Source organism: Cynocephalus volans, chromosome 6 (assembly GCF_027409185.1).
Source record: "Cynocephalus volans isolate mCynVol1 chromosome 6, mCynVol1.pri, whole genome shotgun sequence".
Classification (NCBI taxonomy): Eukaryota; Metazoa; Chordata; class Mammalia; order Dermoptera; family Cynocephalidae; genus Cynocephalus; species Cynocephalus volans.
This window is the reverse complement of record NC_084465.1, coordinates 37,342,123-37,486,301: the sequence shown is the minus strand read 5'-3', so window position 1 is coordinate 37,486,301 and position 144,179 is coordinate 37,342,123. Positions and strand designations below refer to the sequence as shown.

Here is a 144,179-nt window from a genome sequence, read left to right as displayed (position 1 = left end):
CATTTATTGCAGTAAACTTCCCTCTTAGTACTGCTTTTGTAGTATCCCATAAGTTGGGGTATGATGTGCTTTTATTTTCAATTGTGTCAAGAAATGTTTTGATTTCCTGATTGATTTCTTCTTTGACCCATAGGTCATTCAGGAGCATATTGTTTAAATTCCATGTATTTGCATAGTTCCCAGTTTTCTTGTTATTGATTTCTAGTTTTATTCTATTGTGGTCTGAAAAGACACTTGAAACATTTTCAATATTTTTAACTTTGCTGAGGCTTGATTTGTGACCTAACATGTTGCCTATCTTGGAGACTGCTCCATGTACTGATGAAAAGAACGTATATTCTATAGTCATTTGATGAATGGTTGTATAGATGTCTGTCAAGTCCAATTGGCCTAAAGTATAGTTTAAATCCTGTGTTTCTCTGCTGATTTGTTGCCTAGATGATCTGTCCAAAATTGATAGAAGAATGTTGAAGTCCCCAACTACTATCATATTGGGGTATCTCTCTCTCTTTAGGTCTGATAATATTTGCATTATATATCTGGGTACTCCAATGTTCGGTGCATCTACATTCGATTGTTGCAACTTCTTGCTGGATAGCTATATTTACCATTATATAATGAACTTCTTTATCTCTTCTTATAGTTTTTGGTTTAAAGACTACTTTATCAATATAAGAATAGCTATACCTGCTCATTTTTGGTTTCCATTCAGGTGGTATATCGTTTTCCAACCCTTCAATATCAGTCTGTGTGAGTCCTTACAGGTGAAGTGAGTTTCTTGTAGGCAGTGTACAGTTGGGTGTAGTTTTTTAATCCATTCAGTCAGTTTATGTCTTTTGAGTGGGGAATTCAATCCATTTACACTTATGGTTGTTATTGAAAAGTATTATTGTATTCCTAGCATTTCACTGAATTTTTTATGGTTGTCTTATATATCTTTTGCTCCTTTCTTTCCCTTTTATTGTCTTTGGTGGGTTTTTTTTTGTGTGTGTGGTGGTAAGATGCAGTTTCTTTCTCTTTCTCTTTTCATTTGCATATCTGCTCTATCAATGGGTTTATCCTTTCTTATGTACTCATGATGGTGATTATCATTTGTTGAATTCAAGATGTAGGACTCTATTGGATTTCTTGTAGGGTTGGTCTTGTGGTGGTGAATTTTCAGTTTTTGTTTTTCTGGAAATCACACTATTTCCCCTTCATTTCTGAAAGATAGCTTTGCTGTGTATAGTGTTGTTAACTGGAAGTTTTTTTTCCCTTTGGAGCTTTGAATATATCATTCTATTCTCTCCTAGCCTGTGAAGTTTCTGTTGAAAAATTTGCTGTTAGTATGAAGGGGACTCCCTTATAGGTGACTTGACATTTCTCTCAGTGTTTTTAAGATTCTTTGTCCGTGAGCTTTGACAGTTTGACTACACTGTGTCTCAGAGAGGACCTCTTTGGACTGAATCTGTTTGGGGATCTTTGAGCCTTTTGGATCTGGAAGTCTGTATCTCCTCAAATACTTGAGATTTTCTCTATGATTTTGTTTTATAGGTTTTTCAATGCCTTTTCTTTTCTTGTCCCCTTCCAGAACACCCATAATTCAGATGTTGCCTGATAGCAATAATAGATTTTCTTCATTAAAAAAAAAAAAAAAAAAAAAACCCTTCTTTCTTTTTTCTGTCTGCCTGGGTTATTTCAAATATAATTCCTTCTTCAGATCCTGGACTGTGTTTCTCATTTCATGTGTTGTCTGAGTTGTCTTGTATTTCATTGAGATTTCTTAAGATTGTTGCTTGAAATTTCTTTTCATTTATTTTAGAGGTTTCTTGTTGTTTGGGTACTAGAAAATCATTGTATTCCTTTGGAGCCATCATATTTTCATTTTCTTTCTTTCTTTTTTTTTTTTTTTTTATTTCTTGTATCCCTATATTGATGTCTGGGCATCTGATGGAGCAGTTGCTACTACTACTACTACTCTGGAGTGACTTTTGAGGAGAGACCACGCTCCTGTAGATGTTTTATATTAACTATTTGGCATGATGTTTTACTGTTGGTTCCAGGTAGATGCAGTAGTGTGGTCTGTGTGGTTAGTTCGACCATATTCAGCACCAGAATTGTCTGTGAGTGTCTCTGTGGCCTAGGTATTGGGGCACTCAATAGTTCCTAGCTGAAGTGAATGACCCTGTTGGGTTGTTGAGGTTGCAGGTGAGACCATGAATTCTTGTGATAAGTGCCTGGGTTCCCTATGGCTCCTTGGCTGTGGGTGACCCTGGGCAGACTCACTGGCACCCTGGCCAGTGTCCTGTGACCTTGATAGATGCACTGGGGTGCTTTCTGAAGCTCCTCAGCTTGAATGGATGACCCTGGACAGGGCTTCTGGGGGTTGGGTTTTGGACCTTAGGCTTTGAGGGGAATAATAAGTACCCAGCAGCCCCTCAGCTAGAGTGGGTGACTCAATGGAGTCATTGGGACTATGGGCAGAGCCTTGTACTCCCAGGCGAGGTGTTGAGGTACTCTGTAGTTTTTCTGTTGAAGTGTACAACACTGAGTGAGGCCACTCCAGCACCTCTTCATGGCTGTAAGAATTGCAAGGGCATTTCATCAAGGCAGGCAGGGTTGCCAGCAGTTGCTAGAAGCCATGCTTAGGTGGCTTTCCAGCTCTCTAAAGTATGTGTGCTTATTCCTTCTGTCCTGAGGGTGGCACCCTCACTGCACTGGATATCCTCTTCCCAGGGTACAGGACACCATGTAGTGTAGGCAATCTGGCAATGATGTGGCCTTAGGAGTGTGGATACTGCCAGGGCCAAATTGAAATAATACCCTCAGGTACTGAGACCAATTCCAAACTGTAGTTGCTCTAGCGGACTGGCACCTGGGGGGTGTAAGTGGCTCTGCTGCTGTCCTCCTCAGGCCAATGCAGTCATGTGGGCTCCATGAGCAGTTGCCACCACTGAGAGCATGGCCACAGGGGCAACACAAATTCTCCTGTGGGTTGGGCTGCTGGTTCTCTGGGCTGTGCTTGCTCACCTCTTTCCTGCAGTCAGAGACTTCTCCTGGGTCCTTGCTGCTCCTCATTGGTGGTGGCTGGGAATTTTCTTCTGTACTGCTTGGGTATCCTGAGTTTCTGCACTCACCAGCATCTCCACTGCTCTTTTGATGTGTTCCAGCTCTCTCTCTGCCTTTTTGTCCAAGTATAGTTGCGTATTCAATGTATTCTCTTGCTTTGTGGGAGTGACAAGGATACACTGCAAGGATACATTGTGTCCTTCTAGTCGACCATCCTTGCCCTGTCCTCTCCCCAACATGGAGAAATTAGATGTATGGAAAATATTTAGAAAAAAATAGCAATGGTAGTAGATATGAAGAAGAAAAACTGGCAGACATTTGCATATAGAATTAGCAGGATTAGGTAAACAATTAGATATGAGAAAAGATATAAATAGGTTTAAAAAAGACTCCAAGTTTTCTATTTTTGGTGATTGGAAGAATAGTGGTGTTCTCAAGTGGGGTAGTAGAAAAAGGGTGGGGAAAGAAAAAGTTTCCAGGAACAACCATAATTTTAATTTTGGATAATTTTAATACCTATAAGACATATGCATGGAGCTTGCCCAACTTATCCCCAAATTGATCTCTAAGGCTAATGGAGTTATAGGGATCATTGTTCTATAACTGGTAGCTGGTGCTACAGGAAATCACTTAAGAAAATATAAAATAAAGTCCTCTGAAACTCTATATTTAAACAGTTGTTGAAAGTGTCATCAACTTAGACAACAGAAGATTATAGAAAATTGCAAAGCAAATTAACTAAGTGTAGATATATCAAAATATATAACTCTCAAATACATGATGATTAGTTTAAAAAGGCAAGCTTCAAAGGGTGCTACAATATGACACTGTATATGTGAAATTTTAAAAACATAAATAACATATATTGTACACAGACCTCCAAATGAAGAAATGACAATATGACTTCAGAATCATAGGAAAATATGGAGGAGTGGGAGAGAATAGGAAGGGGGGATTAGCATGATCTGCCATGTTATATTTCTTTTTTAAAAAGCTCCCAGTTAAAGACTTCGAGAGAGAGGTATAAATTGTCAGGAGGAGAATTAAGAAAAGATATAGGCCATGCACATCAGAAAGGGGAGGAGGTATGTTTTCAAAAGAAGAGCATAAAACACACCATCTAATTTTGCAGACACGTAGAACGATGATTAAGAAACTCTGTTTTTATCAGTCAGAAACCTTGGAGAAAGTTTCAGCAGAATAATGGCAGTGGGTACCAGATGGCTGGGGGTGGAAAAGAGAGGCTTGGCACTGAAGAAGTAAGTGCAAATGGTTCATTCAAAAAGGTGGGCAATGAAGAAAGAAAAAGAAGAGAAAAATATACAGTAATTTGAATGAGAAATATTTGTCTGATGCTTTAATTTCAGGTCAGGTGGGTACTCAAGAAACTCAACATTTTTTTTATAAAACATTTAGTCTATCAGCAAAAATAAATGACAGAAATGAGCATCTTTTTTTCCTTAAGGAAGTATCTCCAAACTATTTAATATGTTAATATGACATAAAAATAACATCAAGATCTTGGTTCAAATCACAAATATAATCATGGACAGCAGAATTGCTGAAGTTGAGAAGAAGTGAGCTAGGAGACCTAGGGATGTACTAGATATATTGCCCATCCAGATAGATCCCCACAAAGTGGTACATATCTTGATGTAGCCATCCAGTCCAGGATCTCTCCTTCAGCCTTTGAGACCTAGAAACTTAATCTCATCAATGTGAACACAGTTAGCAGGTCTCAGAAAGCTGATTCACACTAACAAAGCTCATCAGACTGATATTTAAGCCACTTCACTTATTTACAATAAAGAGTTTGACTGTCAAGCAGTCTAGGCTTATCATTCTGACCAGTGAGCCCAATTATCACTAGGGTATTCAAGAATCAAGGAAGCAGGACAAGGAGTTACATAACTGGAAAGTGTAATGACATCTGACTTTCATGTGACCATCTCTGAAATAGCGATATTTCTGTCAAGTAGCTTCTTGAATAGGCCTAACAGAGCATTCTCTCTTCAGGTGAAAGTGTGCTCTCACAAATTTCCTTCTTCACCTTTATTTCTAAACATCCTTCTGAAGTACATATCCACTCCTTACAAATGTTAATACCTTATTGTCTAGGAGCAGATACATCTCTTTAAAATGACTGTTTTCCTTTGCACTGAATACACTATCAATGTTATTCTAAAACTTCCAGTTTGTTGAGGTTATCTACGATCACCTCCATATAGAAGACAAAATGGCATTTGTGTTTACAAGTTCATAAGCACATACTGAAGGGCAAAGTCAATGTTCCCCAAATTTCAGTCATATCTGTACCATTTTCATGATTTTTACCATCTGTGAAGACAAAATAATTTCATTGTTTATTCTACTTTTCTTCAAATAAACTTACTTCTTTACCTAAATTTAAACTTAAAGGTTACTTTATATTACTACCATTAATTACCAGTCCAATCTATATGTGGCATAAGTAAAAATAATCAAAAAGATAAGTGTGATAAAAATAAAATTATATTATTTAATAATTCATTTCACCATTACCTGTACATAGATGTATGCTACCATTTATTATCATAGCTGTTAAAACATGACATATTGCTTTGTATTTTCCCATGCAAGGTATAATATACCTGTAATCACAACCTCTTAATGAAGATTGCAAAAGTACTACCTTGCCATAACATCAGCACTGCTCTGATTTATCAAACCTTGATGTGAATGCCAGTGCAACTTTTAAAAACAACTTTAAAAAATACTATAGAAAATATTAGTTGTTTCTATGGAATTTTCCTTAGGATAATGTATTTCAATTATTATTATTTTTATTATTTTTACTGTTGAAAGAAATTATTGTATTTTGGAGAAAAAACAGAATAAAAATTTATTTATATTCAACTTTGCTACTTCAAAATTTAATCAAAAAGAAAAAAGGAAAACTTCCCAAAATAAACTAAATGTACAAGGAATATAAACATATAAAGAAAAATTTAAAAGTTAGAGATGCAGGTTATATTAGTCCATTTTGTGTGGCTATAACAGAAATACCTGAGACTGGGTAATTTATAAAGATCAGAGGCTTAATTGGCCTATAATTCTGGGACAGCTGCATCTGGCATGGGCCTCAGGCTGCTTCTACTTTTGGTGGAAAGCAGCAGGCAGCCAGTAGGTACAAGCAGATCACATGATGAGAGGAAGCAAGAGAGAGACAGAGGAGGTGCCAGGGTCTATTAAACAACCAACTCTTGTGGGAACTAACATCCAAACTCCATCATTCTGCTCCCGGTCCCCCAAAACTCAGGTCCCTCTCACATAGAAAATACATCCCAACAGTCCCCAAAGTCTTAGCTTGGTCCAGCACCAACTGAAAAGTCCAAGTCCAAAGTCTCATCTTGTTATAAGGCTGCTGTATGAAAAAGGAACCAGAATACCCAATTGAGAATTTAAAAGGAGGTTTTATTGGCTGGCCGGCGACTGTTCCTCCAAGAAAGTCTTGGAAGGAAGCAGCCCTGTATTGAAGTTTAGAGGGATTTTTAAAAGGTACATTTTTACATTAGTCACACAGTCAAAGTTATCAAATAGTCACACACTTATAGTTATCATATAGTTACACACGTACATATATACCCTCCTGGCATGAGGAGAGGGGCTGGGGAGGCCTAGTGCAAGCTGATAACAGAAGCTGAAAGAAGCCAGTTAATCACTTAGGGATGGCAAAAACTTTCACTATAGCTTTTTGTAGCAGTGAGATTTAGGTTCTTTCTTTTTCTCATTTGCATTTTTTTTTTCCTACCATGGGTTTTGCTCTTTCTTGTGTATTTGTGGTAGTGATTAGTGTTTTTTGGATTCCAGATGCAGGACTTCCTTGTTGGATTTCTTGTAGGGCTGGCTGTGTGTGTTGCAGTGAATTCCTGCAACTTTTGTTTCTCTGGAAAATAAACTATTTTTTCCTCATTTCTGAAGGATAGCCTTGCTGGGTATAGTATTCTTGGCTTGCAATTTTTTCTTTTAATATTTTGAATTTATCCTCCTATTTTCTTCTGGCCTGTAGAGTTTCTGTTGAGAAGTCTGCTGTTAGTCTGATAAAGACTCCCTTATAGGTGACTTAACTCTTTTCTCTTCTTCTTTTAAGACTCTCTGTTTTTGAGCTTTGCCAGTTTGACTATAATGTGTCTTGGAGAGAATATTTTTGGGTTGAATCTGTTTGGTGATCTTAGAGACTCCTGGATCTGAAGGTCTGTTCTCTCCCTACACCTGGGAAGTTTTTTGTTATTACTTTGGTGAATAGGTTTTTCATGCCTTTTCCTTTCTCCTCCCCTTCTGGAACACCCATGATTCCAACGTTTGTGCACTTGAGGTTGTCTACTAGCTCTCTTAGACTTTCTTAATTTTTTAATAACATTATTAGTTTTTGTCTGCCTGGATTATTTTTAAAAGACTACCTTCAAGATTAGAAATTCTTTCATCTGCTTGTTCTAGCCTGCTGCTTAAGCTATTGGTGGTCTTTTTTTATTTCATTGAGTTAATCTTTCAGTTGCATGAGTTCTGTTACATTCTTTTTTAAGGTATTAATCTTTGTAAATTTCCTCCTTCATATCCCAGATTTTTTTTCCTGGTTTCATTAAGTTGCCTAACTGAGTCTTCTCATATCTCAGTAAGTTTCCTTAAGATTGTTGCTTGGAATTCCTTTTCAGTCATTTCAAGTGTTTCTTGCTCTATAGGGTCTGGCATTTGAGAATTACTGTATTCCTTTGATGGTGTCATATTTTCTTGGGTTTTCATATTTCTAGTATCTCTGTGATGATGTCTGGTCATCTGGTAGAGTAGTTGTTTCTTCTACTCTGGAATGGGCTTTTGGGAGAGAGGTCATCTCTTTTCTCAGTCTCCACCAGTGACTCTTCTTGTGTCAATGCAGACAAGTGTCTGGTGGGCCACCTGCACAGTGGCTGTAGCTGCTGCTGTGGCACCGAGGTGCTTTTTCAGCAGCTGTGGCTGTGGTGGTGACTATGGTGAGCTAGTCGCATGGAAGTGGTGTTTTTGCCATGCTTTCTTGCCTGCTTTTGGGTGGAGGACACTGCCCTTGCCTCCTTGCCTGGGACCCTGGGCATTCTCTCTTCTCATTTCCAGGAAGAGGGGGCTGTGGCCCTCGATTCTTTGCCTGGGATTCCAGGGGTGCTCGCTAGCCTGCTTCCAGGTGGAAGGGACTCAGGATAATATATTTTAAATCAGACCAATTTCCATGGAGATACTCTAGTATGCCTTTCACAAAATTCTATAAAAGAGTTCTGATGGTGCGCTTAAGGGACTATCATTAAACAATTATATGCTGTGTAGATGTTTTGTTGTTTTTGTTTTTGAACATTTTCTCAGACATAAAAAGGTGTAGTTATTTTGGATCTACAACAAAATGCTTATTTTGCACAGTTCATTCAATTCAATGTGTATAACACTGTAAGACATGGTAATATGTTTGAAAGTATCAAGGAAAACAAAAGAATAAGAAATTATGGGGTTTATTGGAAAAGGGACAAAGGGTATATTTTCAGAGGCTATTAGAAAATGAATAGAGGAACTGATTAGCACAAATGACACTGGAGGAAAAGCCTAAGAAAAGCTTCTCTGTCCTTTTTGTTAGCAGTAGCCATGGATAATGCTCCTTGTTCAGAAAGTTTATGAGCATAAACCTCCAGAAAGTAAATATCATATTCTGAAACATAAGATTTTATGACTTCGCACTAAAAGGGTTGCAATTGTACATGCTATATAGTATTAAATCTTTATTTCCAAACTTAGGTTCAGCTTATGTAGAAAACCTCAACCAGAAAAACAAGAAATAAAAACCTCAACCAAATTTAAAATGACAAAAATAAACATTTTAGTAATATTTTAGGTACTATAGATATTATATATAGGGAATGTGATTCAGCTCAATATAACTGAGTGGATGAGCTATTTAAGCATCTTAATCTTGAAGCTTTGTTGCATTAGTTTCAAATATATCTTAGGGAATAATGGATATTTGTTGGCTGCTTCCTCAGCCATTTTCTCTCTTTTTCCAACCAAAAGGAATTTCCCAATTTTCCTTAGGAGAACTTAACCATTCTCAATTTTTAAGCAGCTATGTGATTCGAAATGACAGACACCATCCCCAGATTATGTCCAGCACAGCATCTTGTACCTGACCACTGTGATTTGTCCAGGGCTAGGCAGGTATTGCATTTTGGCCAATGAAATATGAGAGATTTGCTAAGGATTTCTATGAATAAAGTTTCCCTGCTTTTCTGTGGGAGCTCCAGAAACTTTCTCTGGACAATGTGAGAAGAATGTGAGGTATGTTAATGCTTCCATGAGGAGATGTAGCATGAAAATGAGACCAGCACCTGAGAACAGGGCTGCAAGAATCAAAATGGGAGTTAGTGCCCAGAAGGCATCATGAACCTATCAATCAAGTCTCCCTTATAGCTTAAAATTAGAACAACAGTCTATGGACAATTCAGTTATATGAACTTACATATACCCTTATTTTTTCTTTCTTAATCCACTTTGGTTCTGGATTCCTATTACTTGCAACCAAAAGCCTCCCAACCTATGTAGATAGGTAATTTGAAGCACTGGAGGAAGTATTATGTTCAGTAGGTCTGAGTTCTGGTTTTCTGTGGTTCTATCATTGAGTATTTGTGTGATCTTGATCAAGTACTTCAACCAAATGCTTTAATCATTTTATACTTGTCTACCATGAGAGCACTAATTCTTGATAATTTCTAAAACATAGCACAGACTGGCTATATGTCTATCAATTGCACTCCTCTTTCTGGGCATACAGGTTGACTATATTTCCTGTCCTCTCATGCCATTAGGCTGGGGAATTGTGACTCAATTCTGGAATGTAGACCAAAGTGATGAAAACCACATCAAAGGCTAGCCTTAAAAAATGCTTCATATGACTCCAAAGTCCTTTCTTTGCTTTCCTCAGTGACTATGGAGGCTAATGGTTGAGAATGACAGAACCCTGAGTCCCCGAGTCTTTATTAGGGTTCCAAATCCTCTTCTTCCAGTTTGCAATTGAATTTTCAAAAAAATATCTATAAAACATTCTAAAAAACTTTCCAACATGTTTTTGTTCTTCCATTAAAACTTTTCCTGAATTGATAAAATGTTTGGAATTGCAATGATTAAAATGCCTCAATTTAGGGTTACATTACTAATAATTTAAATGGATATTATGCATGTTTAACTACCTCTACCTTAATTTAAACTTAGTTTTAAGAAATGAAAAAAAAAAAAATTGTAGTGTACAGCTAACTGCTATTAAAAAAACAAAAACAATTTTCAAATTTCTGTTGTTATACAACATTTAGTTTATTTCTTATTCACCTGGAGTTTGACATGGGTTGAGCAGATCCCCTAGGAGTTTGAATGGATGTGGAAGACTAGGGTGCAATGTTTCAGGGTGAAGTACTCAAGGCATCCTGTGCATGGGCTTGAACTTGCTCCTTATCAGTTGAGAAGCCACAGGAGAGCCTTGAGAGGAGGATATGGCATGATTAAGGGGACAGGCCAAGTGGCAAAATGATTCAGAAATATCAAGTATCTTTTATAAATCAATGTTAAGCAACTTATACCACTATCTCAGGCAGGAGAAGACATTCAATTTGTAACTAATTCCTAAAGCTGAAAATTTTAGGTCAGTCTTCTAAGTTGGATTTATTTTGTTTCTCTCAACCAGTCCCAAACTCCACCTATCTCTCCCACCTCTTTGATACAACTAGTGCTAAAGCTGGATCCTTCCACTTCTCATTTCCATCCAAGATCCTGCCCCCATTGAAACTTCAGCTAATTGTGCTTAAACCTATTCCTGTGTCTGCCAGCCCAAACTCACAAGTAGAACAACTTCAGCTAGTTATATTTATTTTAGAAAAGATGTCACTACATTACAAATCTCTCAAGAGCAGAAGTGGTGTCTTAATTAGCTTTAGATAAGCAATGATCATCACAGTATCTTGCACTCCAGTTTCATCAATGTTTGTAGAACTGATAATGATCAGGAAATAAGGTTATCTGTCTAGTAGTGTTCTCCTGATATCCAGTTACCCTGGCAACTGAGAAGGGCAAGAGAAACTATACACAAAGGAATGAAAAAGCTTAGCTATGCCAAGAGAGATACTGTTCCCAGCAGAATCCATGTGGTAATAAACACCACCGCATAGTTTTCTTTCTGCTTTCCTATGGTGGTTAACGATATGTAACAGATGCACGTATATATAACATCTATTATTTTCTACACAGAGCAGTAAATTTCTTAAGAAAATTGTCTTGTTCATTTCTGATACTTTGTATCAAATTATACATATATATTACTAGCAAACTTCCATTAAAAATTTTTGACTGAGTGAGCAGAACAGGTTTAATCTCAGGTTAATTTATACAGACAGGTTCTTTGTGTATGTCAACACATGTGTATGTGTATGCATGTGTTTCTTTGGGGAGGTGTGCAGGGGGAAGACAGATTTAAGGTAAAGTTGTGTCAACTGCTGGAATTCAGGCCAAACTGGAACTTTTTATGTGTTTACAACCATGTATTTGCATACATTTATTTGCATAAAGTAGAAAAAGACTATAAAGAGGAACTCTTTTTTCTATCCACCTCCATGGTATTGTGTCTGAACTTGTGGGGGAAGACGGGACAGCTACAGATAGAAAAAAGAAAAGGCTGTTTTCACAGAGATTCTCAGAAACAAGAGGAGGAAACACATTTTAAAAATCTTTTACCAAATCAAAATTATCTTCTGTCTTCTAACACTTTCCCTCTCTAGAAATCCCCAAACTTAAATGACTAGAAACTTGAATCACGCCATGATGTAGGCACTGTCAGTGCTCCACCCAGACCTCCTAAGATTACTTTCATGGTTTCTGTCCACCTCTCTACTAGTTCCACATGATTTTGCTTCCAGAGGCCAGGACTTGCTACTTATTTCTGGAATATTTCCTACCCTTGGGCTGCTTAGACTCTGCCCTCACTCATAGTGAGCTGGAAGTGCCTGTGAGTTTGCTTCCACAGCCCCAGACAGCCCATCCTAAGGACTAGTAAGATGGAGGTTAAAAAAGCCTAGCTCTCTTGCCCTGGATGAGGACAAAAATGTGAGGTGTCAACTCACACACCAGCATTCCCAGGCAGAATCAGACTGACGCCACCCTCCCTGACACTCAGCCTGCAAATGCACCTTTGCTTGGTTTCCTCCCCTTCCTGCTTCCCTCACCTCTTACTAATGTCCCTTGGGAAAACTTCCTTAATAAATCACTGACACGTAAATCCTTGCTGCAGGGTGTGCTTCTGGAGACTCTAAACAGAAAATTCTATAAAGAGGTCAAAGGACTCAAAGGGGAAATATAATAGGGACAGTTTCACACAAATATGAGGTAAGCATCACCATCTCAACTTGATTTGAGAAAGACTGGGGAAACCTTTTGCTTAACTATTTGACTGGCACTAGTATCCAAAATGCCAACATGAGTGACTTATTCTGTAAGCTCCAGGCCCTTGTAAATTCACTATTCCACGCCCAGTTGGATAGACTCATGGGTAGGACAAACCTCCATCTCCATGACCAAAATCACCAAACTATGAGTTTGGCTCAGATTTCTTGAAAGCCACAACTAGATCACTGTGGTGCTGGGGAGAAAGGTGATCTCAGATGTGTCAAATGTTTGCCTGAAGAGCCCAGTGTATTTGGTGACATGCAGGTATATTGGCAGTGACTCTCCATGGCCAGACTTATAACATTTTCCTCCTCTAGAAATCCCCAAACTTAAATGACTAGAAACTTGAGTCACCCCCTGGTACAGGCACTTTCAGTGCTCCACCCAGACCTCCTAAGACCCAGTTAGTGTGAGTACAGGTGAGGATGGACACTCAGACTCACCTAATGGTACTTTCACTGTGGCTTGCTTTTGGACCAGTAAGCCAGCAATCCAAGGATGCACATGAGATTAAGAATACAAATTAGTGGCTGTGACAACCAGGAGATACACTCAGAGTTTAGGGATCTGACCCTCCCAGAGGAAGGAATCAGCAGGTCAGAGCAGCTCTGAATTGTGGACTTACTCTCTGCCCTTTATACCATTTCAGGCTTGATGAGAGACACTTCACAAACAAGATTCTACCATAACACCATGAACTGTTTGCTGTGACATACAGTAAGAAAACTAAGTTATATCAGTGTTCATTTCGTGCTACATCATTGGGCAAAACTGAAGTTCAGTGCAGAAGACTGACTATGGTCTACCACAGACAAGAATTTTGTTTTTGAGTAAGCAGTCCACTTTAGGCCAACTTTGGTAGTAGCAGTGATTCTCTACCTAGGGATATTTAAGAGGCCTGTGCAGATCTGTGGAGAAGGACAAAAGCTCCACCTTGTCCTTTGCTTCATGTAAAAGATGCTCAGGTGAGATCAAATGATGACAAGGACAAGGGGTAGGCTACTGCTCCTCATACTCAAGTAAGATACAGACCCATCTTAAAGAAAGAAGTATTCGTGATCTCTATCTTAGTTTGGGTTCTCCTAAGAGTAGACCCTGAAGCAAGAATTTAAGTGAAAGTAGTTTATATAGGGAAAACGAGAAAGGGAGTGGAGATGTATTACAAGGAAATAAGACATGTACTATTAAGCCAGCTACTATGTTGTATGACTGGAGATATATCACCTGAATTATCCCACCTGGTTGATTAAGGGGCTAAGGTATTTATAAACTCAGTCATGACTGAAGACTGCTCCTTGGGGGTGACACATCTGAGATCATCTTCCTCCCAAACGCCACAGTGATCTAGTTGTGGCTTTCAAGAAATCTGAGCCAAACTCATAGTTTGGTGATTTTGGTCATGGAGATGAAGGTTTGAGCTACCCATGCCTCTTTCCTGGAGTAACTGGGCACGGAGTGGTCAAGTTACAAGGGCCTAGAGCTCCCCAGAATTTCCAGCCTGCCATGGACAGGACATGGACAGGGTTCCAGAAAAAAACCTTTGAACTCAGTTGTGCACATATTAACAACTGAAAGTACATTGGAACACACAAATCATTTTGAAAGAACTGGGAAATGGAAATGGATTTTATTATGTACCTATTTACCTAAAAATTGAGCTAAAAGGGACATAAAAATCACCCAGTTAATGAGTGGTTAGGGCCTTGCATTTGTAGCAGGCCCAGAAAGAATGTGCAGTGATTTTCAGGGCTCATAGTGGATCGACTCTCCAACATTTCCCACAGGATTCATGGTAACATTTATTTAAATAAAAAAAATACAGTTGGCTGGTGGGTTTGATAATAAGTATGGGCTCTGGGATAATTTTATGAGTTAAATCTGCAGCTAAAAGGTTTAAATAAAAGTATATTTAAGCCACATAAACAAAATTGTATGTTCCAGAAATTACATTTTGCAATTAATAAACTTATGATAAAAAAATTTAGAATTTTACTAAGTATGCTTGTAAAGGAGTTTTAGTTAAATTTTTTTAGCTTAAAAAAATTTAGAAGCTATGTTATCAAAAATATTTGCAGATCGTTGTAGCTCACTGCTAACCCTTACACATCCAAATCTCATACTGAGGAAGGCAAATCAATGCACACTATACTCCAGAATATTTCTGTTAAAACCAAACCCCATTACAGTCAGAATTCTTGGTGGCCAGCAACATAAACCAACTTGAGCTGATTTAAGCAGGAAAGGAATTTATTAAAGTAAACTGAGTAGTTCAAAATTGTGAGACAGGCTGGAGAATAAGATTCAGGTAGCCAGATGGTATGTCCTAAACACACAGCAAAGCTGAGTCAGCCAGGACCCTGTAGACACCACTGCAAAACAATGCAGACTGAGGCCTGTGCCCCAATACAGCTGGCACCACCTACTGCACTCCGGATGCCACCACTAATATCAATGGCATGCCCCTTCATGAACTTGCTCTTGCTACAACTAGTGTGACCATCAGAGTAGGTTCTCTGTATATACTGCTGTTTTGAAGCACTGGCCCCAAATTCAAAGTCTGGGGTGGTTATAAGCAAAGCCTAGTCCTCTCTAGCTTTAAGAAACACTAGGGAAAAAAAGTTCCTGCTATATTGAGCTCTATGCACTACCAAAACTCATAAAGTTTGACATTTTCAAGAAATAAAGAGAGTTCTGATATTGAGCAGCCAAAAAACAATGATTAATGTCTCTTACAAATAGCTGTCTTTAATTTGAACTATTTTTTGTTAAAAAACAAAACAAAAAATTCTCTGAGAATTTGTTTGAAACCACCGCATTGTTAGATACCTCTGTGATTTTTAATTTAGTTTCTGGTGCGTATGTTAAAATGGAGATCATTATCTTACATCATACTACGTGCATGAAAAACCCCATTCTGTATTACCACATTGGATAATGACATAGAAATGTCCCCGCATGTTCTTGATTGAAATTTCGACAATAGGAAGAAAGGGAGAGAGGGAGGGAAACAACATATACATTCTTCTGAAGTTTAACCTGAGGTTTTGTTTTGGTTTTTTGTTTGTTTAGTTATACTTGGTGCAAGATGTTAATTTCAGAAGAATAGTGGGGTTGTATCCTTTTTTTTTTTGTCTTTTTCGTGACCGGCACTCAGCCAGTGAGTGCACCGGCCATTCCTATATAGGATCCGAACCCGCGGCGGGAGCGTCGCCGCGCTCCCAGCGCCGCAGCGCCGCACTCTCCCGAGTGCGCCACGGGCTCGGCCCGTGGGATCGTATCTTACACCTGGTCAAAGATGGGCGTTATAATAATATGTGATGGTCAGGATGATGAATTCGGTAGTACAGATATAAAAACTTTAGAAATCTCATTTGTTAACATTAGAGAACAGGGTTCTGCAAACTTTCTGTTAATATAATGCTTATACTTCACTCTCACCACCCCATTTATCTTTCTGTAGCTTCTTACATTGTCCATTCCTCATAGCCTAACCTCAATATTTTTCTCCAAAGATATTAATAAATTTCTGATGGTGATGATCTCCTGCCCTTGTTTCCAACAGTCATGTATCTACCCTTCCATAAACTGTCATTCTTTAAGCTAACTTCAACTTTTACTATAGCATTTCTTGTTAGAAATTTTACATGTTTTTTTTTTAATGAGCTAATATTTTCATTTGGATTGTTATTGTCTCTGTTAATGCTACAGTTCTGTGGTTGTCAACCTTTAGTGCATACTAGTCACCCAGGGACATTTTTAGAATCTTGATGCCCAGCCTCTCACACCATATCATTTAATTCAGAATGTCTGAGTGTTGGAGCCAGGCATCAGTAATTTTTAAAGATCCCCCGGTGATATCAAAGAGAAGCAAAGTTCGGGAACTACTGCTCAGCTGTTCAGGTGTCCAGGTTTTGAGTGATTTTTACCAGACCTATTTTTTCCTTAAGTTCTGTTATTTGAAGTGAGTCTTTTTTAATGTGAAGATTTTAACGACTGTGCATAACATATTGTAGTGAGAATGCCTACATTATCATGTTTGGTTTCTGCTATTGTCTAAATGTTAGTGTCTCTCAAAATTCCTATGTTGGAACCTAACACCCAATTTGATAGTATTAAGAGGTGGAGTCTTTTGGAAAGTGATTAAGTCATGAGGGTTAGTGCCCTAATAAAAAAGGTTGAAGGGAGCTGCCTTGTCCCTTTCCACTTTGCAGGGATGCAGCAAGAAGGCAAAATCTATGAACAGGCCCTCACCAGACACCCAATCTGCTGGTGTCTCGATCTTGGACTTCCCTGCCCCCAGAAGTGTAAGAAATAAATTTCTGTTGTTTATAAGTTATCCAATCTAAAGTATTTTATTATAGCAGCCTGAACTGACTAAAACAGTTTCCAAAATAAAAATGTAAGAAATTTTTATTAATATATATTATCCTTTATAAACCAAAACAGTGGGTCTCTAGAGATACACTGCTTCTCTAGACCCTTCAGGTAAAGCATATGCCAGTGTAAGTATAATCAGTATGTTCTGTGGCTTCACTTCTGGTTAGTGAACAACACAAGTTATGTTAACATAGTTCCATAGATTGGCCCCGTCTACTTTAACAAGCAGTCCTGCCTTTTCCTGGGTCTCCCTACTCTCCCTGTCCTGTCCTTCTAATTCACCAACCCAGGATTTGCTGTCTGTCCATTGCCTTTCTTAACCTTTGTCTTTAAATCATATTTTTTTCCTGCCTTTCATTCTTACTGCTACAATTCTGCTACAAATCAGAAACTCAGACTTGGACTCTTGTTAGCTTTCTCATCTTCATTTCCTTTCTCCACTAAATATTAACATCATGTTAATTTCCCTAAAGCATATTTGTACTTTTTCTCAAGCCCCAATTTAAGTTTTACCATTTTTGTAAAACCTTCTAAGATTCTAACATATACCTGTTTTCCCCTTTCTTAAGCACTTAATATGTGTACCGCTCAATTTGCCCAATCTGAAAAAAACTCAATGAATAAAATATTGCATTGTAATAAACTTTGGGAAAGAAAAAGGTTACCTATGGTGTACTCTATGTCCTTGAATAACAACATTTGAGTGCTTGTCATATGCCAGGCTTTACAAGATTTCGTTTAATTCTCCAGCAATCTGATGAAATAAGTAATATAACTTTCTCCATTTTACAGACGGGGAAACTGAGGCACAGGTTAAGTAATTTGCTCAAAGTCACACAAAATCTGAATCCAGTGAGTTACTGAATCAAGTTTTCTTAATCATGATCCTACACTGCTTCTCAATTAACAAGTCAGTTATATTTGATTTTTTCCATCCCTTAAGAAATGAAGTTAAAAATACTTGTCTTTATTACCTTAAATGGAAAAATATAGTATACGAAAAGCACTTTGTAATGTATTTAAGTGAACTATGATTTCCATATCATTTACCTCTATTTATCATTTGGGATTTCTTTTTTCTCCATGCACTAGTTATTTCATGTTTATAGATAAAGCTCTTAACTATTCAAAAATTCCTTATAAGTAGAGACCATGATTTATACTCAAATGTCCCTGTCTGTCTAGGAGAATGCTAGATAGATCTATTCAATATATATTGCTGATTGGTTGACACGTTTGCAAGTTGCAGAAATATAAATCAGTCAAAAATAAAAGTAAAAGTTCCCATATTAGGCTAAAATAAAATTCTAATTTTCAAATCACTATTGTGGTGGTTTTCCATGAACTATTCATGAGGAAGTGCAAATTCAGTTTCCTCAGATACTAGTAGGAGTCTGATCCTTCAGGTTACTGTCTTCTGCTCAAGTAGACTTTGACAGAACTAACAATAAAATCAGAGTTTTTCAAGCATACTTTGGTTGATGCTGTATCAGTGATAGAGTATCACTTAAATGAGCTGTGCTTTGAGATATTTTGATTTGAATTAAGCTTAAAGTCTCACTGTACCTCTTTGGAGCTTTAACTTAATTCTCCTTTATGAGATACTAAATTCTCTGAGTTCATGTACTCCCAAGATCACAAGGCTAATTTAGATAAACATCATATGTAATGTTTGAATCCAAAAGTAACACATATTTTGTCTCAACAAATGAAATTTTCTTTATTGATAGGCTTTCACTCCACATCTGTGAGCCTTAGGGACTACAGAAAACAGAGAAGACATGTATAAGAAACTATCAAACAAGAGATTTTGTGATGCTCTATAAACACTGCACATCTGCTATTTATCTGGCATATTAATTTAATGGAACCTACACAGGACATAGTCTTATAATGTATTTATAATTAATATTAGTTCCAAAAGTTAATACATAATGTTAATAAACATTTTTAAAACCAAAGCTTGCTGTAAGGGATGAAAAGCTACATTGATTACTCATTTAAAAAAGGTAACACCTAGGTTATTTTTTTAAAAAACTTCTCACTAATGATACCTCATTTCTCATTAAAATTTTGATTTTTAGTTCAAAGCGTAACATTTATAAATTGCACATCTTCGTTTTCTTATTTATGGAAGATACTTTTGTTCCCCAGAGAATATGGGACACTCACCACCGAATTCCTGACTATATGTGGTTTCAAACAGGTCAGAACAAGTTTCAGTGTATAACATATTATCCATTTGGGAGTAATCTTGTAGGTAACTGTGCATATGCTCTAATGAAAAGGGATCCCTCACTTTTCAGAAGGAAAATTGCTGGCATTGCAAGTTATACCTAAGCCTCAATTCTTCACTTAAGAAACTACGAATTAACTGAAATCAGGCATTTTGTAAACAAAGAAAATTGCTCCCCCATGTGTTCTGTATATAGATCGTTTTCTAACTTCAATCCCTTTGAAGTTACGGAACCACAAGAAAATATTGGGGGAACGGTGACGCTTTCTAGTTATCACGTGAAAATATCCAAATGATAACTGTGGCAGGATCTAAGGAATATGAGATCCAGAAGAGCCGAAGTGAGTTCTACAAGACCAACTCGTTAGCAGAGCCAGGACTAGAACAGAGTCTGGTGCTTATCTAGAAGATTCTTCCTGAATTAGTCCTTCCATAGCAGCGGAGCAGCCTCTTATTTTCTAACTTCACCCTGAGGAAAAAAAGAGACCTCGAGTCTTGGGAGAAGTCTGGACATCAGTTTTCTAAGGGACATTTACACACTTTTACCTATTTCCATTTACTTTCTTAAAGTGAGTAAAGACGCCTCCATGTCAGAGCACTTTTTAGAGACAAATGCAGAATATACGATCATATTTTTCACTGTTGGATTCTCCAGAAACGTAGACCGTATGATTACCGCGCGCAACTTTCTGTTCTGGGCCATTTGGCTTCTTTTTAGTTTAATTTTCAGCCCGTGCTGCAGAAAACTAGGAATTCCAACTTCCCCGTGAACAGCACGCATTTCACTTCTGCTTCCTCGCAATGAAAACACCTTATTCCGTATCTTCCTGCCTGCCTTGTCTCAACACTTTGCCGACTTCTACCACAGTGCCTTTCACTCGGTTACGAAATCCACACTCCCACCTTCTCCCTCTATCCCACCTCCAAGAAGCTTTTTTTCTTCCTCCTCCTGCTCGTTTTTGTCTCTCGCCACAGCCGGATCACCGCCCAGAACCGTGGAAACACACTGCGCACGCGCACTACCTTGTCTCCCCTTTGGTGGGTTGGCCCGTTTCTTTGAACTTCCGGCTCGCGATGGCTACGGCTGTAACTCTCGCGATATTTGTTTCCAGTGGGCGCTCGCTGCTGTTTGCGCGGGCAGGTTTAGAGCTCATTGTAGCGGGCGCCTCTCTGTTTGCTGGAACCGCCGGGCCGAGCAGTATGACTTCCGCGCTGGAAAACTACATCAACCGTATCCTTGGGCTGACCACAGCGGGGGTTAGTTGGGACTACAAGTTCGGCGTCCTCAGTGGAGCGGGGCCGGTGTTGTGGGAGAGGCCGGGAGTCGGGATCGACAGGCGGTTGGGACGCCCGGCCACCGCGGGACCCGGGCTGCGGGTGATGGGATAAGGACCGGGAGAGGCCCACCCCGCGCCGGGGGCCCGAGGCCGCCGCTCCTGCGGGCCCGGGACGTCTTTTATTCTAAAAAACAAACAAAAACCCAATGTAATTGCGAACATTTCTCCGTCTCCATAAAAACACCCTATTGATTCATCCTTACTGTTTCCTTAGGGCGCGTATGTTCAAGTTTGGGAATAAGATGAACAGTTGTTCTGTCGGGGAGGATGGTTTTGTAAATCTGTGTCCTTATTCACAGGCGTCACTGACTTCGAGGATAGCAGAAAGTTTAAAGATGATCCACAAATTAGGTTTCTGCCCCTTTGTCACTTGAAGTCTCAACTTATCGGTAGGATGAAAATAATGTTGGCTGTTCGTGAGAGTCAAGTAACTTTAAAAAAAACCCATGTGAGGTTGTAAAATACCCTTAGCAAGTGTTACTGTTTTAAATCTCAGGACAAAAACACTGCATTGTGCTCCTGTACAAATTGGGACAAAAGCTAAATACTTCTAAAGGCTTTTATTGGTGCAAGCATTGTTATTACCTTGTGACACGGATTATAGCAGAAGCAGGTCCTGGAAGACGGGATGTCTTAACATGCCTGAAATCATCCAACATTGATGAATTTAGCACTTATACAATTTTCGTTTTTGTTTTTTAACATTTGTACATATTTGTGGGGTACAGTATTATTTCAATACATGTATATACTGCACAGTAATTCTCTTAAAGTAGATAGCATAGTTTTGTACCCGTTAGTCCACCACTTCTTTCATTTTAAAACTTTCAAGACAGGATACACTGATCAAATACAGAAAGAGGTTTTTGTTTTTGTTTTTGTTTTGGTTGTGTAATTATCAGAAAGACAATTAGAGAAGTTAGAAACTTTTAAAGTTTTGTGTTATGAAGGTAGCTGCTATGTTGAATAGTGTATCTTAGTTCTGTCACCTTTTTTCTAGTAGTCTAATCCATTCCCTTACCAGAGTCTAAGTTTTCAGTTTGCATTTCCTGTGAAATGTTTTCCTTGATTCAGTTATCAGGAACTGTTGCTGTTATTACTTCTGATGGGAGAATGATAGTGGTAAGTCTTTGGCATTTTATCTGCTTTCTTGTAGGCTTATTGGTTGTAAATTTTTATGTAGAACCTCTGATCTCTAATACTTAAGCACCACAGTACGCCTGTATTGCAGTTTTCTTATGATTCATCTCTTACCTTTTATGTCTTTGCCAATCCATATTTTCCTCACTCATAAACATTGAATGTCTTATCTACAAGGCCTCTCGGAGCTAAAATAACAGGCTTTACTGTCAGAGAGCTCCTAGTCTAGTCTGCAGATCTGTGTCTTAAATTTATCTTCCTTTTCTATTTTTATTTACTTCTCCATTCAGTGCTCTGACATTTGCCACACAAATCATAATTTTTTGAAGTCCATGTGCTTCCTAGGAACTTTTTTATGATTTAGTTACTAGAAATACATGAATATTTAAGGCTTGAATGGTCTTAATGTTTGTATATTCTTAGGCTGTATGACCTCTGTCTTCTGGAGGACAAATTATGATGATTGACTCTAAGTTTATATATATCCTTGGCCTGTTCCTTGAAGGAATTTCTCAGTTGCTAATCTATCTCATATAGTAGAGGTAAAACATTCCTATGGCTGATATTTGTATTTGGAATTTGATCTGAAGAATTTATCCTATGATTTTTGGGCTACTTAGTTATTTCTTTATTTATAATTCATACATTGATTGCTTTCAGAAAAGTTATAAGGACACTAAACTTACTCTATTTTCTAAACTTACTTAATTATTTGAAATAGTTTAATCCTTTATTTTCCCATTCTGCAGTTTTGTTTTTGTTTCTTTTCAATTCAAGTGATTTTTCTCATTGGGTACTTAGCGACTATTACTAGTCAAATTGCTAGACTTTGCCATTTATTAAATGTATATCATGTACCAGGCACTTTATATATTACATTATTTAATCTTCAGTACACCTTGTGAAGCAGAATTACCCGTGTATTCTAGGTTTGGAACCAACCTCAGAGTCACTTTGCCAGAGTTACAAGGATAAGTGGCAGAACCAAACAGATTTAAATTGAGTTTGACTTTAAAGCCAAGAGCAGTTGCCTTTCTTCCTTCTTTAATCAAAGAAGCATTCATGGATTTTTTTAGGCATCTCACATTGTATTTTGTCAAATATGGGCAGTTTGAAACACAGACGGTCCCTAACTTCCATGGTGTGAAAGCATTAAGTAGAAACCGTACTTTGAGTACCCATACAACCATTCTGTTTTTCACTTTCAGGACAGTATTCAATAATTGCATGAAATACCCAATGCTTTCTTATAAAATAGGCTTTGTGTTAGATGATTTTGCCCAACTGTAGGCTAATGTAAATGCTCTGAGCATATTTAAGGTAGGCTAGGCTAAGCTATGATGTTCAGTAGGTTAGGCATGTTAAGTGCATTTTGACTTATATTTTCAATTTAAGATGGGTTCATCAGTGTGTTACCCTTTTGTAAGTAGAGGAGCATCTGTATTTTAATCTCAATGTTTCAAGAAGCTATTGCTATCAATAGATATTTGCAAATTTTTATTTTGTGAAAACCTCAAGTTTTAATTTCCTTATTTTTGTTGACAGGGTAGATAGTATATTGGAAAATTATTTTTAATTTTACAGAAGAAGGAAAACTATATAAAAAGAGCATTTTACTACTAAAGTTAAATAATTCTGTATTTCTTTGACACATAGTTCACTTGATGGAATAGTTATGTGTAAAGTGAAGCCAAGAAGTTATGTATGGGTGTTATGATAACAACCATTTGCTAACTAAATACAGTGAATATTACATATGTTGTTTCTCTTTCAAATTCTAGGTTCTAGGTTTTCTGTATTTCATGCTAATTTTATATACTTTGATTTTTGGAACATGAAACAATTCAGTAGTGAGCTTGAGAGATTTAACAAACCAAAACCAAGATAAGTTGATGTTTCTTCTGAAACTTAAATAGCATCCGAGTTACTGTGCCGTGTTAGGCTCATGTCTTCCTTTATTCAAAACCAAGCTTCTTTCAAGTTCTGGTTCTAATTATTTGTCATATTTGTATCTACCTTACTGGGTTATTGGGAGAATTTAATAATAAATATGTGAGACATGTAGAACACTGGCTACTAGTAAGTGCTCACTAAGTGTTAGCTGTAACTACCAGTTGAAATTTGTATGTATTTATGGGACTAATTTGAATCTCTGAAAAATGGCAAATTTTATTTACTTGTTTATGATAATATAATGTAGTGGTGCTGTGGTCTGGTTCTGGAGCTGGCCGTTAGTGGTTCAGATTCTGGCTCTGCTCCTTACTTTCCATGAGACTTTGACAAATACCTCTCTGTACCTCAGTTTTTCTTCTTTGAAATGGGGATGTTTATAGGATTACCTCAAAGGGTAGAGATAGTTGACATAATGTGTGCAGTGTGTTTAGCACAGTGCCTAGTGCTAGCATGTGGCATGTAGTGATACTGTTACATTGCTATTGCTGGCCTATATGGTTTCCCCTTATTTATATATTTATGTATCATTTTCCCTTAACTCTCCCTTATTTTAGTTTGTTTCCTTATAATGTTAGCTCCTGGACTACACGAGCTTTTGTTCTACTTGGAAATATTCACACTGGTACATAGGTGTCCTTGGTAACTTTCCGTATCTCTGAACACTAATCATATGTGTGGTGCAGTTTTTTCCCCCCTCTTAAAAAACCAAGAGGTAAGTTTTGTGTCATGGAATAGTGTTGATTATAAAGAAGGCATTTTATTTGCCAGTGGACTTATATTTAAAATAGGTACTTCTGTCAGAGTACTTGACAGGTAAAATGGTTGTAAGGTTGAATTTACACATTCAGGTAAACTAGAATATTTCTCTTTTTCTCCTGGATGTTTTCTTTACAGGGAACACTGAAAGGTTTTGACCAGACCATTAATTTGATTTTGGATGAAAGCCATGAACGAGTGTTCAGCTCTTCACAAGGAGTAGAACAAGTGGTACTAGGGCTGTACATCGTAAGAGGTGACAATGTGTAAGTAAAACATGTCCTTTTAAGGCAGGTTAAGATTATACTACAGGTATATAATGAATGCTTTATAAAGAAGAGGTTTTCCCAATATCATACTATATCATCCGTACATGGTTAATAGAATCATGCATTTACTTGTTTTGTAAGTGTGACTTTTCTTATATTTGCTCAAAGTAAGGCAAATCTATACATTTTATTTTTACATTCTTCAGTAGCCAATCAAAGCCATCTCCTTACAAATTAAACTTTTACCTACTGCAATCTATTCATATTTCTAATTGTTAAGTGGCCTGGGTAGGGTCCAGAAAGAGCCCTGCCTTAACACTGAATACTTCATTAGAGAGACTTCTTAAAATGTTCTTCCAAATGCCTGAAATTTAGAGGAACGTAAATGGATTCCTAGGGTCCAAGACTAGAGTTTGAGAAGTGTCTTTGAAATCTCATTTGAACAATTTAAAATAATTCATGCTCTATAATAGAGCTGTTTTTGTAAATAAGGACTTTATCTGTTATATAATTTCTTTTAATTTTTTAGTATAATTGACACACTTAAGATGTCCCATGTTCATCCTGTGGCCTTAGTTAACTTGAGATACACTGATATACCAGTTTGAGAATATTTGGTGGAAGCAATTTAAGAAAAGCCTGCAACAGTATAGAGCAGTGCTCTTCCAAAAGAACTTTTTGTGATGATGGAAGTGATGTATATCTGCATTTTCCAGTACGGTAGCTACTAGCCATATTTGGCTTTTGAGTACTTGTAAGTTGCTGGTGTGACTGAGGAACTGAATTTTAAATTTTATTTCATTATAATTTTAATAGTGACGTGGCTAGTATTAGACAGTGCAGTTATAGAGGCTAGAAGAATGTTTTAGCAGTTTTCTGGTGAGTACTATGTGAAATCAGAATATGGCTGGAAGGCAGCAAAAAAGATGCATTTGCAATTTTAGGTTTTCTGGGGGACAGGTAAGATATAAAAGATGAAGGAATACTTTATTCATTCAAGTTGTTTATCTTAAGGGAATCACCATTAGATGAATAAATTATTTGATATTTAATAGAAATTAGGGGTTTATAAAATATTCTACAGCGATGACTTTTAGGTGAAGTTATAAGATGAGCTGTAAAGAATGAGAAGGGGCCAAAGCAGACAGGGCCCAGGTCCCCTGACCACAACAACACTAATTGTTTATATTGGGGCTTTGCATAAAAATTGATTTTAAGAACGTTTCTCTTACTTTAATTTTTTAAAAAACCGACAAAACATTTTCTTGAATTTTAGTTTAAAAAAAAAGAAAAAAAAAGTGAACCTTTGCCCTAGACCCAGTGATGTGATGGAGCCAGTCTGTACTGGTTCATGAAAGCAGATTGTTACATTTTCAGGAATTTTGCAAACCAGTTGATTGATGTCTTGTTTCATAGCTTGAAATTAGCCATGGTAGGAGTATTTGCATGATGGACATCAGTAAATGCTGCAAATCACCCTCCCCCTTTTTCTCCATAGAGTGGTTTTCAAACATTTACTGGCACTCTACTCCCTACCATAAGGATTTTAAATGATACTAAATATTTAAGAGTGGAATTGAATTCTTCAATTTTATTTTGAGAACACTTTATTATATTCTGTCAGAGTTTGGTACTTTTTATTTATTAGAGAACTGAAGGATTTATATAGTTTAATTCAAAACTGGGCAAATTCTGTATTATAAGTGTGCTTCTTTAGGATTTACTCTCATTAAAACCAAACAAATTTAAACCCAACGAATAACAAATTTTTTTTTATGGAGTATTTTGTATACATCCTGTGGTCTGGATGATAACATTGATTATATTCAGTTAGAGGGCCAAGGGCTGGTTACCTAGCATGGTATTAATGAAATTAATGTTACAGATGTTATGTTAATCCTGAATCAAGGAAAAATTTCCTGGCTTTAACCCTAGCCAATCACATCAAAAATCATTTGTTAGATACCAAAGTACCTGTTGCTGCTGTTATCTTTGTATGTGAAGAACTGTACTTTTTGGTCTTGGATTTAAATTTTTGAAACTGAAAAATCATAAAAATGAAACTAATATATATCATCAATAGATCTAGTTCATCAGAATTGCTCAAATAATTGATACTTTTATGTGCTTTTTATTTTAGTAATTTTTTTTTTTTATAGTCCCAGAATTGAATTAAGATCATAGGATTAGAAGTTTTGGGATTTTGTACCGTTTTTATCCCATTCATCTTTTTCCTTTAAAGACTTATGATCCAATCACTATATGCAATCTGTCCTTTAATATTAGTTACTGTAATAATGTTACCTTCAAATTATTTTGTCTTGAGTTTTGTGGCTTAAATGTGCAATTCACTGACTCATGAAAATGTTTGCTTTTTACCTTAAGTAGTTTGTTTTTACTATGTCCTCTCAGTTTTACATGTTTTGGAAGAATAGTGCTAATTGCTTTGATTTGGTTGATAATATTTTTTGAAAGATGCATATTTATTTAAGAAGTGTGATTGTTTTAACTCTGACTTTTTTCCTCCATAAATTAATTATAGTGCAGTCATTGGAGAAATTGATGAAGAAACAGATTCTGCGCTTGATTTGGGGAACATTCGAGCAGAACCTCTAAACTCTGTAGCACACTGAGGACAAACTTACATACACTGGATATCTGTAAATCTTTGTACAGAAACTGATTATTCTGAGGACAATGCGTGGAATTTTTATGAATATGTAATTGTGGAGTTTGACATGTTGATTTATTGTAATATGTAAATTAAAATATTTCTACATTTTATTGAGAAAATTTTTTTTTTGTTTTTTTGCCTAAATCATAAGTTTGCTAGCTGGGTTTTATTTTCTATTAAATAGTGTGAAAATCTAATGATCATTTAGAAAAACTTTAGAAAAAATTACTACTTTCTGATATTTCAATATTTATGGAAAACTAGTTGAAAAGAGAAATTCATATGCTATATGAATCAAGTATACAAGTACCATCAATGATGCAGGATATATGTGATTTTTCCCCTGACTTTTAAAAAAGTCACAGGAAGGTAAATATTGTCTTTTGTAGTTATCTGACCCATTGGCATTTAGTATCCTGCACTGGTGGTGGTTTGCCAGTGCTTCTGTAAGTTGTTCCCTTGCATTTAGAGGTGTGGGTAAAAATATGTTTGGTTGAAAAAGGAAAAATGCTAATAAAGTTTTAATAGATAGACCAAAAATTGGGACTTGGATATTAAGGATGACTAGAAAAAGTAGAATTGATGGGGAAGATTGGTAAAAATCTTTGGATGTCAACTAGGTTAGATGTGAAAGTAATATGAATATATTAATAATTGAATTTTATGAACAGTATGTTACCTGAAAAAATTGATTCCATGTAGTCTTAAAAGCCATTGTAGCTTTTAATTTTTAAGTATTGGGGAATTTCTAATATTAAAGGAGTTTTTATTGTTTATAAATGTATGTAAATAAACCTTAAATTTGTATTGAAGCAGTGCTTGGCATTATTGTCAGCAACTTTCCATGATTCATTGGTTCCATAAACCTGATTTCAGAAGAAGTAAACTTGGCTTTTTAAAGAATCCATAGAAACAAATGTAAGTAGTGTTTAGATAATACAGGCTAGTCAACAAAAATTCTCCTCAACTCATGTGTAGGCCATAGTGTGTATCTTTGTGATGAGAAGAAAATGTAAAATTTTTTTTTTTTTAAACGAAAGTTCATAAAATAGGGGTTGGCAAACGTTTTCTGTAAATACCCGGATTGTAAATATTTTAGGCTCTAAAGACCAAATAGTTTCTGTCACAGCTACTCAACGTTGCTTTTGTAGCTTAAAAACAGCCACTGGCTATACATAAATGAATAGTAATGGCATCTTCCAATAAAACTACTTACAAAAACAGGTGGCAGGCTGGATTTGGCCTGAAAGCCAGTTTGCTGACCCTTGGGTTAAAATAAATATAAATTCAATAAGAGATTATAGCCAATTTTTATAAATTCTGAAAAGGTCTTCTGAAATGGATTCTTTCAGAGAGTTTAGAGATGGGTTTCGTTAATATTTTTTAATATTTTTAACTTTACTTATTAAACATGATTGTTTCTTGGTTCACAAATAAAACATTTTCCAGAGGAAAATATCTTCACTCTTATAGAAACAAGCCTTGTAAGGAAAGAAATGCTGAGGCAGTTTTCTTCATTGGTCACCTAGAATAACTTGGTTGATGTTTAGTGCTGTCTGGGAAAATTAGAGGGAGGTTAGCTAGTATTGGCTATTTATAAATATTTGGCTTTTGTAGAGTAAGGTTTTATAACCAGTTTAGTAATAAAATGAAAATGATTCAGTAGGTAAGGCAAACTTAGGCAAGTTTAATTAGGGACTGTGAACCAAATATTCTATATTAATAAATAGTGCTATTTTAAATTAGTAAACTAGTTCCAAAAATCAAAGAATACAGATCATTCAATTGCTAGAATAATGCATTTTTAAAAATGCATTCTAACAATACAAATGAAGTCCAGAATCAGATATTTTCCCCAAATACTTGACATACAAGGGTACTTTGAAAAGTTCATGGAAAGATTTGTATTTTGATCTATTTTTCCACAAAATTGTGAAGTATACTTGTATCAACACAAATTATCACAAACAAACCATAGCCCTCACCCTCACAGTAATGGGTTTCTAATATCCTCTTTTTGGAATCTGAAATGCCTTATAGAGGTGTATTTACTTGGTGTTGAAAAAAGCATTCCCTAAGTATGAATCATTTTGTGTGTTTTTAATGATGGATTATGGGGGAAGTGAATGGTAATAATATGAAATGGTGTGCAATTCGTTGTTCCTGGATGCACATGGTAGGCATTTTATGCTCACAACCAAGTCAAATTGGGTTTCTTTTTGCATTAGACTTGTAAGGGAACCACAGCCATGAGTGATGACGTGATTAATATGCAGTGTCGAGTTTTTTATATTCATTAATGAGACTTTAACTAGTTTCTTTTTTATAAAGAGGCTCAAATCAATTTTAACCGGTAGTTACCTCTGTGCTTTGTGACTCAGGCATGATCTAGACCCAACTTAGTAATAAATAAATGTTTCTTGGCAAGATATTTTCATTAAAGTTGTTTGAAAAGAGCAATTAACTTCAAAAAAGGACAACTTTTAACTGAAAGGATACTGTCTAAAATAATAGTTTAAAATAACATTGCTTTTAGGCTAAAGCACTTTATAAATGGCCTCACATGCTGACACTTTTGGCTTACATATTACAAATCTTGATCCCAGAAGAACAAGAGATACTAAAGATAAGCTTTTATTAATATTTGCTTTATCCTGTTTAACGTCTTTATAAAGTCATTCTGAACTTTTAGGCAAATAATGTGAGATGTAAGTATGATAAGAACAGCTTTTAAATAGTATTTATTGCAAATATGTGATGTTACCATTTTTCTCAGATGTGTAACAAGATTCACCATGTGGATGAGAAAGTGAACAGGCCCTTCATAATGGTATGTGAATCTGCTTGTCTAGTAGCCAGAGTTATAAAACAACCCTTAACTGGCAATATAGTATATTCTGGGCTTCACCTTGGAAATTAGTAGGTAGCATTTATTGAGTACATATGTGCCAGGCATGATGCTAAGTGCTTATTACAACAGTGCTCATTGTATGTATGGGAAAATAGAGGTTCAGCAGGGTTAAGTGCATAACAAGAGGTAGCACTACTAACAGGGCTCCAATTTGACCAGGGCTTTATACTCCTTATACAATACTGCCTGTCACTAGAAAGTACTATCTCAAAATCTCTGCTATCAAACTTCTGTTAGAAGCCTGACTGAGAAATACTTAGATAGTCTAAGGTAATTCCCAAAGCTGTGCTGTGGGCCATTTTCACTGTGTTATTGAGGTGCTTTAAAAATATTCTTGGGCCCTACTCTTATTGATTGTGGATCAGTAGATCTGTAATGAGTCAAAATGTAATAGTCCCTAAACAACAACAGCAACAACAAAAAAGTGTATTGGAATTATTAAAGGACCTAGCACTTGTCATGTGGTTGAATGGATCTCTAATTGCCTTACAGAATCTTTTTCTTTAAGATAGGGATAATAACACCCATCTTTCTGGGTTCTGGACAAGTAAAATTAGACTGCATTTAAAACACTTGGTATGAGGAACAAACAATTGCAGATAGATCTACCGTACAACCCAGCTATCCCACTGTTGGGAATATACCCAGAGGAATGGAAATCATCAAGTCGAAGGTATACCTGTTCCCCAACGTTCATTGCAGCACTTTTTACAATAGCCAAGAGTTGGAACCAGCCCAAATGTCCATCATCGGATGAGTGGATATGGAATATCTACACAATGGAATACTACTCAGCTATAAAAACGAATGAAATACTGCCATTTGCAACAACATGGATGGACCTTGAGAGAATTATATTAAGTGAAACAAGTCAGGCACAGAAAGAGAAATACCACATGTTCTCACTTATTGGTGGGAGCTAAAAATTAATATATAAATTCACACACACACACACACACACACACACACACACACACACACACACACACACACACAAAACCGGGTGGGGGGGAAGAAGATATAACAACCACAATTACTCGAAGTTGATACGACAAGCAAACAGAAAGGACATTGTTGGGGGGGAGGGGGGAAAGAGAAGGGAGGGAGGTTTTGGTGATGGGGAACAATAATCAGCCACAATGTATATCGACAAAATAAAATTAAAAAAAAAAAAAAGAAAAAAAAGCAATAATTTTTGTACAAAAAAAACTTAAAAACAAACAAAAAAAAACCACTTGGTATGTTTTCTAGGATGTAACAGTAAACAGCTATTATTCTAGGTAACCAGTGACCAATGTGTAAGAGTTACAAATGTGGGTCTTATCATCTTAGTTTTTGCCCCACTGGCTACTATATCTCTACAAAAGACTAGAATATATAAATTATGAAGAATTCAGGTTATATGGAAGGTATGTATAAGTTTACAGTATCTTAACAAATACACAGTAAAGTTAAATTTGTTTCTGTGACAATCATATACTCTAATGATTTTGCTCAAAAGTCTTTCACATGTAAACAGGAAATCTTTCCATTCGGAACTTGTGTAGTTATTACCTCATTTAATAGATTTACTTATAATCATTTTAATTTCATTTTACTTATTTTGGTTTTATTTGTAAACTTGGGCCCTTATTCTCAGTTTTTAAATCATGAGCAAGTTTGATAAAATTGTTTTCTGTTTACATATAAGACTGAAAAAAAAAGTTGACTAGGCAAAGCTATCTTGTTCAAGCTTCATACTGATCCATTAAAGAGTGCAGAGCTCTCATTCAACCAGCTACAAATTCATTTAATTGCAAGATACCTAGTTTTTATGCTCTGTCCTGTTTACAGAGATTATTCATGTGAATTTAGTCAAATGCTGCTTTGGTGTCATATTCATTCCTGACTATAGTGGAAAATTATGTGATTTGGGCTTAGTCTTTGTGAATCGATGCTGCCTCCTGGTGATCACTGCTTCCTTTTCTGTGTGCTCACAGACTTTAAAAAATAGATTTTGGAATTTTGTCAGGGACATTTGTCAAGCTATTAATACATGCCAAGTACTGTGGTGGATATACCAGGGAACAACATTAGCAAGTTCTTGTCCTTGTGAAGCTTGCATCTATCTGGTGCTTCAACCAAATCATCCTGACTCAAAGATTTACTGCCCATGGTCATGAGTTAGCGTTCATCATATTCTTTCAGTACTCTAGGATATATTTATGGTGCCTGGATTCATTTAAAGCAACTAGAAATCATCTTTTTAAATGGATATAATTCATATTAATCATTTTCCCCATTTTTTTTTCTGTTTTAAGATTGCTGAGTAGGTTGCATAACTAAGGATGAAGGCAAAATAGGACTTAGCAGTTTTCTATCATTAGTTAACAGTACACCATCTGCTGCCTATTGGAGTCATTTGGGGAATGGAATTGTCTTCAAGGCATCTTTTGGAGATGGAGAGAAATTTTAGCATTAAAATTTCTTAAAATCCAATTCCATGTTAATTTTTTGTCATGCCTCTTATGTACGTTTTTTTCTTTTAATCTTATAGAGTATTACTTGACAGAATTGTCACAGATAAACTATTGCTATAACAAGTATCAAAATCCCATCCTATTAGTTCTACTCCAGTGTTCTTTCAGCTATATTATGTGGCTTTTTCTCTCTTCTCATTAATGTTCAATTATGCTGTAAACATTTTGTTTTTAGTTTTCTTTTCCCTATATATACTGGCTTTACAAATACTATATAATGAAAAGGTGCTAAACTGTTATTATGTTTGAAATATGTTAGAAAAGAATCTAGGAGTGGGGGTGGGTGTGAGACGTTTCTGGGAGATAAAATGCATTGTTTCACATATTAAAAACTACTGAGTGTGTGTTACAGGAGGTAGGGAGATAATGTGTTTCTGTTTGATATATGAAAAGATGCAGAAGATATGTAAGTTTCACCTAATTTTCCTCATATCAGGAAAATCACAGATAATAATAAATTGCACTCTACGAGAGGAAAACTCATTGAACGATACAAATTGCCAGAGAATGCTGCCCATTGGCTTATGTAACATTTTGAAATAGAGGACTCAAAAGAGGTAGCAAAATTTTTAAAATTTTATTAATTTTAAAAGTTAAAATTTTATTTTAGAAACTATTTAGATCTCTCAATCTGACTTGGGTAAATTTTATTGTAATTGTGCAGAAAATGGCCAGACATGCTTCAATTCTGACAAACAGGAGCTATTTTTAAAAGGAATCTGTTAATTAGGGTTGTAGGTTAGGCCAGCATAGCATTTGCAGGGAAGGCACAGGCTCTGGACTCAGACTTAACTTGTGGTTTTAATTAATCTTCCCATGTCCTGATTGCTTCAAAGAAAACGGGACAATAGTACCTGCCTCTGGGTTGTGAAGATTAAGATAATAAACACTTAGAACACTGCCTAGAACATACTAATTTGTCAATACTAATAACATTTATCTTAATATTGAATGATGGACTCCCATCCATCATTACTGTGGCCTAGGAAAAAGACTCAAAAGTAATCAAGGACATTTCACTGATGAAGTTCTTTGGTGAGGGGGAAGAAAAAAAACCTAGTAAAATTCTGGACAGACCTAGAAGTTTATTGGAAATTAAAGTATCTTTCTCTTGTGCAAAATGTAGTGATATTTTGGTCACCAATTAAAAAAAAAAAAAAGTACCAGAAGTAGAGAAAGTACAGAGAAAAGCAACTAATATCAAAGTGATTAGAATCATAAAAAGATTAGATTTCTTTAGCATGAAAAGATAAATGGGCAACAAATATGTGCTAGCAGTCTGAAATGAAGAATGGGTAGGAACTTGCATATTTTGTATATTAACATTAAATATGAAGATTGGAAGAATAATTTAGGGCAAATGAAATTCTACATTAAAGAATGAATAATAAACCTAAGTGATATATCAGTAATGCTTTCTTTCCTGAGTATTTTACTGCATGACAACAAAGAGATAACATGCTCAGTAAAGTGGTATTTGAAGGCAATATGTAAAAGTCTTAAATTCATGGCAGAGATGCAAATGCATCTATGTGTAGAGATGTGGGACAGCATGAGGGAAAGTCTTCATGGAAATAGATGCATGGATTTGTGCTGGGCCTTTACGGGTAGTAAGGATTTGCATAGGTGGTTAGAAAACTTTTCAAATTGGTAGACACAATAGCAGGAATAAGCAAGATGTGGTTGAGTAACAAGGAGTTGACTAATCTATCTTTACATTAAAGGCTCAAATCCTGTACATGCCAAAGAAAGGACCTGTCCTTGACCAGTTCCTGGGAGGTAACCTATGAGTCCTTGGAATATCCTACCTGATAAGAGTGCTTTTGTATGCTTGAGGCTGTGGGTCATACAGCTCAGTTTAAGCTCTTGGGGACTAGAGATTCAGTATCTAAGGTCAGTCATGTGGGAGCTGCATCTCTGTGAGCAGTATTACAAACCCTGGACACTAAGGCTTGAGTGAGCTTCTCCTGTTGATTGCACTTTGCATGTGCTGTCAGATATTGTCGCTGGGAGAATTAGGTGCTGTGTGCACAGCTCCACTGGGAGAAGACAACTGGAAGCTTGTGTCTGGTTTCTCCTGGCTTTAACCCCATGCAGCTTTTTTGTTTGTTTGTTTGTTTGTTTTAATCTGTATCCTTTCACCATAATAAACAGTCACTGTGGGTATAGCAGCTTTTCTGAGTCCTGTAAATCCTAGCTTATCATCAAAGCTCCGTGTGGTCTTGGGGACACCCAACTCATTATCTAAATAGAATTTTTATTAAAAATTATGAGAGAAAAGGGAAAAGATAGCCTTTGATACTAGGACAAAGTTTATACTTCACTTTTAGAATGGTAAATTGTTTTTGTTTGGAAGATTAAAAATGTATAAGGTATCATAGGAATATTAATTTGGTGGCATTGAACTGACCCGATAGCCTGAAGGAGAAACTGGAGGCAGATTACTTCAAGTTAGGAGTCTATTGCAGCAATCAAACTATGAGCTGACACATTGTCAGGTCAGATTTTCAGATGTGATATAGGCCGTAAAAAAAATGTATATAAATTTATAGAAAGGAAATTACAGTAGTTTTGAATGGTGATTCTAACCTCTAACATTTATCCCAAGACAATTATCTGGATATACCTTCCCTAAGTGCCAACATGTAAGTACGTATAATGAAAATCTAACCAATAGCTTTATGTGAGCCCATCCATCTCAATGCCTATCAAGCAATATATCTTTCTGACTGTCAAAATGAACAATCTAAACATCACATTGAATCATAGTGTAGAGAAGTGCAGTAACCATGAGTGTTCAAGAGCAAGCACATAATATTCACTTTGTATAGCCATTGGAGGTAGTAATAGTTTCAGAGCCAAAAAATGAACCGTAAGTGGCTGCTGTGGAGCTCTCTAGAAACTGAACTCGCTGAATCTGAAGATGTTTAATGCTGTAGCTCTAATTGGTTCCTCAAGTGAAAAACATATCAGCCCTACATAGCATCTTCGAGAAAGCTGTGATTTTGGTTTCCCAGAACAGCGTTCATATGACATCTTTAGGTTCCAGAATATTACTACTACCATTAGTGGTCCCTATCAAGTTGAAATTACTTTCATATTTTCACTAATGATTTCACTATTTATATAAATGAAGAGAACATGTCTAACAATCTCAGGACCATTTAATTATCAAATCAGTGATGAATTTTTGCATAATAAAGATAAGCTGTCATATTGTGTTAAATTGTACTTTAACATCCTTTAGAATTCAAATTTAATTGATAAAGCACAATGTGCTTTCGAGTAGTTTATTCTCCAGTGTTTGAATTTTACACTTTTTTTCTCCTGTAACAGAATTTATTCCCAAGGCACCCAACATTTTAATGGAACAAACTGAGGCCTGCAATTGCTAATGTGCATTCTTCTTGCATCCCATTTTCTATTTGTTTCTTATAAAAAGGAGGTTTTCAGAACTTGATTGTTGATTGTCAATTAATGAGTAAAATTTCCCTTTAACACTCTGTAAATACTTTTCACAGGTATACTAATATTACTATCTAAGTTACATTAAAATCTCAGTAATTTGTTATCAGTTGACTTGGAATTTGTGATACTTCAACTTGGGCTAGTTTGTAGTTTTGCTTATATCAAAGAAAAGAGTTACTAAAAGTACAGGGTAAGTTTAAAATGACTATAAGAATAACCTTTAATGAAATTTTAATATGCAGTACTCACTTGCAAATAACCATTATATTTATTGAATAATGAGAAATGTTTTATAAACTGTTAGCAGTTATTTTGGGTTACTTTATACATCATAGAACTTTGAGCTGAAACAAAGATAGAGATCATCTAGCTGAATTTCCTTTACATTAAAGAAGAGGAGAGAAGATTACAACCAGGCTGGAGAGTTGCCTGGGTCAGGCGGATTCTGAAAAGCAGAACCAAGCAATGAAGAGACATCAGGTCTGACAACATTATTTTAGCACCTGAATCCAGCCATGCCTGAAGATCTGACTCCTACGCTTTTCAGTTACATGAGCCAAAAAGGTTCCTTTGTATAAACCATTGTGATACATTTTATTATGTACAACCAAGAGTCCTAACAATATATTTATCATTTGCATTAAATATCAATAAGTTCTGTACACAAATCTCAATAAAATTAATTAATTTAGGAATATGTCTATGCCATAGTCAAAAAGTTTTAAAACTACATAATTTTCAATATTTATTATCTTTCATTGCAAAAATAGCAATATGAGTTTATTCTTGCCCTAAAGCTGTAACTCTACTCATATGAAATATGAAAAATTACTTATTGGCCATCTCATGTATAAATTTATAATAACACCTTACTTTTTTCCCTTTTTGGGCATCCTTTGTTTCTATTTCCATCAAGCCGCCTTTGAATGTAATTTTATCTTCTGAGTTTCTCGATGCATAATTAAAGATTTGGCCCTAGTTCACAAGTAATTTGTAGCACAAATTTTATACATGAATTCCTTATAAATCTGCATGTTGTAAATCAAGTCCATAGACCTGATCACTTCTAGGTTAGTTTTCAGTATTCAGCTTATGGACTTCTAAGACCAAGACCAGCCAGACTCCTTAATTCAGGACAGCTTAGAAAATACTAGCTGACTGACTCATCAATGCTATTTAATAACGCTAAGGATTCTGGGTATGCCTTGAAATATATGCATTGGCAGTTTTTTGCTTATCTCGTAGATAATGCCTATGAGGAATTCTGACATTCGTTTAGGGAACAAGATTCACAATTAGGAAAATACGCATATTGATTCTGAATTAGATCTAGAATCTCAGATCTATTTGAATTTTTGTAAAATAAATCCTTGATGTCTATATAGCTTAAATAAATACACTCAGATGAGACAAAACTGTTTACTTATTTATTTATTTGGAGAGAGAGAGTAGCATTAGTAAGCCCGTTAGAATACCTCGTTTTAGATTGAGTGCATTACCAACCTTAGATACTCTAGGAAACTAAAGTTGCAAGGTCTTTGTGGGAATCACACACCAATCTTCTTGAGGTGCTAGCTTCAGAGGAGGAGCATGAGTCCAGCCGGGTTTTATTTTTACTCTCATAGCAGTAGGGGTAATCAGCAATATCTCAATACTTCCAGGACAATGACATCTGTCCCTTCTTCAGACCGCTTATATAGATCAACTCTCCTGGTCAAAAACTTCTTCAGGACACAAATAAGGACTTTCCAGATCCTAAAAATTATAGTAAGGAGGACAAAAGGATGGCAAAGCGAAAAATAGTGACATCGGTAGTTGGTCACTTCTTTAAGCAGCTGGCCCAGGCCTGAACTGCTGCCTTCTGGAGTTTTTGTTCTTTTCTTCTAAGATAAATGAACTCCTGCTTGTTAAAGCCACTGAGAGTCAGGATTTCCAGTGCTTGCAGTCCAATGCAGTTCTAACTGATGCACTTACTAATGATATTCAGAACTTCTTTTGCATAACACTTTATGGTTTCCAGAGTACTGTCCATATATTGTCTCATTTAATGTTCACAACAACCCAAGAAGAAGTGTGGGCATCTATCTGTTTACAGGTTAAACATTTGAACATCTGTAAGCTTAAACTAAGTACAGTTAAGTGGCACAGCCAAGATTAAAATCCAGTCTCCTACACCAGGGTAAATGGTTCAGATCCCCACACTGGCCAGCAGCCAAAAAGAAAAAGAAAAACCCAGTCTCCTGTTTGAGAACATAAGCCCAGATTTCATCTCTAGGAGTCTCCTACCTTTCATACACCATGTAACCAGAGAAGCAGAAATGATAAAAGATGAGCAAGGAATAACTGAAAACCTAGATAAAAAAGTGTTACCATATGAATATGTCAAGATTTGGGTCACCAGTGGAATGGACATTAAGAAGCTATCCGGACCTGACTCAGTAGGAGTGCATTTGCTCTTCATCTAATATATCTTTCAGTTATACATATCCTGAATTAATAAAGATAATGATTCTAGCCTAGTTTCCATGCCCCATGAAAATCTGCAAAAGTTTGCAGAAATATTCCATAGTGGTTTTTCAATTCATAGCCCTATGCGTGAAGAAATACTTTGGCTGCTGCATGAAATACCTTTACCAGCAGGCTTTGCTTGTTTAATGAAACAGGCCTATTAGGGGCCAGAAGATAATCCACCATATTGGAGGCATGGTGGCCACAAAAGGCTGATTATTCATTACACCACAGTGGCAGGGCTGAAAACACTAGAGGCCCATTAAGGTTTTCTGACAGCTGTACTTGAAGACTTTCTGCAAAAAGCGAGCTGGGAGAGTTTCAGCATTGCCCTCAAAATCAGAAACCCTGAGTGAAAGTTTTAAGTTTTCTCCTTATATTAGTCCATTTCTGTTGCTTATCACAAAATACCTGAAACTGGGTGATTTATAAAGAAAATGGAATTTACTGCTTACAGTTTAAGAGGATGGGGAGTCCAAAGTCCAGGAAACACAGCTGGTAAAGGCCTTGGTGGTGGTAACAGTGACCTAGGGGTCTCATTTGGCAGAAAATGGCAGAGCAGAGAGAGAGAGAGCTCCTTCTGCACTCTCCTTTTAAAGCCTCAGAACCGCGCCCATGACTACCATTTTTAATCCATTCACTATGCGTGGTCCTCAGAATCCAACCAACTCTTCAAGGCCCTCCGTTGCAACTGCCGTAATAGGATTTCCCACCCTTTTAACAGTCACAGTGGGGATTAAGTTTTGGGGGGACATTCGACCTAAGGCAGTCCTCATAATTGTAATTTATCTGTGGAACTTCATGCCTCATATTTTCCTTTTAGCTAAAAAGTATAAAGAAAGAGGAAATAGGAAAGTGAGGTTACCATATGGGAAAAAGAAATGCTTTCCCAACCATAGCCAGAAGGCTGTACTTGAAGGCTATTGGCCAGAACTTTGTCATATGGCCACCCCTAACTGCAAGAGAGGTGGGGAAACTGAAAGACATTTTTTTTCTTTCATGGTGACACTTCACCATGCAATGGGGTGCTGTTAGGAAGAAGAGAAGAATGGAGATGGGGTGCATGACCAGCAATGCCTGTCATAGTGATAATGTAGAAGCAAGCATCTCAGATGCAGTAGAATCTGACCCCCGTGCCCAAACAGGAGTCCTTTTATATTTCTGATTGGTAGATATTGGGCCTCATTTTGGCTGTTTTATGATGCTGGAGAAAGCACCAATTTACAACATTATATCTTATTTTTTCACACTTTGATTTTTAGAAAACATTATCAATATAAAGTGTTTTATATTAAGTTTAAACTGCTTCTCCGTATATTCTGAATGTTGGTCCTTGTTCTGTCCTCTGTAGCTACATAGAGTAAATCTTGTCCCTTAAACACTTTTTCAGATGCATGCTTCATTGCTGTGCCAAGCCATATGCAGCCTGGAGCAAAAGGAAAAATGTGCATCCTTACATGTACTTATCAAAATATCCTCTCATATTTTGAGCCAAGTGAAATGAATTAATAAAATCTCTGCAATCAAAAAACATGACTGTATATAAAGCTGCATGGTAATAGAAGATCTACCACTTTGATAACAAATGAGGGGAAGTAACTTTGCAAGTCTGTTTGATGAATGTAAAACTTAAACATAATAATAACATATTTTAGGTGAGAGGAACATCAGAGGCTGTTGGGTCTGCCGCCAGCCGACCCGAACAGCCCTTGCCTTGCTATCAGTCTCTCCCTTGGTGTTCCTTCTGGTGGGCGAGCGAATTGCCCAGATTCCTCTTTCCCTCCAGTCCCCGTTGGAAGGAGACGGGGGAAGAAAGCCGTGAAGAGAGGTGAGCACAGCTGCCGGCCCCAACCAGCCCGTTAAAGGACACTCAGACGCGGTGGGGGTTCTGTCCAGCAGTTCCGTTTATTATCACACAAGCACTTGCTTTTAAAGGCAAATGGGGAAGGGAGGTTTTTACATCCTCCAATCAGCTTAAAGGTTACGAGAGCATGCATCCTGTCTCAGTGCCTAGCTATTGCAATCACGCAGTGTTCATGAGCGCAGAGGTGTGTATTTGGCCAATAAGGGCTAAGGCAAGGTTCCTGCAGACACTCCCACCCTACTTCCTCCTGGCGCCGTCTTAGGCTGCCATGTTAATACACCCTTGCGGGCCCATAATGGCGCGGCTTGTAATGTCACTTAAGGTGGCATTAGTTTTTAAGGCCCAACAAGAGGCTAGCTATTTCAACTTCTCTTTACCAAGAAAGTGAAGACCAGAAACCTACATAAATTGCCCTAGTGGAGAGAGAGATCTGAATCCTGATGCCTGACTCAGGTTAGTGATCTTGCTATATTACTGCTACCTCCAGCTTAGAGTACATGTAGGAAGACCCTATTTTAAGATGACCCATATATACAATAGTATGAACAGAAAAAAAATCTGTTTGCAGCTATTATTATTCTATTCTTTCTTTTAAACTTGTTGTCATCCTCTGCTAATGGAAGGAAGAAGCCATTGAGCCTGACTCTATGACCAAATCCAACTTGTTCTTCTGAAGGGTAAACAGAGGATGATGTGAAGCTCTAGTTCCAGAAGCATGAAAAACATAGCATTCTTACTTCATTAAGCCAGAAAACTAACTTGCAGAGTGCTGACTGCAGATGCATCCTAATGCAGAACTGTTGAATATTGAACTTATCCCCCACTTGTGTGATTGAAGGCTGTGGGTAACTCTCAGCCCTTGTGTATCATAGCTTCAAAATCTACTGATAACTTCAAGGTTCCAGGGTCAATTAATTTTGGATTTTCTCAGCTAATTCTAAGTAAGTTTTGGGGGGACATTCGACCCAAGGCAGTCCTCATAATTGTAATTTATCTGTGGCACCTCATGCCTCATATTTTCCTTCTTGCTAAAAAGTATAAAGAAAGAGGATTTTCCTCCTTTGCTACAAATATTCCACTTCAGTCTTATAACTTTAGCCCAGCCAGGCAATCTGAATGTAGATTGTAATACCTTCCTATTTTCCAGGACCCCCGGACCCAGGCAGGGCCTGTTTTGTTATGCTTCGATCACCATAAGCTCCATTAGACATTCTAGTGATGGGTAAAATGCTGAGGTATTCTTTCATGGCAGCATTTTGGGGGATAATCTAAGCTCATGAACCTTTCTCCTCTTCCTTAACCAGATCTTTAACGACAGGAAAGTAAAACGATACTTCGTTTAATTTTTTTTACTCTACAACCAGTGTTAACCCTAATGGGACCAACTTTGCAGTAGTACTAACTTAAGTACAAACTTAGCTCGTAGCATACCTGAGTGTGGGACTCCATGTCTACCAAGCACAGGACACTGGTCTCCTAAACCACAAACAGAAAGGCAAATGGCCATCTTCCTTACTCACAGGCCTGCTCTAGGAATCAATGTGGTGAGGAAGTACTTTGTGCATTATATAAATGCAAAAGATTACCAAGTAAAGTTAAAAGTCCACAAAATAAATGTTGCTTCTCCAATGATTCTTGATTCATTTTTCAATGATTCAGAAGAAAAAACCATTGTCTTTTCCTTGGCCCTACCAGGCAGAAAATGCATCCTCTAGAGTCCCAAATCTTAACTTCTAGCTTCCTTTCTTAGATTGTGCTTTTAGTTCAAAGCCTATAGAATGGGGTCGGAAATTGAAAAGTTGTACTCATATATGTCAATGTCTGAGGGGCCCAGGAGATTTTGGTGAGGGAATCCCACCCAGGGCAGGCATCATCTCTTGGAAGAAAAAGAGAAATCGTGGTGAAGGGTGGGTCCTTCAGAGTAGTGGGGCCTCAGGAACCAGGGTGCCTCAAAGTTTCCTTGGGACTAGAAAGGATGTTGGGTTTTTCAGGGCTTTTATTTAGCTAGAGATCTCCCCACCTCAGAGATTCTGCCTGCACTGGGAGGAGGCACAGGCAGATCCCTCTTTTCACTGATTTCCCTCCCTTAGTGAGGAGACCACTCTGGGCAGTGCTGGACTTTGGCTGCACAACTGCCCATACCATTTTCTGGGCCACTGCCCAGTCTGTTCCCATGTCATTGTCAACCCTCATAAACTCAGCAGGCAAGAGGGCGTCATGGCAGCTGCTTGCCTGAGAATAGTGGCTGCTTGGAAATGACAGGGAAAGAGAGATGTGTATAAATCTAATTACCAGGTATGGATATGTATAATGCCCGTGGGAAGGATAGAAATGTACATCTATAATTATGATGCAGCATGATGTGCAATGCTTGATATATGCCAAATCATAGTTGGGCACATTCTGCCTGAGCAAATAAGGACTTTATAGAAGATATAAAATGTAACCTGGCCTTGAAGCTGAGGAGCAAAAGTGGCAAAGAACTAGGGGCAAATTATTCTAGTTAGAGATTACATGTGAACAGAAAGACTGAGAATATGTTATATAGGGTGCTTTCTAGGAGCAAGATGGCCAAAGAATAAATAAAACATGTAAATGAAATGTAGAATAGGTTTATGTCCATACTAGATCTAAAGTGTAAAAAGTGCCATGATACAGAAAAGGAATATAAAACAAACAAACAAAAATGCACGTTAACCAAGTTGTCAGATTTAAGTTTAAGACACACAAAAGAAGGCAAAACATGAAGAAATGAAGATTTAAAGGCTTTTTCATCACCAAAGTACTCTTTTATCATTTCACACCTATGTTCTATATTAATGTTTTAAGAGTGCATAGCAAACAGTTATTAAGGAATGCTTATTTTCTCCACTTTTAGTAATGAAAGATACCATACATTACCTTCCCTCTGCCTCAGTGTGCTAATTAGAGCATCTAATTAGCATGAGATCATCAGTGTAACTACACTAATTTGAAATCAATAAAGGCAAACACAGTTCCCATGTTTGCAAATGGGGCTTTACTCTAGGTAAAAGTTACAATTCCAGTATGTTTTTAAAAATATTTTTAAAACTTGAAGGATACCATTTCTAGCTTTTGTGATTCCCTATGAAGTATAGGGTTTCCAAACTGAGAACCACTGCTCTAGGGTATCTGAAAACATAAAAGTAGAAATCTCTGTGTTACATCATTTTCCAAATCACTTTTTCTTTTTCTTTCTTTTTTTTTTTTTTGTCTTTTTCGCTACCGGCACTCAGCCAGTGAGTGCACCGGCCATTCCTATATAGGATCCGAACCCGCGGCGGGAGCGTCGCCGCGCTCCCAGCGCTGCACTCTCCCGAGTGCGCCACGGGCTCGGTCCCCAAATCACTCTTTCTTCAGCTCCTAAATACTTTCTTAAAAAGCACATACTAACAATGTCATATGGATTATTTACATCAAATTCTTCAATTAAATTTGGCATGCAGCACAATGGTTTAAGGAATAAAAAGTCTGCAAACACGTTAAATATCCTAAGGTATACTTCTTTATGCAGTTAAATGTGCAATGCAAAATTTACCTCACTTGAGTCATTCCATGTTCTTCACTCCTCCTGCTTTTATCAGAAGCAGAATTTTTCATTTCAACAGTAGCTTGAGTGGGCTATGAAACAAAATGATGCCGAAATAAGGAATTGCATATAATCTGGAGTTAGTAATTGATGATAAAAATGTAAAAGTGTTCTTTTCAAATGAAGATATTTCTCAGAATAACCTCAGAAAGAGAATGGGACGTAGAATTGATTCCATGTAAATAATTACAAAAGCCACTCATGTTCATAATGTGTTGGTGCTGAGTTGAATCTTCATTCTTGACCTCTGAAATGATTGGTTTCTATGTTTCCCATGAGGACAAAAACCCAATAAAAATGTATATCCATTGTTAATACTAAAAAGAAAATAAGAGCATAGATTTGATAGAACATGCAGTTCTTGTTTCAAACATGAGATCTTGTTCCAAAAGACTTTAAAATAGAAGTGTGTATGAATGTTAACCAGCTGATTGATAGGGAGAACCCCGGTTCTTTGTCAGATGAAGAAGTCCTGCCCTAAGAGCATCAATTTTATGGTGGCTGGTGGAATGTGACAGTGACACTTTAATACAAGTTATCAGAACATTAACACCATTGTACTACAAGTGCTTATCATGGTGACTGCTCTCCAATCTGTTGTGTAAATTAGAAAGTAGAGTTATAATGACAGAGCACTTAAATGTATAACTAATTTCTTGTCAAAGAAATTAAGTGTTCTGTATTGATGAACCTAGGTAGGCACATGGAAAATAAAAAGATGGTAAGTAATAAAAAGCTCATTGTTTCATAACCACATGGAGGACTATTGGTTGGTATGCCTACATTTCTCGCATCCTTTAGATATTTCAAAGGTTCTTGCTACACTTATGCAAGAGGGCATATAAAATCATCTATAGCACTTGATATTTGAAGTATGATTATCAAAAAAGTGAAAAATTTAACTGCCACATAATTATTAGCTATTAGTAACCTCATATCTTTTAAATTCAGTATAATACATTTTTAAATAATAATTTTAGTGCCCAGAGAATGAATTCTATAATTTCTTTCCAAATTTAGTTTGGTTAGATGTATCACATATTAGTCTTTAGAGGATTTTTATGTAACAAATAAAAATAAAAATTATCTCACAAAAATAGCCAATCCTTCTATATCCAGATTACTGTCATTTGGATAAGTAACTCTGATGCAATGTTTTTGGATGTCTCTAGATATACTTTACTTGATAGTTGTGCGTAGGGGAGATGAGTGGCTGAGGGATACCCCGTGCTTCTGAGTGCTCTGGGTCAGAATGATCAGTGAGAATACTGAAACCTTCTAAAGAGAGTTTCCTCAAAGTTTTTCCCAATCAGCTCTATAACTAACTTCTCATCAACCTCCCTACCTCCTACTTTTCACTATCCCTCTTGCTTTGCAAAAGTAACTTACAGGTCTGTGGTATTGCCTCCTTGTTTGGATTCATTTTGTCATTTGCACACATTACTTCTTTCATTTTAAGTTAGTAGTAATGTCTTTCATCTATAATTTCTCCTTCATCTGTTCTGCTCCTTTTCCTCTGCATATAAATATGATCAGAAATAAAAGCAAGATAATACTTTCCCATTATTCTGTGCTGTCTTGAACTGTTATCCTCTGGATTTTTTCCCCCATATTTCTTCCCCTTCTCTAAAGGGTAGTCTCACTATTCTGCGTGCTCTGCGGACCAGAAGCAGTGGTGTCACCTGGGACCTTGTTAGAAATGCAGAATCTTGGTGTCCAATACAGAAGTACTGAATCAGAATCTGCATTTTAATAAAATTCCCCAGGTGATTAATATGCACATCAAAGTTTGAGAAGTGCTGGTCTATCCTGTCTGCCTACACACTTCTCTACTTTACTTTATCCTTTAGGATTCTGGCTTTCATTCCCTCCCTATCGGTGTACAGTAACTGCAACTTTAAGTCAGCTAGGGATATAGAGAACTTGAACAACATTTTCAACCATCTTGACCTAATTGACATGCATAGAACATTCCATCTTAAGACATCAGAATATATACTCTTTTTAGAAGTTTAATGAAAAGATTTGCTACTAAAACCCCAAAGCAAAATGCTCCAAGAAGACATATTAAAAATTAATCTTAAAAGACATATTTTAAATTGTATAAGAGAACTACTTATGTGACTATAAAATTATGGGCATTCTGAATAGTAGTGAAAGAAATGTAAAACCCTGTTTTTAAAACTCATATGGTTTTCTCATTTCCCTTGAAAAAGATAAAGCTCTGGTCATGTACCACATAAGGGTGAAAATTGAGAGGAGGTCCTAATACACAATATTAATAAAGCTATAATTATTCAAGCTTTGGACTTAAAAGTTTTTAAGGAGATTAATCAATGGTATTTAACAGGATTTAATAAACACATAAGAAAAGATGAAGAAAAGAACTAAAAAATTAAGTGGATAGAATATTTTAGTTTTAAATATGGAAGAATATGTGTATCATGGCTTTACAACTCTGAATACCAAAGTCAGTAATGTCTTCTAAGGGCAACAGGAAGTGTACCCTTTTCTGGAGCTCTATAAACAGTGAAAGGTCGTGTGACAGATGAAATACTGTATGCTCTGATGGAAACCTCATCAAAATTCTCTTCCTACTTATGATTCTATGGTAACAGTTTAGTCTAGAAAATAAATCATAAATTATGATTTCAAACATCTAATAGGGGTACATGTGCATTACCTGTAGATATTAATCACAGCTACAAATCAAAATGGCTCTAGAAGAAATATTTCTGCATTTTTTTGTTTAAATTTTTTTTCTGAGAAATAGAACTTAAAATGCTTTCTTGGTTTTAATGAATGCAGATTTGGATTTATGTTTATATAATCAGAATTTGTAGTTTATTTTCAGTTAATTTATTAAAAAAATCTAAAATTTTTGCCTATGTATATATCCTTTTTTAAAAAAAATTTATTTTATTTATTGAATCAACATCGATTATACATATTTTGGCGGTTGAACATTGAGATATGTTGATCAAATCAATATTACTAGCATATGTATTGTTACAAATCGTAATTATTATTTATGCCCCTTGTCCAATCTCTCCCCTTCCCCCATTCCCTCCCCCTCTCCCCTCTAATTGCCCTAAATTTCTTCTCTCCTTCTGAAAGAATACATGGTAACCATTAAACATGGTTAATTTGTTGCCTAGATGATCTGTCCAATGCTGAGAGATGTGAATGGATCCCCCAATATTAGCATAGAGCAGATGCTTCTTCTTTCACTCTGAAATGGGCTTTGTGGAGAGACATCCTCTTCTTTTCTTTGACTCTGCTGGTGACTCTCCTTGTGTGAATGCACTCCAGTGGTTGGTGGACCATTTGCGTGATGCTTGTGGTGTCTAGTCACTTTCGTGGCAGCCATGGTTCTTGAGGAGGCAGCAGTGGGCCACCTACATGGAGGTGCTGTTTCTGGTATGCTCCTTGGCACTGGCGGTATGCCTGGTTGTGGGGTGTGTCTGGTCCCCTTCTCCATGTCTCTGGTCCCTGGGCAGACCCCAAGTTGCTGGTGCCATGTGCCAGGTTGTGGGAGCTGTGTCTGGTGCCATTCTCCATGCCTCGGGTCACCAGGTGAGGCCCAAGGAGCTAGCTTGGTGTGCCTGGTTGGGGGAGAGGGGGTCCAGTCCCTTTCTCCATGCCCCAGGTCCCTGGGCAGGCCCTGAGGTGCTGGCACGGTGTGCCTGGTTGAGGGAAGGCGGTCTGGTCCCCTTCTCCATGCCCTGGGTCTCTGGCACTGGCATGGCCTGCCTGGTTGTGGGAGGAAGGTCTAGTCCCTGTCTCCATGCCCCAGGTGGGCCCCAAGGCACAACACAGTGTGCCCAGTTGTGGGAGGGAGGTCCAGTCCCCTTCTCCATGCTTCGGAACCCTGGGCGGGCCACGAGGCACTGGCACGTTGTGCCTGGTTGTGGGAGAGAGGTCCGGTCCCCTTCTCCATGCCTCGGTTCCCCGGGTAGGCTCCGAGGTGTGGGCATGGTGTGCCTGGTTGTGGGAGAGAGGTCCGGTCCCATTCTCCTTGCCTTGGGTCACTGGGCGGGGCCCAAGGCACTGGCACAGTGTGCCTGGTTGTGAAAGAGAGGTCCAGTCCCCTTCTCCATGCTTCAGGACCCTGGGTGGGCCCCGAGGTGCTGGCACAGTGTGCCTGGTTGTGGGAGAGAGGTCCGGTCCGCTTCTCCATACCTCAGGTCCCCAGGCGGGCTCCGAGGTGCTGGCATGGTGTGCCTGGTTGTGGGAGGAGGGTCCAGTCCCCTTCTCCGTGCCTCGGGTACCTGTGCTGGCTCCAAGGCACTGGCACAGTTTGCCTGGAAGTGAGAGTGGGGTTCGGTCCCCAGATCCAAGCCTTTGGTTCCCAGGAAGGCCCCAAGGTGCTGGTGGTGTTCCTGGGCCGGAACTAATTATTTGTCCTTTGCTTCTAACGCAGGGGAACTTCCTGTGGGGACCAGTACTTGAACTGTGTGGTTGTTTAAATTGCTGCTTTGCTGCTGTTTCCCTAGGGAAGACTTTTTGTGCAGCTCAGGGTTTAATGGTTGATCTTATAGGTACTTCTGGCTCTCCAGAGACCCAGTGGATCTGTGTTGTGTAGAAACTCTGATCTGGGCCTGAGTTTTTTCATCAAACTCCACCCCATGCAATTCTGTGTTCCTGACCAGTGTCCCCTGAGTGGTCCTATGTTGATTGGGGGACAGGTTGTCTGTTCCTACTGTGTCCCAGTGTTCTGCTGGTGTTCCCATCTCGCCCACTGCCCATGCTCCAAACACTTCCCATGGGACCGGCCTGGTGCTGTCCCTTGCAATAACTCACCAGCCTCTGAGTGGCTCCCCTTTTTCTGGTTGTTGTGGCTCCTTGCTCCTGCATGGGTCCATGGGAACCCTATTAGTGGTCTTACTGTCCTGGGGGCCACCAAGGTCCTCTTCTCCCCTGTCACCTCCAAGTAATTCCATCTGAAGGGCACAGCTGCAGCATCTTCTGGCTCCTGCTCCATGTGCTCAGCAGCTCGAGCCTTAAAGCAGCCTAGGCCTGAAATGCTCAGATCAGCTTTTTCTTTCTCTCATCGTATTTTCTCCCACCACATGAACTCCGTAGGTCTCTCCTCCTCTTCCCCTGAGCTCCAGCGGCCCCAGCTTGGCTGATGTGACATTTTTGTAATTGTAAATTGGTTGATTTGTGGGAAAGAGTGACGCTGGGAACGTTTATTCCGCCATCTTGACCAGAACAAGGAAATGCTTTCTGCCTATGTATATATTCTAATACTAAAAAAAGATCTGAAGCAGGTAGTAAGACTATACTAAAGAGAAAAAGAGTAAGTTAGAAGTCACAAGGATATTGAACTAATGGGAAAGCAAGACTAAGGACAAATTATTAATTCATGATAAATCTAATATGACTAAGAATAAATTTTACTTTACATTTTCTATGAATGTAGATTTTGCTAGATTAACTTTTCAAAAATATTTTGTTTTAAAAGATATGGGGATTAAATTTTCTTTCATAAAATTTATAAAACTTTCTTTACAAAAGTCATCTGTAATTCAAAAAAGTAATATTTTTTTCTTTCTGACTTAATTTGAGTTTAAATTAATTTCTATCATATTTTACGGAACAGAGAGAAAGCTCATGAGCTTTTCTGGACTTATTTCACTAGGGGCAGAGAGCATACTCAGTTTGTTCTTTAATTCTTTAGTCCAAGGACGGAATATTGGTAGAGACTGTTCAGCATAGCACATAGCATCCATTGTGAGGCCTAGACGAACTGATTTTGAAATACAGCAGATAACAGAAAAGAGTTAAGAGACAGTGATCCTTGCAAAAACTTCCCAGATACCAGGGAGAGGAGTCCAAGAGACACAAATGGGCTGACTTATTCTCCGTGTTCTTCTCACGAAGATGCCAGTAAATTCATTTAATCCTAGCCATTTTATCTACTTTTTGAATTGAGTCCTACAAACATGGCTACAAATGAGAAGGTCTGGTTTCTGGATTTCATCTACTCTGAACTACTTGGAGGTTATATTCAGTGAATTAAGTTGAAGAGGAACCATTAAGGAAGTGGTGGCAGTTTGCCAGAATGGGACCTACCAGAGATTCAAATAGCAATTCATATCCACACATTCAAGTTTCCAGAGTGTTACACCAGTTGTCCCTCTTTCTAGTGGGAGAAGTTCTTGTTCATACCATGTAAGCCAAAACACCGTCATTTTTTAAAGCATTTGCATGACAGAAAAACCAGATGTAGAAAGTAAGTCATATTGTGCAGTGCCATGTAGACTGTTTTCAGACTCATCCCTCAAGGAAAGAGGATCACTGAGGAGCATTTGAAACAGCATTTATATCATTTATTCTTTAACCCTATTTCTTTTTTTTTTTTTTTGTCCTTTTTTGTGACCGCGCTCAGCCAGTGAGCGAACCAGCCATCCCTATATAGGATCCGATCCCGCAGCGGGAGCGCTGCTGCGCTCCCAGAGCCGCACTCTCCCTAGTGAACCACGGGGTCAGCCCTTTAACCCTATTTCTAATGAAGAGTTTGTGATTATAGTTTTTAAGTGGTGACCTCTTGAGATTCTCTCTTTTAGGTGCGAAAGAAGTTGTCTGGACTATCTCTCATACAGCAGGAAAGTCCAAAGAGTTAGTGCCATGTGATGTAATTTTTCTATTTTGCAAATCATGCTTTGTCAAGCATTATGAAAAGCCCTGTGCCAAAGAAGGACAAAAAAAAAAAAAAAAAAAAAAAAAAAAATTGAATGACTGAAATCAATTAGCTTGGCATTGTAACCTTTTAACTATTTAAAAAGCTATCCACTGATTCTTCTATTACAGTGTATTGTAGCAAAACTTAGCTGCCTTGAAAGTTGAATATAATTAAGGATCAAAGTAAGAGAGTACAGATATTATCCCCAAAGTAAAAGCAAATGGAAATACATAAAGCAAGTAATTTAAAATGTATATTTATGTAAGAAAATACTTTTTATTCCCCAATATTAGAGTAATACCTAGTACCCTCTAAAAGACAATAATTATGTGTAGAAGGAATAAATGAATAAATGAAAAAAATGTTTTCCTTAGAAAAGATTTTTGAAAAACCATAGAAGTTAACTCTGTTCTATAGTGCATACTTTGAAGATCAGAAATACATCAATTTCATGTTTGTATTTCTGGCATCCAGCAAAATGACTCATAGAAGTTCTACTAAATGTAGACCAAGCTAAAGATGGCCTTATGCAGTTGTTCAGGTCATGCACTGCACAAGTCACCACACCTAAGGGGGCACAATTTTCACTGTAGTATTTTTGTTTTTATGACACATTTTTGTTCTTCTATTAAAATTTTGAGTTGAGTCCAGAGATGGGCTATTTGAATATTTATTACACAAATGCTGATCTTCTGGTTGGTGCCAATGAAGTATCTGTGCTCTAACAAAATTAGTAAATCATAACAATTAGCCCCAGAGGGGAGAAAAGTATTTTGTTCTAATGGAAGTCAACATATCCCTTCAATTTATGAAAGAAAAAGGAGATTGATAATAGAGAGACTGGTACTTCAACCACATGTAATATAACTTGAGATTTTCAGTAAAGAGTTGCTTTTTCTGGTTTCTATATAGATCTGCAAGAGTAAATTAAAAATATAATAACCTATTGGTATTACTGTTTACTGTCTAACCCTAACATTTCTTATTGCAGTTCATATTGTTTTCTGTTTATTTACATTCCCAGTTTAAATAAAGTGCATTTATTATGAATAAATTACTGTATCATACTAAATAGTAATTTATTAGAAATAATTCATTTGTTGTAAAAATAAGATACACTTTATAACAAATCTATTTTGTTGTAATAGTGATTATATAGAAACAAATAACATACTTAATTATTTTCTAATTTATACAAAGGCACTGTATAAGCTTAGTGAACTAAGTGAACTTTAGAAACTAAGTTTTTCCTAAATGTGGTATATATATACATGGAATACTAACCAGCCTTAAAAAAGCAGAAAATTATGTCATTTGTGACAACGTTGATGAATCCAGAAGACATTATACCAAGTGAGATAAGCCAGCCAAAGAGAGACAAATACAATTTATCTCACTTATAAGTGGATTCTAAAAGTTGAACTCAGGAAAGTAGAGTGCAGAATGGGGGTTACCAGAGGCTGTGGGGGTGGGAGATAAACAGGGGAAAAGGAGACATTGGTCAAAGTGTACAAAGTTTCAGTTAAACAGGAGGAATAGGTTCTGGTGATCTATTGCACACTGTGTGATCATAGTTAATGATAACGTATAATACATTTTAAAATAGCTAAAAGAGGATTTTAAATGTTCTCATCACAAATAAATGATAAATATTTGAGGTGATAGATATGTTAATTAGCCTGATCTGGTCATTCCACAATGTACATATGCATCAAAGCATTAAATTGTACCCTATAAAAATATATATTTATTTGTCAATTAAAAATAAAATAAAACTTTAAAAATGAACAAACAAAAATACCACAAAAGTTGCACTGACTTTCAAACATTCTTTTTCATATGAGAACAAGAGCATCAAAAATAATGAGATCTTTAATTACAATTTTCTAAATTTTCAATTTTTAAAATTTAAATTAAAAAAATTTAATTGTAATTTTAATTCCTCTAACAGATATCCATACTTTTTACTTCTACTCATATTGTTTTTTGTATATTTTGGCTTTTAAAAATTTTGTTCATTTTAGCTTAGTTGTTAAAATTGTTGGCATAAAGTTGTTCATCATAATATTACCTTATTTTTTTAATGTCTGTATGATGTTCCCTCCTCTCTTTTGTGATATTGTTCATTTATTTGGGTTCTCTCTCTTTTATATGGGCTAGCTGTGGTAATATCAAATTTGTTAATCTTTTCAAAGAACCACCTTTGTTTTCATTTATTTTTTTTTCTACTTTTTGTCCATTTTCTGTTTCGTTGATTTCCACTCTTATTTACTTCCTTCTATTTTTTTTTTTTTGAACTTAAGGTGGAAACTTAAATCATTGATTTAAAATTTTTCTTCATTTGTATATAAGTATTTAGAGTTATAAATTTCTCTCTAAGCAGTGAATTAGCTACATCCCACATTTTGATATGTTAATTTTAACTTTCTGTCTGTTAAAATGTTTTCTAATTTGTTTTATGTTTTCTTTTTTGATCCATTGCTTATTTAAAAGCATGCTGTTTAATTTCTAAATATTTGTGGATTTTCCAGATATATATGTGTTACTAAATTCTAATTTAAATCTGTTGTTATCAGAGAATTCTGTGTAAATCTCTGTGATCAGAGAACATACCTCAAGGCTTGAATTTCAAGCCTTTAAAATGTATCCAGATTATTTTATGGCCCAATATGTTGTCTATCTTGGTGAATGTTCCATGGGCACATAAAAATAATGCATATTTTTAGGGTATTAGAGCTAGTGTTCTATACATGTCACATAGGTTAAGTTGATTGAGAATGTCGTTCAATTCATCTGTGCATTTACTGGTTTCTTTTCATCTAGTTGCTTTATCAGTTATTGAGAGAGGAGTGATAACATGTTCAACTATTGTAAAAAAAAATCCGTAAAATTTCTCTTTCAGATATTATTTCAGAATTTCACAATTCTTAAATAATCCTAAATTCTTGAATTTAAAAAAAACCGAAATTTATATATTGACTTTTAAATTGCTCTTTCATTATCAAAACTTTCATAATCCTACTTTTTTGATCTTTAGCAGGACTGCCAAGAGAAAATCTGTTATCACAAGTTTTAACTGGATTGCTATGTCTGAGAAGAACATTTCAGCATCTTATTTTTCTTGGAAAATTACTTGGTGTTTGTTACATAGAAAAAATGTAATAAATATCATTGCTATTTTAATACTGATATAACGTACAAGCATATTACATAAAACTCATATTTCTGACAATAGTAGAGATAGCTCATAACTCTATTAATACTTCTTTAATATCAGTATACAATTATCTATAAACTTCAAATTTCTGAGTAATACTAGCTTTATATTAGTATTTGTATTAGTCTGTTTCTGTTGCTTATAATGAAATTCCTGGAACTGGGTAATCTGTAAGAAGACAAAATTTATTTTTTACAGTTTTAGAGGCTGTGAGGTCTGAAGTCCAGGGAATACATTTGGTGAGAGTCTTCTTTCATGGTGGCTTTACAGCAGTGCTGGGGTCTCACATGGGAGAAAATGGTAGAGTAGAAAGAAAGAGAGTTCCTCATGCTCTCTCCTTTTAAAGTCCTCAGAACCGTGCTCCTGACCACCATTATCCATTCACTATGGCATGGTCCTGCAAAGTCACCTGTGTGAGGCCCCATCTTTCAATTACCATAACAGAATTCCCCACTATCAATAGTTTTCAGTGGGGATTTTAGCTTTGGTGAGGTTGGGGGCACATCCAATCTACAGCATTCCATCCCTGACCCCCTAAAACTCATGTCTTTTTCACATACAAATACATTCATTTCCTCTTACTTCATTTCAATTCAAAAGTCCTAAGTCTCAACATCCCATACTCGTGGCTCCAGTAGGCATGGTGCTGTTGGGGTTTCTCTGCTACAACTCTGACCCCATGTTTCTGCTCGACATTACTCTAGCAAAGGCTATTTGCAGTGAATCTACCCCTGTAACAGAGCTCTTCCTGGGCCCCCAGGCTTTTCCATATATCCTTTGAAATCAGAATGCAGGCTCCCAAGCCTTCAGAACTCTGGCATTCTGTGAGCCTGCAGGCATAACACCACATGGATGCCAACAAGTCTTCGGGCTTGGATTTTCCAAAGCTGTGGGTCCAGCCACATCTGGGGACAATTTAGCTACAGGTGGAGCAGCCAAAGCAGCTGGGGTGCTGGTGCTGGAAGCAGTTTCCTGAGGTGGCCCTGGGCAGTGAGCCTGTGGAGGGTGCCTCCTGTTCCCCAAGAACATTCTGTCTCCCAAGGCCTCTGGGCCTGTAATGCAAGGGTTGGCCCTAGAGGCTTATGCAATTCCTTTGGGGCCTTTTTCCTTTTCTCTTGATAAATTCTTTTTTTTTTGGACTAATCCTCTAGCACCATTATATTGTTCTCCTGAGACTGCTCTCTGCTGCTCTACCACATGGCTGGGCTGCAAATCTTCCAAATCTTTATGTTCTGCTTCCTTTTTAAATTCTGGCTTTATGTCATGCCTTTGATGCCATAACTCAGCATAGGCAGTTACAAGTAGCAATGCAGCTTCCTTAGTGCTTTGACGCTTGGAAATTTCTTCTGCCAAATACACTGGGTCAACACCTTTAAGTTCTGCATTCCATAATACTTTGGGGCATGAACAGAATGCAGCCAAATTCCTTGCCAATTCATAGCAAGGGTGATCTTTGCCCCAGTTTCTAATAAGTCCCTTCTCATTTGCATTTGAGACCTTCTTAGAATGGTCTTTACAGTTCATATTTCCATAAGCATTCTGGTCACCACCATTTACCTAGTCTCTAAAACATTCCAAACTTTCCCTGGTTTTCTTGTCTTGTAAACTCCCACCTGCAGCTAGGCTTTTTCTAGCCTGCTCCTTCAAGTTCTTCCAGCCTTTCTTCAATACCCTGTTCCAAAGCTGCTTCCACATTTTCAAGTATTTGTTATAAGCAACACTCCATCCCTGGCACCAACTTTCTGTATTAGTCTGTTTCTGTTGCTTACAATGAAACACCTGGAACTGGGAAATTTGTGAGAAAATGAAATTTATTGCTTATAGGTTCAGAGGCTGGGAAGTCCAAAGTCCAAGTAACACATATGGTGAGAATTCTTCTGTAGTGGTTTTACAGCAATGTAGGGGTCTCACACGGCAGAAAACGGCAGAACAGAGAAAGACTAACCTCTCATGTGCTCTTCTTTTAAAGCTCCCACAACCACATCCATGACTACCATTTTTAATCCATTCACCAGGCATGGTCCTCAGAATCTAATCACTTCTTCAAGTCCACACCTTTCAATTACCATAATAGGATTTCCAACCTTCTTAACAGTCACACTGGGGATCAAGCAACTAATACATAAAACTTGGGAGACACAATTCATATGAATGCTCAGTCTCCATGTTGATCACCAGTTGTCTTGGAAGATGGAACTTTTTTATACTTAGATACTGATGATGGCTCATGGATAGATGTAAACGAATCTTCCCTGCTAAGTCCTTCAGATTCAGAGAATTCTGTTGAACCTTAAAAATTATGGAAGTCTCATAAAACTGAGGTGGAGATACAAGTCACATGCAGATTTTCATTATTATGTGAAACTCATTACCTGAGTTGCTGACCTTAGTCATGGAATCTAAGGCAAGCTGTTCCCCACTGCTCTGGGGGAAGATGATATAGGAACATTCATAACCCGACACAGGTGGCTACACAGTACATAGGTCTTGAAAGAACATCCAGGAGGAGAGAAGAAGGACTGATCCCTTCTTACAATACTGTTCAAATCTGACGGCTAAAGTTGCTCCCTACTAGATTTACATTTTCCCTTAGATTTTCACTCTAAGTGTCACCTTCTCCTAGTCCCAGCCCAGATTTGTTGGCAAAACAACAAAGTTCTCCAACAGGAATTTAGCATGAAGGTCTGGGTGATGATATGGACTCCACACAAAGTTCTGACTGAATTCAGGGAATTCTTTGGGACCAATGGCTGAGCACTGTAGGGTGAACTAAAAGAGCTGTACTCTTGTAGTCCAAATGTGGCTCACTACTAAAGACTGAGAAGGGATCTTGGCTAGCATTTATGAATAATTTTTCCTTTCCATACTAACTTAATTGCCACAATGATCAAATATCAATTCTTACATATATTTGAGTGTGCTTCTAGACTTTTTATTTTATTTGATTAATTTGTCTATCCTGCTGTCAGTAAAAACAATATTTAATTAGTGGACATCTCTTTCTAAGCTTTTCTGAATATCATCAACAGTATACCAGAGTAGCATCACAGAGAATTCTAATTTTTAAAATCTCAATATTTTGATTTTGTTTATAGAAAATTGTTAAAATGAGAATAATAAAGGAAAAATTTACATTTTTTAGATGAGTCTGTCTGTTCAAGAAATTGAGCACCTCTCCATTCCAGAGATTTTTTCTAAGATTCCTTAGTAAAGCACATACACACATATTGACATCTGTATATAAAACATGTTGACTAAAACAACAAGATCTTCACACCTACTAGAATGGCCCAAAACTAGAACACTAACACCAAATGTTGGGTCTCTCATTCATTGCTAGTGGGAATGCAAATAGTACAGCCACTTAGAAGACAGTTTGGCAGCTTCTTACAAAACTAAATATATCTTACCATACCGTCCTACAATCATGCTCTTTGGTATTTACCCCAAAGAGCTGAAATCTTACGTCCACACACAAACCTGCACACAGATCTTTACAGCAACTTTATTCATAATTGCCCAAACTTGGAAACAACCAAAATGTCCTTCTATAGGTAAATGGATAAATAAAATATGGTACATAATGGACAATAGAATATTATTCAGCAATAAAAAGAAATGAGCTCTCAAGCCATGAAAAAAAAGGAAAAACCTTAATGCATACTACTAGGTGAAAGAAGCTGATCTGAAAAGACTCCATACTGTATGATTCCAACTATATGACGTTCTGGAAAAGGCAAAACTATGGAGACAGTCAAAAAGATCAGTGGTTGCCAGGGGTTGGGGGGGGGGGGATGAGTACAAAGGATTTTTAGGGCAGTGACATTATTCTGTATGATATTATAATGGTGATATATGTCATTATACATTTGTTTAAACCCATAGAATGAATGAGACCAATAGTGAACCCTAACGTAAACTATGGACTTTGGGTGATTATTATGTATCAGTGTAGGTCCATCAATTGTAACAAATGTAGCATTGTGGTGAGATGACAAAGGAGTAGCATGTGTGGGGAAAAAGGTAGGGAAATCTTTGTGCCTTCTGCTCAATTTCCTGTGAACCTAAAGCTTTTCTAAAAAAATAAAGTCTGCTAAAAAAAAACCAAAACACGTTGACTTTATCAAAAGCATTTTTAGTTCAGACGTTAAATATATTGTTTTTTTCTCTCATTATATAGTTTTCTACAATACACTAATGTCTGATAATAAAAAAATATGTATACTAAAAAGGAAATGAGGGTGTATAGACTTTATTTCTTTCTCCTCGTACTTAAATTTAGTGAAACCGTTTAAAAATTGCCAGTAAAACACTCTATTGGGGAATTATGAAAAGATCAGGATCCAGCTAAAGGGACTTTTTTGTTTTGTTTTTCCTTTCTTCCTTTCTGCTGCTGTTAAACATTTGATTCATGAAAGAATGATAGACACACTGGGGTAGGACCCTATGTGAAGTTACTATTTTAAGTCCTACAATGTCCAAACTGCTAAGAAGTCTTAAAATGGCAGAACACGCCTCTCAAGGGATTTGGCGGTGGAGTCGGGGGCAGGAGCGCACCTGCCCCAGGATCTGTCCCCATTTGTTCCCCACCCGGCCCTGACAACCTCCTGCTACTCTATTATCTGTTCCTTTTGACTTTTTCTTTGATGTTATGGATCCCCATCAAAAGACTGTATTGCATTTTCGCCACGTTGCTCCTGCGCCACCTCTGCAGATTGTTCCGAGCTCTGTTCACAAGACACGGTGCCCGGTGCCCATCACTAGTATCAAACCGACGCCCCGCGGCCTCTCTGGCGGGTCGGGGAGCCGGAGCCCCGCTCGCCTTTCCTCCTACGGAAGCACAACGCCTTTTTCATTGCCCTGGAGAGAAGTCCAGACGCGTCCCAACTTTCCTCTCTGCTTTTCGGCGGGACCTCCACACTAGCGCCAGGTCACAGGAACTGGTCTCGCTGTGGCGTCCTCGCACCAAAGCGGTGACGCTTACAAGGCAGGAGAGGATCCTAAATCCAACTCCGTAGGCAGCAGCGCTGGGCATGCGCACAATTCCGTCAGGAGCAGAGACTCAGAGCGCCTGCTCGCATAGGGCCCGGCTTCAGACCCGGAACAGTGGGTGGGGAGCGGTACGTCTTGCTGGGTTTGGAGGTAGTTAGCAGAGTGGTTGGGCGGGTGGTCAGGGGGAGACTCAAGCTACCTTGCACAAGACCTGGGCCCTGCCGACCTGGGGTTCTAGGACCTTAAAAACCTCGTTTCACAGAAAACTTCCCCACTTAGCGCTCTCCCCCCCTTTAAAAAAATATTATTCTTATCCCACTTTAATGCCAGCAGCCTCAGTCCCGGAGCTTGCTGTCCTCTCACATCCCTCTGGCTTCCTCAGTCAGTGCTAATGGAAGCCATCGGAGGCTAGGATTCCTAATGGAAGCCATCGGAGGCTAGGATTCCTAATGGAAGCCATCGGAGGCTAGGATTCGGGAGCCCCGCACGACCCTGTCCCTGCCGTGGTTTCAGAGAGCGTGACAGCACGTGTCCTCAGGGGGAAACGTATGAGTAGGGAAGACGGACGTTGTCCAGATGTAAAGAAAAAAAGCCGTTCCACAGAGTCGCTCCTGCTCTCCTAATCCGGCCCTGCCTCCTTCAAAACCTTACCTTTTAACTTCATCCCTGATGCCAAGTGAGTTTCATGAACTCAATCACGCAGTACACTATCGAGATTTGAATAAACGGTTCTCATACAACTTTAGAGAATTATTGACATTATCAACCCCCTACTTTTGTAAATAGCATAATTACATGCAAACTTGTTTTGTGTTAAGACATTTATTTTAAAATTTATTATGCAAAAATAAATCTCCTTTCATGTAAGTCTACGTTAATGTGTTTCTCGCTGCCCCTTCCTCCTTATAAAAAATATAGTGAGGAGGTCAAAGAAGGAATTGGCTCCAGCCAGCCACTTATGGTTTGTCGTTCCATTTTTTTCAACGCAGTCAACTTTTGATTTGAAAGGATCTTAAAACATAGAAAGACTTTTGAAAATATTTGGAAGTGTATTTTAAGAAACATAAATATTTTCATACATTTTAAATTGGTAATCTTAGTCCTATCACTATCTCCAATACAAATAGTTCTAAAGAAGGGAACACGGATGAACTTTTCAGTCTTCAATAGTGAAAAACTGAAAACAGCATAATATCTCAAAGTAAGGGGATGGCTGAGTGAATTAGAATATCTTGTATCCAATTAATACAATTTATATCAAAGATACATAGTTCTAAGGATGCTGAAGTAGTAAACACATAGGATAAAGGAGAAAAATTTCTGCCTCGTGAGAACAATCCTGGCAAGTGAGTAATATATATCTTTATATTACATTGAGAGAAATGGGACTATAGTTAATGTCTCAGTCTGTTCATGCTGCTATAATAAAATACTTTAGACTGGGTAAATTATTACAACAGATATCAATTTCTCATAGTTCTGGAGGCTGGGAAGTACAAAATAAAGGTGTCAGCAGATTCAGTGTTTGGTAAGGGCCTGATCTCTTCTTCCAAGATGGCATCTTGTAGGCTTGTGTTCTCTAGAAAGGACCAGTGCTGTGTTCTCACATGGCAGAAAGGAGGAAAGAGCAAAAGAGGCCTAGCTAATTCCCTCCAGCCCTTTTATAAGGCACTGATCCAATCCATGAGGATGGAGCTCTCATGTCCTACTCACTTCTTTAAAGGCTCCTCCTCTTAATACTGTTGCATTGGAGATTAAATTTCAACATGAAGTTTGGAGTTAACAGAAACATTCAAACCATAGCAGTTCTGAAGCTTGAAAATTCTTCTGCTTCTATGTAGGAATTTGAATTTACTACAACTTTTCTACTTTGCTACGAAGATATCGATGGAAATAACAAATATATTAAGAAGGTGTAGAAGTTGGTGAATTTTTCTCTTATAATGTTTGTAGAGGGCAGAAACAGTAATTTAAAAGCCTTAATGATAACTATCATTAAATATTCACATTTTATCAAGATTTAACACTCAAAAGTCAGAACACAGTGAGGGTATTAATATTAGAATATGTGTGAGAGAATAAATACACAAGTAGACAATGGTCAGACCATGTTTAAAAATAGAATGCTTACTCACAACCTCTACAGCAATCAGCCAGAATGGTCAAAATCTAGCCAATGACTTCCAGCTTCCCAGTATTTTGCCCTTTGTTTCCCCTTGCCTGCTCCATCCGGGATCAGCCAAAGAAAGCCAAATTTGCTCCTCAAACCAATCAATAAGTTGCCCCATTTCTGGTTAGCCAATTTCCACCTTCCCTAAGCCAAAAACCTCTAATCAGAGCATACCTGAAAAGCCTTCCCTCTTTTCACTATTAAAGTTTTCCCATTTCTCTTTTTGCCTTTGAGTCTCTGTCAAATGAGAGTAATGGTGTCTGACTTCCTTGCTATAGCAATCTATGAGCAAATGGCTTCTATTTATTCTCATTTGGGTTGTCATCATGTGCAAAGTTTTCCTAAGCCACCAGCAAGATTTGGTCTATACCGCCTATCACAGCAGAATTCAACCTTCAACCAGGTGTGGTTCCCGTGGGGACTTCTTGTGCCTCGCTTTTCATGGCTTGTTAAGTATTTGCTGCTGTGGTTAAGTCAACACTGGGTCACAACTCTGCTTTCTTTATGTTCAGTTCCTCTGCTATTTTTTTTTTTTTCTCAGTTTGGTATCTGGGCTTTGGTACTGATTCCCATTTGTTTGGCATCCTTGGTGGAATCAAGCCATTCCTATTTATCCCTTCTTGCTCTCTTTTGTGCTTTCTCTAAATGTTGTGCTGTCTAAAGTGTTATCATAAGAAGGAGAACAACAAGATAAAACACAGGTGTAGACTCTATAAGCCTGTGTTGTTCCAGCTGGTCTGACAGACCAGTGAATTCACAAGACTGGCATCCTATTTGGACACACTTTGTGGTGGGTCACCAATAAAACTGAATGAGGTGTCAATTTTTGTCCTGAGATCTTGAGTAGTGTCTCTGGATTTCTACCTGGCAGGAGATTGGGAGAGGGGCAAAGACTGTAGGATGTGTGTTTGGAGGTGGCCAACCATTCAGTTGGGGGCCCAAGGCACAAAGTGCCCACATCACTTTCGATTGACTGTTGCCAGCTCTTATGGGATCATCTAAGCCTAAATCCTCTACTCCTCCAGAAAAAACTGCTTCTTCTTATATGTACTCCTTTACATTCTGGTAAAAATCACTCAGCACAAAAAGAAGCTAACGTACATTCCAGGCAGGGAGAACAATATGTGAGAAAGCCTCCGAGGTCACAAATAATTTGGCTCTTTCAAGGAACTAAAAGCTGTTTGGCATGGCAGGAGCACAAATGAGTAGAGGAGAATGGTTTAAAGATACATTCAGAACTTAGGTCATGAAGATGCATAAAGGGCTTTCTAAGGATTTTTAATTTTTCTCCATGAAGAAACAATGTGGAGCTTTAAGCAAGGAGAATGACACAATTTGACTTATGTGTTGAAAGAATCATCTAAAAGGCTTCTTCTCTCATTTAGGCACAGCCTGGTCTTATAAGATAAGCAGACATTGAAAGCTCAATAAATTATCTGAAAAATATTCCAATATAGCTCTATCTCTTCTAATTATTTTAGGGACATGAGTTACATGGATTGGGGGTAATTGGTCCGTGTCATATCAGGATAAGCATTTAGACTTCAACTTGTAGAGAGTGAAGATCTATTGGGGAGTTTTCATTAAACGTTTTACAAAGTTAATGCAGCAGTGTGGAGGATGTGCAAGAGAAGATGGTGAAAGTTGGGGCTTAGCGATCACTTTGAAGTCTGTTTTAATAGTTTAAGGAACAAATAAGAGCCTGGATTAAGACAACAGAAGTGGGAGACGAGGGTACAAATAGAAGAGATGGGGGCAGCTCACTAGGGGTGGAAGTAATAAGTCTTTACTATGTCTGTATGTCTCTCATACAAACGTAGAACTCTTGGGATCTGGGTTCTGATGGGTGGACAGAGTTGTCATCTCTCTGAACAGTAGGGAACAGAAGTTTGATGGAAATGGGTTCAAGAGAGAATGTGAGGAGAAAAACTGGAGACATTCCACACAACTCTCTCAAGGAATTTTAGTACTAAGAGAAAGGGAGAGATGGGTAATAGCTGAAGGTTTTTTTTGTTTGTTTTGTTCTTGGGGAAATAATCCTTCCACATGTCCTTATATTACTCTTATGGATGTTGGATTGCTGTGTTCTGATGGCTTGTTCTGTTGGGTGGAGGGGATATTGTCCTAAAAGAAATGGATATTTCCTTTATCAATCATCCAAAGAAAAGACTCATCCTGGAGTAGGAAATGGAGGATTGAGCTGTAGGTCCTTCTTATAAGGTAGAGGCAATTCAATAGTCTCTTGTTACTGGACTCAGTATATTCTAGAATTGCACAGGGCAATATCCTCTAAATTAAGTTAATAGGATTGGAAATACAAAAAAAAAAAAATCCCCAAACATCTCTATATGTGTATTTTATTGATTCGCATACTAAATATGTGACTGCATGTGTCAGTATACAAATATATTATATCTTTTATAGAACAGATAGACATATACAATCATTTTCAAAGGAAGATGTAAAAATAGGTATAAAGAGGTTCTGATAGTTTTTTTCCCTACCCAGTGGATCATTTTTTGTGTGACTTGAGTGTCATGTGCTGCTCTTTACAGATCTCTGCTCTCAGAAGCACCTTGAGGATAGAATAAGGACTGGTACTGCCACATGGTAGTGGCCAGGCAGCTGCCTACTGAAGGCTCTTATAGAGATGGACTGGGGTCTGTGGCATTGGGAAACAGCCATATTTGGTGGGTCAGTTTCACATTAAGTTCTGTAGTCTCATTCCCATCTGGCACCCCCAAGTTCCTCATCAAATACTACAGTCTGGTTTTTACCTTTTCTTCATGGAATTGAGGAAATTTTCTGTGCCCCAAATTGTACCCAAGAATTCAAAAATCAGATAGAAGCAGCAGTTATTGTTCATGTATTTATCCATTCACATGTTGAATAACATTTACTGAGCACTTAATTTTCCAAGCCCTCTTGGAGCTGAGAGTAGCCTGGAATAAAGCATCCAAAAATGGCTGCCTTCTTGAAATTTACATTACAGATGTAAATTCTGAGAAGGATGAGCATTTCAGAAAAGGGACCAGTAAGGTCAGAGGCCTTGAGACAGGGACATGCCTAGTGTGTTGGGGAACAAAGAAACCACTGTGGTTGGAGCAACGTGAGTTTGGGTGACAGGAAAGACTTGAGGTCATGGATGTAAAGGGTGGAGGTATGGAGGATTAGGGTCACAGATTGTATAGGGACGTGTGAATCTTTATAGAAATTTGACTTTTACTGTGAGAGATTTGGGAAAACACTGGAGAATTTTTAGCAGAGAAGTGATATCATGTGAAGGTTCTTTAACTGGATCATTCGGGCTGCTGGATTAAAAACAGTCCAGAGTTAAGGTGGTGCATGGGACAGAAACATTAAGGCCTGTCAGGTTTCTACAATAAAATATTAAAGTGAAATAATGAAAATGGGAGAGATGATGTTGGCCTGGACTACACTGATAGTAGCGGTCAAATTCTGCATCTGTTTTGGAAGTAGTGTGGTCAGGATTTGCTGATTAGATGCGGCCTTTGAGAAAGAGAGAAGTCAAGATGACACCAAAAATTTCAAACTGAGCAACTGGAAGAACAGAGTTACTTGTTCTTAAGTAGAAAAGATGGTGAAAGAGTGGAATGTCAGGAGGCAGTTTAGACATAAGTGTGAGTTGCCTACAGAGTTTATAAATAGACAACCAAATGCAGGTATTAAATAGGCAACTAGATATACCAGAATGAAGTTTAGGAGAGGGACCTGGAACACTCAGTTTGGGAGTCAATAGCATTTGGATGATATTTAATGTTATTAAATGTATGGTATTTAATGCCAGGGGACTGAATAAGATCACCCAGAAGTGAGTATAAGTAGGGGAAAAAATTAAATAGATTCTGGACTTACTGTATTTTGTGACTAGAATTGACAGGATTTGCTGGTAGTTTAAATGTAGGTGTAAAAGATAGGATTTAAGGGTGTCTCCAAAGATTTCAGGGAAAAAAGCTATTGATCCTGGGCCTCCCTCTTAAATGTTGGAAATAAAGACTAGACTGAGAAGGAATGTTTAGAAAGGTGGAAATCAAATCAGGCAAGTATGAGATCTTGAAAGCTAAGTGAAGAAAGTGTTTCAAGGAGCAAGCAATGGTGACCTGTGTTAAATGCTGCTGTATTAACATGAAAACTCAGAAATGAAAATTGGATTTCATGTGATAGAGATCATGATCAATCTTGCTTAAAAGCAGTGTCAATTGAGTGATAGGAGCAAAAAGGTGATAATTAGCATTGCTTTAAGTGAGAACTGAGGAAGAAAAATTGTAGACAGAGATTATAAAATTATAGACAATCCTTTTAAGGAGATTTTTGTAGACAAATTAAGGTGATGGTTGCAGGGGAAGCTGTCATTTTCTTAGCTGATTTTTTAGGCTGGGACAAATTTGAGCATGTATTTGTGCTAATAAAAATTAGTCAACAGAGAGGAAAACTTTAAAGATACACTAGAAAGCAGGGGAGAAGGCTTTGCATGATGCAATGTCCTTGGATAGGCTATTGAGGATGTGATCTAGTACATGCAACACTGGTGCTGGTGTCACAGAAACCAAGTCCAGCTGCTTGCCCCAAACAAAAACCTTGGCTTGGCTTGCCAAAATCTGTTTCCCCAAAGCATTCAAGTCCTGGCTGAGGCTAGCCAAAATCTTGTTATTCCAGGGCATTCAGCTCTTGGCTTTGTTTGCCAAAATCTTGTTACAGAACCCAAGTCTAGCTGCCTGTCCCCAAACTAAACAAAGGCAGAACTAAACACATGACCCCAAAGTCAAATTGTTGAGGGAATGGCAAGTCAACTTTATTCAGGAATAGTGATAACATGAGAAGAGATGTTAGGCTAAACCTCCTCTTCAGTAAACCTGAAAGAGAATGGCCAGACTAAAGCCGTCTCAAAGACTCAGATTTACGGAAGGGTTTTTAAAAGAGGGGGTGAGGGAATGGAATGTGGGAAGTGAAAAGCAGGAGGGAGGGGAATGTGTAAGGTGCCAGATGCAAATTCTCACCAAGGCTCCATCTAGTGTCTGTTCTCGTCACTGATGTTATCTTAGGGTCCTGTAGGATTTTGATTTGCTTCAAGGTGGAATCAGCATAGATTTATTGATGTCTTCCTTGGTTTCTCAGGGTCTGGATAGTACATGTCTTATGGCAGGCAAGTTTGCAGCTCCAGGCTGAGTGGAGAACAACTTTACGTTTATATAAATAATGTCGTTCTGCCCTGTAACCAAGGTTCAAAATATCAAATAACCATGGAAAAAGAGGGAATTCAGAGAAATGAACGCTAAGAAAAAAAACTGTGTCTTTTAAAATTTTCCTACAGCTTACGCAGTTTTAGGTCCCAACATGGCTTCAGTCCTGCTCACTCCGACACTGGCTTTTGCTAGGAACATGGAAATATCATCTATATGAACAAGAGAGAAAGTAAAATATTTTTTGACAAGATGTAGGTGAGTGAATAGATGTCTCAGGAGAAATTCTCTGTGGAATTTCTATTCTGATTGACTCTCTTTTTCAATAGATCATGAAGCAAGTTCAAGGTCAAGGAAATGGCCGAGGCAAGCAGGAGTATGAATGGACCAGAAAAAATGTTAAGGATTGCTTAGAAGAATAACAGAGCACCTCCAACAGAGGTGGATTTTCATGAACTGAAAATGGGAGATGACAGCATGCTTGTGTTTTTTCCTTTAGTCACATTTAGTGGCCCAGGACAGACAAGAAAGTTTAGATTTGACAAAGGTCATGGTTTAGGTAGATAAGAAAAAGAATGGGGGCAAACTTACTGAAAGTATACCCATGAGAGTGATTGCAATGATTGACCGTGGAATTTAATCTAGTTTAGTAGGGAAGTAGGGGCACAGTGTGAGATGGTTAAGGTCAGGGAAAGGTGATAGGATTAATAAACTGTAGGTGCAGTGAGTTCGATTTTTGAAAGACTTTTTGAGTTTATTCATTAGACAAAGTGGCCTGGAATATGAGAGCTAGTGTTCAAAAAGTATGTTTGAAATCCAGATTATGGTGGGATGTCAGTTATCATTAAAGACCCGTTGAGTTGTAGCATGGAGGTGAGAGGCTGGGAATAGGCTGGAGACATGATCACTGTAGGAGATCCTCCTCACCACGAGGAAGGTAGATCTGTTTGCAAGAGTCCAGGCCATGAGGTTATTCATTGAAGGAGAAGGGGCTATTTGTAAGAAAGTCGGTAGGTTACTACCAAATGCTCGCGATCTAATAGGAAGATTGACGGTGTGGCAGCCAAGCCCCCATCCTAGGTGAGAATGCGTGTCTGAAAGTCGCTATGTAGGGGCTACAACCACAGCTGCGCAAGGCCCAGGGTGTTGCCCGGTAACGAGGTCTGCGCGGCCCCGCCCACTTCCGGTCTCCAGGCTGGGGCTGGTGAGGCCGCCCTAGGGCTTCCATTCTGGCTCTGGGGCTGGAGGCTTCCACGAGTCATGTGGCAAGGGCGGAGGGGCAGGACAGGTGGTTAGGAACCCCAGGAACACCCTGGTCCCACTGAAGGACTGCAGCCCGTGCCGCAATGAAGAAGCTTTTCAGTTTCTGGAGGAGGAAGGTTGAGTTCCCCGGCCACTGCTCAGACCTGCCCACAGGCTGGGACTACAACCTTCGAGACAAGAATTTAAGGAAACTTCACAAAGCTGCTTTAGTCGGGGATTTGGAGAAGCTTAAGGACTACCTTCAGCTCAAGAAATGTGATGTGAACATGCGGGATAAAAAATACAGGTGCCTGGAGCTGAAGAGTCAGTGGGCGGCAAAGGGCGGTGTGGAAAGGACACTAGGTCCCCTGGGTCTATCAACCAGAAACAAGATGTGTCCAGTCTGTTTGATACTGGTTGTCACTCTGGCTTTACTAGAGCAGAGAGATTTCCTGGTAACCAGGGTCATCCATGTTGCCGTTAATGATATGATTTTATTCTTTTTTATGGCTGAGTAATGTTCCACTGTGTATATATACCACATTTTCTTCATCCATTCATCTGTTGGTGGTTGCTTAGGTTGATTCCATATTTTGGTTATTGTAAACAGTGCTGCAATAAGCTTGGGGGTACAGGTATCTCTTTGTATACCTATTTCCTGTCCTTTGGATAAATACCTGGTATGGGATTGCTGGATTATATGGTAGTTTTATTTTTAATTTTTTGAGGAAGTGCTGTACTTTGTTCTGTAATGACTGTATTACTTTCCATTCCCACAAACAGCTTACAAGAGTTTTCTTTTCTCCACATCCTCACCAACATTTGTTGTTTTTTGTCTTTTTCTCAAGGCATTTTTAAATTTCCATTTTGGTTTCTTCTTTAACTGTATGTTTGTTCAAGAGTGTCTTGTTTACTAGTCAAATTACTACTGTAAGAAAGACCAATTTTACCGATTTTTCAAATGAAGGGAGTTAAAGCAGGTAAAAAAACTGTAATAGTCCCATGAGGACAGTTATTAAATACAGAGAAAGAGGCTCATGTTAAAAGTAAAATCATATTGAGACTTTAAAGACTGAAAAAAAAGTGTCTTGTTTAATTTTCAAATATTTGAATTTTCCAGTTTTTGTTCTGCTATTGATTTCTAGTTTCATTTTATTGTGATTCAAAATATATTTGGTATAATTTCAGTCTTTTTAAATTTTTTAAGACTTTTTTTGTGACCTACCATGTGGTTTATCCTGGAGGAAGATCTCTGTGCACTTGTGAAGAATGTGTACAGTAGTCCCCCTTTATCTGTGGGGGGTATGTTCCAAAGCCCCAGTGGATGCCTGATACCATGGATACTACTGAATCCAATACAGTCAAGTGTTGTGTAACTATGGGGATCCATTCTGAGAAATATGTCATTAGGTGATTTCATTGTCATGCATATATCATAAGTATACTTACACAAACCTAGATAGTACAGCTACTACAAACCCAGGCTATGTGGTATAGCCATATACAACCACTGTTGTCTGTGTGGTCTGTCATTGATTGAAACATTATTATATGGTACATGACTGTATAATATGTTTTTTCTGTACATACACACCTATGAATGTTTATGAATTAGGCACAGTAAGAGATTAACAACAATAACTAATAAAATAGAAAATTGTAACAATATGCTGTAATCAAAGTTATGTGAATGTGTTCTCTCTCTCAAAATATCTTATTTTGCTGTATTCACCTATCATTGAACCATGGTTGACCTCCAGTAAATGAAACCACAGAAAGTGAAACTGCAGATAAGTGGGGGACTACTGTATTCAGGAGCTGTAAGGTAGAATGTTTTGTATATATCTGTTAGGTCTGTCTGATCTATAGTGATATTCAATTCCTCTGTTTCCTCATTGATCTTCTGTCTGGATATGTGTCCATTTTTCATAGTGGATATTGAAATCTCCTTGTATTATTGTATTGTTGTCTATGTCTCCCTTCAGTTCTGTTGATGTTCACATTATGTATTTAGATGCTCTGATGTTATATGCATATATATTTATAATTATTATATCTTCATGGTGGGTTAACCCTTTTACCATTATAAAATGTCCTATTTTGTCTCTTCTGACAGTTATTGACTTAAAGTCTATTTTGTATGATACTCACCTAAGTATAGCCTCCTCTGCTCTCTTTTGGTTACCATGTGTATGGAATATCTTTTTCCATCCTTTTTCTTATAGCCTATATGTGTCCTAAATCTAAAGTGAGTTTCTCATAAAGAATATATAGTTGGGTCTTGTGTTTTATCTATTCAGCTACTCTATGTATTTTAATTGGGAAATTTCATTCATTTACATTTAAAGTAATTATTGGTAGGGAAAGTTTTACTATTGACATTTTGTTAGTTGTTTTCTATTAGTTTTGTAGTTCTTTTGTCTTTTCCTTTTTTGCTATCTTCATTTGTGCTTTTTTTAAAAAAATATTTATATGCTTCAATTCCTTTCTCCTCTTTTGTATAACTTATATAGGTATTTGTGTGTATGTGGTTACTTTGGGGCTTACATAAAATATGTTATAATTATAACAGTCTATTTTAAGTTGTTAACAACATACGTTCAGTAGCATACAAAAACTCTGCACTTTAACTTTCCACCTACACTTTGTTATTGTTGTCACCATTAACACCTATTCATATTGTGTATCTTTTAACATATTTTTTAGTTATCATTATTTTTAATACTTTTGTATTTTAACTTTTCTAGTAGAATTAAGTGATTTAGCCACCACTGTTACAGTAAAACAGTATGCTGTTTTTCTATATATTTACCTTTACCAATGAGTTTTATATTTGCTTATGCTATTATGTTGCTGTTTAACATCCTTTTATTTCAATTTAAAGAACTCCCTGTAGCATTTCTAGTAATACAGATCTAGTGGTGATGAACTCCTTTAGCTTTTGTTTGTCAGAGAAAGTTTTTATTTATACTTTATTTTGAAGGGTAATTTTGCCAGGTATAGTATTCTTGGTTGCTAGATTTTCTTTCAGCACTTTGAATATATCATTCCACTCTTTCTTGACTGCAAGATTTCTGCCGAAAAAACCCAATGATAATCTTATGAGGGTTCCCATGTGCATAATAACTTGCTATTTTTTTGCTGTTTCCAAAATTCTCTTTGTCTTTCACTTTTTAATTTGTGGCTGATTTCTTAGTCCCTTGGAGTACATAGATGGGCGCTGAGATTTTTATTAAGGGTTTAACTGTCACAGTAGATTTTAGATTTCAACTGGAAGGGTAAATTATCTAGCAGGGGTACAACAGCCATTTTTGGAAGACCTATTGGGAATTACCCAAATGCCCTTTACTTTCTCTTATAGAGAGTAGTATGTTTTTTTTTTTTAAATTAATTTAAAAAGAAAATTGGTGTTGGAGAGAGAGGTAGATTTAAGATTGGGTGGAAACCAAATTCTTAAGACATGTATAACAGTGCATGAAGGAGACAGATCAAAATGTTTGCAAGGATTTGCTATGCTATTGCAAGGAGTTATTTTAGGTGGCCTTAAAGCTATTTAGCCCTGAATGTTTGGTTTAGGGCTAGAAAAACTTTCTATTACATAAGGAATTTCATTCTTAAGCCAAATTGTGAATGTTAACAAAAAGGTTAAGCAGTGCTTTCTTGTATCAAGATTACAGAGAGACCAAATTAGTCACCAGATATTTGCTTGGTAAGGATGGAATCACATCAAAGTAAGTTAAATAGTTTTGAAGGATATTTCATTTAGACCATGATATCTGATGAATTATTTTTGTCCTACAACAAAGTATTCCTTTTCAATGACTAGAAAGTATGAGTTCTTTAAATTCAGATGGTCTTTTCCATGGAAGATGTTAATTAACTATGGATAACTTCTGGTTCCATTCTGTCATCCAAGCTGATGGTCCTCTTACTGATTATTGATTTTCTTTGGCTAGAGAATAATATTATTGACTAGGGTTCCATTTTTTATATTGAAATTATATTACAGTCTTGCCTTCCAGAGATTACATTTAGATAACCTAGATTGGAATTTTAGCATTCCCAAATTGTTCAAAGCTGTTTTTATATTTTCCTGCTTTACTTCCATAGATGGTAAGTCATATCATTGTGTATGAGGTTTGTCAGTTTAGATCTTTGAAAGTTACCTTATTTTTAAGTTTTTGAGGGCCACATTTCTGCGACTTCTATGTGGCAATAATAGGTCTATTTAGTTACCCATAAAGTACTTTTGAGGACATAAAGTGAAGCAGAGAAATAGCATCCAGGGTTTCTTGTTTGGGACATGAGCTATCTAAATATGGACACTTTATCATAAAATTATCTGAAAGTAAGGATATGATGATGTTACCTTAATAAATAAATAAAAGTTTATTGAGGGCTAGTTGCAGCTAAAAACTGCAGAGTTTAAATGAAGCTAATTAATGTTCTGTCGTACTTCATGAATGTTTGCTTGGTATCTGCTAGGCCACTTAGAGTAGGGTTCTTTGAGAAGTAGAAATTAGTGTAATAATTTAAAATTAGGTTGATACGTACAATTTAGAGAGTCCTAAGGCATCTTCACCTTTGTGTTCCTCTCTCAGATGAAAATACCAACTTTAATAACTGGGCAAATAGAGAGAAATAGACAATTAGGAGTAGCATGCCATCGAACAGGCAATATCCCTTATTCCTATTATCCACGAGATTTATATTAAGTTTTGAATATTATTTCTAAATTTTATTGTGATGCATAATTTTATCATCCTTTCAAAGGCCCAGACACCATTTTGATGTTTGAAAAAAACCTGTTTTAAATTTATTAGAGTTTCCTTTGAAGAGAAACTAGTTAAATATTTGATCTTCGAGGCACTTGCATAGCCTTTTAAATTAAATAAGTTATAATTAATAAGGTTTGTGTAAATACAGGCACATGTCACTTAACAATGGGATACTTTCTAAGAAATGCATCATTAGGTGGTTTTGTCCTTATGTGTTTCATCATTTGTACTTACACATAGATGGTATAGCCTACGATACACCTAGGCTCTATGATATAACCTATTGCTCCTAGGCTACAAACCCGTACAGCATGTTGCTATTCCCAATACTTTAGGCAATTGTAACACAATGGTATTTGTGTATCTAAACATATCTAAACATAGAAAAGGTACAGTAAAAATATGGTATAAAAGACAAAAAGTGGTGTACCTGTATAGGGCACTTATAAATGGAGCTTGTAGGACTGGAAAATGCTCTGGGTGAGTCAGTGAGTGAGTGGTTAGTGAATATGAAGGTTTAGGACGTTACAGTACACTGCTTTAGATTTTACAAATTCTTTCCACCTAGTCTGCACTAAATTTATTTAAAAAATGCATTTATTTTCTCAATAATAAATTAACTTTTGCTTACTGTAACTTTTTTACTTTATAAACCTTTAAATTTTGTTAACTTGTGACTATTTTGTAGTAACACTTAGCTTAAAATACACATTGTATAACTGTACAAAAATATTTTTTCTTTATATCTATTCTATAAGCTTTTTTCTGTTTAAAAATTTATTTTATTTTTTATTTTTTAAACAGTTTTTTGGTCACAAACAAAGAGACAAACACACACATTAGCCTAGTTCTACACAGGGTCAGGATCATCAATATCATCATCTTCTATCTCCTCATCTTGTCCCACTAGAAGGTCTTCAGGGGCAAAAACACACATGGAGCTGTCATCTCCTATTATAACAATGTCTTCTTCTAGAACACCTCCTGAAGAACCTGCCTGAGACTCTTCATGAGGTGATGTCACTCTTTTCAGAAATATGGCCATGGTGATTTGCTTTTGCTTATTTTTTTTTCCCCCTAATCTTAGATTTACTCAGAAGCCAATAATGTACCATAAACATTCCTTCTCTATTAGTAAAAACTACTCAGTGTTGAGGTCATGTTTTCATACTTTTTACGGAGCTTGTTAAGGTCTGCAATAGCTTCTGCTAAACCCTTCATTGTGAATTTTCTTGGGGATTCATCTTCTTTTTCTTCTCCCGCAGTTTTCTTTTCTCTTGCCTCTTCTTCAGCTATGCATTCCTGTTCCAGTTCCAAATGCATGAGTAATGCATTGTGGTAGGATGTTAGGAGGGCTATGACATCACTAGGCAATAGGAATTATTATGTTATGGGATCACTGTGTTATATGCAATTCATCATTGACCAAAACATCATTATGCAGCACATGACTGTATAAATAAGCATATGAAGCAAATACCTTAACAATATACAGTCTGTTTTGTTCTTGGGAATAATACCTTCTTAAACTAAGACTTATCTATAACTTTGTGTTTTGTTATATTAATACAGAACACCTTTACACCTGGCCTGTGCTAATGTATCTATCTTAACTGAGCAACCATGCAAAATAAATGTCCAGGATAGTGAAAACAGATCTGCATTGATTAAGGTGTGTTCTAATTTTTCCTTTTCAATTGGAATGTGTTTGAGTTCCACTAGTTAACTTTTGTTGATTTTCATACATTCAAACATAGTGTTAAACATTAATTCAATATATCATATCCTAAGCAGTAAATTGATTACTCATGTATTCTTGTTGCATTGACAGGCAGTCCAGCATCAAAAGGAAAAATGTGCTACTATTCTTCTAAACTATGGTGCAGACCCAAATCTGGTGGATTTTCATTATAATACTGTTCTTCATTATGCTGTCTGTGGTCAAAATGTCTCATTAGTTGAAAAATTGCTTGAACACAAAGCTGATCTTGAAACTAAAAATGAGGTAGTTTTCTATTGAAAAAAAACCCTGACGTTTTAGGAAGCAACTGAAGAGGGTATTCATCGCAGATAATTTGTGTCTGTTGAAATAAGTGTTATGTAAAGAATAAATTTTTCTAACTGAAATTGGAAAGGAGAAGATGAGATTATCAAAAACTGATAAAATTTTCCTTTTTATGAAGTCTTTCTCCATTCCATTGCGGATTGTAATTCTGAACTCCAAAGTAACATATTTAACAATGCTAAGTGTTCAAAGGGCTGTATCAAATGAGAAATATTTTGATTCCCTTATAAATGGGTGTTGATAAAAATCATGAAACCCATCTTTTTTCTATTTATATACTCATGAATAATAGTAAGAATAGGGTTGAATTACAAAATCACATTATATTTAAAGTAATATAACCCTATTGAGACATTATGGATAACTGATAGATCCTTTTTTTTTTTTTTTTTTTAAAGCATCTTGACACTTTAGTTCATTGATATTTTGTCTACCTAAGAGCCCAAAATAAGTGCCAGTCTTGGAAGTTTAAATGAAATCCTATGGAAACTTAATTATGAAAGCATTTCAAATGTGAATTGATAGCATGCAATACTTAAATTAAATACTAGGTGCTCATCACTTAATTAATCTAGGCTACTCTTGCCCACAATTTCAATTAAGCCTAAAATAGTAACTTTGATTTAATTTTTTGACTGACCCAACCCTAATTTTTTTTCTTGATCTTTGAAGTCATATTTTGTTAGGTATTAAAATCTTCTAAATGTTAAAGTGTATGTTTGGAGGTTTCTGATAGGCACACATTTTCAAAAATTGAACTTAAGTCTCAAAGGCATGTAAATTTGGTACAATATTTTAAATAATCAATTTGAAATATTTTTTTCAGGATGGGTATACTCCACTTTTACTTGCCGTTATTGAAAAAAATGCCAAAATGGTAAAATTTCTGCTGAAGAAAGGAGCAGATGTGAATGCTTCTGATAAAAATCAAAGGTATAATTAATAAAGCTACATAAAATAGCATATAACTACAGCTACTACAAGGATGAGAAATATATAATATTGGGAATAGATAAGAGCATATGACATATGATTTTGGGAAAATTACCTAGACTTCCATTATCTGTCTTTCAATCTGAAAAAACAATCGGAACAGATTGGTAGATTATTATTATTATTATTTATAACATTAAAATCTTACACAGAAGGCCAGCACAGTAGTTAAATGGGGGTAGGAGCCCCAGAGCCCTTCATGGAATTTAGACATCTTGAAAATGTTAGGTTTCCAGGAAGCAAAGATTGAAAACCATTGAGCTAGTTGCTTCCTAAAGACTTTATCTTTTAGACTCCATCATATGATTGGTTATTGGTACACCTTTTTGAGCAGATTTGCTCTGCTTTTTGCAGTCTTGCCTTGGCTCATTTCCTGGTAGAGATCCTACATTTGAAGAGTAAATTGAGAAAAATTACTTTTAAAAAATGCATGTTTAAGATCCATAAAGTGACATTTATTTATATCCCTTGCTCCAGAACAGCTCTTATGATTGCTCTCAGTGATGAACCAACAAGTTTAGTAAATATTCTTCTTCAGCAAGATGTGGAGCTATCTTGCCAAGATATTTATGGATTCACAGCTGAGGAATATGCATCTTTTAATGGCTTTACTATGTAAGTGATACTGCATATCTTTTAACAATTGTGTTGGATTTGATCATACGAAACAAAGAATGAGTCCCACAGTACAAAGGTGGAATGGATTCAGCAGCAGGGATAATCACATACAAACTCCAGACCTATGGATCCAGGGATCCTTGATTTCCTCCATTTGTAGGGTTCAATTATTATAGAAGTTGCAGGTGGGCTGAGTCTACATATTAAGTCCCAGTGGCATGAGAATTGCAAGTATGCCAGACTATGTAGCCAATAACAAAACATACCAGCAATAGCATTGGGCAAGTAATGTTTAATACATGCAAGGCCCTTTCGTTGTTTTTAGACATTAGAAATATAAGGATTTCATTCATATTTTGAATATTATTGTTAATGATTCATTAGCTTAGCTTTAGTTTGATAAGTTTTCAGAATTCTTAAGTATATTCTCATTACACCCAGAAGAAAAAACATTTTCATGTATGAACATGCATTTCTGATTTTTAATAATCAATGAGAAAATAAAATAAAATGAACAGAAATTTAACTTATAGCTAATGAAGTTAAATAACACACAGAATATTTTCTTTATAATTTTATTTTGAAGACAATTAAAAATTATTCATTGGTATTTTTTCTAGTTTATTATTATTCTTTTTCCACCCACTTTATTCACATTTCAGTAATACCTTTTTGTCATTAATTCCACGTGAAGAACATAGGCTGGGGGGAGAAAAATAATCATATATACATTCAAATGTTTGTTTTTTAAGTGTTAATTGAAATATATACACTAAAGAATTCATATTTTGTTAAATGTATGAACCATAATTGAATACAATAATTCCTTCTTTGTAATATTGGACCTATGTACCTTGTTTTACCTTGGTTTAAGCAAATCATATGTATAAAAATTTAAATAAAATAAAGAGATAAGTTACTGGTAAATATTCATGCTATAAAGGGATTCTTCACTTTATAAAAGGAATCCCCAACTGTTCCTTTTAAATATAAAATTTTCCCCATCACTTACAAAGTTTGGATTTATGAAACTAAGAGACACACATACTTAACATAGTAATGCATCTATTGGTCAAAACAGTACTTGTATATTTGAAATAACTTGCGTACATCTCTGAGTCTCGTAAGCCATTATTGGGTAGTTAGATGAGAAGGAAATTTCACCATCCTCTTTTGTCTCCCCCAAATAGCTTGTAAAACGGAAAGTTCCTTTTGTAGTTTTCTACGTCATTAATTTAGGAACAAGTAGAAGAAGCATATTGACCATAGAGTTTTTATCCTTTCAATATTGTTTTCATATTTTCAATGTTGAAGATTCTAAGAGAATAACATTACTTTTCTCTTTTTCAAAGGAGGTAAAAGGGAAGAAAGGTAATTTCCTAATGATTAATCAATTACCTTTAGGATATGGGATCTAATTACCCTTGCCTGTTTTTCTGTATTTTATCCCTATTTTGTCACAGGAACTAAACTTTCTGTGATTGTTACTTTTGTTGCTCGTGTTGCCTGTCCAACATACTTAAGCACCTGGCCTCTGCTTATCATCATAATTCGTTAGCTCCCCTCCCTGGTACACAGGTTCTGCGGCTTAGTGAATTAGAAGAACAGACCATGTTTTTATGAGAAACATAAACTATATGAGTAGTTTTAAAAAAATAAGTGAAACTGTCTTACGTAAGGGAATTATGTGTAGGTATTTATTTTACAGTTGGCTTTAACTGACACATTTCTTTATTCTTTTCACTGAAATTCTGAAACCATATATGCCTATGAATAAGTGACTAAAATGGGCACTTTTCAGGCATGGAGAAAAGGTTTATTCTTCACTAAATTTCTCTGACCGAGGTAATCATCTTCACTTTATTTACTGTTAAACCCAGGTGCTATGAGTTGAATTTTGTTCCCCCAAAATTTGCATGTTAAAGCCTAACCCCAGTACCTAAGAATATGACTGTATTTGGAGATAGAGCCTTTAAAGTGGTGATTAAAATGAGGCCATTGAGGTGGGCCCCAATCCAATCTGACTGGTATCCTTATAAAAGGAGGAGATTAGGACATGCAGAGAAATATCAGGGTGCCCTTGCACAGAGGGTGACTTATGTGAAGCAAGAGGACCATCATCGCCAAGGCAAGGAGAGGCCTGAACGGATCCCTTCCTTATGACCCTCCTAGGAATCCAACCCTACTGGCACCTCCATCTTGAACTTTCAGCCTCCACATCTGGGAGAAAATAAGTTTTCTTTTAAGCCATCTAAATGGCAGCCCTAGCAAACGAATACACCAGTATAACTTAAAGCCATTTTTTTCTATCTTCTTAATGGCTTTTAAAAACAAGTCATATTCATGATAACAGGAAGAGGTGCCAGAGAGTGGGAGTACATGAAATAAAAATGGTGTCTGTTGACAGAGTGGGCTTGAGAGGAAGTTTGAGGGAGTGTGACACAGTTGGGAAGGCATTGACTTGTGTCTAAGGGTTTAATTTCATCGTTATATGTTATGAATTGAATTAAATGTTGATGAATGCTGGAATTCATACATGTTGTCTCCTTATGGTTAGATACCATCAATTGATTGCTAATTATGGAAAGGAGAAGAAAGTTAAACAGACATCTTTCTCTGAAGTTACAACCTTGGGCATTCCATGTGGTACAGAAGAACTGAAGGAAGGTAAGAAGTTACGAACTGAACAAGTAGTTTTTCTTGTTATTTTTTGTTTGTTTTTTTTAGAAAAAAAAGGAACTTTCTTAAGTAACATTTAAATTTGAAACAGAATCTTCTTTTTAGAAATGCCAAATATTTTTAAGAATTGTTCTTAAAGATAATTTGTGATTAAAATATTGTGACACTGCATTGACAGAAAATGTAATGTAACGATATCCGGGAAGATTAAGATCTTTTTTATCCATAGTCTCTTGACTAGTTATAAAGAACAAAATTTGTGTACATATATAGAGACTTTAATAGATATACAACAATTATTAAACTATTATTAAAGCATATTAGAAATATTGTCAAGAAAATTACCAAAAGACACTGCAAAAGCTTAAAAAGTTGTATTTCTGTCAGATTCAAAGGGGACGACTTAATCATTTTAAAACAATGACTATAAAATGCAGAAGTATCAATCCTGAATTATAACTGTGTTGTAGAGGAAGCAAAGAATTTAAGAAATATACTTAAGAGTGAGAATATTTGGACATAAATAAAGACATTGCAAATATTTGTTTTCTAGATGTGTAACCTCATTTCTACAGATCTTTTGCTGCTTCTTTGAATTAGAAAAATCTATTTTGAAGGAGCAGTTAAGTGAACTTTTGTAACATTTTCAGTGACTACCCATTTGAAGAAGTTTGTTAAATGAAGAGCAAGGTTTTTCACCTCAGAAGACATGAAAAAATTTTGTAAGACAAATATCTATATCATGACCATCAGTTGAAAAGATATGATTTGTATTCTCTGTATAGGCAATGAAAAATTTGTGTTTAAAACATTGACTAGGATAGTAGTAAGAGAAAACTGTGTTAGGCATGTGTTAGAATATTTACATAAAATAAAAATGCATTTCAGCTACAAAGTAGAGGAAAAATTAGAAATAATACTGTGTAAGTGGAAATTCTTTTATCTACAAGTATTCATCTATAAAGTGTTCTTGATTTTTTAGCAATTCTATAGTAATACATATTATAGGAAAGAAAAAAAGAAAATTCATCACCCGTATCCTCATCACCCAAACAAAGCATTTGTTAACTTTTTGGCTTGTTTTTGTAGTCTTTTACAATCTGCTTGGCTTTTTTTTTTTTTTTTTCCTACAGAGAGAACTTACAATTTTACATTAAAAACAACAATAGGGAGGAAAAGGAGATATTGGTAAAGGGACACGAAAATCAACTACAGTGTACATTGATAAAATAAAAGAAAAGAAAACAACAATAACAATAATCCATTGTATGCAGTTCTCACTGTGCTCCTTTAATGAGGTTTGGGGTGGACGTTCAATATACAGCACTGTGTGTATCATTATTTTCATTACTGGAATATTGTTCAGTGAATATTCACTCTCTTCTCCCTTACCTTTTCCCCTTCTCCTCTGACTTGGCTTGCATATGTCACTTACTATGACCCACAGCAATATGGGTGGAAGTGACAGGGTGCCTCATTTCTAGCAGAATCCCCTCACCTTCTTGCACTCTCACCATCCGCCCTGAGGAGAGCATGCTTAGACAGCAGTGACTTCTTCAGCCTGGGTCTCAGAATGAGACATACATGATACAGATCTGAACTCAAGCCTTGTTGATACCAGGCACACAGCCAGTCCCAGCAGATGCACGGCCAATACTCCCAGATAAGAAATAAGTGTTTGTTGTTTAAGCCACTGAGACTTTAGGATTGTAATTGCCCCCACCAAAAATCTGACTAATACAGAATTCCTGGGGTGAGGGCCACAGCATGGAGTTCCTGGCATTGCATTCATGCAGTCCTCAGGAGGTGTACTCTTGCACTCTGCCCACTTCCTGGATTCTGGGATCCTTCCCCTCCTCTAATTGTTCCACAGCAGCTCAGTACTGCACTCCTCACTGGCTTCCTTTGTTATGCAAAGTTGTTTTCTTCTTGCCAGTGAAACTTGCAAGATTTGTCAGCTCTGCACTGTGCAGCTCACTTGCAATGTGCTTACCCAGGTACATTACCCAGAAATCAGGCCTTTCCCCACAAAAGATTCTTTTACCAGCTGCAAGCAAAAACATTTTTATTATGTGTTACATAAGATTGATGCTTTTATTCTGCAATCTTTTCTAAGATGTAAATGAATCTTACTCAGGTTTAGGTAATCACCTTCTTACTTTGAAAGAAATACCTTATATTTCTTCCCTAAGGAGTTGTATTAGTTTGTTTTTGTTGCTGTAACAAATCCCCACCAATGTAGTGTCTTAAACAAGAATAAATTAATTGTCTTATAGTTCTGAGGGCCAGAAGTCCAAAATGGATTTTGGGGGGGCTAAAATTAAGATGTTGGCAGGATGTGCAGGAGAATCAATCAATTTCCTTGCCTTTTCTAGTATCTAGATGCCGCTCACAATCCTCGGCTCCTGAACCCCAGCAATCACATCACTCTGACCTCTGCTTCTGTCCTCAAATCTCCTCTGACTCTCCTGCCTCCCTCTTTCACTTATAAGGACCCTTGTGATTATATTAGGTCCACTTGGGTTATCCAGGAAAATCTCATATCTCAAGATACTTAATGTAAACACATTTTAAAATGCCCTTTGCCTTGTAAAATGAGGTATTCACAAGTTCTGGGTATTAGGATGTGGACATCTTGCGGGGGTGAGGGCATTATTCTGTGTGGCATAATCCTGCTGACGATGCCAATTGTGGAGCCACGGCTAAGGCCAATGCTGAATCCTGCTCACAGCACCAATTGTCTAGCTCTTAATCCTGTTCGTGAGGCCAAATGTAAAGCTAGGTGACCACGCCAGTTGTCGGGCTCTTTTTCCTGCCAGTAATCCTGCCAACTGGGTGGACTGTTGCACTAGGACTGAGTCTGGAGCTCCCAGACCCCTCAAGCCCATTCACAGACTGGGTCACAAACCCTTCATATGCCAGGCTGGGTCCCCAGACCCCTTACATGCAGATCTATGAGCTAGGTAACTGGCCAAAAGGTCCCTGGAGCCACAGGTTGGGAAGCATGGCTGTGCCAGGTGGAAGCTCGAGGCAGACGCCCACCCGCCTGCTTCACTAAAACTACTCTCTCCCTCTCTCTCTCTCTTTTTCCAAAAAACACGAGAGTAGCAACAAAACTAAAAAGATACATTAGTGTGCATGTACACTAACTCCACACACACACACACACACACACACACACAATTTGCCTAAAATGGACGTGCTGAATCACACCCAACTGGACCTGAGGCATGGGCCCTGACCAAACTAACCCATTTTCCCAACAGGCATTATTCAGCCTACCACAGGAGTGTATATTCAAGAACTGAAGTGGAGTGGAGATTACTTACTGATTTTGTTTATTTTTAATCTTGAAGGAGTCTAAAATTTAGAGGAAAGTTGTCTGAATAGTACAATGAACTTTATTTTCCTGAACTATTTGTTTGAGTGAGTAGTTTATCTTATGTTGTATAACTCCTAAGACTTTTGTGTGTATTTTTCCCAAACAAAAACATCCTCCTCCATAACCACAATATAACCATCTATATCAGGGGATTAACATTGATACAGTATTATTATATAATTCTCAGATTTCATTCACATTTTTCCAAATGTTGCAATAATTTTCTTTATTGCAAAAATCCCCCCCCCAATAAAAAACAAATGTTGCCTTTTTATTTTCCTTTACTTTCCAATGGATCCTTGGTTTTGCGTTTATTTATGTGACCTTGACACTTTTGAGGAATTAGAGGCCAGTTGTTTAATAGGATGTCCCTGAATTTGAGTTTGATAATTTCTCATGATTGGATCCATGCTATGTGTTTTTGGTGGGATTATCCCAGAAGTGTTGTATTCTTTTCACTGCATCCTCTTATGTGGCACATAATTCTAATTTGCTGTTTATTTTGATCACTCCATTAAGGTGGTAGTGTCTGCCAGCCTTTCCCAATATAAAGTTACTCCTTTTTGCTTTTGCAATAATTTTATCTATCTTGTGGATAGGTACTTTGAAACATTGTAAAGATCCTATTCCTCATCAGACTTTCCATTTAGTCATTTATAAGTTTGAATTCATGGTTTCTTATTTCATTTAATGGGTTAAATGACTTGTTTATTTGATGCTAAAATTTTCTCATGTTTGCATCTCTAATAATTTTTGGTTAAAGACTGGACATTTTAGGTAATATATTTAATGACTCTGGATTCTATTTTTCTGAGGATTGCTGTTTATTTGTTTTCGTAGCTTGCCTGAACTTAAACTGTGGAATTTGTCTCCATTGTGTTACTTTATTTTTATCTTTAATTAATTATTAATTAATATTAATTTTCTAGATAGAATATATGCTGTTTTAATTTACAGATTCAGTTCTTGCATCAGTTGCATAAATTATTTCCTTGTTACAGCTTTAAATATTTTGAAAATTTTCTTTGATTATCTCCTTCAGGACACTAATTGTCTCTAGATTACTTTGATCTGTTTTTGTATTTATCATCTTTTCTGTACTTGCTTTATCCTTTTTCCATTTTTTCCTCTACATTCATTATGATTATGCCTTTTAATAATGACATTGATTCAGTTTTCAGTGAAGTCTATTATATATCTTGATATTTCCAATTTATATCAATTCTATAATGGTATCTTTTTGGTTTTTGGTTAGTTTACTTAACTTGACCACCTCTCATTTTTCTCATTCTGTATTCTACAATCCTGTATTTGAGCACTTACTTTTTGGACTCCTGATCATATTAACTTAGTCTGTAGTGTGATTAAATTAAGCAGCATCTGCTTGTATTTCTTGGGTTATTTTTCTTCCAAATTGTATTTGTGCAAATTGTACTTATGCATGCTAAATTACTTATTTACTTTGTTTCTTTATTTGTATTCCCCTTTTTTGGGAGGCAAAAATAATTCTATTTTTTTTTTTTTTTGCTCATGTTTAGCTTGGGCAGCAATGCTCAGTCTTTCTGTTTGTTCCTTTGCTTTTTATTATGCTTTTTGTCTTCAATTATTATTGTCTAAGATTAGTTCCTGCAACTCTGCCTATAATTAAACTACTTAGATAAGAGCAATGTTTTTAAATTTTTAAATTTGCTTTTAAAGACTAGTTTTTAGAAGTGTGTTTGCTTGCTGTCTTCTGATTTTAATTTCATGTTTTATATAGAAATGTATTTATAGTGGTTTGCAAATGATCTTACTCAAGAAATGATTGCAATTTCCTTCATAGGGTTTGGTTCCAGCTACCAAAAAGATAATTATATTTAAAAGTGTTGGTGTCTTTTTGTCATGTCAAGTCATAGCTATATATTAAGTTGTACCTGGAACACAAAAACTTTAGGTACTTGTGGTATCTTAGGTGAATGTGTAACAAAATACTTTCAAGCAAAGTTTCTATTAGATCTATTTAGAAATAAATGCCATGTATCTTTACAGCATCAATAAACACAGTAAAGTTAAGATATTTTCGTGAACATATTAGATAATCATGCTAAATCTTTATGAAGATGATGTGTTCAAAACTTAGTGTAAATGTTACTGTGATCAGGCTAAGTGAAATCAGACATTTTGAATAAGTTGGAGTCTTTTAACATTGAAATCAATGAGCGATGGAACACAGTTATAAGCTGCCCCATTTCTATTTACTTGGCAAAGCAGTTTTTGACCTTTTATCTTGTATTTTGTGCCATACCAGATAATAAGTTTCAGTATTTTAGTGCTGTGCTGCTGTAAAATATATAAAATAAGATTATAATCATTGCTAAAGAACAATTAAGATATTATATCTTCTAAAAAATATCTAAAATTCTCAAAATATTATTGAGAAGAGACTTAGGGCCTCAGAAATCTGGATTAGATTTTACTTTTTTCACCTGTACATATACGAAACATTTTTGAATCTAGACATTAACAGAATGAAAAGAATATCCACTCTAATTTGGCATCTCAGGAGAACTCACTAAACTTTTTGAACATGATAATTTTTATCATTTTGATATATAACACTTCAGAAATAATTCTAAGAATATATAAGTGGAAGAATCTAGTTTTAGACAGAGAGCTCTTTTGTCATTGAATAACTTAAGACTGCTCTAAATCAGCAACAGTAGTATTAAAAAAGTATATCTTTATTCTTTGACCTGGTCATTCACATTTTAGGATATATTGTAAGGAAATGACTAGAAATTAAGGCAAAGATTTATATACACTGATGTACATCACAGATTTATTTATATAGCAAAAAACCTTAAACCATTTAAATGTTCAACAATAGTAGATGCTTTGGATTTCCAGGGTGAGGTGATCTAATTAATGCCAAATATAAAAAGTAAATCTCTCGCCCTGCTGCTTGCTGCTCAGTATCCTATCTTGATGATTCTGCTGATTCTTTGTTGTTCTTTACTGCATTTACTCTGCCATTGTCTTTTGAAGCACTATAAAATACAGATAAACAAAGGAAAATAAAATAAAAAGCATCCCTAATTCTTTAATCTAACCATAACTTTGTTAATACATTGTATATATTCATATAACTACATATACACTGTATGTACTTATATTTAGTGTATTTAGTATGTCTATGTGCATGTGTGTGTGTGTGTATGTATAAAATATGTGTGTGTGTTATAATGAGATCATATTTGTATTTAGTATGTGTATGTGCATATGTGTGTGTATATATATATATATAAAACGTGTGTATGTGTGTTATAATGATATCATATTTGTTTTGGAACATATTTGTTTCACTTAGCAATTCATACAAACCGATTTCCAAGTTATGTAATATTCTTTTACAACAAAAATTGTAATGCTGGTATAATATTTTATTATATGAATGAATATGCCGTTATTTAGTTTAATAGTTTTATGTGGGGAACATTTAGGTTATTTTCAGTTTTTCACTATTATAAGCAACACTTTGGTGAGCACTTTTCTATACATACCTTGTATACATATCCAATTAGTATCTTAGGGTATAATTCTAGAAGTGGATTTGCTAGATGTAAGATGAATGTTTTAAAGCCTTTGATAAGTGTTCCTAAATGACCTCAGAAAACATGGGACCAATTTGTATTCTTATATGTAGAGAATAAATTTACTTACCTAATATCCTTGCCTATCTGCCTCTTCTGCTCCTGCCAGCACTGGCTATTCATAATCTTCAGAATCTGCCAGTTGGTGTTAATGGAGGGAGAACATTTTTTCACATTTATTAGACATTTGATTTTTGTGTCTGTGTTAGGGGGAGAATGTGAAATACCTGTTCATGTCCTTTGCCCATTTTCCTACTGATTTGCATGAATGCATAAATTTTAAGATTACAAATGTGCATTAATTGCATATGGAGAGTGTATAGTTGATTTAACTTTGGTTCAACAGATTTAAATCTCGTGATTCCTTGAAGTAATTAGCTCCGCCCCCAATATGATATTTATTCTTTATTGAACTACATATTTGAATACGTCTTCTTCATATGCTCATTTATATTTCCCCTGTTGACATAGTTATTATTTGTAAGCAATTAGCTCACTTTCAAATCATGACCATTTTAGTCACAGGGCTGCTTATGGCACATTTTCATTTTATTTATACTTATTTCAATGAGGAATAATTATGAACCTCTTATTTGCTTCCTGTAGCTAAGAGGAATTTCCCTCACATAACCTTTCATTTCTTTTCTCTTTTCTTATTTCTTTTTTCATTTTCTTTTTTTGGGGCTGTGTTTCTGATTCATACTTATAAGATGATAGGAATTTGGAAGGATTTTGTCCTGAATAAGATTAAGATTTAAGGTGCTTTTAGAATATTTATTTGGTATTTGCTTCGTTTGTAAAAAAAAAAAAAAAAATCTGCCCTTTATAACAAAATTTATAATTCAATACAATCTTTTTTTCTGCTGTTTGCTTCCTTGTGTAACTGCCATCTAGTGGTCAATCTAAATGCTGCTCGGCTGTGTAAAATAGAAAGTTCTATGTAGGATATATGGAGATAGAGATTGAAAACTAATCAGAGATATCCTGTGGCAATGTGTGTTTTCTGTTAGTGTGTACCAGATCAGATTATATAGAATAAAAATACAGAATCTCTCTTCCATTTAGTCCTTTTAGGCTGATATTAGAGATATGTAACCTCATCATACATAAACCATGTTGTTCTTGTTACAGATACAGTATTCAGGAATTGAGGTTGAAAAATTGATTTGTGTAAAGATAAGCAGCAATTGTTTAAAAGAACCAGTACAAGTTGAGGAGAGGAAGTGAACCAGAAGATAGGACAGTAATAAGGATAACAAGGGTCTAATGAGAGGAAGAGAAGAAAAGAGGAGAGAGGGAAGGTTATATAGAGAGGAAAGATGGATGGGGATCAGTCCAGACATAGGGAAAATACCTGAGTAGGGAGAAGGAAGAAATAGCAAAGAAGAAACAGCGAGCTGGAGCAAAGAGGCAAACTGACAAAGTTGAAATGGGAAAGGAGATTAAAAATGTGTCCAAGGGAAAAGAAGGATGGTATTTAATAACATATTTTAAAGTTCTGAACATCATTGCTTCATTCACAGTGTTCTGTAGGGAGAAAATCTTTTATACAAATTTTAAAGTTTTAAGATATTCGAATACATAGGGATCCATGAATCAGTTCTGACACATGGGAGAACTGTCACTTTGAATGAATTTGTATCCTCTCCAGTACCTACTACTTTTCTTAGAACATACTAGGCACCTATTAAAATTGAATATTTATTGAATGAAATGTTCGTTGAAAGAATGATTAGAATGTTTAATATATTATAAGTATCTTTCAGTGGTTGGAGCATCTACAATTTTCTTTGTTATAGTTATTCAGTAGAGTTAGCAAGGAGAGTGGTTAGAAGCTAGAGGACTTGTTCTATTATTACAGAAGAATGTCTACACTAAATGATCAATTTATACATCTAGACTACACGTGCATGTGCATTGACTGATTTGCTCTTGCATTTTTCATATTCAGGGTTCTCATAATTCAGGGACATAGTGAGCAGAGTTGTGTTGCTTTTACTATGCATTATCATTTGGAATTTCATTGGAGTATTCAACTAGCAGAGACCTTCAAGTGGAATCTAGAACTCCTGATTGCTTTGAACAATCCAGGCAATTGAGAGTGCTGAAGAATAAGGTAAATCAATGTATGCTTTAGAAGTCTTTTATTAAAAAGAAGACAAGTACCATTCAACAAATATTTATTGAGTTTCTGTTGTATGTCAGGCATGTAATAGGCATGGCAGTACTACGATGAAAAGCATCTTATGGTCCGGTAAGTTTTTAAGCTAACTGGAGAATGTACAGACTGAAAATCTCTCACCTTCTTCTTTAAGAAATAAGTTTCAGCTTATATGAGTCCTCATGCCTTAAGTGACAGCAGAATTTTAAGATGAGTCCCAGTGACCCAAGGCCTTATATAATCTCCTGTTGAGTGTGTGTGGAACCTGTTAATATGACATCACTCCTGTGATTATGTTACCTCAAATGGCAAAAGTGAGATTATCCTGTTTGGGTCTGACCTAATCACATGAGCTCTTTAAAGCCAGGTCTAGAGATCAGACACAGAAAAACTCAGAGATGCAAGTAGGAGAGAAATCTGAGGTAAGGGAAATTCTCTTACTGTCTTTGAGTACAAAGGAGGAAATGTGGCAAGAACTGAGAATCGCACTAGGAACTGAGAGCATCCTCTAGTCAACAGCCATATCAAGAAAAAGGGGACCTCAATCCTGCAGACTCAAGCCATTAAATTCTTTCAGCACCTGTATGAACTTGGAAGAGTACCCTGAGTACCAGATGAAGACAGCAACTTGTGACAACTCGATCTGAGACCTAACAGAGAGGCCACCCCCCTGTGCCAGTACTTCTGGCCTAGTTCATCAATGTTTTATAGCTTTCAGTACACAAGTCTCTTGGCTCCCTAGCTAAGCTTATTCTTTTTGGTGCTATTGTAAATGGGATTGTTTTCCTAATGGCCTTTTCAGATAGTTCATTTTTAGTGTATAGAAATGCAACTGATTTTTTTATATTGCCTTTGTATCCTCCAGCTTTACTGAATCTGTTTATTAGTTCTATACTTTTTGGTGGAGTCTTACAGTTTTCTGTATAGAAGATCATGTCTGCAAACAGAGAACATTTTACTTCTTCCTTTCCTACTTGGATGTCCTTTATTTCTTTTTCTTCCCTAATTCCTCTGGCTGGGACTTCCAGTACTTTGTTGAATAGAACTGGCAAAAGTGGACATCCTTACCTTGTTCCTGATCTTAGAGGAAAAGCTTTAAATTTTTCATTGTTGAGTTAGCTGTGGGCTTTTCATATTGTAACCTTTGTTATGTTTAGGTAATTTTCTTCTATTCATAGTTTGTTGAGTTTTTAATCATGAAATGGTGTTGACTTTTGTCAAATGTTTTTTTCTGTATATATTGTGAAGATCATATAATTTTCACCCTTTATTCTGTTCACGTGGTGTAGCACATTAATTGGTATTTGTAGGATGAACCATCCTTGCATCCTAGGGTTGAATACCTTTTGCTATGTTGCACAATCTTTAATGTGCTACTGAATTTGATTTGCTAGTATTTTGTTTAGGATTTTTGGATCTATGTTTATCAGGAGTAGGCCTGTAGTTTTCTTTTCTTGTGGTGTCTGTCTGACTTTGTTATCAGGGGAATGCTGGACTTATAAGATAAGTTTGGGGCTATTCCCCTTTCTGGAATTTTTTGGAAGAGTTTGAGAAAGGTTGGTGTTAACTCTTCTTTAAATGTTTGGTAGAATTCACCAGTGAAGCCATTTGGTTCCGGGATTTTCTTTGTTGAGAGGTTTTTGATTACTGATTCAATCTGCTTACTCGAATAGATTTGAATTCATTTAAAAAGTAACCTACCCAATTTTCAAAGGGAAGTATATCTGGAGACAGTTTGCATTCCATTTTTGTTTGTTTGATGTTGTATTCCTGGCGATTCAGGCATAAATAAGGAAAAGGTAAAAATTGCATCTGTAAAAATCTACGTACTCTATGTAACTAAAATTTTTGATAAATTAATTCTGGGTTTTGAGAAGGATGCATGTGTAATGAAGATTCCTGGGAAAATGCAAGTGAGCCCCCGGACATCAAGTGTCATTGTTTTTCTCATTGGAAGTATATAAAATTACAGTCTAATGAAGTAAGATACACTAAGAGTTGTTTACTCCTTCCCAGAGATTGGCCACTCCTAGGCAATGAGGAAAGGGAACATGTATTTTATAAATAATCTTTGTTTATTTTTATGTTTCTTAAAAGTTAGGGAGAAACTTTTCTCTTTGTGTTCAAATAAGACGAGTTAAAAGATGTGATAGGATGGCACCATGGATTCCTAATTTCTGCTGCAGGTTTAGATATTTGCACCCTATATCCCTTTCAGACACACACACACACACACACACACACACACACACACACACACACACACACACACACACACACACACACACACACACACACACACACACACACACACACACACACACACACACACACACACACACACGCTGGAAGAATCACATGGCTTTAGGCAGGTTTAGATATTTGCACCCTATATCCCTTTCAGACACACACACGCACGCACGCACGCACGCACGCACGCGCACGCGCGCTGGAAGAATCACATGGCTTTCTTCATAAGAGACTCAGCTGTGCACTGAGGGCCTTCATAGCCGAATGAGCCACACCTATGCTGTGTCTCAAAACTGTTGGGACTGCTGAAGAATTCAAACTTCAGCAAAGGCCTGAAGCATTATGACTAATATCCAAGTCTTCTAATGCCCTGAAATATGTCGATTATTATTACTATCATAAAAGAATTAAAGTACAATCTTGATTAAGGGAGACTTAAAGTATAAGAACAGGAGCTTGGAAGAAGGGATTTCTAAAGGCCTTTGGGATTTTATCAGTTAACTGCTGTTGTATATCACTGGATATCAAGAATTCCTGAAAGCAAAAACGAAAACAAAACCAAAAGCAATGGTTTGGCTAATACCCCACATAAGTAGAATAGCGACCCTTTCCTTTGGCCTCTCTTTTAATAATGATTCTAACTGTACTTTAAAAGATGTGCATTTTTATAGTGATAGGAGGGGCTGAATTAGAAGGAAATTAGAGCTGTTGTTATATGTTACCCTTCAAAGTTTCCGAAAGTTTCTTCCTGTGAGTCAGGCCTAGCTGCTCCCAAGTGCTGATATATGCTGCAAGAGCAAGAAAATATACTGAGATTCTATCACCTAAATTGATCTCAGTCTTGTTTTCATTGTTCCAGGCTATCAAATGCTACAAATGGAAGAGACTGCTACCAGTAATACTTTCAATGATTACATATATAGACAAAACATCAAATATCACAAAATTGGCAATGTATATTAAATACTTGTAACAAGATAAAAGGAATAATTGCCATGCTATTATAGACAATCAACAGTCTTTGGAAAACTGTGGAAGCAACAATGAATTATCTGGTACCTTATTAGACCATGAAGTAAAAGCTGCTATAAAAAGTTATGAATATGTAATTTTCTAACAGTCTTCAGTTGATGTGTATTAGCATTCAAATAGTTCACAGGAAAAGATTACATGCTTTACATCAGGTTTTCGAGTTTTACAAATTGTGGTGGGAGCAACCTCATGCTTCACTGAATTATTCCATTTTTAGGCAGAATGAAAGTAAAGACTTCCTGTTGTGTAATGGAAGTGCTTGCCTAGAAGGTCAGGAAACATTTTCACTTAGTTCTGCTACAGAGAATTATGAACTGAAATAAATGCAATCTTTGGGTCTCAGTTTATTCATTTTAAAATAATAAATATTAGGACTTAAGATATTTAAGGCATCATTTATAGTCAAAAATATTTTGACTATAAGCAAAATATACAAATTTTTAAATGATCATCTTATGGATGACCTCCCTTGAAGAATATTATGACTGCTCTGTGTATATTTGAACATACTCTGCATCACTGGAGAGTGTGATCCTAGGGAGACTCCAACAAAATTACAAAGTAGAAATTTTTTCTGCTTTCATTTCCTATTCTTCCTAAATATTTGAGGACTTCAAGATATTATTTGCCTAATATATCACGTTTTCCTACAATGTTCTAAGATTCGAGACTTTCTCAACTTCTATTAATTGTTTTTTCTCTTCATTGAAATCCTGCTTTTATTTAGATAAAATTGAGTGGTAATTCAATTAAAAGTGGAACTTCATTAAAATTTGAAACTTCTGCTTTGTGAAAGACCCTGTTAAAAGAACAAAAACATAAGCTACAATATGGGAGAAAATATTGCAAATTATTTTCAAAAGTATATGACAAAGAACTCGTATCTAGGTTTTGTAAAAATTTCAATACCCAGCAGTAAAGATTAATCAATCTTGTTAGGAAAAGGACAAAATACATGAAGAGACATTTCACCAAAGAGGATATACAGATGGCAATAAGACACGATAAGATGTTCAACATCATTAGCCATTAGAGAAATGGAAATTAAAACTACAACAGATAGCACTATGTACCTATCAGAATGGATAAGATAAAACAACAACAACAACAAAAAAAACCCAGTGTCCAATGTCAAATGCTGGTGAGGATAAAGAGAAACCGGATCACTCACATTGCTAACTGGAATGTAAAATGGTAAAGCTACTCTGAAAAATGATTTGGCAATTCCTTAAACTAATAAACATGCAACTACCATACAACCCAGCAATTGCACTCCTGGGCATTTATTCCAGAGAAATGAAAACTCAGGTTCACATAAAAACCTGTACACCAATGTTCACAGCAGCTTTATCTGTAATAGCCCCAAATTAGAAACAACCTAGATGTCCTTCAGGGGGTGAATGGTTGAACAAACTGTGGCACATTTACACCATGGAATAATGAACTATTGATACACATCACAACCTTGGTGAATTTCCAGAGATGTATGTCGAGTGAAAAAAGCAAGGCCTAAAAGTTTGCATATTGTGTGATTCCATTTATAGAACATTCTTGAAATGACAAAATTATAGAAACGGAGATCAGATTACTAGTCGCAAGGGGTTAATGTGGTGGTAGATGGTAGGAGGGGTGTCGGTGTGCTATAACAAGGCAACATAAGGAACCCCTGTGATGATGAAAATGTTCTGTATCTTGACTGTATCAATGTCAATATCCTGGTCATTTTGCATGGGGCAAACTAGGGTAAAGGGTAAATGGGATTTCTCTGTATTATTTCTTACAACTACCTGTGAATCTACCATGATCTAAAAATAAAAAGTTTAATTAAAAATATATACATATTTAAAAAAGTTACTAGGTCAAAACACATTCCTCTGAAGGTATGGGTACTTAAGGATAGTCTACTTCTTCCAACCTAATATAAATTTTAGACAGCTTCACATAATATGTTTATGTCCTTTAAATAACTATTTTGTATAGTTGGAGAGCAAGGCTTTGTTCTATGTGTACAATATGTATATTTCTCCAGAGACATTGCAAGTTGTAAGTAAAAACTGAACTCTTTTTTAGATGTTGTATTTATTTTTCGAAACAATAGATGGCATCTGAGTTTCACAAATAAAATTCATGATTCATGCTCATGTATCAGAAAATGCAATTGTATTTTTCATGGTAATTTAAAATTTAATTTACATTGTACTCATCGTAGATTTTAATATATTTATTAGTTAAAAGAATGCACATTTTATTCTAAAATTAATGTTGAGAATTTTTCTACTTTTTCGGAAAAATATGAAAATAAACTATAGATTTTATAATGTAATTTTTTGTCCCTTTGAATGTATTATAATTTATATATTGCAGGAGAATATTCTTTTCCTTTCAAATCTGTACTGGAAGTTTTAACTAAAATCAAGAAAATTCTAATGCATAGCAATTGTTAATTTTTCTAATTATAGTTAATATTCAGATGTGTAGAAAAATCTAATGCAAATATTCAATATATGAATGATATTTAACTTTATTCTCTAATAAAGCTTACATTATTTGGAAATACTAGCCTTCTAACTCCATGAGTTCTGACCACTCATATCTCAGGTGCCAAATGTTTTCTTGCTTCCCTTTCAGGATTTGAAATTTAATTTTGTGGGGCTATTTTAAACCTGAGGACCTGCCCTAGGTGAGACTAATCACTTCCTATTGTTTTCAGGTGTTCAGTACCTCTATCCCAGTTTAAAAATAAAAGCTTGAAACCTGTGTTATTTCTCTAGCTGTTAGACTGTAAAGTAAACTCACACACATATTCAGAGCTGTTGATTTTATTCTTTCCTAAGAGCCACTAGGCTTCATTGATTTTAAATATGTTTAAATTTTATATTTTCATTCTTTTGTGGTGCCCATCAGCACACAACCCTGCAGGGAAAGGCCATGAAGAAAGCTACCTGCCAGGCTTGCAGTGATTATCTGGGTCCTGGGTTTCAGGTTTCAGGCTCCAAACCCCCCAGCCTGATAAGAAAGCCCAAACCCTGACTAAATGAATGGTAAAAGCAATCCCAGATTTTCCATTTAGAGAATGGATTTGAATCCACGCTCAGCCATTTTTGAACTCTGAAACTGTGGTTAAGTTTTGAAACCTACCTGATATTCAGTTTCATCTACAACATTTAATAACATGAGTACATCCAGATTTTTTAAAAAATAAACAAGCTATCCTAAGTTATTTTAAATTTAAATTGTTTAGTTTTCTCGTGCACTAAGACTATAACTAAATTCTTCACTGGGGGAGAACATGGTTAAAAACTATATAGTATGTGGGTTTCTTGTAATGTGGATTTTTTCTTAGTTTATTTACAGTCATTATACAGTATTGTTAGTTAACTGGTGAAATAAAATTAAACCTACTCAAGTTAGAGGGAACTTTGTCTTTGTGTTCTGTACTAAAACATCTGATCCACAAACTGAATAGAAAATTCCATCAATTCCACTGCCCAGTGTGAAGCAGGACCTTCCCCCACCACACACACACTCACGGTAGGAGGAGAAGTTAAGGGCAGTGTCATGGTCTGTTGCTTTTTATTTATGAAAACATGGTTCTCATCTTGTCTGCACTGGATGGAAATGAAGTAGCACATCACAAACACTTTTCCTGTTCACTTATCTGTGGAAAATGGTTTTCATAAGCAAATTTAAATAAGGGGGTTATGCTTAGATTTTTTGTACAGAACAAATGCTGACCTCATATAATCTTTCTTTCTGCTTGGCAATACTGCTGAGCTCAACAAAACCTGTCGGTGCTGTAAACTGTCTAATAAATCTCTAGTCCTGCTATGTGTTGAAAACAACACAGTGATATGACAGACACATCAGCAGTGGGAATGACTGTTCATGAAAAATTGGTCTAGCACTAAGATGAATTTTATTGGCATTAGTGAATGTTCTATATTGTAGAAAGTCTTAAGATATCTTGTTATTCACATTCCTTATTAATCTTAGTGATATGGAAGCTAATTCTTTAACTGCTAAATTGTAGCTACTGTGATGTATTTAGTAGTGGATAGTAGAGAGTTGCCTCCCTGACTGGTCCTCTTCTGATAGGTGCAGTTTATGGGGAATTTCACCTACTATTGTAGCTTGAGGAAACTGTTATTACATGAGTGGAGTGATTAAAAACACATGTATTATGTGTAACATGTAGCTTATCCATTATAACAGAGTCCCAGAAAGAAACAGAATCAAACTCAGATAATATAAGACTTTAATAAAAATAGAATTTAGAGCATTAACAAGGCAGTTGATGAATTTAGAGACTACCAATATTGAGATGCCATTACTAGCCTGACAGGAGTTGGAGTTCTTAGATAAGAGGTGCAGGACAGGAAGGCAGTAGTGGAGAGATGAAAACACCATCAGGAAACACATCTTAGATAGGGAGTGGGGCATACACAAACTGCTTTCTCCTCTTGCACTCTGATCTACTGAGCCTCCAACTGGCTGAAAAGAACTGGGAACCAGTTGGCAAGATGTAGTCCATAAGGTTCAGAATCTTGGAGCACAGAGTAGGGCACAGAGAAAGGCTGGAAATTAATCCGGGGCAGGGTAGCTGGACGCAAGGTAAATAACCAGTAAACTCCGACAAAAATAAACTTTGTTAGGATAGACTTGTGTCATGGCTATTTATACATTTTTCTACCTTGGGCACAATTAGGTCTTAATTGCAAGGTATCCCCATTTAACAATACTTGGAAAAGTTCTTTAAATCAGAATTTAATGAGCTGCGGCTCAGTGGCTTCTGGTATGAAGATTTACCCTGGGGACTAGATGCTTCTAGTAAGTGGGTTTGGGTGGTGCCTTAATCCAAAATATCCACTTGCATCTCCTAATGTACATTGCGGTCTTGAAGCCCAGGAAGAAAAAGTCTTTGACCTCTGCTCATCAGGGAGGTTCAGACAATTTGATGATTAAGGGGGCTGCACCAATAGATGGTAGTTTACAGCGATAAAGGGAAAATGAAGTCTGTCAATCCAGCAATGGAACCCGAGTTATAGGGAAGTACAGGTTAAAACTGTATAGCTGATTTTGAGCAATTTTACTACTACTCACCCCATTACCTGGTAAATCTTTGCTGAAACAGTATTGTAGTGTTGGTGATAGTGCTGGAACCAGAGGAAGTAGACTGCCACGCAGGGGCAGTGCCTTTCCGTAAGGTTGTCCTAAACTGAGCTTTGAAATCCCAGGTTGGTTTGCTAGGGTAACCAGTAAAAGAGCTGTAACACTAACCACCAGAATATTTGATATCTCAAGCAACAGGATCCTTCTCTACCATTTGTATCGTTATAAGCCATACAGTATTATAGCTGAGAAAAAAAATTCAAATGAATTAAGGAGCTTAACTTAAAGAAAAAGACTGGAGAAATGATGTTTTAGTTTTTCAGCACACGCACACAGAGAAAAACTTGTGGCAAAATTCAAAATGTCTGCATTTTGAAGTAGTTCATTTAAGATAGAGGGAAATCAAATTTCTTCAAAAGGTAATATTTAAAAGATGTACCCAATCAGAATTTTCCTGAGTTTAAAGACAATAAACTTTATATTGAACACATTTAATTTACTAATAAAAACCATTCATTCTTAAAAATTTCTAAAAGGCATACTATAAAAAAGTACTTAGTTATCTCCCAAAAGGCTTAATTCCAAAGGATAAGGAAACACAAATTTAAACTTTCTTTATGACTGTGTTAAGTACATCTGTTACACTACTTTTTGCTATAAAATCTCTTTGATAGAAAGCAGTGAAAATTAAATCTGTGTTCTGCATGCCAAATCTTCACAGTGTTTCTCAGCTGTGTTGGCATTCCAAGCCAGCTCTTTCTCTTCACAGTCAGTGTAATGAGCTATAATTGATGGTGGCAATGATGATGACAAAGCATGAAGTGAGTATTTCTCATGTAAGCTCATTCAAAGGGGACTTGAGCAATCACTTCTGTTTCAGAGTCTTTTAAGTTTTTATAATGAATTAACAAAATTATTTTTAAAATTCTCCATTTTGAACCTGATAGTTTTTGTTTGTTTGTTTGTTTTTGCTGGCCAGTAAATTTCAAAATTCTTTTCTTATTTTGGAGGTTTAAAAGATTTCTCTTCCAGGACTAAAGCTTCCTTCATTCTATCAGTGATCTTTTTTTTCAAAGTGCTTATGATAGCTTAAATAGTCTTGAGAACAAAGATTATAAATCAAATATAAGATCAGTAAATACACGTTCTTTGTTCTTTTGGGGCTGCTGCAATTTTGCTGTGGATTTTCAAAGTAGTGTGCAGCATTTTATATCATGAGCAAGTGGAATAGGTATACAACATTAAATTCAATAATGTCCTGGTAATTGTGCTCACGTACCCAAATACTTAAGCATGCGTATTGTTAACTAGAGTTTAATATTTGTTTATATTTTTAAGGTAACATTTGTGTACAGTGAAATGCCCAAATCTTAAATCAAGAAAAATAAATGCAGAGGCCTTCTAAAAAATATAAGAAATTCACTTAGGAATCATTGACTTGTCCAAACATGAAATCCTGGAGTTGAAAGAGACCATTAGAGGACCTCACATTTAAATATTTTAATTCACTGCAAAAATGCTTCCTTCAAAACATGGTGTTCCCTGGAATGAACCTTGATGAGGAACTTCAAGGAATGACGAGAAACCTGAAGTTATCCAAAGACTAGTACCTTTCCTGGTTAAACATCTTGCATTCTTCCTATCTGAGTTTATTTATTTTTCTAACAGTATCTTTTAATTAGTAGAAGTTTTAAGTTTGAGAAGTGTAATTTATCTTTTTAAAAAATTTTTTTGTGGCTATTGCTCTCTGAATCTTCCTTGAGAAACCTTTGCCTACTCTAACGTCATGGACATAGTCTCCTGTTTTCCTTTAAAAGCTCTATAGTTTTACATTTAGTTTTAAAATGCATTTCAAGTAATATTTGTGTATGGTGTGAGGTAGGAATTATGGTTAATTTTATTTTCATATTGATATCTAATTGTTCCTGTTGCATTTGTTGAAAAGACTTTTATCTCTTTACTGCATTGCTTGGAACATTTTCTGAAGTCAAATATGGGTTTATTTCTGAACTCTCTGTTCTGTTTCATTGATTTATTTGTTGATCCTATGCCAGTGCCATACTGTATGGTTTACTGTAGCTTTATAGTAAGTTCTGAAGTCAAGCAGTATAAACTCTTCAAATTCATTTTTCTTATTCAAGATTGCTTTGACTATTCTAGGCCCTTTGCATTTTCAAGTACATTTTGAAATGAGCTTGTTTATTTACACCAAAACATTTTCTTGGGTTACGATTTGGATTGTTTGAATAATAGATCAATGTGTGGAGAATTGACATCTTAAAGAGTCTTTCAATACATGAATATGCTATATCTCCATTTATTATGGTCTTCCTTAATGTCTCTAAGCAGTGTTTTGCACTTTTCAGTATAGAGGTTTTGTGTGCTTTTTTGTTAAATATGTTGTGCTTGTGCCAAGGGATTTTATTTTATTTATTGTAGATGGATTAAAATCATTTCAAATTGTTTGCTATATGAGTACAACCATACAAATTTTTTTTTACATTTAACTTATATTATGTAACCCTGCTAAATGTACTTATTAGTTCAAGTCATCATATTGTGGATTCCTTAGGATTTTCTAGGTAGAAAATCCTGTCATCTGCAAAAAGACAGTTTTTCTTCTTTATTTCCAATCTTTATGTCCTATCCCCTTTCTTGTTTTGATGCAGTGGCTAGGACCTATATTACAATGTCAAGTAGAAATGGTATGAATGGGCATCCTTGACTCGTTCCTAATCTTAGGGAGAAAGTTTTCAGTTTATCACCATTAAGCATGATTTTTAGCTGTAGGTTTTTGGTAGATGCCTTTTATAATTTTGAGAAAATTCTTTGCTATTCTTAGTGAATTTGTTTTTAAAGTAGACTTTTCACATTGTTATTTTACTTTTACTGAATATTCAAATCAAAAATTTGGGCTTTTTCTATGTGAAATTTTCCTACATGAACTTTAGCCAAGTCAGGATTCCCTCAGTTTTAATTTGCACAAGTTATTTTTATATTATAAATATAAAATTTCACATTTAATTCCATTTCTTATTGAAGTGATTTTCTATTTTTTTTGTTTGCTTTTATACTAAATGATAACAGATAAACCTTATGAGTATTGCTCAGTGTATCTTTCTAAAATCAATATACCTATGGAAGCAATACACAGATCAAAATATACACTATTCCCACTGCTGCAGGAACCTCCTTTTCACCTTTTTCCCGGATGTTAATCCACTGAAGTTTTCATTTCTATCACCATAGGTTAGTTTTGCCTGTTTTTGAAATATAAGTAAATAGAATTATACAATATACACTATATTTGTATTTGTTTAGCTTCTTTTAATCAATATTATGTCTTTGAGTTATTCACTGTTGTTTCATATAGAAATCTTATGGCACTTTTTTAATTTTAAAATTTAATTGTACATATTTGTGGTACAGTGTGTTGTTTCAGTACTGCATATGTTGTGCAATAATTCATTTAGGGTAGATTTCATATCCATCCTCTGAACATTTGTCTTTTGTTTGTGGTGATTATGGTCTACATCCTCTTTCCTAGCTATTTAGAAATATACAGTATAATATTATTAGCTTTAGTCAGCCCAGAACACCAGAACTTATTCTTCCTGTCTACCTGGAGCTTTGTACCTATTAATCCAAATTTCCCCTCCCTCCGACTCTCTCCCATCCTCTTTTAGGTATAAATTCCTTCTGGAATTAATTTTTGAGTATAATGTGAGGTATGGCTCAAAAATTGTTTTCACATGAATATCTAACACTAGGTGACTATATCCCTGTGTGGCTGTTTCTTGTCCTATTTTTCGTTCAGGTAATCTAATTGTCTGTCTTTGTACCACTTCTACACTGTTTTAAATACTTAGCTTTATAATAGGTTTTTGACATCTGATAGTTTAAGTTGTCCAAACCGTTTTTTTTCCAAGATTTCCTTTGCTGTTTTTGGCCCTATTCAGAAATCAGTTAATGAGAGAATGGTGTTAAATATCTATCCATGATTGTAAATTTGCCTGTTGATTTTTGTGTAGTATATTTTGCAGCTCTGTTATTAGGTGCAATCTAATTTAGCATTGTTATGTTTTCCTTCTGAATTGACCTTTTATTATTATGAAATTTTCTTCTTTATCAGCAGTAATACTTTATGCCTTGACATCCACTTTTTCTGCTATTGGCAGATATAGCACATTTTTCCTGGTATTGTTCTCATGGTGTATATTTTACCATCCTTTTACTTTTAACTTTTCTGTATTAGTATATTTAAAGTATGTTTCTTGTAACTGTAATTACATTTTATTTTGTCATCTTTTAATTAAATGATTTGATCAATATACATGTAATGATATTACTGTAATATTTGAGTTTAAATCTGTCACATTACCATTTGTTTTTTTATTTGTCCAATCCTTTTTATACTCCTTTTTCCTCCTTTGTTTTATTCTTTTAGAATAATTATTTATTTTTTATTATTGTATTTTTTTCTCTCAGCTTATTAGTTATATTCTTTTAGTGGTTTCTCTAGAGATTAAAACATTCATATTGTTCTTAAGAAAGAAAGACTGTTGAGGCACCAATAAAGACCTAAGCTAATATTTCTGGCTGCTAGAAACTCTAGTTTTCTACTAAATATTTCAACATTAGGATCTGGCCAGCCATCCTATCACTGAGCATAGGGCATCAGGTGCTCATCTCCCTGCTTCTTTCGTGGAGAATTCTGAATCAGGTTTTCTGTGGATCACAATAATCAGGCCGAGAAATAACTTCAGTTCCTTGTTCAGGCTGGAGGAAGAAATCCATTGTAAAAGAAATCACTGATATACCAGCTGGAAGTCATTGGCAGCTGAGGCAGTGAGGGACTGACCTTTATAAATTAGTTCATCCTCCTTGTTATGAGTCCTTTTTTCCAATTAGCTCATTCCCTACTTAGCTTGTTGAAGGAATAATGTAAATGGTACACTAACCATGTGTGTGTGCATGCACATGTTTTCAGTAATTTATCCTGGTATTGCCTAAACTTAAGTGTTTTATATTTAACCTTAATACTTACAATAAAGCACTGTCTCATACTTCATAGAATAAGATTAATTTCATCAGTGTTGTGGATTGAATTCCCCCCCCCCAAATTCATTGAGGCTAAAATTGTGACCCCAAAGTTCCAGGTATTGGAAACTTGGCCCCCACTGTGAAAGTGTTGAGAGAGTAGGAAATCCTATTGTGATGATTGAAAGGTGTGGCCTTAGGGAGGTGATTAGATTGTTGGACCATGCTCTAGTGAATGTATTAATAATGTTAGTCAGAGGTGTGGTTCTGAGGGCTTTAAAAGGAGAGCATGTGAGAGTTCTTCTCTTTGCTCTGCCATTCTCTGCCATGTGAGACCCCTGCATTGCTTTAAGGCCACCACTAAAGAAGACCTCTACCAGATGTGTTCCCTGGACTTTGGAATTCCCAGTCTCCGAAACTATAAGCAACAAATTTCCCTTTCTTACAAAGTACCCAGTTCCAAGTATTTCATTATAAGCAACAGAAACAGACTAATACAATTGGGTTACCCTGGCAATCCTGGAGACTTATTGTGTATTTTGGGACGTAAAATCCCATACCATTTTCTAAGATTATCAAAGGTTTGGTGTAATATGGATTATCCCAGTGGAAAATGGGATTAGCTGTGGGTCCTTCTCCTTCAGGTTTATTTAGAAGAATTCTGAAGTAGGAGATGAGTGATGCACAAGAAATTTTGGAAAGTATGGGTAGGGTTTGTCTACCTGGTAAATGGCACAGAGAGTCTGTTAAGGAAATGAGCATTTTTTTTTGGTCCATCGTTATGGAGGGGATAGGCACATAAACAGGTAATTACTATGTAATGTGGTAAGTATAGGAAGCACAGAAGAAGTCTATTGACACTCAAATATTTCTAAATTAATGTTGAAAGGAATATGAGTAGAAGATGGTAAGGAAATTAAATTGACCATAAAGGATACTATATTGAATAGTATTTGTACTTTAATTTTCATCAAGTGCTTTAATTTAAATGGGTGCCTCTCAAGGTGAAATTGGTTTCATTAAGACCATTGTGTGAGTGAGTCTTGAGAAGGGGGAACATTCTAGGCTGAAGGACTATAACTTACAAAGTCAAAGAACTTGGAAACCACAGGTGGCTCAGTGTTTCTGAGCAAAGTAGGTTGCACAGTGGGAGGTGCCTGTGGGAGATGATGCTGGAGAGTCCAGCAGGACCAGAGTACATGGCCACCATGCCAAGGAGTTCCAACTGTTTGGTACAGGGATGTAAACCAAACCATTGAAGGTTGGAAAACCTGAGGGGAATGGGGATCTGGAGAGATGTGAAACTTGATTTGGTTTGAATATTACGTCCTTCTGTCAGCACCATGGAGGATAAAATGGAAGAAAAAGAAATTTGAGGCAGGAAGAGCAGCTGAGGGGTAACTATAATAATTCACATAACAGAGTTCAAAAATCTTACTAAGATGGTAGGTGGAAAGGAGGAAACAGATTTCAAGGTAAAATTCTAAAACCTACAGAATTCCATGGGATAAAAAGTTGTCTTCTGACAATACAGTTTGAGAGTCAATATTTTATGTATTTTTTTAAATCTCCTCTTCACTTTTATAATAAATAACTGCCTCCCCCAGTCTATTAGATACCATACATTAAATTGCTTTTTCATTATTTTTTAAAATGTATTTTTATTAGAAACATATTAATTGTACATATTTATGGTGTACGGAGTTATATTCCAATACAATGTTATATACAATGTAATAGTATACAATGTGTGATGATCAAATCAGGGTAATTAGCATATCTATCACTGCAAAAGTTTATCATTTCTTTGTGATGAAAGCATTTGAGCTCCTCTCATATAGCCATTTGAAAGCATACAGTAATTTATTGTTTATTATAGATTTTTAGCACTACTGTAAACCTCTAGAATTTATTTTCCCTACCTACCTATAATTTTGTATTTGTTAAACTTCTCCATTTCTCCCTTCCCACTTCGCCTTCTCAGACTCTCTTAACCACAATTCTACTCTCTACTTCTCTAAGCTCAACTTTCTTTTTTTTGGTTTTTGTAGCTCCCACATATGAGTGAGAACATGTAGTATATATCTTTCTGTACCTGACTTATTTCACTTAACAATGTCTTTCAGGCTCATCGAGGTTGCTGCAAATGACAGGATTTCATTATTTTTATGGCTGAATTGTATTCCATCATGTATATATACCACATTTTCCTTATCCAGTCATCTATTGATGGACATTTAGGTTGGTTCCATGTCTTGGCTATTGGAAACAGAGCTGTGATGAACATGGGAGTGCAGGTATCCCTTCGACATGATGATTTCCATTCCTTTGGGTATATACCCAAAAGTGGGATTGCTTGATTGTATGGTAGTTCTATCTGTAGCTGTTTGAGAAACCTCCATACTGTTTTCCATAGTGGCTGTACTGATTTACAGTCCCACCAACAGTGCAGAAGAGTGTCCCTTTCTCCACATCCTTGCCAGCATTTGTTATTCTCAGTCTTTTTGATAATAGCTAGCCTAACTGTGGTGAGATGATATCTCAATGTGGTTTTGGTTTGCATTTTTCTGATTAACGATGTCAAGTACTTTTTCACATACCTGATGGTCATTTGTATGTCTTCCTTTGAAACATGTATGTTCAGCTCCTTTGCCCGTTTTCTAATTGGATTATTTGGGGTTTTTTTATTGTAAAGTTGTTTGAGCTTCTTGTATATTCTGGATATTAATCCATTGTTGGATGTATAGTTTCCATGAACTTTTTGAAGTACCCTCATATACTGGGGCCCTCAAGAGAGAGCTTGTTGGCTGGAAAGACCGGGATGATGACATAACAAAATCTGTATTGGGTGCATATTTCATAGCTATTTTTATTCCAAATTACCTTAGGATTTCAGTCTCTTGGTCCCTCTTCTCAGTATCAAAAAAGCTTTACATTTGGAAACTTCAGCTGGCTTCTTCTTAATTTGTACCCAAGTAAGCATCCAATTCATTGTATGACTTTTCAGAGACCTCAGAATCTTCAGCAGCTCTATTACTTATTCCTGGGAGAAAAAGAGTTTGTATTAATAATGAGAAAATAATCCCCTTCTGCTGCCAATATATGAATTTTATAAACACAGGAGTGCCTGCTATGGTTTGAATGTTAGTCCCCTCCAAAACTAGTGTTGAAATTTAATTGCCATTGTAATAGTATTAGGAGGAGGGACATTTTAGAGATAATTAGTCCATCAGGGCTCTACCTTCATGGGTGAGATTGGTGCCATTTTAAAAGGGCAAGCGCAGCCCCATCTTGCTCTGTCTTGCCCTTTCACCTTCTGTATGAGTGGATTCAGCAAGAAAGCCCTTTCCAGGTGCCAACCCCTCAATCTTGAACTTCCCAGCCTTCAGAACTGTGTGCCAGTAAATTTCTGTTTATTATAAATGACCTAGTCTGTGGTATTCTATTATAGCAGACAAAATGGACTGAAGCAGTATCTTAAAAGATTTCTGAATATATCTCCCATTATTTAAATTTTACACATGATGGTCTGTAGTGCCCTTGTTAGCCCCATTAAGCAGGCCACTCGTAAGAGCCATGATTTCTCTAAGGATTGATTGAACTTGATGCAGGAATTGCCTGATCTAGATTTTTCCATGAAAAATAAACTTTCTTTCTTTACAATATTATAGAAATGCTCAAATAAATATTTATATACTTAATAATAATAACCCTGTGGCCATATTCCTTATAAGTAGTGACCATCTTGTTACAACACGAGCTTTGTTAATATAGTAAATAAATTAGAATCATACAAATCTTTTTCCAATGGTTCTCTCCTCAGCAGCATAATTGCAGAGAACTATCTCTTTTATGAAAGATAAAGAAGACATCTCTGATATCAAGAATATTCTATACATTTAAAATATATAACCATTTTATCATTAAAAATTATATCTGATTTATGCCATCATATATCCATCAAGAACTAATTATAATGAGGGTTAATAGTAAGGAAATAATGGGGCATGGGAAAAGGAGCAAGAGCTAAGAAAGTAATTTTTTACAATTAGATTTTAGATTCCTGTGGTTTAGAGATGTAACCTTGCATTTGAGTCTTTGATTGTTAAGGATTTCAAGTCTTTATTTCTAAGGGAATATAAAATATGGATCTTTGAAAATAAAATTTCTTGGCTTTATTTTGAAAAAAGTCTGACAGGAAATAATACTTCTGTGATGTTTTCTATCAATGTTTTCAATGTATAAAGTGCCATTAGTAGCACACATTTAATATGCTCAGAAGAGATTTTACCACTGTCTGTTATCATATTGGCTCTTATTTCCTTAGATATTAATATTTATTTGCTGAACATCCACAGTATGGTTGGAACTCTGGGGATTTAAAAAGTCAGTAGCCTTACTGAGAGAAATCATATCTCTATCTAGAAAATTCACACACTTTGGCTACCTACTTGGTTTTACATGAGTTTAATTTTATCATCACAATATCTCTAAAGTAGGTATTGTTTTTGTACCTAAAAGTGAACAAAACCCAGACATAGACTAGAGAGATGAAGGGACTTTAGCAAGCTAGTGGAATCCAGAGACTGGATTCAAGGTCACATTTTCTTATTTTAAGTCCAATGCTTTTTACGTCACTTCAAAATATTCCACAATAAATTAAAGAAAGTAAATTACTGTGATTGTTGTAAGCTGCTCATTTTTAGAGGAAACATGATTAAATCCTCCAGGGAGAGGAGAGTTTCTCTCTTCATTGTCTTTGAGAGAATAAAACGGTAAGGGAAAAATTTCTTCCACAGTTTAATGAATATTTTATGGTAGAAAATGTTTTCAGGTTTTGGAATGTGAGTCAAAGCCAAAAAGGGCCAAATGAGGCTCCTGAGAGCAGAATGTAAGAGAATGAAATAAAATATGATCAGGTAAAATGTCAGACCTTCAGATTACCATGGAAAGTGTCACTCTCAGGGAAAGTGAAAGGTTGAGTCATTCTAGCCAATCATGTGATAAAATAAGCATCTTTTGCTAAGCATGATGATTACCCTGATACACCTGACTAGGGTATCACAGTGTTGGGATATATTTAGTATGCAGAAACGATAAATTTGCACCCCCCCCACCACTTAAGCTACATTAGAACTAGGTACAGAGATTTCAGTGAATTCAGGGGGAATATCGTTCTCTATCAAATTACCTGTGCGACATTACCCTGAAATATACCACGACAATTTAAAAAAATAAATCATTGTAGATGCACTGAACTGTCACTGAGCTATGAGAAAATAGGATTTTCGGGGGCCATTGAATGGTGTGTAAATTACATATAACAGGTTCTTTAGGTTCTCCAATTCAGGGACCTTCGTCTTGCTTCCCAGGCATCAGCCACAGTCTGTGTCAGGCAGGATCCCACCTGAATACTCTCTGCAGACATAGGTTTATGGCTGTAATGGACTTGTCAATTCCCTGCTGGCAAGGAACAGAAAACCTAGTGAAAACTGTATCATTTTCAATCTTTTAAATGGCTTTTATGTCTATGCTAATAAATTTTGAATCCATAGTTCATAGTGTTTAGTTCGGCCACATAATTCTTCTAATATTGTTTACAGTCTCAAGAGTTTTAGCATAAAATGCTACTTTCATCATTCTAGACCTTTAAGAAAAATTACCTGCCAGCTTGAATTAAAGGTAGTTTCTTTTTTAAATGTTATACGAAAAATCTTGTTTTTAAGTACTAAACAAGCGTGAAACTTTTGTTTGGACATTTAAAAAACATACAAAGGAGGATAATAAACAAGCAATTGTTATATGTTTAAACTTATTTCTTACCCTAATTCTATGTTTCTATTTGGATAATTTTATTTGCCATAAATTATGCTATAGATGGAAAGCATGGATAACACACCAGAAGGCAGTGTGGTGCAGTGAAAAGTGCAGGAGTCTAGATTTAGGTAATTCTAGTCTCATTTTTGTTTCTTAACTATGTGACCATGAATGAGTCATTTAATCTGTGTTTGGCTCTTATATCTAGGTGTAGATAACAGTATTTTCTTCTCATACATTATTGACTGGTTAGATTATACCTTGTTATTTCCAAAATTAATACGTGAAGACCTCATGTCCTTGTACACCTACATAGCTCCTTGTGTTGATCAATACCACTGCTGGATAATACGATGATTTATATTGAGTGATGAGAGGTATTTCAGTTAGAGTTGAAAATAAGCTCAAAATAAGTAAAGGTTTTTTGTGATCTTGAATAAACAGTAATTGAATATCCATAATGAGGGCTGGAAAAGAGTGCTTCTCAACTCCATGCAGAAGACCTCACCAGGTGTTTTAGTCCGTTTTGTGTTGCTATAACAGAAATACCTGAGACTGGGTAATTTATAAGGAAAAGAGTTTTATTTGGCTTACGATTTGGGGACAGCTGCATCTGGCCTGGGCCTCAGGGTGCTTCTACTCATAGCGGAAAGTGGCAGTCAGTCGGCAGGTACAAGCAGATCACATGGCGAGAGGAAGCAAGAGAGAGAAGCAAGAGAGGGAGAGAAGGTGCCAGGGTCTTTTTAAGCAACGAGCTCCGGCGGGAACTAATAGAGTGAGATCTCACTCATTAATCTCCCCTCCCCCAGGGAGAGCATTAATCCGTTCATGAGGGATTTGCCCCCATGACTCAATCAGTTTCCAACACTGCCACATTGGAGATCAAATTTCCATGAGTTTTGGAGGGGACAACACATCCAAACTCCATCACCAGGGTACTATATTCAGTTCTGAAAAGGCTGGAAAAGAGCTTCTCAACTCCACACAAAAGACTCACTTTAGGAGGTCCTTTAATCAAATTGAGGAATATATACGGTTATGCAATGAGCATGATTTTGGGCCACTGCTTGGGAACACACACGACAGAACTAAAGATATTTCACTTGGAGTATGAATGAATTAGACACTTGATAGCTGTTTTTGATCAGTTGCAAGAAGGTCATGTGTAGCAAAGTTTGGATTAAATTTGTGAAGCTCTGGAGAACAAAACTAGGATAAATAGGTGGAAATAATGAGAAGGAGAACATTTGACTTAACATTAAGTAATTTCTAATAATCAGACTAGATCTCAAAGAATCGTAGTAATAAATTTCAACAAATACTATAGGTATTTAATCAGAGCCTAGACAGTTGCTTTGAAAAACTTTTGTAAAGAATTAGCTTAAGTTATATCTTAACTGTCAACATTCATTTTCACATTAATATTTTATAAATTTGTCATTTTTATTATCATTTATTATTACTGGTTATTAAATTATTAGAATAAAATAATTTAAATATTTATTTATAAGTCTATTCCTAGAAAACATCAGAGGAAAATCAAATACATTTACATCATTACATTGTTCTAGTTCATCACATTTTCTCAGGCTCATATTCTTGGAATATATATGACTTACTGATTAGTAAATTGGTTGTGTTTTCTGCTTTATCTTTTCATGGTTTTCATGAGTTGTTAGAACATTTTTTCACCTTTGATATCATCTTATTTAGAAGTTATTTAAAGAGTAAGTATTGGCGATATCTTAAGCATTTTCTAGGCTGGTAATTTAAGATGTTTTTATTTCCCCCTCTAACATTTTTGACTAGTGGTTGTCCATTTACAACCACTTCAAAAGGCAGAAACTTCCTAGATCTTGAGGGATCTCTGGCATCTTTGGATAGGACTCATTTCCAGAAAATCCTTTCTTTATATTAACGTGAAATATTTCTTCCTGTCACTTGTTTTAGTTCTATCCATTGGCACCACTAAGTATACATGTAACCCTTGTTCTACGTAAATGGCTCTTTGTACATTTGCTGCCTCACCTCCAGTCATGTCTCCTGGGATTCCCACTGCATTTTGAGTGTCATCATCACTCTTGCAACTTCCATCTGAATAATCTGGCTTTGTACATCCATGGTAAAGTAAGTTAGTATGTTTTTCAGAACGATACATAATCCTACTACAGTTGTGGTCCGGCTAATAGAGGGCAAAACAGGGCTGTCTCTTCCCTTGTTCTATGGTCTGTGTTTCTAATAGTGCAGCCTAGGGTTTTAATGGCTTTTTATAGTAATTGGAACTTACACCTGACTCATTTATTCAAACAATATGTATCGAATGCCCTCTATGTACTGTTGTCTCTTCTAGGCAAATAAAACAGTAAGCCAAACAAACAAAAACACTCATATATCAGATAAATATATTTAAAATCTTAATTTTTTTCCATAAGGTCCATCATTAAACTATAGACTCCACCTTGAAAGAGGACATTATCATTTATTCAAGTGCAGTTCTACATTTTTTGAATTAAATTTCATCTTGAAAATATATAGTATATTATTTTAGCGTTCTGAGATTTTATGGAATCTTGATTTAAAATGCATTTACAATGACTTGGCTGTGTGAATGAAAGTGATTAAATTTGTATTGTTATTCACATTAAGGATTAAAATGATGAATTTAAAGGCTGAAGACGGAGCCACATGGTGTGTGACTAGAAAACTCCTTCAGAATGACATATAACACATTATTCAGTACCTTTGGGTATGAACAGTTGACTGTATATTTGTCCACTTGACTGTTTCTACATATAACTTATGTTGCTGCCTTTTGTGTGACAATGTCAGAAAAGGCTTCACCAAATGCCTTACTGAAGACTTGACTGCCAAATTTTAACATAACCTCATCTGAAGCATAATGTTCTTTGCTTGTTGCAGCTCAAAGCTGGTGGATAAAGAGGAGAAAGGAGAGGAAATGGCTGTATTTCTTGTCTCTAGAGCTGAACATAAATGGATCTGACTATAGCGGTTGACTCCTCAAAGGAACAAGGCCAGACACCCCTATTGTCCAAGAAACTAACTGGCTCAGTTTTAATGTAGCTGTAGCTCGCATCTAATATTAGATTTCGTGGGTGAAAAACAGTGAGTGAGATAAAACCCAAGCAGTCGTCAGTTCTTGGGCATCAGGGGAGTGGGCAGAAGTCACTTGGATTCTCGTTAGAGCTCTGTAACCTGGGAGGAGGGATAAAATGAGCAAAGAATATAAGTGGGGCATGTATGCTCTGGGTTGGTATTTAGGTCAGGGGTGTGATCTTACAGGGGTGTCACAGAAAGTGATGAGTCAAAACTAAGGAATTATGCCATAGGGAGAAGCACAATATTGTAGGCTGGCCCAACTCAGGAAGAAAATGCTGTAAATGAAGTGAAGAGTTTCCCCTTGGTGAAGTGAAAAGGGCTGGTATGAGGAGGCTCGGGACACATTGTGAGTTGGATCTTTGTATCCAAGGTCTTAGGGTTCGGGGCTAAGGATTTCAGTTTGATTCAACAATTATGAAGGCAAAAAAAAAAAAAAAAAAGTGAATTATGGCCTCTATCCTAGGTCCAGTGGGGAAGACTTAAATGTAAACTTATTATTATAAGTGCTATAAAAATTATGTAGGAGACACCTACAAGATTAGAAATTAAGAAGAGAGATGACACGAAGATTGAAGATGATGATCAGAAATAGATTTTTTGGTAGGTGGGGTCAGGGATAACATTTTGAGATACCAGGATAGAGCATTTTTGGTTAAGCAGACAGAATTTATTGAGCACCAGCCCTATGTAAGGCACTGTACTGGGCCCTGGAAATATAACAATGAATGAGACTATGCCCCTTTACTCAGGAAGCTTATTATCAAGTAAAACAAGAATCTGGAAATGCTGTGGATGATGCTTGGGGAAAAGGGCTGGACTTAGGCCTCAAAGGACTGTGTACTATACTAAAAAGTCTGGGTTTTAATCTGTAGACAACAGAAAGTTATCAGAGGATTTTAAATGGGAATGCAATAGGGCAAAATTTGTATTATAAAAAAAATAACTACTGTCAGTGTGGTGGAGAAAAAGTCAACTGGAAGCATTATTGATTTATGTTTTAAATCTTTTTATATTCAACAGCTTGAGATTTACCAGTGATTTTGGTAAAAGACTAGGCATGTCAATGAGGCAGCCTAGGATTCATTTGTAAGGATAGTAAACATAGTTCACAGGTAATAAAAACTTAAATTTAGTAGCTTAAACAAAAAAATCTATTACTTCAAACAGTTTCTGAGGATCAAGAATCTGAGAGGTGTTTAGCTGGAGAAGTCTGGCTCAGGGTCTTTTATGAGGTTGTGCACAAGATGTTGCACAGTTATATTAGTCTGTTTCTGTTGCTTATAGCAGAATACCTGAAACTGGGTAATTTGTAAAGAAGCAAAATTTCAGAGGCTGGGAAGTCTAAAGTCCAGGGGACTCATCTGGTGAGGGCCTTCTTCTTCTTGGTGGGAACTCTACAAGTCCTGTTGTGACCAGGGTATCACATGGCAAAAATGGGCTGATCATGAGCGCTAACCTGCTCTCTTGTTCTCCACATAAAGCCATCAGAACCACACCCATGACCACCCATTAAACCATAAATGGATTAATCCATTCATGAGGGTACAGTTGTTACAATCTAATCACCTTTTTTTTTTTTTTTTTTTTTTGTCTTTTTCGTGACCGGCACTCAGCCAGTGAGTGCACTGGCCATTCCTATATAGGATCCGAACCCGCGGCCGGAGCGTCACTGCGCTCCCAGCGCCACACTCTCCCGAGTGCGCCACAGGCTCGGCCCCAATCTAATCACCTTTTAAAGGCCCCACCTTTCAATTACCATAATAGGATTTCCTACTCTCTTAACACTATTATTACAATGGACATCAAGTTTCCAGTACATGGACTTTTGGGGACACATTTGACCCATAGCACCAGGACTTCACACAGCTGAAGGCTTGACTGGGGCTAGAGAATCAACCTTTAAGAAGGCTTACTCACACATGGTTTGGTTGCAGGCCTCAGTTCCTCATTGACTGAGAGAATGAATCAGTCTGCTCAGGCTGCCATAACAATATACTAGATGGCTTAAAAAACAGAAATTTATTTTCTAACAGATCTGGAGGCTACAAGTCTCAGATCAAGGTGCCTGGTGAAGTCTAGTTCTCTTCTTGTTGTATAGACCTTCTCATTATGTCCTCACATGGCCTTTCCTTGGTAAGTGTGTGTAGGGAGAGAGACAGAAAGAGTGAGCTCTCTGGTATCTCTTCTTATAAGTACATTAATCCTATTAGATCTGAGCCCCTCCCTTATGACTTCATTTAACCTTAATTACTTCCTTGGAGACCCCATCTCCAAACACAGCCACACTGGGGGTTAGGATTTTAACATACAAATTTTGGGGAAACACAAACATTCAGTACATAACATAGGGAGAGAAAGAGAAGACAACCACACTCTCTTAAATAAATGTAAACAAATGAGCATGGCTTTATTCTGATAATGCTTTATTTGCAAAAATAAGCAGCCAGCTAGATTTGGCCTGTGGAGTGTTGTTTGCTAACCTCCTCTGCATATTTTGTAGTTCTTTGATTTGCTAGTCTAGTACTCTATCAAAAAAGGAATTAAAGTAAAATATACACACTTTGTTCTAAGTGATCACAAGCAAGGGGTTGGTGATTTTGGATTCCTTTTCTAAACATTTACATACCCTGACTCTAATAATATAGTCTAACATTTTGCATGTTATTGATACTGAGCTCACTGCTCTGCAGGATCTATCTTGTCTTTTGTTTGGACAATTGAAAGCATGTTTTCCCATATTTCCTCTTTGTGTATGTGTATGTTTTTAAGAATTGATGTCAGTAATATGACACTTCAATGGCAAATATTTTTAGTACCCTGAAATATGGTGTACCTTTACCTGGGAATCTGAAATCATTTAGAGAAGCTAGATTCTCTCTTATAATCTCTTTTCTCATCATGAACTTTAATTTTTTCTCTTCAGTATTCTATGCTTCTCCTTTTAAAGTTTACATTTAAAAAAGGGTTAGGAAAGCTCTGTTTTCCATTCATCATCCATTAATATAACACTATTTCTCACTAGCATAATAGGACGTGGGCAACACATCCTCCTCCTGCTGCTTGTCCTTTCCCCTGCTCTTTCAATAGCCCAACTTCTCTGAGTCATTTTTACATGCTGGCTCTACTTTTTCACCTCCTTCCCAATCCTGGAAAAAGAAATAGAACTACAGATCCAGGAAGACCAAAGAACACCAAATATGATGAATCAGAGAGATACACACCCAGACACATTGTAATCAAACTGTTAAAGATAAACCCAAAGAGAGAATTTTAAAAACTGCAAAGAAAAAGTAACTTGTTACATACAAGGACCCTCCCCATCCCATAAGACTATCAGCGGATTTTTCAGCAGAAACATTGCAGGTCAGAAGGGGGTTAAATGATAATATTCAAAATCTTGAAAAAAAAAAAAAAAACCTGCCAAACAAAAAACTGCACCTTGTAATCCTGTCTTTCAAAAATGAAGGTGAGATAAAGACTTTCTCAGACAAGCAAAAGCTGAAGGAGTCTAGACCTGCCTTTTAAGAAGTGCTGAATGTACTTCTTCAAGCTGAAGGAAAAGGACGTTAATTAGTAACATGAATATATATGAAAGCATAAAACTTACTGGTAAAAGTAAGTACATTGTCAAATTTAAAATACTCTAATACTGTAATGGTGATGTATAAATTAGTTATATTTCTAGTATGAAGATTCAAAGACAAAACTATTAAAAATTACTATAGCTATAATAATTTGTTAAAGGATGCAAATTATAAATAGATATAAATTGTGACATCAAAAACAAAATGTGAGTGTATGGGGGTTAAAGTGTAAAGTTTTTCTGTGCAATCAAAGTTAAGTTATCAGCTAAAAATAGACTTTTATAAGATGTTTTATATAAGCTTCAGGGTAACCATAAGCAGAACCAGTAGTAGATATACAAAAGATAAAAAAGAAAGATTCAAAGCATGCCACTATAGAAAACTATCAAACCAAAAAGGAAGACAGCAATCAAGGCAGAAAGGAAAAAAGGATTTACAAAACAAACAGAAAACAATTAACAAAATGGTAAGTTCTTACCTATCAATAGTTACTTTGAATATAAATGGATTAAATTCTCCAATTAAGAGCCATAGAATGGATAAAAAACACAAGCCTCAACTATGCTGCCTATAAGAGACTCACTTCACCTTTAAGAACACATGTAGATTGAAAGTGAAAGGATGGTAAAAGATATTCCATGCAAATGGAAACAATGAGAAAGCAGGGGTGGCTATACTTATGTCAGGCCAAATAGGCTTTAAGTCAAAAACTATAAAAAGAGACAAAGTAGGTCATCATATTTTTTATGGCAGAGTATTATTTGAAAATTAAGATGTAATATGAAAAATTACAATGCTTATTTTTTTAAAAAGATGGCGAATAGTTATAAACTTGAAATTTACTTTTGAGTTGTGATGGCTAGAAACTTAGAGAAAAACAACTTATTATTATAAAATTAGGTGGAGAACTCAAGAAACATTTTATCAGTGATATAGTTTACTTAAACACATAAAGACCTGCTTTGGGGAGGGGTTCCTACAAAGATTCTTACTAAAGCTATTGTGTCTATCAGAATGGCAGAGATGGGAAGAAGAAGATGGAGATTATATATATATATATATATCAATGTTCAGATAACTAGAATAGATGTTGCAATGAAGAATCATCAGAATTTCTGCTGAACAATTAAATGGATCATTAAAAAACAAATTTTCAACAAACTGAGAATAGAAAATAGATTACGAGGAAATTTCAAATGCCAAAACAGACAAATGTTAGTTTTGTTAACAAAGATCTACATGCCTAATGGGTGGAGGTCTGTCTCCTTCAAAGAAAATAGAATAAGTGTCAAAGAAAATAGAATAAGTGTCATAATTTTCCTAAGGAACTATGGAGATAACACGTTATTTGGATAGAAACCTATTCATTGTGATTTTCTTCTTAAGTCTGTGCTAGATGAGCAGAGAGAATCTAGGCAATAATAAGTGGGTGGAGAAAGAAAGATGTAAACAAATAAACTGATCCGGAATAAGGATGATATCAAAACAAACTAAAATGGGGAGCAGATATGAGGACCATTATCTATGTAAATGAAACATAACCTGGCTGCAGCCAACTGCTATTAAAATTTTGGCTGACTTCACTTTAGAAGAACCAGGCTTACATAGAAATGGACTCTAGGTCAGTTAGCCAAAGCCAATTCACCAAATGAACTTGTTTCTTTTGACTTTACTCATTTTAGCAAAACAGTTCTTATTTGTCTTCATAATTGCTTTTAAGTTATTATCAATTTGTTTCTCCTCTAATTTGCTGAATAATATTCTTTCTGTTTCTACTGCAGCTAGAGACCAAGGGCCTGAGGGAGGGATACACTGACAGGTATAAGGACATGTTTTTGATTATAAAGAATTCTTATCAATACATTTTTCATGAATATATTCTTTATGGACATAAACTTCATGCATATATTCATTTAATTTGTATTTATAAACAAAATCTATCCTTAGGAGAATAGATTGTTATAAATATATTTTTCTTAGGAATGAAAATATGTAACTGATCTTTTGAATATTTTAGAATATCAGAAATTTTATGTTTAATTTTAATTTTATTCTTGAATTGAATCTCTTCTTTCTCTCTCTCTCCATACCTCAATTCCTCCTCTTTATTCTCCTCAAATGCCAGCTCCTTAAAATGGTGTCATAAAGATATAATAAGAACCAGCCAATACAGTTAGACAAAATAAATAAATTAGGTTAATTGGTGAATTGTCTGACTTCTGTTGGGATGCAAACTTGTTTAAGGAAGGTCAATTTCTACAATTTCTTAAAGAAAGGATAAGGATGATAGTTTGCTTATAAAAAGAGCAGAAAAAATTACCTAGTTATTAGCACAAATGCTTGGAATGAGCATTTTATAACAGTTTTAGGTCATTCCTATATTGACTGCATCTTTGTTATGATTTGCGACTTTAATGCAAGATTGATTTAGGGCCTATCTGACTATTATGCAAGATTTGTAATCCTGCAATGGATTTGTCACCTCCCGCTGCATCAAATGTAAGGGAAAAAAAGATCTTATGCATTATAATCTTTTAGAATATGTGTGTATGTATTTTTTTTTCCTGTTTGTGATGGAAAGCAGTAAGCTTAAGGAAAAAAGACAAAAACAAAGGAAAAGAAATCATATCAAGATATTCATAGTTAATGTATATCATTTATAGTTATTCAGATAATGCTATTAAATAAGCAAATGCTAAATTTAAGGAAGAAGGGAATCGTCTTTTAGATTATTTTCTTTGAGAAATTTAAATAAACCTACAGTAAAAAGCGTACATAGAAAGCAATGTGGTCTCTCAAGACTTTTAGTAGAATGGCTTGATTCTTCCGGTGATCCACTGTAGACTGCTGTGCTGTGAAGGGGTAAGTTACAGCCTTTCCTGGTTACCCCATTGTGCTGTACGACTGTGATTGTTTTCTATGTGTGCCATGATGTAAGGTACTGGCTGGATAACACTAATATTACATTTTTTTTCACTTCAGGCTTTAGGGATGGTGTGATCGCCCCTTTTATACTGATAGCCTCCAGGAAAAGCATTAAAAAAAAGTCAATGAACCATTTTTTCCCTTTATCTTAACAAGTTGACTAAAAAAGCTCCTTAGCAACACTTTTTAAATTCAGTGAACTTCACAGATAAAGCAAGTGACAACACCGTCAGGGAACAATACCTCCACTTCCATGCCTTCAAGTTAGATGTAATGACTAGACAACCTGAACACCATGTGCAAACAAAAGCCATTTTTCAGAGACTCATTTGGTTACTGAAATAGAGATTTAAAAGGTAACTTTCATCATAACTAAACCAGAAATGAAATAGTCTTAGAAAGATAAGCAGGTGATAGCCTTCTGCTTGATTTCTAGATCTCTATTACCTGAAAATTCATGTGAAAGTCAAGAGGCAGGAGTTGAAATGACAGTGTCATTTCACTAGGAAAAAAAAGTTTCAAAACTGAAAATATTAATAGAGACTTACTAACGTGGATAATTGATAGAACACTAGTCTGAATGAACGGAAACACTGAATTGCAAAATCTATCCAAAGAAAGGAAGGTTAGTTCATTTCAAATTCACGTAGTTCATCTAATAAGCTTAATAAAATATGTCCTTATTAAATGTCCTTGTTTATCAGATGGAAATGATTCATGATCAATGTATTAGTTTCCTAGGACTCCTATAACAAAGCACCACAAACTAGGTGGCTTAAAACAACAGAAATTTATTTTCTCACACTTCTGGAGGCTAGAAGTCTGAAATCAAGATGTCAGCAGGTTGTTTCCTTCTGATGGCCTTGAGAGAGAATCTATTCTGTGCCTCTCTCAGCTTCTGGCGGTTGCCAGCAATCCTCGGCATTCTTAGTTTTCTCGATATATTACTCCAGAAAAATAACAACAATAACAAAACAAAAACAAAAACAAAAAATACGTGTGTTACTCAAGTGTCTGCTTCTGTCTTCACATGGCACTTTTCTCTCTGTTTGTCTCTCTGTGTCCAAACTCTTTCCTTGTTTTATAAGGACATCAGTCATTGGGTTAGGACCCATCCGAGTCCAGTATGACCTCATCTAAACTAATTATATCTGCAAAGACCCTATTTCCAAATAAGGTCACATTCTGCATTCTGTTTCGACCTGAATTTGGGGGAGCACTATTCAACCCAGTACAATCAGTATACTAAACCACCAGCCTGTATAATAAGCTTCAACATCCCCTGTTTAGTGAGTTGTTTGATATGTGTAAATACATCTGTAATGCTTGGAATTGTTTCTTAAGAAATGAAACTTGCTATATCTATATTTTTATTACTAATTTCTTAGTGATCCTTTAATATGACAAATATAAACTTTAGCTCATTCCCTCTTTTAATTACCACATATTCCAAATGTATTAAATTAGAACAAATGATTTTATGGTCACAATTATACTTAGAATTCATTAGTATAACCATCATCTACATAATGACCCCTAAATTTTTTTGGAGGATCATAATCTGGCAAAAAAGGGAATGCAGTAAAAGTATATTAATATCTTAAGTGATTCTCTTCAATTAAACAGTTTATGAATGGGATTTGTTCATATCAATATGTGTTGTGATATAAAGTTTTCCTACCAAAATATTTTCTTTCATCCATATGGATATTTGCAATAGTCATGGCTGTGGGAGAAATAAATTATAAGCTATGGCTGAAATGTATCACATTGGATTGCCCTGATATCTTCCTGCCTTTAGTATCCTCAAGCCAACCTTATTTTAAAATCCAAAAAAAATATATTGATATTTGTGCTACTTACCTGGAGAAGTCCACTGGTGCCCTCCCCTATACATTTGATGATTCCCAAGTAATGGGGAGTAGAGGTTACCTTCTATCTACCTGTATTTCAGTCAATGCCAGTTCCCTTCTCTTAGCTGTCACTCTGAGCACCTGCTGCTGTGTTCTTTTTCCCTGGCTGGCTTCATCTCATGCTGAACAACATCCCTTTTCTTTCATTTTTCCATAATATCACACCATGATTGTCAGATTTGGCAGTCTTTCATTGAAGTTTTGGTGATTGCAGAGAGCCTTCCTGGAAAAACAAAACAAAACAAAAGAACCTTAAATATTAATTACTTTTCACTGTTACTAGAAACCTCCTGCATTATTCAGCACATGGTCATTCTCACTTCCATGTCCCTCTGGATACTCCTATCCTGCCACCATATTTCTGGGCCATGTTTTCTTTTCTCACTATATCCTTTCTTCTGGGTTGTTCTCAAAAATGTCACATTTTTCCTTCCTAGTTTTGCAGAACATTTTAGATTTTTCTTTGTTTTATTGTCTCTTTCCAAACCACACCCTTGGCAGTAGAGGAGAAATAAATATAAACTCTTTTGTCTTTCATGCTCGAAGAGGTCCATCAAGGCATTCCTTTAGACAAAAAAAAAAAAAAAAAAAAAAGAGAGAGAGAGAGAGAGAGAGAGAGAAAGAAAGCACCACCTCAGATTAATATTGACATTTCCTTGAAAACCAAAGACATGGTAGTCAGTGAACTGTGAAATTATCTGTAGGGTAAATGCTGGACATAGACCTATTCCCCCTCCCTGTGCATACCAGAGTTCCCTCACACCATTGGAAAACTACCCCTAGCCAAGGTAGTTACCCAAGGAAAGGCACGTCCCCTTTAAGACAAAAGGAAGACTGGAGGAAGCAGGGACCCTAAGTAAATTAGCACACTGGTGTTGAAGTACTCTGGCACCAGGAGAGTAGTGAGTAGGTAAGCCAGATCTCCCATGCGCTCTGACTTATGTGAGCTGGGTGAGGGTCTACACGTAAACATGGAAATGGTTTACACCTCTACTTTGATCTGTTCACTATATAATTGTTGTATGTACCCCATGGCGGTGCGGATTTCCAGCTGATCAGCCGCTGTCCGTGACTTCTGTAAATCTTGTAAACCAATGTCTCTACCTATTGAACTGGGTGAGTTTTTTGGAATAGGCAAACACTACATGAGTGCCCTTTCAGATTTGAGGCTCCTGTGATACATTATCCTTAGACTTTACTATATTCTTTGCTGACAACATCATTTTGATGACCTAGGAACAGATAAGTGTTCTAACACTCCCTAAGGGAGTGTTCTCAGATGTCTCCCTGTACTTTAGGATCTGCGTGATTGAAGGAAGGAAATTTATATTATAGACTACAGGAGTAAAATGGACCTTTGATGCTAAGGAACTTGGAAAGTAGAGATGAGCTATCTACAGGACCACATGAGACTTATGGAGAGTTGTTCCTGAATATTATGAGGTCCATTACTTGGGAGCGACTCTCTTTAATTATGTGACTTCCATAACTGTTTTTCTGCCCCCTTATTTGAGGAACAATTTATGCAGAATCTGTCTGCAGTAGAAAATCAACATCTGGTAAAAATACACATAAGAATTTGTTTCCCATCATAATTGTGATGTATCACTGTTCACATTTTACAGTGCATTTTACAAGAATGCAGAGTAATGAAATGACTCTCAATCCATATATCATATGAGTGGCACAGTAAAAAACAAAGCCAATGGTTTCTGATTCACTTTTTTAATCTATGAGAAAGTTCATTTTTCTCAAGTATGGAGAAAACTTTAGGAACTATTTTTACCATAGCAAAGAGAATTACGTAGTATGTTCATAGCCAACCCATTAAACTTAAGTCTTCTAACTTTACAAATGGGTTGCATGTTCTGGGTCAGCTAACTGATGGGTGAACTTTCTCTGTATTTACATATATTCTCTGTGGTCCAAAGCTGCAAAATGTGTACTATTAACTAACTCCCTACTCTTGTTTATGAAGTGTTTAGGCTATCATTCTTATCAGCGAAATGTAAAATAGTCAGGAATATGTTTATAATAAATTAGTTTAGTTTGAAGTAACTGGTCATGGATTGAGATTAATGATATTACTTAGTTTGTATCTTCTTGCCAAAACCATGGGGAGTAACGCAGTTAAACACAGCAAGAGAATAAGCTGTGATTGAAACAGATAATAAATCTGAGTTGTCTATCACCAAATAAAAGTGTCTAGAGTAATTATGACCTCCAGTCTCTCTTGGGTCATAAAGTGCTGCAAAATATCTTCTCCTAGCTTCAGTGAGTGAGAGACATAGTCTCATAATTATAACGTAAGGGCACTTAAATGGGATAACATATGTAAAGCATCTTGAACAGTTTCTGGCATTTGGTAGGGGAAAAATAAACTTTAATTTTTCCCTTACCATTGCTTATGAGGTTTTAAACAGGTAATGAAAGAAAGCTTTTCATGAAGGCTGCAGAAAAAATAATGCTATGCAGATTTGGGATAAATTTTCAAGAAATTTTCAGCCTTTGTAATGAGAATTTTGTGCTAAATTAGTTCTACTTTCCATTGTATATTACTCAGATAAGATGACACTAAATAAGTTACCTATTAAGTTAGTACTTTTTCCGTTTTAGACACAGATATGAGTAAAATCTTAAATTTGGTATGGATTTACCTAAAAGGACTAAATATAAGAACTTCTGAAAAGACTGGGGCAGGAAATCGAAAGTCCAAGCTCTCAGAATGTTTTGCCCCTGGTGCTGCCAGTTAGATTATTTGTCTTTAAATAAACATTGCCCTATTCAGTGTGTCTTAAATTTATTTTCACCTTCCCATCTGCTTGACTTTGCCGCTAGAGTTGCTCCTTGTATCCTTGTTCTTGAGGATTTTTCAAGTTATTTGATCACTTTCCCTGACTTCCTTTCTTCTCCTCTTCCTGGTAATAATCCAGTTCTTTCTCCTGACTTTCAGTTGCTATCTTTGCTAGGGATTTATTTGCTTTCCACCTGACTCAAATTTACTCTAAAGCCATACATAGTGATTTTTTGGCTCTGAAATCTAGTTTTGTCCCACCCCCAATTTCCATGTAGTCTGTGGTTGTGTCAAGGTGCTACACGTGATGAGTGTTCAATGAACAGTTGTATATTTATTTCATGACTCTTCATGTTCTTGATTCTTACTGTTTTCCTACTGCTGCTTCTGGGATTTGACAGGTTGTACTTATGTAATTAGTAATAAACACACAGAAAGAAGACAGGAGGATTTTACCTAGTACTTCACTGATACCAGACTCAGACTATTCATTGGTATTTATTCACTGAGGTCACCCCCACCTCTGATTTGGAGCTAGAGATTATGTTGTACATACAGCATGGAGTAACATTTTGACTAAAGAAAGAAAAACACAGCTCAACAACTGTATGTTTTGTCTCAGAAGCTAAATATCTAGAGAGTCTCCAGTATGCTGATGTGTTGGTATAAAGCATTAGACATAATCTATATTGTTAACTATGTGGAAACATTAAACTAGTAGATATTTTATTTGGCATGATTATTATCTAGTGACATAAAATATTAAGGAATCTTAGTAAAAGAAGTTACATATAGAAAATAGAAATAATAATTTAAGACAAACAACAAAGATAATACATTAAAATATCTATCTTAGTTCACTTGGGCTAATATATGACAAAATACCTTAGACTGGATAATTTATAAACAACAGAAATTCATTGCACTCTGTTCTGGAGGCTGGGAAGTCCAAGGTCAAATTACCAGCAGAATCTTTGTCTGGTGAGGGCTTGTTCTCTGCCTCATAAGATGGAATCTTCTAGCTGTGATCTCACATGGTAGAAAGGGAAAGGAAGCTCCCTTTAGCTTCTTTTATAAAGATAGTAATCTCATTCATGAGGGTGGAACTTCCCAAAGTCCCCACCTGTTAATACTACCACATTGTTTATTAGGTTCCAACATATGAATTTTGGGAGGACATCAACATTCAGATTGTAGCACTATCTAATATGAAATAATTGTGGTAATTACCTTTTTCTACCCAAATTTATTTTTAAAGTCATGAGATATCAGTATATACTTAGGTAGATTCTATTTCTAAAAATTAATAAGTTAAGATAATTTTTATTCTGTGATATAAAAAGAAGTCAATAAATTATACTTAGTTACCTTAGGCAAGGTTGATGTTTCTAAAATCAAAACTATTTGAAAGGAATTCAATCTTGAGTATGCATTCTTATTTTACTAATGAAAACTTTGCTGCGATCAATGAAAGAAAAATATAAGTATAAAAGATAGCTTTCCTTCACAAGTTTTATCTTAATTTTAAAAGTCTTGAAATATTATTAATGTCTAAGTAGGTTTAGAATTTCAACAATAAAGGGATACTCTCTGGCTACAGAATTTTTGTATTTTTAATTTTAAAGTTTCTGTTATGGGGTTCATCTACTGATTAAAGACATTAGTTTTTCCATTTTTCTGCTAATCTTTTAAGCCACAACTTGAATGATCAAACAGAGATGGTAAATATAAATATTTAATCTGCAGAATTTTATGTAATCATTTGTATTTACCCAGCACTTTAAGTTTCTAACTCCCTTTCCCATTGTTAGTCATTCACCTAGCATCCCTGTGCATATGATCTTATAGCTTTGTTTCTTACAGAGGAGCCAGGTACTAGCATTGAGAAAATGGACTAGGATATTGGGCATCTAGACTTTTTTCTTTCCTCCTTGGTCGTGAAATATGCTAGTAAAAAATCTAATATATTTTACTTATTTGAAAGTATCACATAATTCTTATGCCAGATTTAGGTTATGATGACTGGAGGCAGTGGGAAGAGATGCATGATACTTGGATGAATGGAGTATTTACTCAGGGCTGTGTTATTTGGGGAGAAGTGTTAAGAGTTTAACATATCCTTAGCACTTATGGTATGTCAGGCTATAAACATGAATGTTAAGAACACTGTCTTCTGCTGTTGGCTCTATTCAGCTCTTATCTTACTCTTTGAGTCTTGCCTACTTCAAATTGTTCCCCATGCTACTAACACAGAGCTTCTGAGCAGATCTCTCTTAAAGAAAATCTGTTATTTACTTCCCTGTGGTAAATTCTTTATAGGCTCTATGTAGCTCACAAGAAGGAGGTCAAGTATGCAAAATAGTCCCTGACCTGTCTAGGCCCCCAAACTCACTGAGATCAGCAGCCATCTCAGGGCTCATAATGTAGTAATGAGCCATTTCTGAGACTATTTCATACCTCCACACTTTTGTTCTCTGTTCCTATTTCCTGGAACACCTTTCCTGGTCCCCAGTTGGGCTAAGTACCTCTGTTCTAGGCTTCCATGGCACTCAGCCTCCCACTGGTTGGCAGAACAGCAAGATTGATTGTCCTGGATTCAGACTGGTCTCTTTACACTTTGGGTAAACTTAACTTCCTCAAACCTCCCATTCTTCATCTGTAAAATGGAGTGTCATAATAATAGTGGAATCTTATAGAGATTCAGTAAGTTAATACTTGTAAATCTCTTTAACATAGTGCCTTGCACATTGTAAACATAAGAAATATTTCAAATACAGTGATCATATTTTTATACAATTTATCATTATCAGTAATTATCATCATTATAGTGGAAAAGTGAAGTGTGTGCGTTATGGGTTAAATGTTCCCCAAAAGTTCAAGTATTGGAAACTTGACCCCCATGGTAATAATGCTAAGAGGGTGGGAAATCCAATTACAGCACTTGAAAGGTGGTGCCTTTAAGAGGTGATTAGATTGTGAGAACTGTGCCTTTGTGAATGGATTGATCTATTCATGGAGTAATGGGAATGGTTCTGATGGCTTTATAAGGAGAGTGAGTGAGAAATTTAGCTCGCTCTTTTTAAAAATCAATTAGTTAATTAATTATTATTATTATTTTTACGTTCTAAGATGTTCTGGAGCTGTTGTGGAGGGGGAGAGAGGAAGGTGGAGGGGGATAGAGTGGGAGGATGAAGAAGGGGGGAGAGGGGTGTGGTTGAGGCCTGTGGCACCCCCCTCATTCCAGCAGAAGAGCCCAGGGGGCTTCAAATAGCAGCTCCACCGTGGCTGCACTCGATGTGGATTTAAGGGAGCGGGGCATGGCTGAGGACCTCTACTCCCCACACCTGGGCTTGGAGGCCTGGGGTGATTCTGGTGGCAGCTCGGTGGTTGTTGCTGGGCTGCACGTGGATGTTGGTGGTGGGTATGGCTGAGGCCCTCAGCACCACCTCCCCGCTTGGGAGCCTGGAGGAGCACTTTTGGTGGTAGCCTGCTAGTTATCGCTGGGCTGGATGAGGACAGTGGGGGTCATGGTTGAGACCCTTGGCTTCCCCACCCCCCATTTGGGAGCCTGGGGCATTTCCAGTGGTGGCCTGGTTGACATTGTTGGGCTGGATGCAATTATTGGGGGGCATGGCTGAAGCCCTCAGTCCCCTCAACCCTGGCTCAGGAGCCTGGGGTGTTTCTGGTGGCAGGCTGGTGGTCATTGCTGGGCTGGATACAGATGTCAGGGGTGTGTGGCTGAGGCCCTTGGCTCTCTCCCTACCCTGGCTTGGGAACCCAAGAGGCTTCCAGTCCTTCTAGGTGTTATAGAGGTTTAGTGGTGTTTGACCTTTACTGGGTAATATCAAAATTTTGTCTCTGATCTGTGGGTGTTTTGTTTTTGCTTCCAGTTCTGTGTTGGATTATTAGTTACCCCCATGATGGAGTTGGATGTGTTGTCCCCTCCAAAACTCATATGGAAATTGATTCCCAGTGTGACAGTGTTGGAAACTGATTGAGTCATGGGGGTGGATCCCTCATGAACGGATTAATGCTTTCCTGGGGGGTGGGGGTCCTGATTGAGTTCTCACTCTATTAGTTCCCATGAGAGCTGTTTGTTTATAGGACTCTGGCACCTCCTCTCTCTCTCTCACTTCCTCTCACCATGTGATCTGCTTGTACCCACCGGCTGCCTGCCACTTTCCACCATGAGTAGAAGCAGCCTGAGGCCCGTGCCAGATGCAGCTGTCCCCAAATCGTAAGCCAAATAAATCTCTGTTCTTTGTAAGTTACCCAGGCTCAGGTATTTCTGTTATAGCAACACGAACAGACTAATACACCCTGCCACTTAAACTCTGCACTAGAACTAATTTGCTGTCCTTTGTTTACTTCTATAGCAGGGGAACTTCCTGTGGGGACCAGCACTTGGGCTCTGTGGTTGAGCTAAATTGCTGCTTTGCTTCTGATTCTCTGGGAAAGGCTTTTTGTGCAGCTCAGGTTTTAATTGTTGACCTTGTAAGCACTTCTGGCTCTTGTGAGGTCTGGTACACCTGAGTTGTGTGGAAACTCTGGTCTGGACCTGAATTTTTTCAGTAAACTGCACCCCCTGCAGTTCTATACTCCTGATCAGTCTCCAGTGAATGATCTTGTGCTGATTGGAGGACAGATCAGGTGTCCATGCTGTGACCCAGTGTTCCCCCAGTGGGCTCATATCTACCACCACCCACACTCTAAACATTTCCCATAGGATGGGCCATGTGCTGGTCCCTTGCAATGACTCACTGGCCTCTGAGTGGCTCGTTTTTTCAGTTGTCTGTGGCCCCTCACTCCTGTGTGGGTCCATGGGAACACTGTTAGTGGTCTAGGTGGCCTGGGGGCCACCAAGGCTCTCTTTTCCCCTGTGGCCTCCATGCAAGTTCATAGGATGGGCACAGCTGTGGCTTTTGCCAGCTCTTACTCCACATGCTCACCAGGGCCAGCCCTGATGTGGTCAGGGCTCAAAATGGTTGGAATGGTCCTTTCTTTCTCTCATTGCAACTTCTCCCACCTTCTCTCCTCTTCTTCCCCTGACTCTAGTGGCTCCAGCTTCATAGTTGCTGCTTTTTAGTAGTTGTAAATTGGTTGATTGTGACCCTGGAGACTGTCTATTCTGCCATCTTGACCAGAAGTCTTCTAAAACCACTAGCTCACTCTTGATCAGCCTATTCTTGCCATGTGGTACCCTGAGTTGCTGTAGAAGAAGGCGCTTACCAAATGCATTACCTGGAAATTGGACTTCCTAGCCTCCAAAGTGTAAGAAATAAATTTCTTTCTTTATAAATTACCCAGTTTCAGTTATTCTGTTATAAACAAAAAACAGGGCTAATTAATACAGTGTGCCATTCTAAATATGTAGAATTGGTATATTAATTATTTCAAGCTGAGAATATTGGAAAAATTTTAGTTGCCAAAAGGGTTAGCTGTCCTGTCTTCCTACATGTAGCAAGCCACAGAGATTCCTCTGGGAAGGGTGTCTTCTTTGTACAAGGTGAGAGAATATTCCTTATCACCAGAGACTGGGACTTGTTGCTGCAAAAGGCCGGAATAAATAAACTTCCTAAAGTAACACTTATCTTCCACTCACTTTACACCCCCCAGTGTATCTCCTACTGACTTCCCTAGTATTTACTGCCCCTAGCCAAATCCTCTTTGTCCTGTCATTTCTTCACAAATTTATTGCTCTTTGTGTAAAATGTATAAAAACATCTTGCTTTGTCCATTTCTTTGGACTTTGCTTTCTTATGATGATCCCCATGTACATGTAAAACTAACAAAACTTGTACACTTTCCTCTTAACTGTGTTATGTCAATTTGATTCCTAGATCCAGCTGAAGAGCCCACAAAAAAATTAAGGGGGGCCCAGCAGCCACCGAGGTGAGCTGAGACCAGACCCTGTGGCACTGGCACTGGGGCTCAGTCTAAGGCCTGGAGGGAAGATCACACAACCCAGCAGCTGCCGAGGTAACCCAAGATCTGCATGGCATCAGGGCTCAGTCTAAGATCCCAGGGGTAAAGGAAGTGCACACAGCCCAGCAGCAACTAAGGTGAGCTGAGACCAGACACTTGTGGCACTAGGGTCCAGGGTAAGGCCCCAGGGGGAAGGGAAGTGCACATAGCCCAGCAGCCAGCTGAGGTGAGCTGAGACCTGCACAGTACCAGGGGCTCAGTCTACAGCCACAGAAAGCTAGAACAGGAGCCAAGGTGGTGTAATATAGATACTGCCACACCTTCTGTCACCACAAAGACAGTTCACCACCAAAATAGTAGCCAGGGCCACTCTACAGCCAACCTGCCACTCACTTGACTACACTGATATGAGTCACCAGTAGAGCCTGCAAATAGAGGAGGAAATCTTTATCCTCATAGCCAACCCCAGAGTAACAGAAGAAGCAGGTCCTCTACCAGATGACCAAACATCAATGAAAAAATACTAGAACTAAAAACAAATAAGAAGATATGACACCACCAAAGGAATACAGTAATGCTCAAATTCCAGACCCCATAGAACAGGGAATCCTTGAAATGTCTGAAAAGGAATTATGAGCAATGATCTTAAGAAATCTCGAAGAAATAAAAGAAGACTCAATTAGAGAACACAAGGAAACAAGAAAAAATATCCAGAATATGAAGTAGGAAATTTACAGAGAGATTAATACCTTAAAAAAGAATGTAGCAGAACTCCTAGAAATGAAACAATCACTTATTGAAATAAAAAACACAACAGAGAGCTTAAGCAACAGGCTAGAGCAAGCAGAAGAAAGAATTTCAGATCTCGAAGATAGTCTTTTCAAAATAACCTGGCAGATAAAAAAAAAAAAAAAAGGAAAAAGGAATTAAAAATAATGAGGAAAATCTAAGAGAGATAGCAGACAACCTCAAGTACTCAAATATCCGAATTGTTGGTATTCCAAAAGGAGAGGAGAAAGGAAAAGGTATTGAAAACCTATTCAAGGAAATAACAGAAAAATTACCAGGGGTAGGGAGAGATGCAGACCTTCAGATCCAAGAAGCTCAAAGGTCTCCAAACAGATTCAATTCAAAAAGATACTCTCCAAGAAATATTATAGTCAAATTTGCAAAGCTCAAAGACAAAGAGAGAATTATAAAAGCATCAAGTCACCTATAAGGGAACCCCTATCAGACTAACAGCAGACTTCTCAACTAAAACCCTACAGGCCAGAAGAAAGTGGAATGATATACTCAAAACACTAAAAGAAAAAAATTTCCAGCCAAGAATTCTTTACCCAGCAAGGCTCTCCTTCAGAAACAAGGGAGAAATAGTGTATTTGCCAGACAAACAAAAATTGTGGGAGTTCAGCACCACACGACCAGCTCTGCAAGAAATGCTCAAGGGAGTCTGAATAATGAATGCCACTACCATGGATACACAAGAAAGAGAGAACATGCAGTTAAAACAAAAATACCAGTGAGAAAGGGCAAGAAGCTAAATCATGCCACCTCAAATTCCCAACTAACATTGAAGAAAAGAAATAAAAGGGAAAGTAAGGATTGAAAGATATGTAAGACATCTAAACCAAAAGCAATTAAATGACAGGAATTAAACATTGTCTGTCAATAACCACCTTAAATGTGAATGGCAGATTGACTGATTGGATTAAAAAGCTAGACCCAAGTATATGCTGTCTTCAAGAGACCCATTTCACAGATAAAGACACACAAAGAGACTAAAAGTGAAGGGATGGAAAAAGATATACCATGCAAATGGAAACCAAAAATGCAGGAGTAGCTATTCTTATATCAGATAAAATAGACTTTAAACCAAAAAACAAAAAGAGACAAAGAAGGCCACTATATAATGATAAAAGGATCTATCCAGCTAGAAGACATAACAATCATAAATATACATGCACTCAATACTGGAGCACCCAGATATATAAAGCAAACACTCTTAGACCTAAAGAAAGAAATAGGCCCTAATAACACTAATAGGTGACCTGAACATCCCTCATCACTAAGATGGGACAGATCTTCCAGGCAACAAATCAACAAAGAGACATGGGATTTAAACTACATGTTAGACCAACTGGACCTGGCAGATATATACAGAACACTTCACCCAACAACTAAAGAATATACTTTCTTCTCATCAGCTCATGGAACATTCTCCAGGATAGACCACATATTAGGTCACAAATCTAGTCTCAGCAAATTTTAAAAAATTGAAATCATTCCAAGTATCTTTTCAGACCACAATGGACTAAAATTGGAAATTAATAATAATAAAAACTCTGGAAACTATACACATACATGGAAACTAAATAATAGGCTCATAAATGGCCTATGGGTCCAAGAAGAAATTAAATAGGAAATCAAAAAATTTCTAGAAACTAATGAAAATAGAGATACATCATACCAAAACCTGTGGGATACTGCAAAAGCAGTACTAGGAGGCAGAATTATTGCAATAAATGCTTACATCAAAACAACAGAAAGACTTCAAATGACCTAACACTATGCCTCAAAGAACTTGGAAAACAAGAACAATCCAAACCTAAAGGTAGTAGTTGGAAAGAAATAATTAAGATCAGAGCAGAACTAAAAGAAATAGAGACCCAAAAAAACAATAGAAAAGATCAACAAAGCAAAAGTTGATTTTTCGAGAAGATAAATAAAATAGACAAACCATTAGCTAGGTTAACAAAAAAAAAAAAGATGACCCAAATAACAAAAATCAGAAATGAAAAGGGAGACATTACAACCAATGTCACAGAAATACAAAGAATCATTAGAGACTATTATAAACAACTGTATGACAACAAATATGAAAATCTGGAAGATATGGATAAGTTCCTAGACACACACAAACTACCCAGACTGAACCAAGAAGAGACAGAAAACCTGAACAGACCAATAACAAGCAAGGAGATTGAAGTGGTAATTAGCAATCTTCCAAAAAAGAAAATTCCAAGTCTGGATTGTTTTACAGCTGAATTCTATTAAACTTTTAATGAGGAGTTAATACCAATTCTCCTCAAACTATTCCAAACATTGAAACAGATGCTACTCCCTCAAACTCACTTTATGAGATCAACACAACTCTGCTGCAAAACCAGATAAAGACACAACAAAAGAAGAAAATTATAGGCCAATATCCTTGATGAACCTCAATGCTAAAATTCTCAACAAAATATTAGCAATCAGAATACAGCAACATCGGGCCGAGCCCGTGGCGCACTTGGTAGAGTGCGGTGCTGGGAGCGCTGCGACGCTCCTGCCGCGGGTTCGGATCCTATATAGGACTGGCTGGTGCACTCACTGGTTGAGTGCCGGTCACGAAAAGGACAAAAAAAAAAAAAAAAAGAATACAGCAACATATTAAAAAAATTATACACCATGATAAGTGGGATTCATTCCAAAGATGCAAGGATGGTTCAAAATATGAAAGTCAATAAATGTGAAACATCACATCAACAAACTCAAGAACAAAGACAGTATGATTATCTCGATAGGTGCTGAAAAAGCATTTGATAAAATTCAATATCCCTTCATAATGAAAACTCTCAACAAATTAGGTATAAAAGGAAAATATCTCAACACAATAAAAGCCATTTTTGACAAGCCCGCCTCCAGTACCATTCTAAATGGGGAAAAACTGAGGGCCTTTCCCTTAAGAATAGGAACAAGACAAGGATGCCCACTCTCACCACTTCTATTTAACATAGTACTGGAGGTACCAGCCAGAGAAATCAGGCAAGACAAAGAAATAAAGAGAATCCAGATCGGAAAAGATGAAGTCAAATTTCCCTATTTGCAGATAACATCATACTATGTATAGAAAAGCCTAAAGACTCTATCAAAAAATTTCTAGAGCTGGTTAATAACATTGCAGGATACAAAATAAATGTCCCCAAATCAATTGCGTTTATATACTCAAATAATGAACTAACAGAAAGAGAAATAAAGAAAGTAAGCCCTTTTACAATTGTCATGAAAAGAATAAAATACACAAGGATCAATTTATCCAAGATGAAAGACCTCTACAATGAGAACTACAAACCACTTCTGAAAGAAATTAAAGAAGACAGAAAAAGATGGACAGATATTCCATGCTCTTGAATTGGAAGAATTAACATTGTGAAAATGTCTATACTACCCAAAGTGATCTACAGATTGAATGCAATTCCCATCTAAATACCAATGACATTCTTCACAGAAATGGAAAAAAGAATATTACCCTTCATATGGAACAACAAAAGACCCTGAATAGCCAAAGCAATCCTGAGCAAAAAAAATAAAGCTGGAGTCATAACACTACCTGACTTCAAATTCTACTAGAAAGCTATTTTAACCAAAACAGCATGGTACTGGTATAAAAATAGACATTCAGAGCAGTGGAGTAGAATTGAGAACTGAGAAATTACCCCTCAGGCTTACATCCATCTGATATTGGACAAAGGCAACAAAAGTCTACTTTGGAGAAAAGACTGCCTCTTCAACAAGTGGTGCTGGGAAAACTGGATATCCATATGCAGAAGAATGAAACTAGATATGCATCTCTCACCATACACTAAAATCAACTCAAAATGGATTAAAGACTTAAGTATAAGACCTGAAACTGTCACTTTACGAAGGGAAAATATAGATGAAACACTTCAGCAATTAGGTCTGGGCACAGACTTTATGAACATGCGACTGAAAGCACAAGCAGTAAAAGAAAAAAGTCAACAAATGGGACCATATCAAACTAAAAAGCTTCTGCACAGCAAAAGAAACAATCAACAGACTGAAATGACAACCTATAGAGTGGGAGAAAATTTTTGCTAACTGTGCATCCGACAAGGGATTAATATTCATAATATGCAAGGAACTCAAGCAATTATACAGTAAAAGAGTAAATAACCCAATTAAAAAATGGGCAAAGGAGCTGAATAGACATTTTTCAAAGGAAGACATACAAATGGCCAACAGGTACATGAAAAAATGCTCAACATCACTAGTCAACAGGGAAATGCAAATTAAAACTGCATTGATATACTACCTCACCCCAGTTAGACTGGCTGTAATAAAAATAACAAATTTTGATTGGTGAATAACAAATGCTGGTGAGGGTGTGGAGAGAAGGGAACAGTACTGCACTGTTGGTGGGACTGTAAATTAGTACAACCACTACGGAAAACAGTATGGGAATTTCTTAAACAACTACAGATAAATCTTCCATACAATCCAGCAATCCCACTTCTGGGTATATACCCAGAGGAATGGAAATCATCATGTTAAAGGGATACCTGCATTCCCATGTTCATAGCAGCTCTGTTTACAATAGTCAAGACATGGAACCAACCTAAATGTCCCACTTGCAACAACATGGATGAGCCTGGATAAACCTATGTTGAGTGAAATAAGCAAAGCACAGAGGAATAAATACTGCATATACTCACTCATGTGTAGGAGCTCAGAGAGAAAGAAGGAAAGAAAGACCACAGTAATGCATTGGACTTGCAGAGGGAGAGAACATTCCTTGGGTACAAAGTGGAGTGGGGAGGAATGGGGGAGGGAGAGGGAGATTGGGGATAATTGGGTTGGAGACCTGGGGTACAAATGCAATTTGTGGTAATGGGTATGCTGCCAGTATGAATCTGGCCCTCACATCATGGGCATGAAGGGTGACCATCAGCTTTGTATCTCATGAATATTCATAACCAATAAAAAAAAATTAATGGGGGGAGGTACAGGTGATGTCTCTCTCCTCTATGGCAGCATCTTTTGCCTTATTCCTTTGACATGATCTGTCCCATGAGTTTGTCTCCCTACTGGATTGCCTGTTTCTGTTAGGCAGCAACCATTTCCATCCTGTACTCATTCTGATTCCTTAGGGCTGTGCATTGAGCCTGGTTCATAATGGGAAATCAATAAACGTTAGACGCTTACAAGATTCCCAGCTTAAAGTCTAAATTAGTATTGAAGTCACACTCTGGACTTTGTAGAATGGCTAAGAAAAGTGTTTCTTCATAGGTTGGAGGTCCAGAGGGTATGTTCACATACCTTTCCAGTTCTTCCCGTGTCACTTCTGATGATTGTTCCTGGGGTTTCTGGTAGCCATTCTCTCTTCTCTCTGTAGGGACCAAAATCTTGGGTCTCTTCATTTTTCATTGTTTAGACGATACTTGATCATTTAACCTGTTTTTAAGCTTAGAATTAAATAATATGATCATTTTATTGTGTTCAGATATTGATGATGTTATTTATTTTATGCCTGTTTAAAGTCCGAAAGCAGAATGGCAGATAGTAGCTTTAACTGGTCAGTCCTATTCTATGATAACTTCTTACTGTTGTGTCAATAAACACAATTTTTATTTTCACTTATGAGGATTTCAAAGTTTGTAAATTTTTCACTTATCCTAAGGCAATATTGCAAAGCAGAGTCAATCGGTTTGTTTGGATATAACTTTTAGTAGCTTTTCCTTAATATTTCTGTTTCTTTAGCCAAGATCCAGGATGTTTTGAGTGGCAAATAATTTCTTCTTTTAATCTTGGTAGGACTTCTCAGTTCTGTTGGCATAAACATAGGGTTTTAAATTTGAAACCAAGATTGTTTACTGGATGTGGATGGAGATTTACTATAAAATTCTATTATCAAAGACTTCCAGAAAATTGATATATTTTTGGTTATTATTTATAGTCACACGTCTCCTCTTACAATTTTCTTTTTTCATTACTTAATGCTTCATTTTTCTTACTTTTCTCTGGAAAAGCATTCAGCATGTAAAATTGCATTGCACAACATTGTGGTGCATATTTATAGCATCTCATTTTTCACATGGTGATAAATGATTAATTATAAAGATTCACCCTTATCTTATGCAATATTGAATGTATCCATGATTTAACACATTGAAGTTATTTAGAAGAGATGTTTATTTGAAAAGGGAAATGATTATTACCTTTTTATCCTTATTCTAGCTTTTTCACTAGCTCAGTTTATGCTTATGAGTACTGTCCTTAGTTCAAGACTCAAAGGGACTTCAAAAGGAAGTTTGGATGTTGGGGAGGAAAAAAATTCTTGTTTCCTGTACTCTTCTTGGGTTCATTGAGAAATTCCCTGTAGAATGACAAAAGACAAATTGACAAGAGAAAAATAATATTAACATGGGAATTATGCCTACACATTGAGTGATGAGTAACTCAAAGGGGTGGCTATAACTTGAGGCTTAAAAAAAATCTTAAGAGAAAAATAAATTTGTAGAAAAATGACAAGACAAAGGAAAAATGCTTTAGGCTTTTAGGGGCAGCAAACTGTAGGAAGGTAAATACATGAGAGAAACTAATGGAAGATAAGGGTCATTTTATCAAGTTCTGTTATGTGGATTCTGCTGGTGCCTTGTCTGTACTGATAAGAGCATAGGATTTTCTCCAGTGATGAAGAAACCTCCTGCTCCTCCTAGTAGAGAGAGGCAGGGCAGAAAGTTTTTTTTTCTTGTGTCTACTTCTTCTCAATTGCTTTCAGCTCAAAATAACCCTTACGTCAAAGTGGCATATTTTAGGGTAGCATATTCTGAACCCCTTCATGAACATATGGAAAGTGGTTCCCTTGGAGAATTTGTCCATACTGAAGAGTCTCAATAAACGGCATATATTTTAGAATATGTGTGTGTAAAACACAGCAGGGAATCCCAGAAAGAATTCAAAGAACTCAGTGGAATTGCAGAAGGTAAGAAATTTCTTCCCTCTCTACACAGTCTCCACGTAATTACGGTTAACTCTGTGGTACTGAAGCTCAACAAGGGGTTAGAGTAGAAACTTTGGAATTAGGCTGCTGAGGGTCCTGTACCCAATTTCTTGCCATTTATTGTTATCTTGGGCAAGTTATTTCACTCTTTTTACTAGTGTGCTTACCATATAGGATGACTGTGAGTAATGTTTGAGTAGTTGTTCCCATATGCAGTCCCTGAAATTAGGTGCAAGATTCAAGAGTTCTAGGAAAAAACTCTTATTTTAATCAACTCTATCTTATTTACATGGATTAATAAAAAAAGACAGGGAGATTTATTGGATGCCGTGGAGAGGAGAAGGACTTGTGCTAATCGTTTGTTCCATTCAACATAGTTTCTTACCCTTAATTAAAAGCAGGATGACCTCATAATCTTCTTGTCCTCTAGATAGGAGTATCTGGTAGATAATTGCTTCTTCTTGGAATCCTGACTTTACTAGGCTTACTCCTCCCTTTCTAGAACTGAACACTAAAACACCAAATGGCTTGGCCTGTGTTCTCTCGGGGTTTCATCTAAATAGAAAGGGTTTGCTAAAAGCTGTAGTCTCAGTTCCTGACCAGGCTCCTACATGATATCTATTCCCTTGGTCTTGTTTATCTGAAAGAGCATCTCCCTCAAAGTTATGTTAGAAGTGAAACCTTTCATTGAATATTTTTCCTTAAAGAGGGGATTTATTATTGTCTCAACTCTTTAATGTTATTTATGCAGACTAAACTTAATAATATTCTAAACTGACACTTTTTGGTGGAATTATCTCTTGTTCACTTATCTCAGGTAGTACCAAAACCAAACACTTAAACTTAAATACATTAAATGTGATTCTCAATTTCTTTTTTTCCAGGGAAAGATGTCACAATATTATTTTGGAAATTCCCTATACACACTGTGAAAAATGTCTACCATGTAGCAGTTTAATCAATGCTACTTTTACTTTCCTTTTAGGGAGTGTTTGTCATTCACAATGAATTGTTCTAAATACCATTTCCTTGGATAAAAAAAGTCGTGTTACAGTCAAACTATCACTGTCAAAACAATTTGTTGGATCCGCTGAAAATTTTTATTAATTTACCTTTGTAAGTATATATTAAATCACTAAATTTTTGCCTTAATAATAGTTGGGGTAAAGATACTTAATTTGCGACATGACCTTATTTAAGAAACAGATGGAATCTGTTTATTAGTGGAGTGTAAAAAGAAAAAAAAAACACCTAAAGATTAGTCCTGAATTTTGAATAAAATGTTATATTTATTATAAAATGTTGTTTACTTTAAAACTATATAGTCTATGTAAATTTCTTGTTACACATAGAATACTGAGAAAACATGCAAAGCTCATGACTATATTCAAGAGCTTTCACTTGTGATTAATAATAAAACAGTGTTTTAATAAGTAAGATATTCATGTATTAAAGTATAATAATCTTGGATATGTAGATAATCTGTTTCACTGGCAGTAGTGGTAGACTTTGAAGTGATATTAAGGGTAAAACTTATATGTAAGGCAAACATCATAAAATGTCACATAAATTATTTTTTATAAACATTTTGATATCACAAGATTACACCAGAAGTTCTTTTTCTAGTCCTCATTTCCCTTCTTTTCTTGGATGAACATTTTCTTTCCTATTTTTTCATTACTTCTGTGTGAGAAACCTTCAGACTATTCACTTCTAGCAGATAAAACCTAATAAGAAAAATGTTATGAATCAAATGTATGATGACCTCAGACTGAAGCTTGTCTTACATTACTGTCCTCTGAGGGAGGACAAATCCAACCTTCTTAACTAGATTTACAGGTTTCTGTTGAATCACTACAGGGACGTTTACACTTCCTTAAATGTACAGTGGTTTTGTGATAACCAGTGGAAAAAGTTATGATCTGTCATAATCTATACTCTTAGTAAACTCCAATTACTCTTGTATTGTGTGTTAAAAGAGCAAATGCTTTAATACTTGGTAGTAGTATGAAAGAGTGTAGGGTCATGCATCACTTCTCTAGTCTCTAGATTACAGCATCACCTATCCTCCAGTTTCTTATCTTCTATTTTCTAGAAACTTTGAATGAACATGTCCAGAAGCCCTGGTATGTGGTGCATACAAAGAAGACACTGTTGGACACTTGCGTGGCTTTTGGTCCACGTGAGGAAAGGCGCTAGGTTATTCTGGTGGCTGGAAACAGACTAACTCAGGTTACCTTGAATGGTAAGACTGTGGTTAAATTGCACAAGAGAATTAGGACAAGAAATAGGCCAGAGATCATAGACTAGAAAGTGGTTTAAGAGCAAGGAAAATCCAGCAAGCTTTAGCCCTCACCATAGGAGACCCTCCATCCCCCCGACATGGAGGGATATACACTTCTTCATTTCTGCTTCTACTGAAATTATTTGCTTCAGTCTGTATATTATGACCATCTTTTATCTATCTCAGATTCGACTTACTTTTAACAAAAACAATCATATTTTTACTTGTGGCCCGCTCTGATACTGACACTTCATGACCCCCACTTTGTGTGCAAATTTTTAGCTCCTGCTTCTACTACCAGCTCCTACACTCTTCTATAGTTCATGTTCAGAAAAGAGAGAATCAGAATAAGTTATCCAATTACTGTGATACATATTTTGTTAGAGCATTAGTGCTGCCCGATCTATAGACTTGCTTTCTTTTGGTCAGTTGCTATTCCTTGGTCTAGTTCTTGGTAGCAGCATCTTGTAATATAGCATATGGCCTCCTAAAAGTAATGAACACCTGCAGTTACTCACTCAACCTGCCTTAAATTTTTATGTACATGGAAAGTTTCCTTAGACAAGGACTGGGAAAGTGGAAGACATTATGGTTATGCTGTCCAATATGGGAGGAAATTCATAATGCTTATAAGATTAACATTGTTTGTTATGTAAGTCAGGTGACGAAAAATAAAAGTTTTGACCAATGAAGCTGAATTAATGGCTTCAGGGACCTACATCTTCATTACAGACAACAAAATAAAGAGGTCAAAAGTTCAGAATAATGTTTTAGAAATGAACAGGATCTTAATAGTTAAATCATGGTAAACTACCTGCTCTATGATGACTGAGATAGTGATTGAAGTTCCACAGCCAGATATTGGAATATAGGTCTACTGATTCTAAGCCCAGTGATCTTTTCACTCTATCTCACTGCCTACTTATACAAACTAATGAAAAAAATGTATTTGCAACCTAATGGTTTCCAAAGGAAACATGCCTGGCTTTATACCTTGAAGTCCTTCATACTATATATTTATTTCTGGATGACTCCATTTATGGTAAGGCCAAAAGGAAAAAGAAACTCTTGAGAATTTCAACAGTCTATAATTTGATAGGTAACACTAACAAATTACTATATTATATGATTAAACTTATCTTTGAAAATGCAATTTAAATTAGAAATAAATATTTTAGCTTTGGTTCAAGATTACTGATCATTTGTTCCTATTTTACAGTTCTCTTTCCTAAGAAATTATAAAAATGATAAAAAAGTACTTTAGAAGGCATACAAACCCACAAAAAATGTATATGGGAGTAGTCAGCAGATAATGGATTTAAATATACCCTGAAAGATGAAAAATAGATTGAAGAGTGCTTATGAATGAAACAGAACTGAGAAAGCCACAGCCTGGATTATGTTCCAGGGGGATGTTGATTAAAAGGGAGCTTACCCTCTTGGTATCAGAGAAGCTCTGAATTTTGGAATGGTGGTAATTTGGAGGTAAAAAACAGGATCCATGTAAAGAAAAACCATCATCCCAACTCTCCCTTCGTTTTACTCCATTTTGTGTTGCTATAACAGAAATACCTGAGACTGGGTAATTTGTAAAGGAAAGAGGTTTATTTGGCTTATGATTCTGGGACAGCTGCATTTGGCACGGGCCTCAGGCTGCTTCTACTCATGGTGGAAAGTGGCAGGCAGCTGGTGGGTACAAGAAGATCACATGGTGAGAGGAAGCAAGAGAGAGGAAGCAAGAGAGAGAGAAGGTGCCAGGGTCTTTTTAAGCAACGAGCTCTCACGGGAACTATTAGAACAAGAACTCACTCATTAATCCCTCCTCCCCCAGGGAGAACATTAAACCATTCATGAGGGATACGCCCCCATGACTCAATCAGTTTCCAGCACTGCCACATTGGGGATCAAATTTCCACATGAGTTTTGGAGAGGACAACACATCCAAACTCCATCACCCTTCTTTAAAGAATTATAATACAGTCTTCAGAGAGAATTAATAAGCTAAAATGTATTTATAGGCCACTGTAGTAAATGAGGGGCAAAGCCCTTTTCATTTTGTCGGTGTAGGATTTCATCTGTATAAAGTATGGTCTGATGCCCCACATGCTCGTGCTGCAGTGGAACCTGCCACCTACAAGCCCCTTCTCCATAGGTAGATCTTACAACAACATTTCTGTTTCCTTATTCTTACACATATAAATCAGACATTCAAAGACAATATAAATCTAAGTGAAACTAAAAATTATGTAAGTACTAAAACTAGAGAACAAATAAAGCAGAAATGATATTCAACTAATAGGAGTTCCAGAAAGAGATAAAAGATAAAACAGAGGAAAAGAATAAACAAAATTGGAGGTGACATCAGCAACATGGAAGAATAGGAGGCTCCTAACTATCCTTTCTCCCACAGACACACCAAGTAAACACTGATACACAGGTCATATCTCTCCAGAGTGTCAGTGTGGGGAGCTGCCCACGTTACACCGTAATCGCCATTACAAGATGGCGCCGGCCGACACTGACAATCGGCAAAAACAAGTCTAGAGCGCATGTGCTGGGAATTTCCCCACCTCTAGTCTCTGCCTCTCCCGTGGCGTCATCTGGGCTGATGCACGACCGCCAGTCAGAGAGGGACACGTCCTAGGCGAGGGACAGTTTTCTATAAAAGGGAACGGGTTTCTGTACTTGGGGTCTCCGCCCCGATAAGCTTGTGCTCTGCCTCTCAAGACGCATTAAAGCTTTACTGCAGAAGGATCCTGTGTGTGCCGCGTCGTTCTTGCTGGCGAGACGGTTGCGCGGGACATCTGGTGCCGAAACCCGGGATATTTACATCGTTAGCACCTTCGGAGACCCCTTGATCACGAGGAGGATTCAGAACTGCAGGGAGGTAAGTTCAGAGAGGCATGCTTGTCCTTGACTTAGGGTTGGGTCTGTCACTTCCGTAGAAAGTTGTGTTTGCAAGTTTTCCTGAGGTGGTCTGCCGCTGATTGCGTGGATGGGGCTTACGGGTGTGGTCAGACTGACGTACGTAGGCAGCTGCACCCTAGGTTGCGTGAGCCTCTCGTAAATAAGAGAGCCGCGCGCCATTTCACTTTCGATTCGTGCGTTAGTCTCTCGTAGATAAGAGAGCTACACGTTTCTGCCCGGAAACTATGGGATCCACACAATCCATAGTTGCTGCGTTAAAAACAGTATTGAAGCAACGTGGCATAACAGTGGGGGACCGTGTACTCAGGAATTTTGTGAAAGAGATCGATCGCGTAGCCCCGTGGTTTGCTTGTTCCGGCTCCTTAAACTTGGGCTCTTGGAACAAATTGGGTAAAGACCTTGATCGCAAGTACGCTGAAGGGGATCTGCGTATGGGCACCAAGACCATTTGGAAGTTCATTAAGAATTGTTTGGAGGATGAAGGCTGTAAACCGGTAGTGACAGAAGGACAAAATATATTAGAGGAAGTCCAAGACAGCATGTCAGAAACTGAACGGAGTGAGAGGATGGGTACCCGCAAAAGGAGAGACGTCTCCAAAAAGGTAAACGGCCCTCCCGGTAAGTCTGCTGACAAGGGAGTGAAAAAGAAAAAGGGCCCTCCCGGCGAGTCTGCTAACGAGGGAGAAAGTCAGCGCCCAAGTGATTTTCAGGAAAAAAGGGACAGCCTCTATCCCCTGAGGGAGCTGGGAGCCCTAAACTTAGGGGATTCGGGCTCTGATTCCCTCAGTCTTAGTGATGAGTCAGAACTAGAGGAAGAAGCGGCTAGATATGAGGAAGAGAGATATCACCCTGATGAATATTGGAGAAGTGACGCAGAAAGGTTAACGCGGCCGCCGCCCACGGCGCCGCCTCCGGCGCCGCCTCCCTATGCGTCACGCTCATCCGCCTTCTCGCTGATCCCTGAAAGGGTGAGGAAAAGACTGACCATGACCTTTCCGGTCTTTGAGACTTCCGAGGGAGGACGGGTCCATGCCCCTGTTGAGTTTACTCTGAGCCTGATAAGAGATTTCAATGGAAGGTCTTGCCTCAGGGCATGGCTAATAACCTATTAGAAAACAATTTCCATCCTTGCTTTTGATCCATTATATGGATGACGTTTTAATGTGCCACAAACATCTAGAGACTCTACAGAGGGCATATCCAATTTTGCTCAAGACATTAGAGCAATGGGGACTTCACATTGCTACAGAAAAGGTCCAAGTTACTGGAATTGGCTTGTTTTTGGGATCGGTTATTCATCCTGATAAAATAGTCCCTCAAAAATTACAGATTCGTAGAGATCATTTACATACTTTAAATGATTTTCAAAAGTTATTGGGAGATATAAATTGGCTGAGACCATTTTTAAAAAATCCCCTCTGCTGAGTTAAAACCTCTGTTTGACGTATTGGAAGGGGACTCTCATATCTCCTCCCCGAGAGTATTAACTCCTGCAGCAGATCAAGCCTTACAGGTCGTTGAAAGTGCCTTACAAAATGCTCAGTTGCAGCGCATTGATGAAACTAAGCCTTTTGATTTATGTGTTTTTAAAACTATCTTCTTCTGTTGCTCAGGCCCTGAACACACAAACTGCAATAAATTCTCAGTTAAGGGGAGGATTGATGGTGGTCAATCAAAGGGTAGATTTAGTCCAAGAACAAATAGAGGTTCTATGGCAAATTGCACAACTGGGATGTCAATGGAAATATTCAGGATTATGTGTAACTAGCATCCAATATGAAAATTATACCAGGGCAGCAAACTTGTCTCATCGCTTGTCTGAGTATCTTTTAGGAAACTGGACAGGAGACTTTGACGGCCTGATGCGGGACCTGCGCTCTGCCATCGTGGCTGTGAATTCGACAAGAGTGGATGCCTCTTTTGCAGCTGGATTGTCCTCCTGGATCACAACTGCTATGTCACATTTCAAGGAATGGGTGGGGGTGGGGTTGTTTGGAGCGGCCCTCTGCTGTGGACTAGTGTTCCTTCTTTGGCTGGTCTGTAGGCTGAAAGCCCAAACACAAAAAGACAAGGTGGTCATTGCCCAAGCACTTGTGGCTCTGGAGCAAGGAGCCAATCCCGATATTTGGCTATCTATGCTCAAAGACTAGTCCCCCCCCCTCTTTTCGGCTGGCCTCCCTGAAAACTGATCAGTGGGGTTCGCCCTGGCTCGTGCTGGCCCACAACTCACAATTCAGAGTCCGTTCCAGTAGGTCCAGAGACGGGCAACTTCCCCCCGGACGTGTGCCGACCTAAGACATGGTGCCTGGTGGCGATAGGGTTAACCTTTGATGGGTAAGGTCACGGCCTGAGGTGGGTCGACCTAAGACAGGACTACTGGCTAGACATGTTGTGGCCAATGAGCTTGCTCCAGCCTCTTAATGTAATAAGAAAGGGGGAGATGTGGGGAGCTGCCCACGTTACACCGTAATCGCCATTACAAGATGGCGCCGGCCGACACTGACAATCGGCAAAAACAAGTCTAGAGCGCATGTGCTGGGAATTTCCCCACCTCTAGTCTCTGCCTCTCCCGTGGCGTCATCTGGGCTGATGCACGACCGCCAGTCAGAGGGGGACACGTCCTAGGCGAGGGACTGTCTCTATATAAGGGGTGCGGCTCCCCTCGCTCGGGGTCTCCATTTCTTAGCAAGCTTATGCTCTTCCTCTCAAGAGGCATTAAAGCTAAACTGCAGAAGGATCCTGTGTGTGCCGCGTCGTTCTTGCTGGCGAGACGGTTGCGCGGGACATGTCAGAATCCAGTTGAAAAACTCTTACACACCAGACAACCGAGAAAATATTTGTAGAGGGTTAGAAATCTTGATTTGATTTTTAGAATAGGGTTTTTTGGTAAATGCATGTATGGGACAAAAGTCCTCAGTTTAGGAGACAACAATCTACAGATAGCATGGCAACAGCCCATTTAATCAATTCTAATTAAATAATGTTGAGTCTCATTTGATTTTTAAAATAGGGTTTTTAGGTAAATACATGTATGGGACAAATTCCTTGGTTTAGGAGACAACAGTCTAGAGATAGCATGATAATAGCCCATCTAATCAACTCTAGTCACTGAATAGGAATGGGATTGTATACTTTAATGATTTTAGAGCTAACAGGTGGTTTGTCATACTGATCCTGTTAAGGGATTTTAAGAATTGCTGAAGGGAAAGATGTTAATAAATGTTTGCTAGGGGCAAGCTGTCTGTTGGTAGAAACTTTAGAGATAATTATACTTAGATTTTATCATAAGAATGCAACTTTTGCTTATATCATTTAAGGAGAAGTTATATTTTAGATAATGATCTCAGTTTGACCAACTTAGCTTTTCACAAATTGTACTTTGGAATGTTACATTGTTAAGTTTACTGATGTTACTAGTTTCCATTGTTTAAGCTATACTTAGCCATAGATAATTTTTGTAACACTGCCCGTGTCTTTGTGTCCTTTTGTAATGATTGAGTCAACCAATATTTCTTGTGAAACTTCCTTGTCTTTACAATAAAAAAACAGAAGCTAACTTTGAATCGGGGCTGTGCCCAGTTTTCTCCTTCTAAGAGAGGAATTGCTGAGGTGCAGTCCCTTTGGGCTTCTCATTGCGTTAGTGGTGATTTGAATAGTTTTTTTTTCATCTCTGTTACACAGTGAGAAGTGTAACAAATATTCACATCAAAATGGGTAGAGAA

At 36.7% G+C, this 144,179-nt stretch overlaps 2 protein-coding genes across 2 annotated transcripts; both read left to right on the top strand.

The window, feature by feature from the left end:
• Positions 1–20,235: 20,235 nt before the first annotated feature.
• On the top strand, positions 20,236–27,325 carry LSM8 (LSM8 homolog, U6 small nuclear RNA associated). The gene is made up of 4 exons (XM_063101238.1): positions 20,236–20,366; positions 21,554–21,594; positions 24,460–24,587; positions 27,133–27,325. The coding sequence occupies exons 1-4, from the start codon at positions 20,336–20,338 to the stop codon at positions 27,221–27,223; spliced, it is 291 nt and encodes a 96-aa protein (XP_062957308.1). The 5' UTR covers positions 20,236–20,335; the 3' UTR covers positions 27,224–27,325.
• A 40,433-nt stretch (positions 27,326–67,758) lies between these two features.
• ANKRD7 (ankyrin repeat domain 7) lies at positions 67,759–135,142 on the top strand. The gene is made up of 7 exons (XM_063101033.1): positions 67,759–67,961; positions 74,005–74,104; positions 74,264–74,437; positions 75,324–75,430; positions 75,968–76,105; positions 78,666–78,775; positions 135,024–135,142. The coding sequence occupies exons 1-7, from the start codon at positions 67,759–67,761 to the stop codon at positions 135,140–135,142; spliced, it is 951 nt and encodes a 316-aa protein (XP_062957103.1).
• Positions 135,143–144,179: the final 9,037 nt, after the last annotated feature.

What these genes read in the sequence shown, in the direction of transcription:
- LSM8 (XM_063101238.1), top strand. Translation starts at nt 20,336, where the DNA reads ATGACTTCCGCGCTGGAAAACTACATCAACC. An exon ending in GCTGGAAAACTACATCAACC is followed by an intron (nt 20,367 to 21,553) that starts GTATCCTTGGGC and finishes TTCAGTTATCAG; the next exon opens with GAACTGTTGCTGTTATTACT. An exon ending in CTGATGGGAGAATGATAGTG is followed by an intron (nt 21,595 to 24,459) that starts GTAAGTCTTTGG and finishes TTTTCTTTACAG; the next exon opens with GGAACACTGAAAGGTTTTGA.
- ANKRD7 (XM_063101033.1), top strand. Translation starts at nt 67,759, where the DNA reads ATGAAGAAGCTTTTCAGTTTCTGGAGGAGGAAGGTTGAGTTCCCCGGC. An exon ending in GCTTCTGATAAAAATCAAAG is followed by an intron (nt 75,431 to 75,967) that starts GTATAATTAATA and finishes CCCTTGCTCCAG; the next exon opens with AACAGCTCTTATGATTGCTC. An exon ending in TACAGAAGAACTGAAGGAAG is followed by an intron (nt 78,776 to 135,023) that starts GTAAGAAGTTAC and finishes AATTGCTTTCAG; the next exon opens with CTCAAAATAACCCTTACGTC.